At 43.8% G+C, this 138,795-nt stretch overlaps 9 protein-coding genes, 4 long non-coding RNA genes, 1 other non-coding gene and 1 pseudogene across 25 annotated transcripts in view; 5 read left to right on the top strand and 10 right to left on the bottom strand.

Annotated features, from left to right (window-relative positions):
- The window catches only part of LOC114145629 (actin, cytoskeletal 3-like), a 2,858-nt gene extending 329 nt beyond the window's left edge, over nucleotides 1-2,529 (bottom strand). The window contains 10 exon segments of the mRNA XM_028019287.1: nucleotides 890-960; nucleotides 963-1,018; nucleotides 1,020-1,068; nucleotides 1,162-1,279; nucleotides 1,281-1,354; nucleotides 1,483-1,644; nucleotides 1,809-1,893; nucleotides 2,020-2,133; nucleotides 2,438-2,493; nucleotides 2,496-2,529. Of these exon segments, the coding sequence (XP_027875088.1) occupies nucleotides 890-960; nucleotides 963-1,018; nucleotides 1,020-1,068; nucleotides 1,162-1,279; nucleotides 1,281-1,354; nucleotides 1,483-1,644; nucleotides 1,809-1,893; nucleotides 2,020-2,133; nucleotides 2,438-2,493; nucleotides 2,496-2,529 (819 nt within the window).
- Nucleotides 2,530-6,232: 3,703 nt separating this feature from the next.
- LOC114145630 (uncharacterized) lies at nucleotides 6,233-6,767 on the bottom strand. Its single transcript, XR_003595738.1, has 2 exons — nucleotides 6,588-6,767; nucleotides 6,233-6,321 (listed from the first exon to the last, which is right to left on the bottom strand). It is a non-coding gene; the product is annotated as an uncharacterized LOC114145630 (long non-coding RNA).
- Nucleotides 6,768-27,813: 21,046 nt separating this feature from the next.
- Nucleotides 27,814-31,878, bottom strand: LOC114144873 (golgin subfamily A member 6-like protein 22; annotated as a pseudogene).
- Nucleotides 31,879-37,948: 6,070 nt separating this feature from the next.
- LOC114144067 (uncharacterized) lies at nucleotides 37,949-39,035 on the bottom strand. The gene is made up of 2 exons (XR_003595396.1): nucleotides 38,937-39,035; nucleotides 37,949-38,583 (listed from the first exon to the last, which is right to left on the bottom strand). It is a non-coding gene; the product is annotated as an uncharacterized LOC114144067 (long non-coding RNA).
- Nucleotides 38,815-57,386, top strand: LOC114144064 (protein mono-ADP-ribosyltransferase PARP14-like). The gene is made up of 23 exons (XM_028016527.1): nucleotides 38,815-39,167; nucleotides 39,731-39,819; nucleotides 40,233-40,263; nucleotides 40,674-40,742; nucleotides 41,036-41,209; nucleotides 41,673-41,798; nucleotides 42,054-42,155; nucleotides 42,743-44,924; nucleotides 46,773-46,952; nucleotides 47,100-47,175; nucleotides 47,828-48,064; nucleotides 48,255-48,476; nucleotides 48,548-48,662; nucleotides 49,284-49,433; nucleotides 50,576-50,638; nucleotides 51,035-51,220; nucleotides 52,662-52,865; nucleotides 53,288-53,403; nucleotides 53,583-53,818; nucleotides 53,905-54,176; nucleotides 54,298-54,440; nucleotides 56,021-56,195; nucleotides 56,946-57,386. Exons 1-23 carry the CDS (start codon nucleotides 38,984-38,986, stop codon nucleotides 57,224-57,226), a joined length of 5,613 nt encoding a protein of 1,870 aa, XP_027872328.1. The 5' UTR covers nucleotides 38,815-38,983; the 3' UTR covers nucleotides 57,227-57,386.
- Nucleotides 57,387-59,905: 2,519 nt separating this feature from the next.
- card9 (caspase recruitment domain family, member 9) lies at nucleotides 59,906-69,102 on the top strand. 4 transcript variants are annotated; one of them, XM_028016533.1, is made up of 14 exons: nucleotides 59,906-60,346; nucleotides 60,442-60,559; nucleotides 60,651-60,720; nucleotides 62,882-63,019; nucleotides 63,089-63,207; nucleotides 63,279-63,485; nucleotides 63,554-63,637; nucleotides 64,480-64,719; nucleotides 65,522-65,647; nucleotides 65,719-65,907; nucleotides 65,978-66,032; nucleotides 68,506-68,636; nucleotides 68,717-68,766; nucleotides 68,843-68,927. In XM_028016533.1, the coding sequence occupies exons 2-14, from the start codon at nucleotides 60,446-60,448 to the stop codon at nucleotides 68,925-68,927; spliced, it is 1,608 nt and encodes a 535-aa protein (XP_027872334.1). In that variant the 5' UTR covers nucleotides 59,906-60,346; nucleotides 60,442-60,445. The 4 variants fall into 4 exon arrangements, with proteins under 4 accessions (XP_027872334.1, XP_027872333.1, XP_027872336.1 ...); XM_028016532.1 differs by having other exon boundaries at nucleotides 60,437-60,559; XM_028016535.1 differs by having other exon boundaries at nucleotides 59,910-60,346; nucleotides 60,437-60,559; nucleotides 64,531-64,719; nucleotides 68,843-69,102.
- A 382-nt stretch (nucleotides 69,103-69,484) lies between these two features.
- Nucleotides 69,485-93,613, bottom strand: ccdc180 (coiled-coil domain containing 180). 5 transcript variants are annotated; one of them, XM_028016528.1, is made up of 37 exons: nucleotides 93,039-93,358; nucleotides 92,844-92,935; nucleotides 92,662-92,729; nucleotides 91,433-91,542; nucleotides 91,238-91,354; nucleotides 89,703-89,813; nucleotides 83,408-83,503; nucleotides 83,166-83,329; nucleotides 82,811-82,918; nucleotides 82,648-82,727; nucleotides 80,273-80,361; nucleotides 80,071-80,190; nucleotides 79,824-79,997; nucleotides 79,626-79,741; nucleotides 79,400-79,526; nucleotides 79,265-79,322; nucleotides 79,100-79,194; nucleotides 78,831-79,006; nucleotides 78,599-78,759; nucleotides 76,736-76,958; nucleotides 76,521-76,667; nucleotides 76,301-76,445; nucleotides 76,107-76,223; nucleotides 75,912-75,989; nucleotides 74,848-74,931; nucleotides 73,345-73,451; nucleotides 73,230-73,270; nucleotides 73,071-73,122; nucleotides 72,102-72,209; nucleotides 71,559-71,625; nucleotides 71,352-71,487; nucleotides 71,129-71,289; nucleotides 70,942-71,067; nucleotides 70,777-70,873; nucleotides 70,411-70,483; nucleotides 70,190-70,334; nucleotides 69,485-70,116 (listed from the first exon to the last, which is right to left on the bottom strand). In XM_028016528.1, the coding sequence occupies exons 1-37, from the start codon at nucleotides 93,096-93,098 to the stop codon at nucleotides 69,976-69,978; spliced, it is 4,170 nt and encodes a 1,389-aa protein (XP_027872329.1). In that variant the 5' UTR covers nucleotides 93,099-93,358; the 3' UTR covers nucleotides 69,485-69,975. The 5 variants fall into 5 exon arrangements, 3 of the variants coding, with proteins under 3 accessions (XP_027872329.1, XP_027872330.1, XP_027872331.1); XM_028016529.1 differs by having other exon boundaries at nucleotides 92,662-92,726; XM_028016530.1 differs by lacking the exons at nucleotides 92,844-92,935; nucleotides 93,039-93,358 and having other exon boundaries at nucleotides 92,642-92,726.
- LOC114144068 (uncharacterized) lies at nucleotides 83,510-83,941 on the top strand. The gene is made up of 2 exons (XR_003595397.1): nucleotides 83,510-83,808; nucleotides 83,841-83,941. It is a non-coding gene; the product is annotated as an uncharacterized LOC114144068 (long non-coding RNA).
- Nucleotides 93,614-96,657: 3,044 nt separating the features above from the next.
- LOC114144576 (phosphatidylinositol 3-kinase regulatory subunit alpha-like) lies at nucleotides 96,658-113,592 on the bottom strand. Of its 2 annotated transcripts, XM_028017560.1 has the most exons (17): nucleotides 113,400-113,592; nucleotides 109,584-110,056; nucleotides 108,523-108,652; nucleotides 107,520-107,612; nucleotides 107,296-107,367; nucleotides 107,102-107,218; nucleotides 106,807-107,005; nucleotides 106,644-106,726; nucleotides 103,535-103,640; nucleotides 103,356-103,454; nucleotides 102,236-102,416; nucleotides 102,037-102,162; nucleotides 101,829-101,971; nucleotides 99,619-99,795; nucleotides 99,469-99,543; nucleotides 98,988-99,158; nucleotides 96,658-98,907 (listed from the first exon to the last, which is right to left on the bottom strand). In XM_028017560.1, the coding sequence occupies exons 2-17, from the start codon at nucleotides 109,773-109,775 to the stop codon at nucleotides 98,718-98,720; spliced, it is 2,154 nt and encodes a 717-aa protein (XP_027873361.1). In that variant the 5' UTR covers nucleotides 109,776-110,056; nucleotides 113,400-113,592; the 3' UTR covers nucleotides 96,658-98,717. The 2 variants fall into 2 exon arrangements, with proteins under 2 accessions (XP_027873361.1, XP_027873362.1); XM_028017561.1 differs by lacking the exons at nucleotides 106,644-106,726; nucleotides 106,807-107,005; nucleotides 107,102-107,218; ... (3 more) ...; nucleotides 109,584-110,056; nucleotides 113,400-113,592 and adding an exon at nucleotides 105,055-105,583.
- Nucleotides 110,979-111,050, bottom strand: trnad-guc (transfer RNA aspartic acid (anticodon GUC)). Its single transcript has one exon. It is a non-coding gene; the product is annotated as a tRNA-Asp (tRNA).
- Nucleotides 111,757-112,217, top strand: LOC114144581 (uncharacterized). Its single transcript, XR_003595513.1, has 2 exons — nucleotides 111,757-111,911; nucleotides 112,156-112,217. It is a non-coding gene; the product is annotated as an uncharacterized LOC114144581 (long non-coding RNA).
- A 669-nt stretch (nucleotides 113,593-114,261) lies between the features above and the next one.
- Nucleotides 114,262-118,039, bottom strand: shld3 (shieldin complex subunit 3). The gene is made up of 3 exons (XM_028017567.1): nucleotides 117,815-118,039; nucleotides 116,155-116,696; nucleotides 114,262-115,234 (listed from the first exon to the last, which is right to left on the bottom strand). Exons 2-3 carry the CDS (start codon nucleotides 116,623-116,625, stop codon nucleotides 115,031-115,033), a joined length of 675 nt encoding a protein of 224 aa, XP_027873368.1. The 5' UTR covers nucleotides 116,626-116,696; nucleotides 117,815-118,039; the 3' UTR covers nucleotides 114,262-115,030.
- Nucleotides 118,040-119,028: 989 nt separating this feature from the next.
- LOC114144578 (serine/threonine-protein phosphatase 2A catalytic subunit beta isoform) lies at nucleotides 119,029-127,043 on the bottom strand. Of its 4 annotated transcripts, XM_028017563.1 has the most exons (8): nucleotides 126,658-127,043; nucleotides 123,087-123,125; nucleotides 121,483-121,653; nucleotides 120,783-120,956; nucleotides 120,606-120,695; nucleotides 120,377-120,538; nucleotides 120,069-120,187; nucleotides 119,029-119,710 (listed from the first exon to the last, which is right to left on the bottom strand). In XM_028017563.1, the coding sequence occupies exons 1-8, from the start codon at nucleotides 126,757-126,759 to the stop codon at nucleotides 119,638-119,640; spliced, it is 930 nt and encodes a 309-aa protein (XP_027873364.1). In that variant the 5' UTR covers nucleotides 126,760-127,043; the 3' UTR covers nucleotides 119,029-119,637. The 4 variants fall into 4 exon arrangements, with proteins under 4 accessions (XP_027873364.1, XP_027873366.1, XP_027873365.1 ...); XM_028017565.1 differs by lacking the exons at nucleotides 123,087-123,125; nucleotides 126,658-127,043 and adding an exon at nucleotides 121,810-121,835 and having other exon boundaries at nucleotides 121,483-121,729; XM_028017564.1 differs by lacking the exons at nucleotides 123,087-123,125; nucleotides 126,658-127,043 and adding an exon at nucleotides 121,770-121,811 and having other exon boundaries at nucleotides 121,483-121,689.
- A 779-nt stretch (nucleotides 127,044-127,822) lies between these two features.
- Nucleotides 127,823-131,255, top strand: srp19 (signal recognition particle 19). The gene is made up of 5 exons (XM_028017570.1): nucleotides 127,823-128,038; nucleotides 129,241-129,316; nucleotides 129,396-129,467; nucleotides 129,561-129,669; nucleotides 130,351-131,255. The coding sequence occupies exons 1-5, from the start codon at nucleotides 128,001-128,003 to the stop codon at nucleotides 130,479-130,481; spliced, it is 426 nt and encodes a 141-aa protein (XP_027873371.1). The 5' UTR covers nucleotides 127,823-128,000; the 3' UTR covers nucleotides 130,482-131,255.
- A 367-nt stretch (nucleotides 131,256-131,622) lies between these two features.
- Nucleotides 131,623-136,518, bottom strand: LOC114144577 (uncharacterized). The gene is made up of 4 exons (XM_028017562.1): nucleotides 136,182-136,518; nucleotides 136,000-136,087; nucleotides 135,715-135,748; nucleotides 131,623-133,897 (listed from the first exon to the last, which is right to left on the bottom strand). The coding sequence occupies exons 1-4, from the start codon at nucleotides 136,246-136,248 to the stop codon at nucleotides 133,130-133,132; spliced, it is 957 nt and encodes a 318-aa protein (XP_027873363.1). The 5' UTR covers nucleotides 136,249-136,518; the 3' UTR covers nucleotides 131,623-133,129.
- Nucleotides 136,519-138,795: the final 2,277 nt, after the last annotated feature.

Below are 138,795 nucleotides of genomic sequence, written 5' to 3'. Positions count from 1 at the left end.
GGCACATTTTATAGTGACACGCAGCACTCTGTGTAAGGCAGCATGCTTCTTTTTTGCTGTTAGTTGATGGAGAGGTTTCGGTGAGGCATTAAGGCTCGTGTAGCTGATTGCAAGAAGACGTTACACGGAGTTTTTTGTATTAACCCTTTCAGGTTGAAGCGGCCAATGAGGTACGCATTTTTTTGTATTTTAATTTTGTGTCTAATAGTTGTCTATTCTTTATGTGAATGTGTTTCTGTAAATATGTATTTTGTGTTTGTACAGTTCTCACAGCATAGTTATTAAACGCCAGTAACAAAGAAGAACGCCTTGTGTCCGTTTTCTGCTTGGAGGGACTTACAGCACAGATGATTCATTTTGGTGTCTGTATTATTGGGATTAACTGCTAACCAGTGAGCATTATTGAGTCACTGAAAATATTGTTTCAAAAATTCATCAGTGGTTTTCTTTTTCATGTCATTTTAATTCTCAGGTGAACATCTTGTATGTTTTAAGTCTAAATTAAGTGATGATGCCTAAAACTTCTGTATAATTTGTCTTCCTTGAGCTTTTGGCTTGTCAGGAACAAAAACTAAACATTTGGTTTGTTGAGATGATTGTTAAATCTTTGACTGATCCCAGCATCTTCAGTCATGGTTACAGTTGATGTTTTAGTAATAAATGTAATTTCATCAATGTGTTTCGTAATTGCTAGGTTTTGCTAATTCCTGGCTAAATTGTAATTTGAGCTCCATGTTTACTTTCTAAACCTGCTGCTCTGTACAGGAGAGAAACGTTTCAGTAGGAAAAAATCCGTCTGTTTGACTTCTGATGCTGCAGAGAAGCCGGTTGTGCTGCAGCCTGCAAGTAAGTTAGTTCTTCATTTATCTGCAAGAATAAACTCAAGCACCTGGATACTGAAGGAAGCCGGAGCCAGAGCAGTGATCTCTTTCTGCATGCGTTCAGCGAATCCAGGGAACTTGTGGAACCTCCAGAAAGGAGAATGTTGGACCACAGTTCTCTCCGGATGTCAGTATCACTTCATGATGCTGCTGCAAATGTTCTCATGAAGACCAGCTGACTCATTTTCTGAAGAATACAAAAATTAAACAGTTTTTAATGAATAAATGAAAGAGTGATGCTGTATTGATGTATTTTTGTCTTTTTCTAATTGCTACCAACCAACTAAATCTGGTTGGAAGAGAACTGGACAGCAGAACCTCTCGTTGGAGATCTGGACTTCTTGTCCATCTGGAAGCATGTAGATCTTCTCCAGTGAGGAAGAGGAAGATGCCGCCCGCCTTCATCTCCTGCTCAAAGTCTAAAGCCACATAGCAGAGCTTTTCCTTCATGTCTCGAATAATTTCACGCTCAGCTGAAAGTCAGACAGACACAAAAGTTCAGGATGTGAGTTTTCTCTGCTTTGAACAAAAACTTCTGATAAATTCTGTCCATTAGAGGTAAAATTCAGGAAAACCCAGAAGCGTTCAGTCTTTGTTCTACCGCTGGTTGTGAAGTAGTGGCCTTTGTCCATCAGGATCCTGATCAGGTTCTCTGTCAGGCCTCTTCCAGACACCGAGGTGCAGCAGAAGGTGTGGGGCAAACAATAGCCCTCATCTACTGGGGCAGTGTGGCTGACACCATCACCAGATTCCACTACCAAACCTGCAAGGCAGAAAAATCATAGTAAAGGTTACTGTACACTTTAGAAACACTGACGGGTCAGTACTCAGACCATCAGATATCCACTGAATTTATTGCAGTAAGGTTAATTTAAAACAGACTGTGAGGAGTATCCAGGTCTTATGGACATGTTGAAGCTCACTGACCTGTGGTGCGACCAGAAGTGAACAGAATCAGAACAGACTGATTGGCCAAGTACAAGGCAGGAACATCCAAGACCTCAAAAAGGATCTGAACCAACACAAAGACTTGATTTCACTCGACAAATCCAAACTAAAAGTCCACAGTATAATACAAAGTATATCTATCGATGCAGAATGGTCAGTTTTATCTGGTCTTTTGTCCAACTGATGAAACCTGCCTGAGTCTTCGTCTCCCTGCAGGGTTTGGGTTCCCTGCAGCCTCTGACAGCAGCAGTGGATGTTCTCCAGGATGAACCTGGAGCTCAGTGTTGTAGTCATGATACCAAAGCTGCATAATGTTAACAGTTTAGTTTTATCTTATACTGGAGGTTTTACACATTACTTGTAAAGTTAAGTGGCAAAAGTGAATTAGTTTCACTTTGTATAGTTGAACCAAAATGGAAATATCATGTATTAAAGTGACCAAGACGAGCTAAGAGGTTAGCTTCAGAGCAAAACATAGCAATGCAATGTTCATGCGGAGAAACTGCTGATGAATATGAAAGCCAGAACTTTTTGTATTAGCAATACGTTAGGTCATGATCTCTGACTTAAAACAGTTATAGAAAAAAAAGTTCTCATTCCAGCCTGACCTTTGCCAATTCCTCCCAATCGGTGTCAAAGTTCTGGTCAGTGATGTATTTAAGGCCAAGACACCTCTCCTGTCCTGAGCCTCATTTCCCATTCAGTCTCTTCATTAGGAGGAAACATTAAACACAGCAGTCAGACAAACTCTCCTAAACTATCCTGGAAACCTTCTGCATATGAAAACATGACGATCTCATGATGACCAAACCAGAGGACGACTCCAACGTTTCACAAAACAGTTAAAGCAGCAGATCCAGTTTTTTAACAAGGAGATAATAAATGTCAGTTCTGGAGTGTTTGGGTTTTTAGTTTGTGATCATTTTTTGGGTTTATGTTTCATAGTTTCTACCATGTTGGTTCTTTCCTCCAGGTTTAATTTAATAGGTTGTTCTCCTTCTAGATTAATTTCTTCAGATTATATCTGTCATGAGCTACTGTCTGTATTTTGATCATTTATTTGCTGGCAGCTAAATTCAGCTCAGGTTTTGTCATATTTTTGTTCAGTTCATAAAGTCTAACCATCCCAGGTCATTTCTTCATGTCTGGTTTCATTAGCATTTGTTTTGGTGTTTTATTTTTATTTTATTTTATTACTTTTTTGCCATCATTCTTGTCCCAACCTGTTAGTGTCGATATTTTGGTTGTTTTGGGTTTATTATTTTAGATTTTATGTTCATCCCTTGGCGTTCATTATTCACTTGAAGGTTGTTCCTCATTAGTTATTCCTTAGGTTTTATTTCATAGATTATTCTTGTGCTGTGTTTATTTTTAATACATATGTTTCAGTTTTCCCTTGTTTTACTATTCATTCATGCCCTCAACTTCCCTTTTGTTCTTTAGTTTAGTTTTTTTGTCAGCTGCAGATTCTTTCTTTAATTTTCCTTTATTTTTCTTCATGCGTTTCTGCAGAACCCTCACATTGTTCCTCATCCTCTGTTGGTCTGTGTGACCCATAAGTGAACCTCGTGGTTCATCTCAAAGCTTTTAGGCTTCATACAACCTTTTAGTTGTACATGTGAGAGCAAGTGACTGTAAGGTTTCTGTAAAGTTTAGAGTTTGATTTTCTATCTTTGCATTCAGGCCAATTTCATATAATATTCTCAGTGGCCATCTGGACTCACCACCGCATCCTGAAAAAGAAAAACACACATTTATTTGCAAACTCTTACAGATTTAGTTCTAATCTAGACATTTATATTGAAACTTTACATTGTACTTGTTCCATCCAACGCTTGATGGAAACACGTGGAGAGTTTCTTCTCCAGCCATTCCAGCTTTGCACAAATTAGAGGTTTGTGCAAAGCTGGCCAATGTTCAGGAGTTTGCTCCAATAACTGTACACACTGTTGTTTATAAGCTTGTGAAATAGTTTTTGGTTTTTTTTTTTGTGGTTCCCTTCAGGATCTGGTTCCTTTCAAACCAGATCCATTATCAGTTTCATCATCCATTTCTGAAAGAAAGCAATGCAATTAAAAAAATATATATTCAGCCTCAAACTAATTTCAGTTAAAAACAATATTTGAAAGTTATCTAACAAGGACACATTGGTTATTAATGACATATTAAATGACATGTTGGTTATAACTTTTGGGATTTTGACACAATAGCTGAATGTTCATCATAAGTAGTAATTTGTTCCTGAATGCTGGAGATATGAGATGGAAACAGAAAAGAGACACTAAGACTTCCTGTTTTCAGACAACAGGCTGGCACCGCTCCGCTTCTCCTTTTTCCCACTATTGCAGGACGATTATAAAAATATAAATAGAAACAGTTTTTCTAACATCAACATCAGATCTACGTTTTTATTCACAAACCAGTTAATGAAAATATTCTTGCCCATAATTAGATAGATAGAGGAACAGATCCTCCTCCTCCTCCTCTTCCTCACCATGGAGTCTGAACAACATGGAGGCTCTGAGAGTCATTATTAGCCTGAGGGCAGCCAGACTAGTTTATTTTACTACATTATTATATTTAGCTGAATATTATTGCTGAGGGGCTCAAACAGGCCTTCTGACATACAGATTAAAAATTAAATATAAAAAAAAAATTTTTGAAAAAAAAAACTCAAACAGGGCTCTAGGGGCATCAAGGATAAAAAGGGCAGGGGCTCAAGCCCCCCTCCTGCACGTGCCTGAAAATGATTCTGTTGCCTTGGTTGAGAATTGAAGTTCTGACATAATTAAATGTGTGCACACATTAAAAATTGGACAGTGGCTAGTTAAATCAGTAGCCAACTAAATTTTATATTTTTTATAAATAAATATAATAGTCAGTAAAGTTATATAAACTAGAATTCCCAGGAGGAATAAGAGCGATAGGAGGTAGAAATATAAATGGAATGAGTGTAGCTGAAATGAACGGCTGAATAATTGGGAATATACAGTATGTTGACTGTTGTGAGAATAGGGTGCCTGTATATACTGTAAAAATTCTGACAATATGAAGTTTGGCTTACTAAATGACTCACTGCTTTCAAAGTCAGGGATGTGCAGAGGGGGAGGAGCAAGGGGGGGCTTGAGCCCCTGCCCTTTTCATCCTTGATGCCATTTTTGAGTTTTTTCTTTTTTTAAACATTTTTTTTTATATTTAATTTTTAATCTGTACGTCAGGAGGCCTGTTTGTGCCCCTCAGCAATAATATTTAGCTGAATATAATAATACCCTAACCCTAACCCCAGAACAACATTGGTCCAGATGAACTGAGAAAGTTCTGTTTTCTAAATAAGACTTAAACCATTCAAATACTGGGCCTCTCAGGCCAACACCATGTTTTAATCTATGTAACAGAATCTGATGATCTACAGTATCAAATGCTGCGCTCAGATCTAAAAGTAATAAAACTGCAACATTGCCTGAATCAACTGTTAAAAGAAGATCATTATACACTTGAAGCAAAGCTGTTTCAGTGCTATGAGAAGCTTTAAACCCAGACTGAAATTTCTCAGTTATATTATTGTCTTTTAAAAACATTTCAAGCTGAATAAAAACTAATTTTCAAGGACCTTAGATAAAAAAGGGAGTTTAGAAATGGGCCTAAAATTTGCTAGTAGTACATATGCATTTATGATTTGATTTAACATTTTGTTTCATCTGGAAATATATATTACTTTTTTTTCCTTATTATTATAATGGATTGTTGTTGTGACGTTGGGTTTAGATTGAGTTATGTGATTAGATATAAGTTTTCTATTAAGCTTGGGTTTTTTGGGGGGGTTGACAGATTTTTTTGTTTGTTTTTCTTTTGAAATGTTTTCTATTAATTTTTTTCTCCTCCATAATTAGCTTTTGTGTTACGTTTTTTCTTTCTCTTGCTTTTTTTCTGTCTTCAATGATTGGTCTGATACCTCCTCACTTTTCCTGGACAGAACATATAGAGAACCGCCTCCCTGGCAAGGAGGGGCTGCAAGATAACTTTTCCTACCAAACACAGTGATATTGTAATAATGTTGAATAGGTGAATGCTGGTAGGTTTTTCGTATCTTGCTATATGTTTCTTTTGTTAAGTCCTCCAGGATAGTGTTGTGTTATGTCTCATGACTGAGGAGGGAAATGTGTGTTGATTAATATTAAATATTATCAAAATTATTTATAATCAAAAGGGGGGGAAATGTGATGGAAAGATTGCATTAAGGTCACATCTGCTAGTCATGTTATATGAATGGTTGTGAACTCTCACCAAAAGAACTATTTGTGTTATAACGCTGTTATACGTCTGGGGTTCGGAATGAAAATTGTGATCGCAGAATGTGCACCGATTAGATGCCCAGATGACCCCGAGCCAATAATGAAGCCAGGTGATGGTTTGACTCTTTAATCAGCCGGTGACAACTGGTTTACAGGCAGGATGTGCGTGGATTGAAGTTTGTAGACATTTGTGTGTGGTTCTACAAAGAAATGAATAAATACAAATTACAATCCACTATGAATGCAGATACTCATTAACAAACATATTTTAATCATATTATTTGTCTGTTTCATTAATATTAAAGCAAAAGAAAGCAACTAAACATAATATAGCTTACCATTTTAGCACAGAAATTAGCTTAGCCTAGCCTTCGCTTATTCTAAAAGAAAATCTAACAACAGGAAATGTTCTAAGTACTAAAATGCACATATAATGCCGCTTAAACATAAATACACTGCAACCTACCATTCATATGGACGCACACTCGAACAAAATAACAAAACCACCTTCAAACACCACATCCGCTGACCTGCACGGCTTCTCAAACAATGTTTTGGTATGAAAAAGGAACTGCTACTCACAAACGGCCGCGCCACCTGGTGACGAAGCTAGGAACTACAACCTGGCCTTCAGAACAATTTGGTTCCATGTAGAAGGTTGGAAGTTGTTTTCTACAGCTGCATCAGAACCAGACTGTCTCTCCTTTGTTGTTAATTCTTTATCTTTGTATAAAACTCATGTGTTTCTCTGCCTGGCAGCTTTTCATCCAGACCTGCTTCATTACTGATTGTCTCTGTATTCTGCTCTATATATGAATAAACCTGACTGAGTGATTTCACCTGAACAGTGATTGGAAATAGTTTTTTTTCCACGACAATCCCAAAAAGAGGTTCTCCTGAGTACATGTTCTTGAGTTTTCCTTGATACAACATGTTTTAACATTAACTCTGGAAAGCGAGTATAAAGCATTTCCTCGCATTAAAGCAGAAGCATGCCCTAAACGGACAGCGGGAGAAACCAACACTTTAGCAAAAAGAGAAGCGCCCAATATTTTCAATCGAAAAGTTGGGTCATGGGCTCCCATCAGACAAAATGCATCGCTGGCTCTTGTTAATTTATTCCTTAAATCCACAGAATTAAGCAGCACCCTCTCACAGAAAAATATATCAGTGTGGAGTGCCCCCTACAGGTGCACTTCTCTGGATTCAGCGGTGAATGAACCCCTTTTATTTAAACCCACGTTTAGACCGTTATTTACAACTATAGAGTCTATGGCTCCCGCTGTATCTTTGTAAAAAAAGACCTGGCTAAATTGGCTTCTCAGCGTATCTTGAGAGAAATTAAGTAAAGTTTCAATCACTGCCCTGTAAGGATGGGTGGAGCTCGACTGAGATATCAGTCGGTCTCCCAACGTGACGTCGCATTGGGAAAATATTGTGTTAAGAGGATAATTAATTAATCCCACAGCCGCGTCATTAGCCAGGTCACTACCATCGGATTTGGTGATCTTGATGCGTAAATGAAGCAGGGTGTCATTTAAGTCCAGATATTTCTCTCCTCCCAGGATCACAAACTCAATTTCTTTCGCTTCAGTGCTCTACGTATTTGTAAGTTTCGCGCACGCTCTCCCGGTGGGCGCGTCCTTGCTCTTCTTGACAGAACCATAATTCCTGACCCTTCTTGACCCTCTTTAGAACCAGATATTTTATTCATAGCTTTGCCTAGAACATCCGTGGCAATATTGGTGGCTGCTCTTTTTAAGTGAGGTTTAGCCAGGGAGAAACCTGATTTAACTAGAGGTGAAACAAATCGGAATAATCTTGAGAATACCGCTCCTACACCTCTGCCGTACATCACCGGCGCCCCATAGAAACCAGGTAAAGCGCCCCCTACCTGGTTATGTACGAACCGGTGAGGATCATCTCTCAGATTTATCTGACTCATGTTACAGCAGGTTTATACAGTTCTTCTGCTGAGGTAAATAGTCTCTTTCAGACTGCAGCGGTGAGCTGGTATTAATGATAACTTCATCATCAACCATTTTTATACAAATGTTTCTGATCAGACTTCATGCTGTTATTATCTCAGGCTTCCTCGGGACCTCACAGGTCGAAAATGCAATTTCACAAATGCTTTTCCGTAGGTAAAATTTATCGGAACGTACTGGTCTGATTTCAGCTGTATTTCAATCAATTCGATATGTTTCCGAGCAAGAGGAAGATAGTCGGCTGGATTAAAAGTTTGAGTGATTATATCACCGAATTTACGTTCCACTTTACCTGTACGTAGCAAAGGAGCATAAACATCTCCCACTATTTGTTGTTCGACCAAATCACTGTAACAATAAATCATGTAAAATCCTGCTTTCATATCCATCAGATGAGGCGGAGTGATTTTATCAAAAGTTAGCCATTCTGGGGCGTGCTGTGGTGGCGCAGGGGGTTAGGACGCCACACATCCTCCAAACGTGGGTTCGACTCCCGGTCCCGACGACCTTTGCCGCATGTCTTCCCCCTCTTTCCTCACCCTCCTTCCTGTCTACCTACTGTGGAAAAATACGAGCCACTAGCGCCGCAAAAACTCTTCGGAGAAAAATTTTTAAAAAGTTAGCCATTCTCCTGGGTTCATGCCGAGCATGTAAGCAGTCGGAGCATGAAAACGTATTTGATCTTGTCCTCCTGCTTCAAAGAATAATTTATTTACAAACGTGTAAATCAGTTCAAAGTAAATATCGGATTTTATTTCTCTAAGGATAGGTTCGATTTCTCCAGCCAGGTGTGTCATGTTTTTGTAGTATCAGGGTGTAATATTTTGCCGAAACACCCTTTTCACTTTTCTATCCCTCCATTCAAAGTAAGCTGATTCTTCCGGGACGTTATGCCAGGTGTGAGGATAAGAAATCTCTGTCAAGGCAACTTGCCAGGAACCTTCTAAATTAATAGGCTGTGCTAAATCACACAAAAACCTGAAATGGTATTATCCTTAAAAACATTTAAACCAGCGTTTGAGGGTAAAGTAACGTAGAACTCTTCATCCTCTACCGAGCGCTCCATGGTGTTGTGTCAGGTGTAAGATTTACTGCAGATGTCTTTTATACATCTTGAAGGTCAGCCAGTCTGATCCAACTGTTAAATTTCTGAGGCCAATTTTTCCACTGCACAAAAACCTGTTTAACCCTTTAATGGTGCGCCGGTTTAATATCTATTCCACTTGGTACATTTTATCTTTACACAGTTTCACTTTCTGAAGCTCCTCCTCATAAAAAGAACCTTGTATATGTTCATTATCCAAATCTTTGAGTTTATATACAGGAGGAGATCAAAGTCTGGTATCAGCCACTGTAAACACTTCAGCCATAAAACTCTGCTCATATTTTTTATCAAAAACGCAGCGTAATTTAGATAATCAAACCAGATCCCAGGGTTTAAGCTTAGGTTTGGCATTCTTGTGACGTGTGCTTGAGGACGTACCATACAGGTTCTGAAAGATTTGAAAGGCATTTTTTGAATTCACTTCCATAGGACTTGTTTTAATACTTGTATGGTAGCTGTGGCTGTAGCTTTTCACCAAGTCTTGCACAACATCGATGTAACGACGGGTATTATTAGCGGTGAAATATCTCCACATTCTTGTTTTTAACGTGCGGTTAAACCTCTCAATCACAGAGGCTTTTGTTTCACTCGCTGTGGCAAAATGCTCAATACCGTGCTTCTTCATTAAAGCTTTACATTTGTTGTTAACATTTTTTTTACCCGCAACTGTTTGCAATTATTTTTTTTTTACCCCTCCAGGGGCTCTTTTGTGGGCTCTAGTGTCCCTTATATGATAGTAGGCTGACAGGAAACGGGGAAGGACCCTCGTCGAGGACTCAAAGCCTCCAAATACGGGTCGCACTAACCACTACGCCACCACGGCACGCCCAACTGTTTGCAATTTTTTGGCAGTCTGACTGTCTTTAAAAATTGATTCAAAGGCTTTTACCACTTTGTCAGCAGTCTTCCTCTTTAAAACTCGTATGTATGCTCTTTTAGAAAATATGTCGATGACTGTTAATAAGTAATTATAACCATCATTTTCCTCAGCCAAAGCTTGCATGTCACAAAGGTCTGCTTGAAACTGTTTTAAAGGCCTCATGACAAAAACTCTGTTTCTTGGGAAATTTATGCGTGCAGGTTTATGCAAAGTATAAGTGTCTTGTTCCAATAAAAAACCTTGTACTTTTTCCACCTTAACCTTCTTTCCCGTTTCATCCTCCAGACCTCTTTTCAGTCTCTCTATTCCTCCTAAACTACCAGGATGTGACGGAGTGTAATATACCTTATTCATTAACCTTTTCTCAGCCATCCTTGTGTCACCTGCTTTGGTGAGCGGATGTTAAATAATGAGAAAACAAGATCGTGGTACAAAGGATTTATTTATTCTTCCATTAATAGTAAGAAATTACAAACAATACATTTATTTACTAGAAATTACAATTAAATATTAACCGATAATACGTGTATAAAGATATATTTAATGCTAGTCAATCAGTCATAAAACACAAGTAAAGGATATTGAATAAAATACTTAAACATGCTAAATAAGATGAAAAAAAGGATAATAGAAGTACGAATAAAATACTTAAATTAAATCTACATATGGAACTAGAAAAACAGAAGGTTGGTCACGTGATCCGGACCAGTATGGACGCTTAGGAGCTTGCTCTGCCCCAGGACCTTATTAATTTTACAACTCTCTACTTTTGACATCTGCATTCTGCCTGTTAAACGGCCCATTGGAGATGCCGAAGTCGCAGCGTGACGAGGAATTCCCTATTTTTTCATCGACGGGCAAAAAAAGACCCACTCAACAGCACACACGTGCGGCTAGCGAGGCAGAGCTAACTGTTGCTGGCCCTTCGGAGCCAGCGGCAGCTAACCAAGCTACTATGGAGCAGATTTTGGCCGAGGTCAAATCCGTAGCCTCCCGGGTAAATGGAATGGATGAATCTGTCGGTGCCCGTCTCGATGGCATCGATGGCACTTTGAGTGAGATAAAGATATCCATTACCTCTGTGGAGGAATCCTTATCGTCTCTGTCCAACCGAACATCACAGCTGGAGAAGCGAGCGGAGGAGGCCGAGGAAAGGATTTCCGCTGCGGAGGACCACAGCTCTCGCTTAGCCGCCATGGAAAAAACAGTGGAGCGTCTTCTACTGAAAGTTGACGACTTGGAGAACCGCAGCCGCCGCAACAATCTGAAAATCATTAATCTCCCCGAGGGGGCGGAGGGCTCTACCTCTTTGGTGGATTTTCTCCAGTCCGCTCTTCCAGCTCTGGTTGATCTTCCTGCCGATTTTCCTTCGCTGGAGATCGAGCGGGCTCACCGAGCCTTGGCCCCCGCTCCCGATCCGGGCAAACCTCCGAGGAGCGTTCTGGTTCGGTTCTTAAGATTCTCTCAACGGGAGGCTGTGCTCAGGGCTGCTTTGAAGAAACGTGATATTCGACATGGCGGCTCCCAGCTGCGCTTCTACCCCGATTTGTCCTCTGAGGTCCTGCGTAAGTGACGAGAGTTTGATGGTGTGGGGAGAGCGCTGGCTCGGCTCAACAAGTACCGTGGATTTGCTTACCCGGCTCGCCTCCGTTGTCTGCATGAGGGTCGGATTCTCCTTTTTGACACTCCGGAGTCAGCTGCTGTGTTTTTGGACTCTATAAAGTGAGGCATCTCTCTCGCTCTCCATTGCTGTTGTTTTTGGTCTCCGAGTCGTTTCTGACCGTTTCGTTCCTTTCACGCCAAGTCTTGGACTATGAAAGCGTGACTACACTAAGAACAATTTCATTTTGTATACTTAAGGTGTCTTGAACTATTGTATTGTATCTAAATATTCATTCTCTTTTCTATTAGAGAGAACGGAAACGAATATAAGCAAGGCAATGCATTCCAATATTGGTCTGTAATTTACTTATTCATGCATCAATATTATTTCACTTTTTTACCAATATTATTACATGTTATATTTTCCAATTTTCTATGGAGGGAGGATTGTAGGTGGTGTTCAATTTTCGTCCAGTGGCACTGATGCGATTTCTTGTTGTCCTGTTTGTTTCTGTGATCACACTGTTTAGATACAGTATTGTGAAGTTATATTTAGATTTTTTGGTGACTTCTTTTGGGATGTTTCTTTCCTGCCAATTGGGGGCAGGATTTGGGAGGGTATGTGCTGCTTGTCAAGGGGTTTTGTTTTGTTCTTTTTTGTTTTGTTACCCCACAACAATCTTGGTTTTCTCCTCCTCATGTCTCTTTTTGATTTCAGTATTTCATTCATCTCCTTCTAACATCATTCATAATACCTTACTCTCATTTCCTGGAATGTCCAGGGTTTAGGCCATGTAATCAAGAGGAAGAAAATTTTGACTTTTTTGAGGAAGCAGGGAGCTGATATTGCTCTTCTTCAGGAGACTAGGCTATCTAGGGTAGAGCATATGAAACTCAGAAGAGACTGGGTGGGCAATGTTTATTCTTCTTCTCATCCACAGAACAAAAAGGGCACAGCCATCCTTATTAACAAGAATCTCCCCTTTACCATCTTACATGAGGAAAGTGATTCGGAAGGTAGATTTATTCTGATTAAAGGTTCAATTGCTGGTCAATCTATAACCATACTCAATGTCTATGCCCCTAATAATAATTTATCTAACTTCATTTTGCAAGTAATTTTATTGTTTAGTATGTGTTGTGACGGTTTTGGCTTGCTGGCTGGCAATTTCAATTGTATAATGGATGCCGGTTTAGACAAATCCTCCGCAGCACATGTGTCCAACCCCAAAGTTTCATCTGCTCTTAAAGAATTGTGTTCAGACATTGGGTTGATCGATGTGTGGCGTCAGCTGAACTCCAAAGTAAAGGACTACTCTTTTTATTCACATCCTCATAACTCATATTCTAGACTTGATTATTTTTTTATCCCAAAATCCTACCTACATTCTGTTCTGTCTTGCTTTATGGGTTCAATTGCCCTTTCAGACCATGCCCCTATTTATTTACAATTTGAATCTTCATTTAATAATGTGAGGACTCCCATTTGGAGATTTAATACCTCGTTCTTGAACAGCAGCTCTTTTTGTACCCTTGTTAGGAATAATCTTTTACAGTACTGGTCTGATAATGAGTCTTCTCCAGTTTCTTCTGCCATAATTTGGGATGTGGCCAAGGCCACCTTAAGAGGGCAGCTCATTTCCTATAGCTCTTTTCAGAAAAGAGTTTTGGAGGAGAACAAAAAAAATTTAGAGAATGAGGTGTCTAGGTTGGAGCATATACTTAAACAGTTTCCTACATTAGGGAATCTCAAGGCATTAGTTGCTGCTAGGACCAAGCTGAATATGGACTATACTCGCCATGCCCAGAAGCTGTTACTCTATACTAAACAGAAATATTATGAGTTTGGTAACAAGTCAAGCCGTCTGCTTGCCTATCAATTAAAGAACCAAATCAACGATCGCTCTATCAATATGATAAGAACCTGCAACGGGGATGTTACCTGTGATCCGTCTGTTATTAATAACACTTTCAAAGACTTTTATAAATCCCTTTACACGGCTGGTAAAATAGAATCAGATATTAGTTCCTATTTAGATGGTTTTCTCTTACCCTCAATTTCAGAGGAGGCTCGCTCTGCCCTTGATGCTGCTTTTACACCTGAGGAGGTTTGGGTGGCAATCCAATCGATGCCAAATGGAAAATGTCCTGGTCCTGATGGATTTCCACTGGAATTTTAAAAGAAATTCTGGCCCGAGATCCATCCCATCTTTTTACCTGCTATAAACGATATCTTAGCAGGAGGTGTGCCGCTGTCTTGGAGTTTTGCTTCTATTAGCTTATTGTTGAAGAAAGATAAAAATCCCCTAGATTGCTCATCCTATAGACCTATCAGTCTCCTTAATGTTGATTACAAAATTGTTGCTAAGGTGTTGGTGCGGAGACTAGAAAAAATTCTTCCAAAGATAATAAACCCCGACCAGACAGGTTTTGTAAAATCTAGATATGGAACAGACAATGTGCGTCGTGCTCTAAACGTCATTCATTACCTTAATCAACATAAAGACCCTGCTTTGTTTATCTCTCTTGATGCAGAAAAGGCCTTTGATCGGGTAGAATGGCCCTTTTTATTCCTAGTTTTACAGAAATTTGGCATGGGCCCTAATTTTATTAACATGATTAAAGCCTTCTATTCCAGTCCAGTAGCCATGGTAAATACTAACGGTTTGCTGTCAGACGGCTTTTCTGTTCAGAGGGGTTGTAGACAGGGGTGCCCCTTGTCTCCTTTGTTGTTTACGTTGTTGATTGAACCTTTAGCTGTGGCTATTAGATCTAACCCAGACATATCTGGAATTAGGATAGGTGAAGATCACCATGTGATCTCTCTTTTTGCGGATGATGTCCTTTTATACCTGAAAAACCCAAATAAATCGGTCCCGGCTGTACTTAGTTCCACAGATAAATTTGGTGCTCTTTCGGGTTATAAAATTAATTTAGGCAAGTCTGTCGCTTCTCCTTTCAATATCCCCCAAGATATGGCGCTACAACCTATTTTTCATACATCTAAAAGAGGTTTCAAGTACTTGGGCATTTTTATTACCCCTGATCTGAAAGACTTATTCCTATCAAACTACTCCCCCCTAGTTCAGAACATTAAGAACAATCTGTTGAAATGGTCTACTTTACCTATATCACTTCTCGGTAGGGTTAACACAATAAAAATGAATATTCTCCCTCGCTGAAACTACCTGTTTCAAAACCTTCCTTGCTATTTGTCCCTTACATTCTTTAAATCCCTTAATTCTCATATTTCTCGTTTTATTTGGAACAATAAGCATCAACGAATTAGGTTCTCCACTCTTACTAAACCCAAGCAGTTGGGAGGTTTATCTTTACCCAATTTGCAGCTCTACTACTGGTCTGCTCAGCTTAAAATGATGTCTGACTGGTTTTCTAGTAGAGACACCTGCTTATGGCGGGGCCTTGAATCTTTATCATGCTGTCCTAGAAGGTTAAGTTCTCTCCCTTTTATCAATAACTTAGATTAATTGGATTCATTGAAGGAAAACATGGTAGTTTATAGTACTTTGTTAGCTTGGCAAGACATAAGGAAATACTTGAATATTCCCTCCTTTATCTCAATTAGATCCCCCCTGACTTTAAACCCAGACCTACCAACTTCTATTAGAAGTATTGGCCTATTGAGCTGGTCTTGTTCTGGTCTGAATGATTTCTCTGATTTGCTGATTTCCGGTGCTATCAAATCATTTAATCAAATCAGGGACAAGAGCAACATTCCTCAGAAAGATTTTTATAAATATCTTCAGATTCAACATTTTATGGATTCATTATTTCGGTCCAATGCATTCCGTAGGGAACTGACAGACTTAGAAAATGTTCTGGTTTCCACCAATTCTCCTAAAGGTCTGATTTTCAGATTCTATGCTTTCTTACTCTGCTCTGTACCATCAAGCTTTGACTCTGTCAAGCGGTTGTGGGAGCGTGATCTGGAGATGAAATTCAGCCCTTTAGATTTGCAATGGAACCTTTCCTCAATGCACTTCTATTTCTATACCAGAACAGAATTTCAAACTTTTCTATAGATCCTACTATACCCCTGTTCGTCTTCAGAGAATGTTCCCCAACCGTTCCAATCTGTGCTGCAAATGTTTGAGGCACAGAGGTACTTTTCTCCATCTATTCTGGTCATGTGATTTATGAAGGACCTTTTGGAGGGACGTACATTTGGTGATTGAAAAGGTTTTGGGTGTTCGCTTTTCTTTGTCTCCTGTGTTCTATCTTCTAAATGTTTCCCCCAATCATTTGGATGCACATTCTAAATCCTTGTTTACAATTCTTCCATTTCTTGCCAAGAAATGTATTTTGTTACAACGAACTTCTCCTTCTGCCCCCACAGTAAATATGTGGCTCACACAGATATCTGTTATCCTTCCTTTGGAAAAGCTGACCATGATCTTAATCACAAATCAGATACATTTTTGACATTTTGGGGTCCCCTTGAGTCTTTTCTGCTTGGTCCCTAGGATTTTATTTTATTTTTATTTTTTATTATTATTATTTTGTTTTATAGCTCTATTTATTCTTGCCTGCTTTTGTTTCTCCGCTCTTGATGGCTGAGGGGTGGCGTGGACTGGAGGAGAGGATTGACACCCTGTTTCTCGTGCTTGTGGGGTATTTTGTTGTAGATTTTTTTGTTTGTTTGTTTTGTTTGTTTGTTTGTTCGTTTGTTTGTATGTGTGTGGCGGCACAGGTTTCTTCTTTGTTCTTTATATTGTAACGAATCTAAAATTAATAAAAATAATATATAAAAAAAAAGAACTAGAAAAACATGCGGAATAAGATAATACAAGTCAGAACAGAAGAGAGATTACTTTTCATTCTGAGTGTAACACTCTGAAACAGAATGAAGCTGGTTGAGGTTTTCATCACTGGCCATGTTCTGGTACATGTCACTAATTGCAGTCTGGATTCTTTATGCCAATTTCAGTTCGTGTAAAACTGTCTCTGCAATCATCTTCACTTTTGTATCCTCAACCTGTATGTGGCGCTGCTTCAGCAGTTTCTGGATAGCCGGTATGAATCGTGGAGTCAGGTGTGATGCGATGAAAGTTGAGCTGGTAATATTCCTCCTCCGGTATTTCCAGGTACTGATGCTGTCGTTGGCTTGGGTTATCTGTTTTGCAGCCGTAGCAGGTTTCCTTGACATACTTGACACAAATTAAACTAAATAGATGCAGTAAGGCTGTTTTTACAGTAGCAATCAGCATACTCAGTATCCATCCATAAATTTCATCCTCTTGTTGAATTGGAGAAGGTGGAGGTTGGGAGTAGCTGGTAACAGATTCTCCAGAATCCTCTGCTGCTGCTGGAGGAATACTCTCTTCAGGTACAGTACTCTGTATCAGAAAATTTGTAGGAGAGAGTGCAGGAGATGATGCTGATGAGGAGGAGTACAAAAGAGGAGAAGGCAGATAATATGGACCCATGTTGTAGCTTCCAGGAGACGGAGGACAGAAAAGGGTCTCTGTTGAATAACTGGGCTCGCCCCAGTTTGATCCCCATATCAATCAATCAATCAATCAATCAATCAAATGTTATTTGTATAGCACATTTCAGCAGCAAGACATTTCAAAGTGCTTTACATCATATCAAACACAGAATCACAATGCAACATAGAATCAATCATTAAGTCAAGTTCCATCAATAAATTTGTAATTAATTACATTTCAAACACAATCCTAAACAGGTGGGTTTTTAGTTGAGATTTAAAAGAAGTCAGTGTTTCAGCTGTTTTACAGTTTTCTGGAAGTTTGTTCCAAATTTGTGGTGCATAGATGCTGAAAGCTGCTTCTCCTCGTTTGGTTCTGGTTCTGGGGATGCAGAGCAGAACCAGAACCAGAACCTGAGAGGTCTGGAAGGTTCATACAACAACAGCAGATCTTTAATGTATTGTGGTTCTGAGCCGTTCAGTGATTTATAAACTAACAACAGTATTTTAAAGTCTATTCTTTGAGCTACAGGGAGCCAGTGGAGGGTCTTTAAAACTGCTGTTATGTGCTCTATCTTCCTGGTTTTAGTCAGAACGCCAGCAGCAGCATTCTGGATCAGCTGCAGCTGTTTGATTGATTTGTTGGACAGACCTGTGAAGACGCTGTTGCAATAATCAATACGACTGAAGATGAAGGCATGGATGAGTTTCTCTAGATCTGGCTGAGACATTAGTCCTTTAATCCTGGAAATGGAAATCCATAGTCCATAGCTCCTTACTTCTTCCATTCTAAAGGTTTCAGACATCCCTGCAACCCTCTCAATATATAGGGTAAAGGGGCGGGTCTTCAGAAGAGGACCCTCCTTATAGGCTGGACAGGAAATGTCAGAGTTTTCTTCACTGATAAAATATCGAGCCAGAAGTGAGATTTTCAGAACAGTTCAGAAATCCGATACCACACTTCTGTCATTTTCTCAGACCAGGCGTCAAATGGGAGAGCCAGCATGGTTCTGAATATACCACAGTCCACATTGAAAGCCTCCAACACAAACAGGTCTGGGGAATTCATGCTCTCCCCCCTCCGTCTACCTGCCTGTAAGAACCAGCGGCCAGATTCAGTAGTTTTCGATTCCCACACTGCTGAAGGGAATTCCTCCCTTTCCAATTTCACTATCAGCCGGGAAACACCGTCTTCTGGTTTTCTTTGCAGATTGAGGGTCAGACTCATCTTCTCTTGTATTTTGCTCTAAGGCCAATTCCATATCTTCATTGGCACGAGGAATTGCGAGCCTTAGCACTGCCCAGTCATTATAGGTGAGACTGCATGTATCCGATATCGGTGCAAGCTCCTCATCCTTGTCCAGCTGGTACAGGTAAAGCTCTCCGGTCTCATAAAGGAAAACATAACCCCATGACCCCCATAGACCAGGAGGTCTTAAAGACCAGTCTTGCTTGAGGGTTCCAAGTACCGGGCTCTGCACACGACACAAATAAAATGTCGATTTCTTGGGGCATCCGTTCCAAGCCTTCAGTTGTCATAGATGGATATAGGGATCTTGCATAGAAGAGATGTTCCGCCTGTCAATATTTCTCTTTTATCCACTGTTTTTGAGGCAAATGTATCAAGCGATGAAGGTGAGCTTGCAGGTTTATCCAACACTGGGCCCAAATCCTGTTTCACAGCTATCAGGATCTCATATACAATAGCAGGTTCTTCTTCTTGTTCAGAAAGCAAGTATTTATTCATTAGTGGAGTTGACTTCATCATCTTAGTGAATGTCTTCGGCCTAGGTAACTCCGAATTCATATCAGATGATGCAGAGGAGGTAAGTCCATTATACTCAACAGCAGGATGAAGTCATTTAGCTCGATTCATTGTAAAGTTCTTGAACAACTGTTACAAGTAGAGTGCTTGATTTTTCCCGAGATTACTTATAGCAGAAAGTCTAAAGGCCGAACCCCCTGTCTCTGTTTCTATTGTCTAATTCAAACTCATAGATGTCAGAAGGTGTAGGAAGAACAGATGGGGTGGGGGATGGGTGGTAATTTGTCACCGGAAACTAAAATCAATTAATTAGGGTCTTTGATCACTCATCAATCATTCCACTGATTAAATTTTGACAGAAGGGTGTGTATATAGTCTTTTGATGGGAGATCCTACCACTGACCCTCGGGGGGAGGGTAGAAACAGTCAGAATGAATGTATTACCAAGACTAGTGTTTGTATTCCAATCATTCCCAGTCTCCATTCCTAACTCCTTTTTTAAAGAGATGGACTAAAGGGGGACTGGTATTTATAGCACAGCTTTTTAATGGATCAATAATGAAATCTTTTGAAAAAATCCAAAGGGAATTTAATCTACAAAAAACAGATTTTTACAGATACTTGCAACTTAGACATTATCTCCAGAATCATAGTGAATGGCAAAAAATCTCAACAGATATGACCAAGACTGAAGAAATGTTATCAGTAGCAAAAGGTGAATCAACAAAAGGCCTGATCTCAAAACTGTACAAAAGCCTGCAATATGAATCCAGTGTTAATAATAAGGAAATTAAGGAGAAGTGGGAACTGGAGGCTAATATAATAACAACAAATGAAGAGTGGGAAGAAACATTTAGATCTGGACACAAATTAACTAACAGCCCAACATGGAGGGAATTTGACTGGAAGGTTAAGATGCGTTACTTTAACGCCCCGGTTATCACATCTAATTATGGTAAAACATCTCGGCTTTGTTGGAGAAATTGTGGAAAGGTTGGGGGATTTTACCCATATATGTTGGGGCTGTCCGGAGGTGCTCAAGTTTTGGAAGGAGGTGCAAACGGATATAAAAAATATTTTAGGTATCTATTTGGATGCATCTGTTTATATTTCAGGAATAATTACCTCGGACATGATTGACAAAAACAATAAATACTTGATTAGAGTTTTGCTTATGATTGCGAAGAAATGTATAACATATGCTTGGTTGAGGCCACGGCCTCCCAGTATTACAGAGTGGAGAGATAGAATTAGAAAAGTCTACACTATGGAAAAAAACAACCTCAAAACTACAACTCAAGATGGAGACCTTTGAAACAAAATGGAGACCTATAACTAATTTCATATTGTAACCTTGACACATCTATTTGTTTGTTTGAGTACTGTTCAAATTTATTTTGCATTATTATCTTTGTGTACTTTTATTGCTTTAGTTTGTGTTCTCATTATGTCTACGGTTGTCCCTATCACTGTAATTATTGTAATGTATATATCCATGGATGTTGATGACTATAAGTGTCTCTTAACGGGTCCAATGTCTATCAGAAGGAAATGTATCTTGGTTGGACTGTTTCCTCCATCAACATTCCCTGGAAGACTTTTGGCAGAGATGGAGGTGTACGGCCAGTCTGCTTGGTGGGTTAAATGTCTGGAATAATCTGTGTAAATAAGATGTAAATTGTGAGTGGTGACAGGGGTAGACATGTGTATGTGTTGATATAAAACAGTTTTTGAAAATAAAAAGTTCAAAAAATATATATTAGTGAAATAATACATTAAATGACCACTGGACAATTATTCGTAAAATATATCAACATTTTTGAATAAAACACACAGAAAGTAATGTAGGAAATATTTACATGTTTACTGTTAATCTATTTGTATGATTTGTTCTTCAAACTTATTTTGGCTATTGCTATTATTTATTAAATATCATCCAAACTTGACATCCTAAGCAAAGAATCAAACCACAATAGTCAACTAAAATCACAATAAGAAACTTAATCAATCATAACTAAATGTTCCGTACCATGTCAGCCTGATATGAATTTATTTTGTCTGAAATGTTGCTAAATGTAGCAAGAAAGTCTCTGAGTTGGTAACAGTGAATATTATTGACTGTAAACGTTCAGACCTGATGGGTCGGTCAGTCAAACGTCTCACTGCAGAGCAGAAGAGGACAGAGATGATTTATAAACCTTTGCTGATGAAGTTAAGATCAGCTTCACATGTAAGTATCAGCTGATCACGATGCCCCAAAATGAAGGAAATCGGCTCCCAGAAATCAACTGGTGGATAAATCAGTTGGTCAATAAATGAATCTTATTAAACATGTTTATAATGTAAACAGCTAGAGATGCAATAAGTTTATAGCAGCTGTGTGAATGACCTAATGATCGGACTGCTGACTGCAGCCGGTCTACTTTGTTAGCAGAACTAGAGGGACCCAAAACCACATTTGGCTCGGGGCCCCATGAAGGATTGGGCCGGCCCGCACTTAGAGGTGAGTTAAGGCTTCCCAGATGGAGAAGAAACAGAGCTAGGCGCCCAAATACTTAATCAAACTTGCTAGTTCTCATGAAGATTGTGCGAAATAGAGGAATATGTCACAAGAGAATTTTAGGTAATCAGTACGCTTGAGTATGAAGACCCAACCGTGCGCAGACGGTACTTGCGCAGTCCACGCAGTTCATGGAATGTGCACAGTATGTCTGAGTACGTGGGGGCCTTAAGTCTGGTTCACAATTTAAGAATTGTCGGCCGATTTTCCAAACCTCTGTGACGACACGGAGCTGATAAAGTACAACAGGTTTGATTGTGTGGCCACCATTATTTACCTAAAGTGCCTTAACTCTCCTGGGCCTGGAGTCACCAGAGCTTCACTGGTTGCCACTGAATGCTTTTCCATGATGACATCACAGAGCTGGCGGATATTCAAGACTTGGCGCTCCTCCACCTTCTGCTTGAGGACGCCCCAAAGATGTTCTATTGGGTTTAGGTCTGCAGACATGCTTGGTCAGTCCATCACCATCCAAGTCCAGGTCCAGGTGATGGACTTGGACTTGGCCAGTCCACCTGGACTTGAGTGGTCTAAGATGACCACTTAGACCACTCTAAGCAGTGGTCGTCTTAGAGGTGTGTTTGGGGTCTTTATCATGCTGGAACGCTGCCCTGCAACCCAGTTTCCAGAGGATCAGGCTCTGCTTCAGGATTTCACAGACTGGAGGTCATGAAATGTAATTCCCCAACACCTGCTGCACTCCTGCAGCCACAGACCATGGCATCCCCACCACCATGCTGCATCACTGTAGGCATCACACACTTATCTTTGTTCTCCTCACCTGATTGCTGCCACACATGCTGGAGACCATCTGAACCAAACAAATTAATCTTGGTCTCATCAGACCATCAGACCTGGTTCCAGTAATCCATGTCCTTTGTTGACATGTTTTCAGCAAACAGTTTGCAGGTTTTCCTGTGTGCAGACTTCAGGAGAGGCTTCCTTCTGGGTCACAGCCATCAGACCAAGTTGATGTAGTGTGTGGTGTTACTGCCCAAGGCTTTTCCCCTGGGTTTCAAAAATCCCTGTTTTAGAGCTTCTAATTGGTGCTGATTGGAAGTGGAAGCAACTGGCCAGTGTCTCCAGAATGATATCAGATCCAGCTTAAGATGCACCATTCCTTCTCATTAAACCAGCCCATTCTTTTTGCCTCTCTGCCACCCTCTCCCCTTTCTCCCTCTCTTCTCCAACCAGTTATGATTTTTTGTTAAATAAATCCCATTTTAAGTTATCCCATGCGATGCTTCCCTTTAACTTGTTATGGTTCTAGAGCCAGTCCATAACAGCAGTGTTTGGTCTGAGCACTGACAGGTTGACCCCTGACCTCTTCAACCTCTGTAGCAATGCACTTTTATAGACTTTTATTGCACTTGTTTAGGTCCAGTAAACACTTCATTCTGTCTTTCATTCACATGCTGATGTGAATGAGCAGAGAAATGTGTGGATGTGTTTTCTCCTGAGTTACATCAGCCTGACCTGACAATAGCTGCACCTCCTGAGTCTGGTTTGGTCTTTGTGAAGCAGATAAAGCCAGGATGAACTGATGAACTGGTGGCACTATGTACATATTGGCTTTATCTGTGATCCTGGATTTCTGAATCCTACTTTTGTACAGCAACAATCCCAACTATCATGATTTAAAAATAGTTTTTAATCTTTATCAAAACATTTTCCTGATCTGAAAGAACAAGAAGGAAATCTGGTAAACGTTCCGTTGGTGGAGAATGTCCAGAGTGTCCAGTAATAACTCCAGTGTTCAGTTTGTTCTTCATGAGACTCTTTGTTTCCACCATCAGGTCTGAGGAACCAGAGAAGTTCTCAGCAGAGTCTGGGTCTGTTGGGTCAACAGAACCTGGTTTTTAGAGTTGATCTGATTGATGCAGATTTTATTTTAATCACAACATGGAAAAAAAGTCTTTGACTAGGCCAGTTAGATCCAGAAGGCATCAATCTTTTCTGTCAGAACATTTCTTCCCATCAAACATGAGGTGTGACATCATAATCAAATTTGGCACAAAACATGTTTAAGCAACAACTAATATTAAATTGTGATTACATCTAAAATCAATAATCAGACCCAATAATTAGTGGGTCGTTCTGCACAGGAAATCGCTCTGCTTCATATTTTCCTTCCAAATAAACTAAAAGCAATCAGATAATGATTTCTCTCAGTGATGGTCTCTATGGCAGCTGATCGCTGACCAAAGCTGCTGGTTTGTTAAATAACTGGAATCAGAGATGATGCTGGTCCGACTGTCCAGCTTCACATCTTGAGCTCAGATCTGGACTCGGCTGATTTACAGGCTGAACAAACAGAAAAACATCCAGAAGTTTCTGCAGATGTGTACAGACATGTTTAACCTGCCGCAGGTTCAGACATGATGGAAGAAGTTATGAAACGATCTGGAATCTATTTTCTATCTTGTCTTAGTGGAAACAGTTTCCTGGTAAAACCATCCACGGTTGGTAGTGTTAAGGTAATATGGCTATTTTTTGATTGTTTAATATAGTTAAGCTAATGCCATGTGCGTTTAAGTAGATCAACATTCCTATTTGGACAAGCTGATGCAAGGTAGGAGTTCAGAGATAAACATTCTCCTGGCAGGGCTGTAACTTAGAGCAGCCATAAAACACTATGCTCTTGAAAGGCTTTAAATTAGTAGGCCATAAAGAATATCTTCCTCGGCTCACAGGTCAGAGGTCGGGGGTTTCCCAGGAGCTCAGAGTTGCATCTGGAGTTGATCACAGCCTTGGAATCTTGGAAACACTTAGATTTAATTTCTGATACACCTTTTTAATATTGGTAGCAATAGTGTGTTAGATTAAAGTATATTACCCAAGCTACAAGTACTAATCTAGTAAATGGAATGTATTTGAAAATGTACTAACTATGACAATATCGGAATCAAAAGAGAATGATTTGAATGTTATGTTTCACAGGTTGAAAAAGACTTCTATCTCATTATTGTTTGTGATAACGTAAAGATTCAAATCTTTGGAGAAGCTGACTGCAGAGGAGCAAGATAGGTTTTGTGAAAATAACTTATAACTTTAATAACTAAAATGACTCTTGATATTTGTCATTAAAACTCAGGGGAAGGTCTAAGTTTTTTTCCAAGGTAGCTCTTGGTTGGTCAAAGCAGGGGTACGCCCTATTTGCATATATTAACAAAGAGAAACGCCTTCACTAGAAAAGGGAATGCGCAACAATAAGAATTCAGATAGCTGCCCTGTTTTGCTTTTAAGCAACCAGCTGTCTCCAAAGGCGCCTTTGTTCTTTTCTTTTAATTCTTTTGTCTCAGGTAAAGAATGTACTTCTTTGTACTCTGAAGTTTCTTGTTAAATTCATATGGTGTTTTCTATTGAATTAAACTCTGTATCTCTGTGACGTCATCGAGCCTCGCCGTCTGCTGTCCAGCCGTGACGACATCCGCTCGGGACCGGGGCTAACAGGAGGAAAAGAGAGCCATGCTTTTTTCAAAATTTAAGCTAACCTAATAAATTTCCTCCTTAATAGTAGTAACTAGTTATGTTTACTCAGTTACTTTTACTCAAGTAACCTTTTGGAAAAACTGCTTCCATTTAGTAGTGAATATAATAAAGTGTATTTTTTTCATTTAATAGAGTAATATTATGAAGATTTATCATGACTCTTTCTTCTGTAAACATTTTAGATCCTCATCTACTGACGTCACTAAATGAAGAACAGACATGAATTAACCACCATCCAGCAGCAGGATGATATTTTCTACATGGTTTTGGTTCCACTGATACTGAAAACTCTTTCTGGGTTCTCTCTGCTCTCATCCTGTCTTCTGAACCAGGTTCTGATCCATGTTAGGAAAAGTTCTGCTCAGTTTGAACCGGATTATATTACAGCCTGATGTTCACCGTGATTCTTCATAATGAGCAGTGATGTCAGAAACACGTTACATACTTTACCAATTTTTCAGTAACGCATAATCTAACTCGTTGCTATTTCAAATCCAGTGGTCAGACCACAGTTACTTATCGAAATCACTTTGTGTTACTATTTTCTTTTGTAATTTAATTTTATTTCCTCTACGTCTTGTCATGAGGTGGTGGTGTAGGTGGTGAGGAAAACTCAGCAGACTCAGGATGAGATGAGTAATGGAGGTTTTAATGTAAAAAACACAGTCCAACCAACGGGCAGCACGGCCGAGCAGAAGCCAGGGCTCGACGCCGGTAGCAACCGTCAAACCAACGGACAACACGAAGGACTCAGAACACATTAGACAGGACCCGACGAGGACACAGACACACAGGTGGCATTAAATACACAGAGGGAAATCACAGAAACGAGACACACCTGGGAATGATCAAGGGGAGGACAGGACGGCACAGAGACTCAGAGACACAGAAAACTCTAAATAAATACAGAGAAAACACAGATCACGACACGTCTTGGGGAGCGACCGCCATTTCTGTGCAACAGAAGCATAAACAATGGAGGGAGATGCGCATTTTGTTGCTGGAAAAACAGGAACTATTTTGAGTTTCGCTCACCAAGTCCGATTGGCGGACTTTGGGCTTGTTTTTTCTAAAGTCTCTTGCAGATTTAATGAGTCGGTGGTTTCTGTTTTGGGGCTTGGAAATAAGCAGACATAAGTCTGACATCCAGTTAGTTTTAGTCAGACTCTCCCTGTCCATCATTTCCCTGATGATCCGTCCTGTATGTTTGTTAATGTCAAGTTAATATATTACCTGTGAACGTTGCGCTCCAGAAAACTGCAAACATTGAAACTAATAAGAGGAGCGCAATAAACGTGAAACAGCCAAGAATGAACGAGCCCATAAAGTTGTGCAACTAAACGCCATTATAATCAATCAATCAATCAAATTTTATTTGTATAGCACATTTCAGCAGCAAGGCATTTCAAAGTGCTTTACATCATTACAAACACAGAAACACAAAGCAACATAGAATCAACAATCAAAACAAAGCATTAAGTCAAGTTCCATAAATAAATTTGTAATTGATTACGTTTCAAATACAATTCTAACCAGGTGGGTTTTTAGTTGAGATTTAAAAGAAGTCAGTGTTTCAGCTGTTTTACAGTTTTCTGGAAGTTTGTTCCAGATTTGTGGTGCATAGAAGCTGAAAGCTGCTTCTCCTCGTTCTGCATCCCCAGAACCAGAACCAGAACCTGAGAGGTCTGGAAGGTTGATACAACAACAGCAGATCTTTAATGTATTGTGGTTCTGAGCCGTTCAGTGATTTATAAACTAACAACAGTATTTTAAAGTCTATTCTTTGAGCTACAGGGAGCCAGTGGAGGGACTTTAAAACTGGTGTTATGTGCTCTATCTTCCTGGTTTTAGTGAGAACGCCAGCAGCAGCATTCTGGATCAGCTGCAGCTGTTTGATTATTAATATATTAGGGTTATTATTATATTAGAAACACAAAACATGTACAAATTACTAAAGGGTTTTTGTACTGTTGTTACCATTAAACAATCTCCCCTTCAGTTCAACCATATAAATGGAGACACGTTGTTGACGTTACCTTTATAAAATAACTTGCAATTAAATATTGGCAAAGATCAATGTATTTTTCACAGCGTGTTGTTAGCAGTTGCTGAAAGTAACTTTAAAAAGTTACTTTTAATGTAACTTAGTTACTTTCCAAATCAAGTAATCAGTAATCTAAGTTACTTTTTAAGGCGTAATCAGTAATCCGATTAAAGTAACGTTTTCAAAGTAACTATCCCGTCACTGATAATGAGTTGTAAAATATATTTGACCAAAAACAAAGAAACTTAAACCTCCAGATCAGTTTGGAGTCAATCAGGAAGGATTTACTGAAAACTGACAGGAGAACACACACCTCCAGATTGTGCCAGGCTTGTTGCTAAGAGACCAAAATAAATCAGAGTCGTGTGCTGAGGAAGACATGAGGAAGAATATTTTAACACCGTCAGAGGGTGTAGAGTCTAAGCCATGGAAGAGAAGCTCCTTCATCATCAGGTCTTCCTCCAGCCGGTAGATGTCTGCTCTGGTTCTGGCCCAGTTGGTGCGTCTCTGTTGGCGATGTCTTCCTCACTATGTGGGCGTTAATGTGGACAGGCTGTGAGGTCACGAGGATCTGAGCTCGATTTGTCCACTGGGCCATTTTCTCTGAAATCTGTTGGAGTCTTTGCTCTCTGCAGGTTGATGATCTTCTCAGATGATGAAAGTTTGAACCTGGACGTTTGACCATGGATCATAAGTTAGCTGATTGCTAACTGCTACAGTCTCATCATGGACTGAAAATGGATGTTGAGATGTTGATGTAAATCCAGAGGCCAGTTGAAGTGGGTCCGATGCCTGGACCAGAACCTCTCAGGCGATCAAACATCTGTTCTTGTATTTGTCCTTCATGGTCTTTAGCTCTCTCTCCTGGGCGTTCTTTAATTCTTCCATTTCTTTCAGCTGCTTGTCTTTGTGCTGCAGTTCTTCTTTCCGTTGTTCCTCTTTGTGAACCAGCAGGTTGTACTTTTTCTGCCGTTTCTCCTCTTTCTCCTGCATCTCCCTCCGGTGTTTGAGCTCCAGATTGTGGATTTCCTCCCGGTGTTCCTCCATCAGACCAGCAAAGTTTTCAGTGTACTTCTCCCTGAAGTCATTGTGCTCTTCTTCTTGCTCTCTCGCCTCCTCCTGGAACTTCTTCTTGATGTCCTCTTCTTTCTTCTCGTATTTTTCGTCCAACTCTCCCAGTGTTTTGTCCTCTTGTTCAGTTTGTTGTTCCAACATCTTTTTGTTCTGATCGTAATACATTTGGAGCTGTTTGAGTTTTATTTCAGCCTGTTTCCGTCTGCTCTCGTTCTCTCTCCTTCGACGTTCCCAGTATTCCTTCAGCTCCTTCTTCCTGTTCTCTTGCTCTTTCCTTGTACTTTCTTTGAGTTGTCCCAGTAAACTTTTCTTCTCCCAGAATCAATTTTTTCCTGCAAATCTTTCAGTTTTGCTTCAGACTCCTGATTTTCCTTCTCCTCCTCTCTCTTCTTCTTCTTGTCTTCTTCATCCCTCTTTTCCTTCTCTTTCTTTATCCTCTCAGTCTCATTGGTCATTTTAACTCTCGCTTGTTCCAGTTGTTTTAATATACTGCTCAAAAAAATAAAGGGAACACTTTAAGTGTTAAACACCTGTTTAAGTGTTCCCTTTATTTTTTTGAGCAGTGTATATCTTCTCTGACTGTAATGGTAAAAGCAATATCAGCCAGAACCCAAAACACAGCCACAACAAGAGGATGGTTAACCAAAAAGTTTATTACTAAAGTAAATGGTGTAGTGTGGTCACACTAGTGGGTCAGGGACAAGGAATCCACAGGGGTCAGGAATCCAGCTGGGGGAGGGGAAGATGAATGGACAAGGGGAGATCTGTGGGGGTCTCAGGGGAAAAACAGACGACAGGGGCAAAATCCACCAACCAGAGGCTAAGTCGTGAAATGGTCCGGGGTCCTGCACGGGAGGGTCTCAGGCAGTGAAAATCCAGAATCCAGAAGGCAGGAGGCAGGGTCAGAAACAGGACTTTCAACAGCAGAAGCATTAGGCAAAACTCTGTGGTCAAAAACAGGCAGAATCAGAAACCAGAAAACTCTTTGGAACATGAGACAAGGCTTGAAAGCTGTGACAGTGGCAACAGACGATCTCGCACTGAGCTGGTGACGAGCAGCTGTTTAAATAGGGACCAGCTCAGTGCAGGTGAGGGAAATGAGCAATCAGCACAGCTGAAGGGCTGGAATCATGACACTGTGACTTGCTAGAGCTGCTTTTTGTTCTTCCATCCTCTCTCGCAGCTCTTTCATTTCTTTGTCTCGTTGTTTCTCAATATTTTGCAGCTCTTTCTGCATCTCCTTGTTCTTCTCTTCCAGGCTTTTCTCCACTTCTTTCTGGATTGCTGCCTCGGCTTCCCTCAGCATCTCACTGGTGAAGCAGCTGCCGTTTTTCTTCACCATCTGCTCGATCTTCTCTATCAGCCCAGAGACCTGCTGTGCTTTGCTTTCTTTGTCGTAGTTGTTGAAGACATGGTACCGTCCTCCATTCTTCGATGAGATTCTTGATCTGATCATCTCCTTTCTCGATGTACAGACATCGAATGATGTTCTAATGAATCTCCTTTTGTGAACAGGATGATGGTGAACTTCTCAGAAGTCTTTCCAAAGACTCTCTTGACCAGGTTTATTGTGTCCTTCTCCTCTGCAGTGAACCTGCTGATCTGCAGCACCAGAAGGAAGACGTGTGGACCAGGAGCCAGGAGACTGATGCACTTGGTCATCTCCTCATTGACTTCATCGTTGGACAGGCTGGTGTCAAACAGTCCAGGAGTGTCGACCACAGTGACTGAGCGGCCGGCCGCTTCACTCTGAGCTTTCTGGCAATACTTGGTGACTGATTTCTGGAGAGCCTGAGCTTTGAGTTCCTCTCTTCCCAGGATGGTGTTTCCAGAGCAGCTCTTCCCACAGCCGGTCTTACCGATCAGGTAGTGTCTTAGTGATCCTAAGAGTGTCTGGGGTCATGACCTGAAGACGCTGAACAAACCTGAAGATGGAAACGAGTTGATTTATGTTCCTTTATTCTTCATGTTTCCATTTTCCATCTGATTCTTAGAGAAAGAATAAAGTTATGAAAATGATGTTGGATAAAATTCAGAGACAAAATCAAACAAACAGAAAACAAAACTGAAGACGTTAGAAAAGATTTTAGATGTTTTCACTTCATATTTTAATTATTAGCATTTAATTTCAATAAACTCACCACAAATTATTGTAAAATTGTTATTAATTCACGTTCAGCTTCACCAAAGATCTGCCTGACAGGAGGTCAAAGGTCACAGCAGATGGGGGCCAAGGAGACGCAGAGACCGTGAAACCGACCAATCAGAGGCCGGCGTCTGAGAGGAAGGTTTTATTTTTCATGATTTAAAGAAATATTATTTATATTTATTTATAATAATGTGACCTGCAGCTGATGGGAAACAGTGAACAGGAATATGATGTTGGATTATTAAACTTTATAACATAAAGAAAAATCAGCAGTGTTTTCAAAGTATGGCTCAGGGGCCGTTTGTGGCCCTCAGGAGGATTTTGTGTGGCCCCTGAATGCAGCAACAGCTTGGCACAAATTTAACCGCCAGGAGAGGAAGTTCAGAAGTTACAGAAATCTTTTTTTTTCTTACAGTGATGCATGCTGGGACATTTCCTGACTCACCTTCAGCTTCACCTGAAACATTTCTAATGTTTCAACATCAAATGAACCGTTAATATTCTGCACTGCTAACAGAAAACAATCTGTCAATTTAAATCAGTTTAGATATTTCATAAGTCCTCCCAGTTTTCATTTTTATTCTCATTATTTCAGAATGAAAAGCTTTAGCTTCTCTGTGGAGCCCAGTGAAGTCGACAGTTAAATGATTTCATTTTCTCATCCTCCCTTTAAGAACAGGATTATATAATATTTATGTTGGTATTTTGGATAATTCTGGCTGTTTTCGTGCTCCAACCGGTTCTGTCTGGTTCCTGCTGGGAGGCGGAGCTTCGTTTCCTCTGAGCTGCAGACGATCCTGCAGGATCGTCTGCAGCTCAGAAAAAAGAAAAGAACGATTCAGCAAACACCGACCTGCTGCTGGTACCGGACTGGACCCAGAAACTCAGAGAAAATCATTCATTTACTAAACCCTGAGATTTCAGTTTGATGTCTTCAGAACCTGAACCGGGTCGGAGCCAGAATTCAGGATGATGATGGGTTTATAACTGAACAAACATAAAAACTAAAGAAAAATGTCATAAAAGCACCAAACAGTCACCAGTTTAGAAACCAGTTTAACAAACATGATTTGTTGAGTCATTGTGAAAATCATCTTTACACATCAAACATGTTGATCAATTTTCATTTATTATTTTTCAATCAGCTCCAACCAGCAGGTTTTAGTCTGGATTTAAAGGAGCTCAGTGTTTCGGCTGTTCTGCAGTTTTCTGGAAGTTTGTTCCAGATTTGTGGTGCTTAGAAGCTGAAAGCTGCTTCTCCATGTTTGGTTCTGGTTCTGCTGTAGAACCTGGTTCTGGTTCTGATGGAGACGCTGCTGCAGGAATCAAAGCCACTAAAGAGAAACGCCTGGATGAGTTTCTCTGATCTGAGACTTTGGTCCTCTGGTTCTGGAAATGATCTGCAGCTGATTAAAAGAGGAAACATGGCTGCAGGTTCCCACCAGCCGCCATCTTGACTCTGAGCTCGTTAGCCGCAGTCTAGATGTTTCAGCTCCTAATGAGGAGCAGATGGTCGTTCAGCCTGTGGCTTTATGGAGGCCTCTCCTGCAGCGCTGCAGGCTCACGTCCACGCATCTGGACCAGGGGCCCAGCGGGCTCAGGGGGGCCCGGAGGGCAGAGGGGAACCAGGGGGACCAGGGGCCCGGCATGTCATCCCAATGGGACAGGCGTCTGCGTGTTTGCCTCCAGGATGGAAATTTAAACAGAGGAGCGTCCAGCGATGCATTCACTGACCGTCTGCAGGTGGAGGACAGCAGAGGAGGCTGAGAGACGCAACATGGCCGCTGTGAAGCTGGTCGCCTTCAGCTGTGAGTTTCTGTTTATTAATCACTTTGTAATCTCTTAAAGGTTTTTATCTCAGAATTGATTGTTTGCTGCTGTTTCCATTCGGTTCAGATAAACTCCAGTTTTCCTGTTTTTTCTTGTTTTCTTGTATTTTGGGTCTTCAGTTCTTGCTGCTGCCTGGTGTTTGACTCCAGCTGCTGGTGAGTTTTATCTAACAAACTAACATGAACTTTGACCTCTGTGGGAAAAATTGAGATTCAACCTGCAGAAACAAAACATACATGAATTGAAAATGTTTTCCTCTGATCATAAAACACAGATCTGGACGTTTAAATCTGGTTTCTGTTGCTCTGGATTCTTAATTTAATCATGAATTTTAATTCCATTATGTCATAAAAACTTAATAAACTGTGACAAATTTAATAAAATGCCAAATTCATAACATGATAAATACAATATTTGTATTAACAATTATAGGAAATTCATTTTTTATTATTATTATTTGTTGTTTTGATAAAAACTGACAAGGCTGAAAAACTGAAAACTCAAACAGACTGAAGAATATTTATCTGATCCTGATTCATGAGAATAAAATAATAAAAAATTCACCTCAGAACCAGAAATTATTTTATTCTCTTTTATTGGATCAAAATCACATCCCAATATGGATGTGATTTTGATGTCAAATATAACGCTAAGAAAAGCAATGTCATGATTGTTAGAAGTAGAGCAGATAAGCATCTGATAACCCCTGACTTCTCTTTATCTGGCATTGTCCTCAATATATGCAATGAAATTAAATATCTGGGACATTACATAACTGATGACCTATCTGATGATCGTGACATTTGTAGGCAGTATTGCATGATGTATGCACAGGCTAATATTTTGATCAGAAAGTTTGGTATGTGTTCATCCTCTGTGAAGGTAGCTCTTTTTAAAGTTTTCTGTACTTCATTTTACACAGCCCATCTATGGCGAAGATATAAAAAAAGTAGCCTGCACAAACTTTATGTGGCATACAATGATGGCCTGAGGCTCCTACTCAAAGTGCCTAGATGGAGCAGTGCCAGCCACATGTTTGCACATAACGCTGTTCCCACATGTGCAGCTGCGCTCAGGAATCTCATGTATAAATGTATGTGTAGATTATCCGTGTCATACAATAATATAATAGCAATTTTAGTAAACCCTGTTTTTAGTACAGCGAGATTTTTCTCAAGATTGTGGAAACATTGGCGTCATCATTTATTTGTGGCTCAGTGACTGTCATGTTTCTTTTTGTTTTTTTATTCTTTTTGTTTTACTATGGACCTCTTTTGTGTCTGAAATAAAGATTGATTGATTGATTGATTGATTTCAGGTTTGTAATATGGTCTCGTATTGAAGTGTTGCCATCTGGTGGTGTATTTGGGTACAGCAGCATCTCGGACGCTCCTATCTTCTTCTTCTTTTATATTATTACATCTTATTTCCGGTTCTCTCATGATGCAGTAAATATGAACATTAGTTTTATTTCAGGGTTTATGGAAATATTCCGAAAAAAATATTGTTTAACTTTATTTGTTGTTTACTTCTTATTTAAAGGGATTTTAATAATAATTCAGTGCATACAAACTTAAGTGAGTTTATATTTATTAGTTTGACTTTAAATTTCTGCAGTTTGTTGTCAGATGTTATCAGGTTAATTTAGGAAATTTTATGACCCAAAGAGACTTTTTTTCATTTCCTCAGTTCTGCTAAATAAACAAATATCACATCAACTCTTTAAAAAAAAGTTATTTCAGAACTTCTGATAAATATCTACCAAATTAAATTTATGAAGAACAACCAGCTTATTTATATTTATAAACCTTAAAATTATGAAAATCATTAAACTTTTGTCAGAAAAATGAAAACGTAGAAAAAGATGGAGAAATTTTCTTCTGTGGGGTTTTATTATTTATTATTTATGAAAAAGGATTTAGAAAAAGCAAAAAGTTTCCAATCTGATCGTTTATTTTATATTTATTTTTCTAAATACATCTAAAAACATAAATGCATATTTTTAATGTCTGTTGAGCTAATTAAATATAATAATCTTCAGTAAACAGAAAACATCTAAAATTATTATTAAATCGTATTTAATAATAATTTATTTAATCTGAGACATAAACATTTGTTGCACAGTTTATCATAATCATGAAACATTTCTCATCATTTAAAAATTTATTTTAGCAATAATAAATTACAAACAACGATGTTTAAAAACCTCAAAAAGATGCTGATTTATTATTTTTCTACTGTTGGTTCATAAGAGTTTAATAAATTAGAATATGATTAAATGTAGTTACTGTCAGCAGTTTAGATTCATACTTTTATATCTTAAAGATGCTTTTAAAATGTTTTAATATTTTATGTTTTTGTGGAGCTTTGACTGCAGCGATCTTTTATTATATTTAGAATAAAAACATTATTTACCCTAAAATTATTCATAGCCCTGCGACAGACTGGCGACCTGTCCAGGGTGTACCCCGCCTCTCGCCCGGAACGTAGCTGGAGATAGGCACCAGCAACCCTCCCGACCCCATTAGGGACAAGGGTGAACAGAAAATGGATGGATGGATGGAATTATTCATATCTATAAGTAAAAATCACTTTTTCACCAGTTACTGAGATGTTTCAGGTCCAAAGAGCCTTCAGAACCTGGATAGCCTGGTTCTGAAGGCGGAGGTTTTCTCTGTGTGACCTTTGACCTGTGTGTGTCTCCACAGACGGCGAGGTCATCTAGGCCTGTCTCAACGACACGCTTCACCTGGCATGTGGTAAGAATCAATAATAAATCAATAAATCAATAAACACATGAAGCTCTGATTGGAAAACGATAAAAACTAAATGTTTGTTTAGAAAATGAAACTTTTTACTGTAGATATGAATTATGATGTAAATGTGATGAAGGGATCAGAAAAATCGCTGATCTTAAAGTTTCACATGAAATAAAATTAAAGCCAAGATATCAAATTAAAAGTATTAATATTAATAACTCCTGTGTTGTGCAATGAAATAAATAAAATATTTAGCAATTAAAACCAAGATGTGAAACTAAAATATGAAGATAAATGATAAGAAAAACTGAATAATTTTAAAATATTTGTCTTCTTTGCATCTGGTTTTATGATCTCTGTGGTTTCCTGGCAACAAACTTTAAATCTGCTCTGATTTATTCTGGGATTAAATAAACTGAAATATTACAGAATAATCTGACAGAAAGAAGATGCCCTGCCAGACCAGACGGATGTGACCTCTGACCTCTGGCAGGTTTGGTCTCATCCTGGGTTTGCGGCTCTGGTTGTATGTGGGTCGGATCACTCTGACCCACATCCTGTACAAGGTCGGCGTAGGAACGCGCTGCAGCGAGGGGAAGCGTCACCCCGACGACGGGCCGGGCAGGTTCTGCCTGTTCCTTTGGGCCGAGACGATGGTGGAGGATCTGTAAGGATCAGTAAAAGATTTATTCATCTCTGCCTGCATGAAACTACAACTGCTAAACAAACTACAACTCCCAGACTGCATTGCTGCACCACCACCCAGCTGGCTTCCTCTGAAATCTGTTCCTCTTTGGGTTTGAATCAGTCTGAAGACGGGTTATGTTCTGATGCAGCAGGGTATTCTGGGTATTGTAGTGTTTAGCAGCATGAGGTGAAAGGTCACGTTTCATCTGCCTCCGTTTTGCCCAGCTGTGAGAGCAGGAGGCTGTGTGACGTCCCGTCACCGAGAGATGGTTTGGGGAGTATTGCTGTGTGGAGCCGACCCGATACCTGGAGGTGTCCTACGCCTGCATCCGGCCCGGTCCTCCGACTAAACCCAACCAAACCTGACCAAACCTGACCAAACCTGACCAAACCGGGCCGTACGTATGGACCAACTCTGACTAAAACTCACTATCCTCTCATATTATTTACTAAAAATCTCATTTTAAATCACCTGAACCTCAGAGCTGAATATGAATCATTAATTAAAACAAAAACTAAAATCTGTTTGGAACTCCCCCTGTAGAACCGTCCAGAACCTGTTACTGTGAAAGCAGCCCACATCATCACACCTCCACCACCGTGCCTGACAGGCCTGCTGGGTTTTCTCCCAACATGTTGCTTGTTAAAGAGACGGCGTTGTGTTTTACAGCCACATGGAGCCATTTAGAGCAAAATAGTTACAGTTAATCCTATAAATATAAAATGACTTTAAGGAAACCTGAATTCACCATTTAAGGCCTTGAAATTGGGCGTCTGTCTCTTTAAGAAGCTGAAGCTCCGCCTTCAGGAAGTGATTACATCAGTGCTCCTACATGATGAAGCAGTAACCTCCACCAGGTGTTTGCTCATTTACATAACTCCGCCCCATTAAGGCCAGTCGTCTCCATTTTGGTCTCATCTGACCATTTTCTGCTTTCACCTTTGACCTTCCCAGAGAAGCCACAGTTTTCTTTTTTTTAAGACTATCCCATCATGACCTTTAACCTCTGACATCATAACTAAGACGTGTACAGCCTGAGACAGTAAATCTATTTAAATAAAAGTTTTTCATGGTATAGTCAAATCATCGGGGTCTTCCTCAGATCTTCCTCCTCATCTTCATCACCGTCTCTGTTTCTCTGCAGGTGAAGAGAAAGAAGCCTGAAGCTTTCGACCAATCAGGACGCAGCAGCCTCACCTGTCCTCAGACTGAAACGTTTCTCATTAAAACCTAAAAGTTTCTTGAACTGAAAATGTTTCAGGTTTTTAAAATAAAAATGTTTGATTTCATTTCTGATCTTTATGTTTGCTCCAGAATATAAAGTTAGCTGAATAAATATTAGTTTATAGATGTATTAAAATGTCTTTATTTTCATTTTAATCCAGAATCTACTATTAATCCCACCCACCATCTTTAATCCCTCTCAGATTATCTTTAATTTAATCCTCATCTGAGTTTTTCATGAACATCCGACTCATTTTTCTTTTTATATGAACAGAAACTTTTACATTTGAAGTTTCATAACTTTAAAAAGGCCCGATGTGACAAAATGTAGAAGAATAAACCATAAACAGACACATTGTAGAGCTACAGAGTCTCCACCAGGGGGCGATGTCTGTCCTGTTAGGACTCGGAACATTTTACTGAATGCTTTACGTTTCTAAACTTGTTTCTGTTTTATCAGTTTATACATTTAATAAAAGATCAAAGGACCAACATAGAAAATAAAAAATGTTTGTAAATAATTTAATTGATTTATTAAAGTTGATGGAAATATGAGGAACACAAATTAGATTAAACACAAGATAAATATTTAAAAATAATCACAATTTAATGCACATTTAAACCAAATTAACTGTAAATAAATGATCATTTATTTATATTCGACCTTTAGGCTGCAGCTAACAGTCGTGTTTTCTGATTTAAAGGAACCATCAGTTTCTGAACATCTCAGGTTTTCAGGGAGTTTATTCTGAGGAGCAGAGAGACTAAATGCTTGATTGGTTCTGGTTCTGGAGTCAGTGTGTCTGTGAAGACCCGTTTACCTGGTTTTTACCTGGATTTGAGTCCAAAACCTTTCAGGACTTTATGGGTAGAAATATATAAAAGATGAATCGGTTTTATATATGGCTTGGGAAGCCAGATCTTTGGGAATCTGGCTTCCCAAAGATCTTCTTCTGCCCCCCAAGTGGTTCCCAAAGATCTCCTGGGCCCCCCCAGTGGTTCCCAAAGATCTTCTTCTGCCCCCCCAGTGGTTCCCAAAGATCTCCTGGGCCCCTATCGATTACAATAAAATACCCCAAAAAGAAAACAATCACTTGGTCACGTTGTTCAATCAGACATAAACCTAAACACACATTTTGTTTTCAAACTCCACTGAACTTTATTTCACACTTCAGGTTGTAACAAAACAAACTACAAACCATCTTTACAGTGAAACACTAAATGTTTTTATTCATCCAGGCCGCTTCCTGCCCCCCTGCAATGGCACTGCGCCCCCCAGGGGGCCGCGCCCCACACTGTGGGAACCACTGGGTTAGAGTAACAAGTCAAGAATATGATATTGATTATATTTTTCTAACTTCTTTTTTTATAGAACTTCGTTTAAGAACTGATTTAGTAAAATTGTTTGTAATTGAAGGCATAAATATGATAATTTAAACTTAAATTGCAAAAGTTAAAATGATATTAATTATATTGCTAAACCTGCCATATTATTTTTTGGTTAAAAGTCTTTTCCCTGGTAGATGTATAAATGTTTCTTCATATTTTCTTCACTTTTAGACTTGAGAAAATGAATGGTGACATCCCGCAGGTTGACCAGGTGATGGACTCTAACATTGAAGCTGCTGTGTGTCTGATTTTAACCTGCTTTTAACGTCCTTTATATATTCTGCACCTGCCATCTTTGTTCATGTGAAGAAAAGCATAACACTGACGTCATCTCCGGCATCGGCCAGTCATTTGTGGTTGTCCAGTCATAATAGAACTACGTCACACGTGACATCACCGGTCCAGGTGTGTCCTGCCTCAGGTGAACCGGGCCATCATTGCCAGGTCCGGTCCGGTTCGGTCTGCTGTGGGAACCAACAAACCGTTGAGTGTCCGCCAGAGGGCGCTGCTCACCTGAGGTTGTTTAAAACGCGACATTCAAATATCTCAGAATAAACAGGAAGAATAAAAACTAACAAATAAAATTTACTTTAATTAAAAATGAAGCTAAAATATTATGTTTATATGTGAAGAAGAATTTATTTAGTTTTATTCTGAATCTTCTTGTTGATTCTCAGATTTTTTTTAACGCCTGTAAAAAAAAAAATAATAATTTTCCCGATTAAACTTCATGTTTGAGTTGATTTCCAGCCGCTGGTTCTAGTTTTGTTTTCACCGTTTATGACGAAACGAAAGTGAAAGGAACCCGGAGCCGAACCTCCTCCTGCTGGGCTGGTTCCGTCAGTCTGACTCTGGACCTGAACCATGGAGGACTCCGAGTGTCCGGCCCTGACCGTGGAGGGCGACTGGAGCCCGGCCCAGAGTAAAACCGTCCGGAACAAACTGCAGCTTTACTTCCAGAGCAAGAAGAAGTCCAGCGGAGGAGACTGCCGGGTGGAGGTGGAGGAGGAGGCCGCCAGAGCCTCCGTCTTCTTCCGAGCGGAGGAGGGTGAGTTCCTGCGGCTCCGCAGGTTCTGGTTCTGCTCCGAAACGGGACTTAAAGGTCCAGTTTAGCCAGGGAGGAAACGTGAAACTCCTGAAGGAAAACCAGGAGCTGTTTTACTTTCTGACTGAAAGTCTGAAACTTTCCTTCAAAAATGGCGTCAAAATGTTTAAAGTTATTAATTCTGATCATAAACATCCCGACATGGCAGCGGAGCTCCCAGCATGCACCTGGGCTGCTCCTTCATCCTGGAGCAACAGGAGTCACAGTCAGCTGATCGGGTCTGACGTCATGACCTGAGGCCGGGGTTAAAGGTCAGTCTGACGTCATGACCTGAGGCCGGGGTTAAAGGTCAGGATGCTGGTTTAGTATCAAGCAGAGAACAGGTGAGTCAGCAGGTGAACCTGGAGTAAGGTTTACTGGGTCCAGCAGTGAGGACATGCAGACAGAACCAGGCTGTTACTGGGAGTTCTACTGGTTAAACTGGGCTGGACTGAATTCAGGGTTTAGATAAAACCAGCTGGAAACCAGAAACGTTCAGAGTGACTTGATGTTTTGTTTGTTTGCAGTCAGAGATCAAGTCCTGGCGAAGACGGACCATGAAATCACCCTGGAGGGTAAATGTGTTCGGCTGCGGCTCGGTTCTGGACCCGCTCAGGTAAAACCTGCCGACCGGATGAAGATCTGCGTAAACCTTCTGCACAGAGCAACTTTTACAGAGTCATGGGGATAATTTGGTTATTCATGGAGTCATTCAGGTCAGGGGTCAAAGTTCAGCCAAGAAAACTTCACAGAGATTTTCTTCTCAACGTTTCACAGATTTTATTTTTATATTTTTATATTTTGACCCTCAGGATTATGAATCTGTTTCCTGAGATCGTTTAGTTGTTAGTAAACATGAGTCCAGTTAAAACTTTAGTTTAATGTTTACATCTCAGCATCATCTGCTGCTAACCTTTGACCTTTACCCTCCAGGCCTCGGTACCGTTTATCAGTCCTGATCCGATGCAGTTGAACATCAGAACCAGTGAATCTTTCCGTCTCAGATGATTCTCTCTGTTTTCTCCACAGATCCAGACGAACAGCAGCAACAACAGCTCAGGTAAACGTCTCGGTTCTGGGTCCGGGTCCGGGTTCTGCTGCTCAACTCTGGGTTTGACCCGGTTCTGTTGAACCGGTTTTAACTCAGTGAGACTGAGAGAAACTCTTAAAAATACTTTAAAATACTCAGACTTTATGATTTAGAGGTTGAGCAAAAACAACCAACCAGACTGAAACGTTTCCTGAGGAACAGGAAGGAACCAGAACCAGAACCAGAACCGTGTTTCCATCTGAAAACTGTCTGGACCCGGTTACTTTGAGAAAATGGCTGAATCTTCAGTTTGACTCAGAAATGCTGTCGGTTCATGAACAGTAAACGAGTTCAAACAGAACTAAATAGTTTCTGTTTAAAAAGAGAAAATAACAGAACTTTTATTATCTAAATAATTATATGATTTATATCTGATTCAGATCCAGCTGCAGATTCCAAGAACCAAGAACCAGAACCAGAGGAAGGAGCTTCTGCAGCAAACCAGAGAGGTGAAAACGGATCAGAACCTTCAGACTGAAATATGAAAACGGATCAGAACCTTCAGACTGAAATATGAAAACGGATCAGAACCTTCAGACTGAAATATAAAAACGGATCAGAACCTTCAGACTGAAATATGAAAACGGATCAGAACCTTCAGATGTTTTTACTGCAGCGACACAAAATGTTACAGATTCTTTTTATTCTGATGTTAAATATAATTAAGACACATTTCTGCAAAATGTCACATTTCATCGCTCCCTCATGAAAAAACAAATGTTTTCTGTTTTTTTCCTGTCAGGTTCTGAGTCGGATCCGGTCGTTGCCGTGGTTCTGGAGAACGTCTCGGAGAACCTGAACAAAGATTATCTGCAGATGCTGGTGGAAACCATCTCTGGCCTGGATGAGAACGACTTCAGTCTGGAGATGATCTGGGAATCCAACCTGGCCGTGGTGAACTTCAGCGTCCCCACAGGTAGGAACCAGAACCAGAGCCAGAACCGGAGCCGGAACCAGAGCCAGAACCGGAGCCAGAACCAGAACCGGAACCGGAACCAGAGGGGGAACCGGCTGACAGAGCCAGACTGGTTCCCTCTGCTGTTTTTTATTATAATACATCTAAAGAATCTGCATAAATGTTGAATCAGGAAGTGAAGCCGTCATTTTATAGATTCTTTAGATATAGAATAAAATATTTCAAGGTTTTATGTTTTGCATTTTTAATGTCAGACAAAGAAAATCTAAATTTCAGTATGTGAGAAAATTAAAAATCACATTAGATCAATAAAAATGATGTTTTAAGCACAAATATTAGAGTTCAGAGGTTTTAAAGTTTCATTTCTTCATTTTCCAGTTAAACTGGGATAATAAAGAATAAAACTGCAGTTTTTATGATGATCTTTCTTCCTGTCTCCGTCTCGAACCTGTAAACTGTTCAGATGTGGAAAAGTTCATATCAGTGAGTCAGAAAAACTCCAAGGTGAAGAAACTTGGACTGACGGTTCGGCCACTAGGGGCAGCAAAGAGCGTCCGCATGGAGAGTCTTCCTCCGTCTGTCCTCAAAGGTAAACAAACATTTCACAAATATGTTTGATTTTAATAAACACTATTACAATTTTAATATTTATGCATTTTTGTTTCATCTCTCAAGTTTCTTCATTTTGATTTTTGGAATAACGAGAGAAACTCGGGTCTCATTTTAATCTTTTTAATTAATTAACCTAAATTATGTGGAGAGTTTTTTATTAAAATGATCATTTTCACTGTTTTACATGTTTAGTGTCAGATTGTTGCTTGACTTGTTCCTGACTGGTTTCCAGACATGATTGAGTTGTGGTTTGAGAAGAACTGGGAACTTCCTGAGGACGTCGTGATGATCCCAGAGGAGCAGGCGGCCATCGTCACCTTCAGGGACCCAAAAGGTTCCCCTCACCTTCTCTGGTTCTTCGTCCATAATGTCAAGCTGTGAAAAACTCTAATTGTTTATGGCGGTAATTAATAAAACTAGTAGTTTAAATCAGAGCATTTCACCACCAGTTGGACTCTCACCGGGCCAGCGGGGTTAAACCCGATCACGGTACCGCTGAGTCTCGTTCTTATAAGAAACAGTGATGTTCTTTGGTCCGTAGTCACAGCGGACTGTGGTGCTCCGCCCTGACCGCGCCGCGGCGCTGGACGTGGAGCTGAAGGGAGGAGCTGCTGGTCGCACGCTGAGCCGCTTTTACTGTGGAAACGGACCAAACCGCATCCTGAACCGGGCCGAACCGCTCAGGGTGAACAACCCGATTTAAAACCTAGAGCAGCCAATGGGAGCAGCAGCAGAGACCTGCAGTCAGACCCAACGTTTGGCCAGGATTAACAGACAAGCAGCAGAAGGACTGAGTTCCTCTGGTTGCATCAAAGCAGCTTTTATTTTGAAAAACTTCCCAGATTTAGTTAAACATAATTATCTGCTAAATTCAACCGTTACTAGTATTTTACTGTCTCTGTTCTTGGTGTCTTGCTGCAGTTGTTCAAAGCATCTGCGTTAAAGAAGACCATGTGATGCGCTCCATCCCTGTCAAGCTGTATTCGTACCACGAGTCACTGGGAGCCGCCCTGTACGGCCCGGCCCGGCCTGCCTGGAAGATGCCCGAGCCCGTCACCCAGGAGGTTCTGCAAGTGATCTGGAAATTCCTCCTGCTCAAGAAAATGCTGAAAAGCATCAACGATCAGATGCGGCCGCATTTCTGCAGCGTAGATTTGGACCAGCCCGAGGTGAAACTCAGCCCCCTGCCCAGTTTTCTGAGGCAGAAAAGTCTGACTGCGAAAGACGTAGACAACTGGGCGGAGGCAGCGAAGGACGCCTTCTGCAAACTGCTGGCCCAGTACTCGGCCTACGAATGCGACGCGAACACAGAGGCATGGAAAGCTGCCGAGAAGGAAGTCCTCTCGGTGGTGAAGGAAGACGCCTTAGTGGAGTTCGATCCGTCCAGACAGGTTGTGACGGTCGCTGGCAGAGCCGACGATATAAGGAAAATCAGAGCTCCAGTAGAAAACATCCTTCTTAAATTAATGAGTCACATTGAACGGCAGACCAAAGGTGTGACTGAGAGCCTGGACTTTTCTCCTGCCTATTTCCACATCCTGACGGAGGAAGGGCTGCAGAAAGCTGCCTCTGACGTTTCTCCTGAGCTGAAACTCTCGTTCTACGAAGCCACTGGGAGGTTGACCATTACGGGACTCCCTGCTGAGGTTTACCAGATCAAATCCTGGATCTTAGAGAAAAATCTGAACATGAAGAAGAAACATCTAAATGTCCCTCCAGGCCTTCTGGATTACCTCCAGCAGGTGGATCCCATGGACATGTCAAAGAGCCTGTTCACGTCGCAAGGCATCGGCGCCATCTACTGCACCGAAACCAGAGGCGTCTTCTTACTGGGGAGCTCTGACAGAGCCCTGGCCGACGCTGAGAGTAAGATGAAGAAAGATTTGTTGGTGCAGAATCTGGACGTGAAAGATCAGGAAGTTTTGAACCGTCAGAACTGGAAAGAACTGAAAGGAGAACTGTTGGACACCTACAACTCCTCCAACAACAAAACGGTCATCATTGTGATCCACCCAGAGAGAAGAGACAAAGTAACGGTTGCCGGCTTTAGCAATCCTGTCAAAGAGGTGAGCGCCAGTCTGAGGGACTTCATTCAGAACTACTCACAGGTCCAGGAGGCCCTTCGAGTCGAGTCCTGTGCCGTCGCTCAGTTCATTCAGAAGAACAGACGTGACGTTTGGTCGAGAATCGCCAGCGACAACAAGGTGTCTGTGACCTTTGACCCAGAAAGACCAAAGATCGTCATCAGTGGGGCTCGTCTTCTTGCCCACAAAGCGAGATCCATCCTTCAACAACTGGCTGCTGATCTCTTTGCTGACACCTTAACTGTGGACAAACCTGGAGCAAAGAAGTACTTCCTGTCCCAAGGAAGCATATTCCTGTCTCCAGTGATGTCAGAGTTCAGCTGTGTGGTGATGCTGCAGCCAGAGATCCAAGATGATGAAGAGGAGGAGGAGGAAGGGAGCGTTGAAGACGAGTGTTACTGCAAGGTGCGCACGGCCGGCAGAGTTCTGGTCTCTGTCAGCAGGGCGGATATCTGCAGCTTTAAGGTCGACGCTGTGGTCAACGCAGCCAACGAAGACCTGCAGCACATCGGCGGTTTGGCGTTGGCGCTGCTGAAAGCTGCCGGACCAAACCTGCAGAAGATCAGCAACGACCTTGTGGCCAAAGACGGGAAGCTCCGCCCAGGAGACGCCGTCGTGACGGATGGATGCAGTCTGCCCTGCAGATACGTCGTGCATGCAGTCGGTCCGCGCTACTCTGACTCTGACAAGAAGACGTCAGTGTTTCGTCTGAAATGTGCAGTTAGAGAGAGCCTGAGACAAGCTGAGCTGGCCAGCTGCTCCACCGTGGCGATGCCAGCAATCAGCTCTGGTGTGTTCGGTTTTCCGGTGGAGCTCTGCACCGAGACCATCGCCCGGGCCGTGCGGGAATACTGCGACAATCCCAGCGGTCCGGGATCCTTAACCGAGGTTCACCTGGTGGACAACAACGACGCCACCGTCAGGGTGATGGCAGCGGCCGTCAGCAGGGAGTTCAGCGACCTGGAGCCCGCCATGACGGTTCCACAGCCCGCCGCCGGGAAGCACAAGGGAGCCGCAGGGTGAGTTGAATCAGAACCGAGGTCACAACAGACAGGTTCACTTCCTGGTCATATGAAAGCTGAGTTTGTTGAAAACAACCAACAGCTGACAAATTATCACAAAGGTTGTTTATGTAAAAATAATTGATATTGTGAGTAAAGAGCAGAAGTAAAATCTTCATCCGATTCTGATTTTAAAATAGTTTCCACTGTTTTGGGTTTTTAGCTTCGTGATGCTTTCGCCTTTCTAAATGTTTTACAAGACAAGCGACTGAACCACACATCAGTGTGAATGTGTTCATGTTTGTGACTGGATGAATGTGGCTCTACTGTTAGAATTCAGTTCTGATGTCATCGCCACCTGCTGGCTCATGGTAGGTATCACATCAGTGTTGAACCCAGTGAGCTTCAGATTCACTGAGAAATGAAACTCAGCGACTTTCTCAGGAAACCAAACCGAAGTTTAGGCCTGGAGGAACGTTGTTAAACCTCCAAAGTTATAAATAGAGGTCAGCTGATCAGGAGGGCAAAGGTCATCGCTGCAGTTTTTATTGCAGCTCTAATCAGACAGAAACCAGGCAGAGGAACGATATGGACCCAGAGTCAGGAACCAGGTTCTGTTCACAAACAGGAAGTTTGATTTGAGTTTCACCGTTAAAATGATGGAGGAGGATTTACTGAGGCGGAGAAATGAAACATTTCTGTACCTGGAGAACCTCAGGAGAACCCAGAGAACCGCCGGAGGACCCAGAGAACCGCCGGAGAACCCAGAGAACCGCCGGAGAACCCAGAGAACCGCCGGAGAACCCAGAGAACTGCAGGAGAACCGCTGGAGGACCCAGAGAACTGCAGGAGAACCACAGGAGAACCGCCGGAGGACCCAGAGAACCGCCAGAGAACCCAGAGAACCGCTGGAGAACCCAGAGAACCGCTGGAGAACCCAGAGAACCGCTGGAGAACCCAGAGAACCGCTGGAGAACCCAGAGAACTGCTGGAGGACCCAGAACCTTTTTACTGCCAGGCAGATTACTAACAGCAGGAGAACATCTTCCTTTGAGTTTAAGGTTTCCTTAAATTTTGCTCCTTTGACTTAATTTCTGGTTTTGTTTGCAGTTTTAGTAAAACTAAAACCACTGAATGTTTGGATTCTCATCTTCAGGCCAAACTGAACCAAAATATCAAATATTTTACTGGGAGCCAAAAATCTGAAAATCTGGATGTTTATGATTTAAACCAGGGTGTCCAACGTGTGGCCCTTGGACTGTTTTGTGGCCCTTGGACTGTTTTGTGGCCCTTGGACTGTTTTGTGGCCCTTGGACTGTTTTGTGGCCCTTGGACTGTTTTGTGGCCCTTGGACTGTTTTTTGGCCCTTGGACTGTTTTTTGGCCCCTGCAGATCAAACTGATACAAATTAGTTTCAATGGAAAATGTTAAGTATGAAACAAAGTATCATATTTTTATAACCAAGTTTTCATAATAATTAGAACCAAGTTTATCCAGAGACTTTTACTGAAAAACCAACTTTTAATTTATGAAACTTTTATAAGTATAATAATCATTTTGAAAGTTAGTGGACTGATGTTATAACTAATAAATTTGTTCAAAACAGTTTGAAAACTAACATGAAACTCTTTTAATACAGCAAAAACATTTCTACATTTGGAATCTATGATGGAAATAATAACTAAAAATAATAATAATGAAAAAACAAAGTGAAATCAGGTGACTATTTACCTGATTTTTGTTGTTTTATTTTCTCAGCCTGTGAATCTGATGGCTGATTTCTGTGACTAAAACTTTGGACTGATCTAAACTAGAACCAGAGAAACCCAGAGATCGGACCCAGAATGACCTCTGCTGTTTCCACAGCGGACAGCAGAGAGGACGAGGAAGAGGCTCCTGGTCTGGAGGAGGGAGAGGAGGAGGGAGAGGAAGAGGAGCAGAAGGAGGAAGAAGGAGAGGAAGAGCAGGGGGTTACCAGGACGACCATCAGCCTAACCGCGGCGGTTTGAGCCCCAGAGGGCAGAACAGACGTGGAGAGCAGGGAGGGTAAGTCCAGGTTCAGGTTTGTTTTTACCTTAATGAACATTTACATGTAAATACATGAGATTATATCTGATCTGTTCTAGATCTGCAGACACCAGATTCCTCTTATTGACGTGAAACTAAAAGCTCAGAGTTTTGTTCTGATTTCAGGTCTGGGAGTTTGGAGCAGATCACAGCTGCAGGTCTGAGGATCGCTCTCTGCAGAGGAAACATTCAGGACCAGCAGGTCCGTTTTAATTAATCAGCAAATTAATTATTAAGGAATTATTGATGCAAACAAACTAAGTTTTCCTGCTGAAAAGTTACTTTAAAGTTAATTTAGTCTTATTTTGAGCGAACTGAGAGATAAGATATTTCACTAGGAACTGGATCAGACTTTGTGTTTTTGCAGCGTTCAGATCTTCAGATTTATTTACGTCTTAATAAATATTTGACATAAAGTATCAGAAACACTGAGGAGGAAATACTAATTATGCTGCTTAAGTTTAATACAGAGACAAAATGTCAAATTATAGAAATTTGATCCTCAGTTTTACTTTCCACCATTTTCTTTCACTGCTTCCTTTTCTGTGCAGCAGCGCCCCCTGCAGCTCAGACATGAACATTTCATGGGATTGCTGTTCATCACATTTAAAATGCAGACTCTTCTTTACAAGCTGAATCTTTTTTCTCATCTCGTTTTAAAGCTGAACTGAAGGTTGCTGGTTAGATTCCTGCACAAAGCCTCCAGTTTTCAGCCTTTTTAGTGAATTTTTTTTCAGATTTTAATACGTTTTGATGTCAGTTTGGTGCTGAAGTAACAGCCAGGGTTCAGTGTTTGCTGGTTTTAGTGGAAGTTGCTCGGCTGTAGTTAGAGCTGTTCTGATCTCGGTCCGCAGACGGACGGCATCGTGAACACGGTGGCAGAGAACATGAACCTGAGCCAGGGCGCTGTGTCGTCGGCCATCTTGGAGGCGGCGGGGGAGAACCTGCAGCCGGCCGTCCTGGCTGAGGCCGGCGTGTCGGCGCTGCAGTTCGGAGACGTGGTCGTCACTGACGCTTACAACCTGAGGTGTCAGAAAGTCTTCCATGCTGTTTGCCCAAACTGGGACAACGGCGGCGGTGAGGCGGAGAAGGTCAGAGGTCCATCAGGTCGTTTTATTTCCAGGCCTCTAGAGACACAGCAGGGATGATTTCACAGAAAGTCCATGCAGAGTTTGTTTAGCTGAATATTTCATTAAGTCTTGATTATTGTCCCCACAGCAGAACATCAGGTGTTTCTGTCTCCTTTATGAAAGTAAAATCCTCTCTGACTGCTTTGATCAGGGGTTAGCGGACGTCATCACTTCCTGTCTGAAGGAGGCTGAGAAGCTGCGGCTGACCTCTCTGTCCTTCCCGGCCATCGGAACCGGGAACCTGAGCTTCCCCAGGCCGGTGGTGGCCAGAGTTCTGCTGAGGCAGATCCAGCAGTTCAGCCAGCGGGTCTCGCCCCGCCACCTGAAGGAAGTGGTCATCGTGGTTCACCAAAGCGACCCCCAAACCACCGAGGTCAGACGACCTTCCTGCTGCGCTGCTGTAGGAAAAAGTGCTGCAAAAACCCAACATGTGCTTTTTTTCAGTGTTTCACCAGAGAGTTCAGCGGACAGACGGGGAGCGTCCAGCATGGAGGAGCCGGTTCTGACGGGAACTGGTCTGCCGCTCAGACGCTGCTCAGCCGGCCACAGCAGACCTCCAGTAGGAAAAACTTTACAGCTTTTTGTCTTCAGACTTTGCTTATTATGGGCTGGACTGCAGCTGCACACAGATGGGGACGAATGAAGGAAAGCCCTGATTTAACACAGAACGTGCTCTAAATGATGAAAACATAAAACAATAAACCAAAACATCATATTGGCAATGGATGCTAAACCTGAGGACGGTTCACTTATTGTTAATCAAAAGCGACGCTAGAGAAATAAATTTTTATCTGAGATTTAAAGGAAGTTTGTTTCAGATTAGAAGATCATAAAATCTAAACCAGAACCAGAACCAGAACCAGGAGGCCTGCAGGTTGATCCAGCAGCAGCAGATCTTTAATCCATTCAGTGATTTATAAACTACCAGCAGCTTAAAGTCTCTCAGTGAAGGACTGTAGATCTAGGTGATGTAGATCTGGGTGGTGTAGATCTGGGTGGTGTCTCTATGTTCCTGGTTCTAGTCAGAACTCCAGCAGCAGCGTTCTGGATCAGCTCTCCAGGTTGTTTAGAGACCAGGATATGGACCCAACCAGAACCTTCAGCTGCTGTTTACTGGAACATTTACCTCCAATAAAAACGTTTAAAACCTGAATCGGTTCTTTGTCTCCGTTTGTCTCAGCGTCCTTCAGCTCCGTCTCGTCCCCGTCCCTCGGCGTCTACCGGATGCAGATGGGTCAGCTCGCCCTGGAGGTGTCGTCAGGAGACATCACCAAGGAGACCTGTGATGTCATCGTCAACTCATCCAATCAGAACTTCAACCTTCAAGCAGGTGATGGATGGTTGCTGGTCGTCTTCCTCTCCTCTGTTAAAAGCAGAACATCAATGTTTGTTTGTTCATTTGAGGATGATTTAATTAGAATTACATTTTTAAAAGTTCTTTTTAAAAGTTACATGATCAAGAATCAGTTTAATGCAGAAGGCAACATATTCCAGAAATAAGTTGCTTTGTACGCAGTTGTTTTATTGTTAGATTGACTGAGTTCTGATATAAAAGTGATAATTAAGGTTCTTAATAAAAACATGCCTGTTGTAACAACTGGGGGGAAAAGCCGAACGGTTTATGTTTAGTTAATTAATTTTCCATCCGTTTCACTTCATGATTCTGTCAATCCGACATCCGGTGGCAGAAAATGTTTCTGTTGCAGGCAAAGCGAATCTCAGTTCGGCTCTAATCAGCTTCGCTCACATTGTTGACCTCAAGTTGACCTTTAATGCGGAAGTGAAAGTTTTTAACTTGATTTTCAGATTTATTTTTAGTGTAGCATGAATATAAATGATGGGATAAATGGATGAATTCTTTATGATGGTGTTATTAAAATATAAACATGAACAAAGAGGACAGTAAAGGACAGCACAGCATGCAGGCAGACAGCAGGCTGCTAATATATTACAAACTTTATTTATATAAAAAGAATCTATGGGTAGGAACTAGTTCCTGTTTGGAGATGGTGAAGTGGTGAACTCTGAACATGAACTCTGTGAAATGAACCCAGATCCAGTTCTTTTAATGGATGAAGGTTTATGGGTCCAGATCTGGTTTCTGGTTTCATTTCTGCTGAAATCTCTCTGCTCTCTTTTTATCTGGTTAAAGTTCAGATCATCTTTATTATCCCAGTTCAGTCAGTTAATCCTGTCAGTGGTAAACAGACACCTGTCTGTGTTTCCAGGCTTTCTGCCAGACCTAGTTTCTGTTTCTGCGAAGTTTTAAAGCGACTGATGGATCTGGGTTAGTTGAGGTTGGTCGCTCAACTCCAACTGAGGAAAACTGAAAATGTAAAAAATCCCATCACAAGGAATAAAGGAAAGATCTGGAAAACGGGAAGTGATGGAAAAATGAAGTTGATTGGATAAAACCAGGATGAGACTCAGCAGCAGAACTTTGACTGATTCAGTGTTTTCTTGATTTTTCAGGAGTTTCCAAGGCGATCTTGGACAACGCCGGTCCAAGGGTTCTGTTGGAGTGTGCACAGATCGGTGTGTTTCTCACTTTTAGTTATTTTAAAAACATTTTTAGTGTTTTGTGTCATTTTGAGAACAACCTGTAACAGTACTTAGAGATGAAATTGTTTAATGTTTAAAAAAGTGGTAAAATCAACTTTTTAGGTTTCATTTTCCATTTCAGATGAGTTGCATTTATTTATGTTGGCCCAAACTTTAAAAGTAAAGAAAAAATATTTAGGTCACTGATGAAAAGTGGATTTTACCTCAGCTCTTTTTTTTAACTTTCTGTGTGTGAAGATGGTTTGACAAACACTTAGCTTAATTTAACAATTTATTTAAAAAAAAATTAAAAGTAGCCACATATTGGCTGTCAGAGATGTATGTAAAATCTTTCCAAACTGTGTGAATGAACATGTTTCCTCCCTGCAGTGAATTCTCCGGGCTACATGCCTCGTTCCATGATCATGACCTCCGGCGGTCAGCTTCCCTGCAGCAACATCATCCACATCGTCGGCCAGAACGACGCTACTAAGATCAAGGAAATGGTTCAGGGAGTCCTGAAGGTCTGCGAGGAGAACAAGTTCAGATCGGTCGCCTTCCCAGCTCTGGGAACAGGTCTGTGCAAAAGACAATAAACATACAAAACTAGTGATATGTATCTATATATTTAAGCAGTTTTGATTAATATTTTTTCCTTCTGATTGTCTTTGGCTTTTCACCACCAGATTCAGATTATTTTGCTGCCATTTTTCCAACTTAGCTGCATAAAAACTAGCTTGGTGTAAAACTGCATCAACTCTTTGAATGGTAGCGTCTTAGCAAACCAGATATTTTAGCACACAACCTGTGTTGTTTTTGTTGAACCATAAACCCAGATTTGTGGGTTTATGAGGGAAAAAGTTCCTACATATATAAATATATAAATTAACTCAGTGTTATTCTCCCGGACGAGCCCCCAAAAATCCAGCTGAGGCTGATGTTTTAGAGTGAAGTGTAACCCATTTGACCCTCTTACTGCTACATCTTATTTTTAAATTAATATAACAGCACAGAGGAAACAAAATCACTAAAGTCATGTGCAAACTGTGATGCTCCTGGCACGTTTAATTCAGCATGGTTTTATTATAAATACCAAACTTTACCGGTAACAGAACTGCTTCTGGTAAAGAACTGCTTCTGGTAAAGAACTGCTACCAGAAGCAGTTCTTTACCAGAACTGCTTCGCAGCGACCAGATGTAGGATCGACTCAGAGTCATGAAGTGTTTGGTAATGACTGAAACAGATAGAAAAATAAGTTTACACTTATATTAAATATTCAGGATAGAAGATAATACTGTCATATAATATAGATGATTATATCTAGTAATAATAGTCAATAATTATATACACTGTATTTAAATATATTTTAAATATTATTAACATATGAGAATAAACAAAACATAACATTCAATACTAGTTTTGAACAAGTTCAGAATTCAAGTCTGTAAGGCTCTTACTGGAAACCATTCCAAAATGTCCAAATGGGAAAACTGGGATTCTTCTTTGACTATGAGACTCAGAAACAAACAGTCACTGATGTCCTACAGTGCGGTTTGTAGGTAGATTAACATCAGTTGAAGAAGGCTGTTGACCTTAAAGGTCAAAAACATCTATTAATTACACATCCAAATCAATAAAATTAGCTTTAGCTTAAATGGTTTGTAACCATTACAGTAAAACATTTATTCAATAAATGCTTTATTTCATAACATTTGACTTCATAATTCAATTAAGGCACACACACTGCATTCCTCACAGGACTTCAATTATTATATACACTGTATTGAAATATATTAAATATTTGTTTTTGGTTCTAAAATAAAGACTCAAACAGGTTTTATTTTCTCTGTTAAGGTGTGGATATAAAGCAATAAACCATTTGAATGGAGACATTCAAACTCGGTACAAGTTTTGCTACATCATACTTGTTGCTTTCTCCTTTGTACATTGTTGAGCAACTTGTTTCAGTTTTCACCCTCATCTTCATTGTTTGGTTGGTCCTCACGTCCTCTCCAGGTCAGGGCGGTGTCAGTCCATCGGCGGTGGCCGACGCCATGGTCGGTGCAGTGGTAGACTTTGTGAGGAAGAAGCAGCCAAAGTTTGTTTGCAGCGTGAAGATCCTAATCTTTCAGACAGCCATGATCGCCGAATTTCACAACAGCATGAAAAAGAGGCAAGGAGAAGAAGTGGCAGAGAAGAGCGTCTTAAACAAATTCATAGGTATCATCCTGCTTTGTTTTATGTGGAAACATATTTACATTATCCAGAGATCATTTGTGAATAATTCTGTGAAATCTGTGAATAGAGAGAAAGTTTCTGGGGTCTAGACTAGTTACAGCATATCAAATTAGTTTATGTACTTCAATTAATCTAATTAAATATCTGAACGTCATGTGAGGAAAATAATTTTTCATTTGTGGATGAGGAATAATAATAGCCAACCATAAAATGTCACTTAATCTTATGCAAGCTTTAGATTTCTACAGACATACAGCACAAGGTGGAGGAAAGCCTAAAGATTATAAATCTGCAGAAACATTTGAAATAATGTCCAAACATTTATACTTTGGCTGTTAAGCAGAAACAGTCAAATTTAGTGCAGTCATTTCACATGATGAAAATATTTCCTGACCTGATTTCAGATTCAGTTTCTTCATTTTTTGGACTTGGAGCGGAGCAGCAAAGCACTACTGACTTTTATCTGGAGCGGCAGGAGTTTGATCCCGCTGTGTTTCAGCTGTGTGCCGACAACCAAAGGGTTCGTATGAGAATCTCTGACTAACAGGAAGTTCTTTAGTCCCTGCAGCAGTTCATGACATCGTCATCATGTGCTGTGCTAAGAACAAATGAGTTACCTTGCTATCAGCCGGAAGGAGACCAAAACCAATCCTCCACTCTTGATCTTCACGGGTTTTCTGGTTTTTCTTTCCACCACAGAATCTGAGCACGGCTAAGAAGAGGATCAGTGAGCTCATTCTGAACGAGCAGGCCCAGAGAACCATCAGGGACCAGTACATTAACCAGTTCACTCAGGCTGACATGGACGAGCTGAAGGCCCTGCAAAGGAATCTGACGGTGAGCATCCGGCTGGACAGAGGTCAGGAAGACCAGGAGCCCCGGATCCACCTGGAAGGTCTGACCAGAGACGTCCTGACGGCCGAGTCAGACATCAGGTCAGCAAACGGACGATATGCTCCTTAAAGGTACACACTCATTAAATTACTCTGAAGTGTTTTTTCATCTTTTCGATGCTCCTTAGGAACATCATCCGGAAAGTGGAGAGAAGTGAGAATCTGAAGAACAAAGCCATGATGGTGAGAAAACAGGTGGAATGGAAGTTCCAGCACCAGGACGGATCAGTGGTGTCCCTTGACATCTTCACCAACCTCCAGCTTGAAGAAGCTTTTGAGAAAAGTCAAAGTGTGAAAATCAAAATCAAAAACGAAACCTTCAACGCTGATCCAGTTCTTAGACGGGCCGTTTCCACTAAGGGACGGAAGCAGATAGAGCTGATGAGAAATGACTTGAGAAGTGAGTGAATCTGTTCATCCAACCATGATCAGACACGTTTCAGAAACCTACCAGGCTCTAAAACGTTCAAACATTTCACACAAAGCTTTCCCACATGAGTTCAAACCTCTTCTTCTCGTAGCCCCTGACAATCCGCTGCCTCAACACTGGGATGACATGAAGGGCAGCATCCTGAAGCAGGTTCCCCTGACCGCTGGGTCCCAGGAATACAACGACGTGTTGGCAGACGTTACAAAAAATGGACTTTCCCTGAACATCATCAAGGTAAGTTTGTCTTCAGAACATGCAAAGAATGACCTTTGACCTTCTGGACCTCCAGAATGCAGCCCTGAAAGCAGAATAAGAAAAAGCAAAATGCAGCTCAAACAAACCAGTGAAATCAAATAAGAAGAAAACTCAGAAAACAGGAGATGATGAGGATCAATGAACAAAACACACATAATAGAAATATTATTGTTTATCTCGCAATTTAGTGATATTTAAATGAACTGATTAAAACTGTATAAAACCTTTAAGTTTACCTTTAGCATTTACTTTTGTTAACAACACCTTACTTAACAATAGGTCAGACTTTGAATAACTCTTAATAAAAGGAAAAGGAAGTTATTTACAAAATTAGTAATTAAGATCAACAGCACCAAGTCTGGGCTCATGAAAACCATGAGATAACTCAGAATGATGAGTAGTAATATCATGACTCAGTAACACCACCAGCAAGGTCAGCCAGCCTCCAAGAAGCTCACACCATGTAGTCACTGTAGGGGTTCACAGTTAATGTCATTAGTTTTATGAGTCAATCTAAATAATGCCAGATGATGTCATATCTCCTGCTGTCCAAATGCAGTCAGTCAGTCAGTTTATTTATACATCACATTTCAGCAACAAGGCAGTTCAAAGTGCTTTACATTATAAAAACAAAAAATACAAAGTCATAGAAGACACCAGACACTCAACAACTGAGAAAAACAGAAAATATTACATATTGTCACGTGCCATCAATCCGCTCCTCTGCTCTCTGATGAGATGCCAAACTTGACTAAATTGACAGTGAGCTAGACAATCAGAAACAATGTTTCAGTTGTTTTCTCCTAAATTAGTTTGTCTCTGACATAAAGCTTTATTGGAGTTACTGAGAATGAGGCAGATCTCCGGTACTCAGTGAGTTGTGTGGTGGAGAACGAAGGAAGATGTGACGGTGTGGCCATGGTAGCATTTGATTTGACAATGAAGTTGTTTGTTTTTGGTGTGTGGCGGACCAAACATGGAGCTGCAGTCTGGTGTTTCTTCCTCTTGGGATGGCTGAGGAAGAAAAAGGGGAAACCAGTGAGCACTTGGTTAAAAGACCTAGCAGAAAGGCTGGAGCTGCAGCTGCTGAAGCTGAAGCAGCAGTGTGGCTTCAGCAACAGGATCGGAGACGGTGTCTCTTTTTGTATAATTCAAAGTTATTTTATAGAACTATAAATAGGTCAGTGTTGAGGCTCATTCTTCAGCTGGATCATAGTAACCGGATACCTAGATGATGGACTGAATATATACTCTGACTTCAGTTTATTGTGATGATGTCCTTCCAATGCAGCAACAACCATGGATAGAGAGCAACTTTCTTTAAGAACGGGGTTTTTGTTAAAAGCATGACGTGGTGAAACTAATTTCTCCTAGAACCGAATGAGGTGCATTCTGGGTTTCAAAGTTTTCATATCTAGATTTCAGAGTTTTCAGTGTGTAGTTCAGCCTCTCATGGCTGAAGGCTAACATGAACATAACACTCACCCTAATGAGAGATTAATACCCACTGATCTAGGATTTGATCAGAATCATGATCATGTGGTTTAAACTGTCGGCAGATCGAGCGGATCCAAAATACGACGCTGTGGCAGAGCTACCAGCTCCTGAAGAAGCAGATGGAGGTAAAGAACAAGCACACCAACAATGAAAAGCTGCTGTATCACGGCACCGGGGCCAACTCCATCGACCTCATCAACTCTAAGGGCTTCAACCGGAGCTACGCAGGAATGCATGGTAAACATCGCCACACTCGACAGTCCAGGAAGAAAACGTGAAAACAGAAATGTTGAATAATTTTAGACTCTGATTGGTTCTTTAGAGCTCTGTCGATCAAAACAAGTGTCGACATCGCATCCTTTCTTTAAGTTGTACCTCAGGGTGTCATGTTTTGTAATGGTGAAGGTGGTGAGGCAGATGCAGTGGACCCAGGTGTAGATTGAAATAACGATTTAATGATAAACAAGGCACACAATCCAGGCAGCACAAGTGAGCAGAAGGCTAAGAGCTCAGAACTGGTAGCAACTGGACTAGACAATGACAACTGGCAGATTAAACAAGACAAGGCGACAGAACAGGTGAGACGAGAACACGACAAGGAAACGAGAGACACAGGTGGGTTTAAATACACAGTGAGACAATCGGAAGAAATAAAGAACAGGTGTAACCAATCAAGAGGGAGACAGGACAACACGGCGACTCAATAGACAGAGAAACCAAAATAAACACACAGAAAAAACCAAATCCTCACACAGGGTTCTGTACTTATGACCCTTTTCTTTACGCCATCGTGTAACTCTCTTATCTCTTAGTATAGTTTGCTTTATTTGTGCTACCTGAGCTAGTTTAGCTTTAACTTCTCTAATCATCACTGTTCTCAAGTGTTATCTTTTACTTGTTGCCTTTCAGAGATCAATTAATATATTTTAAGCTCTAAAGATCTTAACATTTGACCATCCATGACTCGTACCGTTTTATTTCCTGCAGGTGCCATGTACGGTAAAGGCTCTTACTTTGCTGTGGACCCTGCGTATTCAGCCGGAAGTTATGCTCAGCCAGATAATACAGGTCACAAGCGCATGTACCAGGCCCGGGTTCTGGTTGGAGACTACACCCAGGGAAGATCTAACATGATTGCACCCCCCGCCAAATCTGGCAATGCTGCAGACCTGTATGACAGCGTCACCGACAAACCTAATAATTCATCCATGTTTATTGTTTTCAACGACATTCAGGCATATCCAGAATACCTTATCACATTCACTTAACGTTTTAGCTCTTTTGCAAATATTCTGATCAAATTAACCTGTCTGACTAAAACTCTTCTACTGTAGATCAAAACCACTGGAACCTGTTGCTATAACTTACTGAAGGAGTGGTGTAATTTTCTTCAACTCAAAATAAAGATGGAAATTTTTCATTCTTGGATACATTTTCAGTGTGTTTTTTTGCATAAAAAAACAAGTTCATCCTCTATAAAAGCAGAAAATTGTGTGTTAGATGGCAGAAAGATGCCAGCAGTGGTTCTTTTTGGTTACAAGAGTCATTTCATCTATCATCCTGTCTGAAGTCCTTCATTCTCCAGAGAGGAAAACATCGACCAATCTTCTCAAGGTTAGAGCGTGAAGCTCAGAGAAATGACAACACACCTAAACGTTAGCAGGTCAAAGGTCATTTCAAGTCACACTGCAAGAACACCACATCACAGACCATTTAGCTGCAATTGACATGACGCCGGCTCCGCCCCCTTGTGGAAGTAGAGCTGTCCTCCGACATCAAACTGTTATTTTGGTAGAGGTAACAGACCTCAGTGCGTTACCCGAGGCATTTTTTAGTCATAGCCAACACTAGGCAAAGACAGCGGGCAAGAAAATTCTCTAACTAGTCCTACAACAGGTCTGTATGATAGTTAGCATGAAATGATGGAGAAATCAACGATAAAGCCCAAAAGGAAAATTGATGAACTACACATAAATTTTGGATAGTTGGATGTGAGTATGAATGCTGAGGTTGCATTTTGCCAGTATAAAATGGCAAAATCATTTTATTTAATGACTTAAATAAAACCAGCTTGTGAAAATTTGAATCAGGAAAATGCTTAGAAATAAACAGTAGCATGAAACGGTGTTTAACTGTGAGTACAGCAGTTACTGCAGTCTGTTTTCATGCTGCCATAGAGCTATTGTTGGAATCTACATGCATAAAATCCAGCATAACTACCTTCATTTATTGATCTGGAAATGATTAGTTTAGCATTGTTATTTTAATTTAACTGAGTTGTGTTTATTTGACACTTAGCCGTCATCAGTGAGTCATTACGACGGAGCCTGAGCTTACTGAGATTAGCAAGATTACTTCCAGATAATATATTAGGAAGTAATACTAATATATTCGGTTAAACAGCATTCATGAATGTTAGGTGAAATATATATATTATCATATATTTGTTGTTTCCTTTATAACAATAGTGTTTCATATTTGATGTTCCTTGATTGTTTTCTCTTCCCTAAACATAAAGACTGTTTCTGTATGTTTTGATCTACTTTATCTCCATCTTCACAAGAGGGCCTCCCTGAAGAGAAGCAGTGATAACCGAGCTCACAGGGTTTATTACTCAGCAGGAACTTCTTCTTCCTTTGAACGGTTAGATAGCTGAAGAATCGTCGCCTTGAAGATATACGACCTGTTCTGTTTTTACTGTGTTCTAATGCAAGATAACATGTGTTTAGTTAGTGATTGTCATTAGCACTGCAACTAAAATGCTTTGTCCCCACCCCTTAGAGTTGCAGTGCTCTCTGTGATAGGGACTCTGAATGTAATAAAAAGAGAGGAGCAGACAAATGTGTTTCAGAGCGGTTGGAGATTTGTAACTGTAAACACATCTCTGTCCGTTCTCCTCGCGAGTACAAAAGAATCTAACTCTCTTGTCTTTTCTGTGTTGTTCAACTTGTCTTTAATAGGTGTCAAACCTGACAATGACAAAGGGGATACCTAAGTATAGTTTTCTTTACTCACTTGTGTGTATTTATTTGCCTAATTAACCGCTACAGGGTTTGATTTGACTATCAGTAAGTCATTATGGCAAAAAAATGGGATGTTTACTACCGGTTACCTTTGTGCTGACTAACGTGGTTCCTGTCCATCAATTTCATTCAACTGGACATGAGGTGGGCTGCAGTCCATGATCCATTTCTTACATTAATCCAGACTCCTTTTTGGTTTGGGAAATGTAATAAATTGTATTCCGCCCTCTGTATGTTCTGGGTAACGACTGTCGGGATTGCATATTACCCACTGACAACTTGGACCGTCATTATCTATTATTTCCCTCAAAATCTCTCTGACTGCAGCTTGTTTGCAATGATAGATACTTTCAATATTGTCAGAGTATTGTACTTGGAATGCTGATTGATCAGTTGCTGACAAAGGCCCTGGAATGATTGGGGGAGGATTGCTCTACATCAGCATGTGGGCGGAGCTGGCGTCATATCAAACACTGCTGACTAATAGAAGCTCGTGTGTGTGTATGTGTGTGTGTGTGATTTTCTGTGATTTTTTTTCCACAATTGTAGGACCACTAGAAAGTGTGGACCCCACAAAACAGTAAGCTACTTTCAGGCCTGTTGTGGGACATTAACAAGGATGTGGGTGTGTGAATGATCATTAGATGTAAACAGAATATACTTTGGTAACTTTTTATTGTCCTTTAGAAATGAGAAAATTATATTGCCTTCTCCATAAATTACTTAATGCCCTTCAATTCATCAGATTTAATTTTAGCTACACAAATTTTTATCACCACTTTTATTTTGTTTTCTTCCCACATATATTTTCATGACAGCAACGTTCCTCCCCAAGATGTTTTATGTATGGCAAGAAGCAGTGAAAGAGCATCTTGGTGATTTTTATGATTGCATATATATCTTTTGTCATAACTTTCAGGAATGAGCTGTGAAAGGACTTCCTGAATCTGTCAGCTGGCGCTTCCTGTTGCCAGCAGCTTATTCCTGTTCTAACTTCTCTAATCCAGCCCTGGTTCCTCTATTGGCCTCTTTGTGTTTGAATGAACTGAACAAAACCAACTAACTCATCGTGTTTACAAATAAAGAAACAAACAGATTAATAAACTCAGATTATACATTTTAATTCGCTCTAAAGTTTCCCAAACAGTAAATATGAATCTTTTAAAGGACTCAAATTATCAGCAGTGACTGCAGAGTCTCTACAGCTTCAGGCTTCTCTGTGATGTGATTGGAGGAGCTTGAACCAATCACATCGCTCTCAGTCAGAAAGGGGCGGAGCCTTTCAAAGAAACAAGAAGTTCCACCAACATCTTCCCAGAAGCCCAGAGCATCACAGAGACGGGGAGCGGCGCTGGAGCTCAGCAGGTAACCGGTGGCCTTCCTCCTCCTCCTCCTCCTCTTCCTCCTGCTGCTGCTCGCTCTGTACTCTGATCATGAGCTTAATACTTTGACTAGGACAGCAGAATGGAGGGAGTGAGCGAGGATGACCTCTGCTGGCTGCAGCTGGATGACTTCAGGATGCTGCTGATTAAAACCATCGACCCGTCCAGAATCACTCCTTACCTCCGCCAGTGCCAGGTACTCTTCCTCCTCCTCCTCTTCCTCCTGACCAGCTCTGGGCTCCTCACGGTCCTTGGTTCTGATTGGACGTTGTTCTGGTTCCTGGCAGGTGATCAGCGCTGAGGATGAGGAGCAGCTCTTCAACGACCCCGCCCTGGTCATCCGCCGGAGGAAAGTCGGTACGTTCTCACCGTCCGGATCCAGTAAGACCAGAACCTGAACCAGAACCTGAGTCAGAACCTTTCAAACACGGCTGCAGCTACAGTTATCATAGTGATCAATTAATCTATTGATCTGATTATTAATCAGTTGAATCAGAATCTTGGTGGATTCTGCAGATTCTTTTATTTGTGATTATTTAATGTTAGAAACATGGAGGAGATTTGAACAGATTTACAGAAAAGGTTTTTTTATCTTAAACGATGGAAAATGTAGATTTGTTTCGTTCAGGTTTAATTCCTGCTCTGTTCTTTGTATAACTAATAATCGATTACTAAATTAGTTGACTATTTTCCAGTAATCGATTAATCATGGTTCATCATTTGGACTTTTAAAGATTTAGTTCAGACGTTAACTGGGTGAAAAGATGTTTCACCTTATTGATCAGTGATTATATGTTTTATCATAAAATCTAATCTGCTTTTCAGTCATTAAGTAAAAATCTGTTAAATTTAATGAAATATTTGTTTTGCTCATATTTCTGATTGGCTGTCAGTTAAATTTAGAACATGAAGGGGAAACATTTCTGTCAAGAAAAAGACAGAAAGAACCGGAGAACCTGCAGCAGAACCTCTGAAACCAGACAGCATGAGGCAGATTATGCTGAGCAGCAGGAATAATCTGTGTGGGATTATTCCTGGAGGGGAACAGTTTGGGTTTTACGATGGTCCTGTGAGTTCAGTCATAGTGAAGCATCACATCAGGTGATCATGAATGTGGAAGTTGTTGGAATATAATTTACCGATCTGATGTAACGCAGCTTCCTGCTTCCTGCTTCACTTCTTTTATCAAACAGTATCAAAGTATCAAACAGAAACTCATCCAGAGTTTCAGGATCCGGTTTGTTTCTTCTTCTTGTGCGTTACAGTGACAGGAGAGCTGGACTGAAGAAACGGGACTTTTCTCATCCAGACAAACTACCAGACTCTGGTTCAGCCACTGCAGTTACTTAATGCATGTTGCTAATTTATTCATATTAAATTGTATTCTGGAACTTGGTTCATCTTAACTAATGAAGTTTCATTAATTAATGTTGCGGTGCACGTTTGTGACCCTGGAAATAATCTGTTCAGGAACATTAGAAATTAGAGACGAACCAACATGAAAATGTGGGCCGATATCGAACCGATATTATATTTATTATTTTGCTAAACTTTTGCCACAATGTAAAAAGGACAACATGTACAGTTAAACATCCCATAATCCTTTGCTGCTTCACTTTAACTGTCATATGACCTAAAAACTAAAACTACAGAACCGAACTAAAACTACAGGACTGAACTAAAACTACAGAACCAAACTAAAACTACAGAACCGAACTAAAACTACAGAACCGAACTAAAACTACAGAACCGAACTAAAACTACAGAACCGAACTAAAACTACAGGACTGAACTAAAACTACAGAACCAAACTAAAACTACAGAACCGAACTAAAACTACAGAACCGAACTAAAACTACAGAACCGAACTAAAACTACAGAACCGAACTAAAACTACAGAACCGAACTAAAACTACAGGACTGAACTAAAACTACAGAACCAAACTAAAACTACAGAACCGAACTAAAACTACAGGACTGAACTAAAACTACAGAACCAAACTAAAACTACAGAACCGAACTAAAACTACAGAACCGAACTAAAACTACAGAACCGAACTAAAACTACAGAACCGAACTAAAACTACAGAACCGAACTAAAACTACAGAACCAAACTAAAACTACAGAACCGAACTAAAACTACAGAACCGAACTAAAACTACAGGACCGAACTAAAACTACAGGACTGAACTAAAACTACAGAACCAAACTAAAACTACAGAACCGAACTAAAACTACAGAACTGAACTAAAACTACCTTCTCCAGCAGGAAGCTGGTGACGTTTAAACTGCTGTGTTCAGATGAAAATCATTTTTAGATTGAAAGATGAATTCATAGAAAACTGTTAATAGAAAACATTCGACTGTAAACATCTATAAACTCTGGATCTGTGATTCAGGCAGAAATTTATATTTTATACTTTGATTCATCAAAATGTTTTAATTTGTAAATTTGGGTCTGACTGGTCTGACTGGTGTGTTCCCAGTAGCTCTGACTGGTCTGACTGGTGTGTGCAGGAGCGCTGCTGGACATGCTGCAGCGGACCGGGATGAAGGGGTACACGGCGTTCCTGGAGAGCCTGGAGCTGGACTACCCGCAGCTGTACAGCCGGATCACGGGGAAGGAGCCCAACAAGACCTTCAGCATCCTGATCGGTCGGTCCGGTTCCTGAACCGGCCCGTTCGGACCCGCCCGCTCTGACGCCTTCTGTTCTGTTGGTCCAGACACGGCGGGAGAATCGGGCCTGACCCAGTTCCTGATGTCGGAGCTGAGCCGCCTGCAGAGGGTGCTGCAGGACGAGCGGAGGCGGCGCCAGGAGGCCTGCTCCGTGGCCCAGGAACAGGTTGGCATGGCGACCGCTGGCCCGCGGCCAGGTGAGTGCGTGTGTGGCTGAACCAGGTGTGTGCGGTGCAGGAGGCGTGGTCCCGGCAGCAGAAGCTGAAGGAGCGGGAGCTGAAGAAGCTGACTGAGCGCGTGCAGAAGCTGCGTGAGGAGCGCGAGCAGCTGACCGAGGAGCTGAAGAAGCTCCGCCTCCACAACTACAACCTGATGGCCGACGTCACCAGCCTGACGCAGGACAAGAGCAACGCCCTGCTGGCCAATAGGGACCTGCAGATAGAGGTCGGCTGACCCCCGACCCTCTGACCCCGGAGCCCTGGCGCCCGCTGACCTCTGGCCTCTGTGTGCAGGTGGAGCGTCTGAAACACACGGTGCTGCGGGCGGAGAGCGAGACCCGGCTGCTGAAACGGAGGACCGTGAGGCCGCTGCAGCAGGTACCGACCCGCCGCTGCAGCAGGTACCGACCCGCCGCTGCAGTACGGGAAGCCAGGAGGGCCAAAACTCACAGCTTCATCAGCCGGACCGGTTCGGTTCTGGGAAAAGTCTGGTTCTGATGGAAGGAAACTTTCATTTTTCCTCCCAGCAATCAGAGAAACTCTGGATGTTTAAATCCTGAATGTTTTCAGAAAACCCAAAGAGATCTGTTTAACCCGGATCCGTCTGTCTGACCCGGATCCGTCTGTCTGACCCGGTTCGGTCCGTCTCTGCATCTCCAGACGATTCTTGCCGTTTTCTGCTTCCACACCAAACAGGAAGTTGGGTCATGTGACTCACTTCCTGTTTGCGCTAAAATCATTTCTAATTTTCCACCAAATGTTCTCAGTTACATTTTTATGGTGAAATAAGGAAGTTCAGTCTGCAGTACGCTAACCATACGATCCACCTGTTACTTTGACTGGACCAGCATCACCTGTCCTCAGGTGATGCTCAGTTCCTGCGGCTCCCGGGTCAGAATGAGGCAGTTTAGAAATATTTCACTCATAAATATTAAAATGTTCATAATTCCCCGGCGGGTTGTGAACTCCTCCAGTTTCAGCTCTTCTTCTGTCTCCAACTCGTTTCCTCCTGACTTCGCTCCGTCCAGCGTCCCATGATGCTGCCGCCACCGTGCTGGGCCACAGTGTGATGCGTTCAGGGTCAGAGTTCACAGACAGCAGAAAACATGTGATCAGGTGTCCTCCATGATGGTTTGATGACATCACTGTGTTTCTGTTTTCATTTTGCTGATTTTCCCCTCAAGCTGCAGCTCAGATTAACATGCGAGTCGATCTTCCAGAGCAGAATCCTGACTCCGCCCTCTGACGCCTTTCTTCAACTCAACGACCAGGAGGAGCAGCAGGAGGCGCCGCCTCCGGGGAAGCAGCAGGAGGAGCTGCAGGAGGAGAAGAAGCCGGACAGGAGGGAGGAGCTGAAGGAGGGCCAGCGGCTCGGCCGCGCGTCTCCGCAGATGAACCTCCTGACCACCGTGTTCAGGCTGAGGAGGGAGCTGCACAAGGCCGAGGAGCAGAGGGCAAAGGTGAGAGGAGGAGGACCGGACCGGAGCGGACTGGACCAGACCGGAGCGGACCGGAGCGGACTGGATTGCACTGGACTGGACTGGACTGGACCGGGCGGGAGCGGACTGGACTGGACTGGACTGGACTGGACCGGACCAGACCGGACCGGAGCGGACTGGATTGCACTGGACTGGACTGGACTGGACTGGACTGGAGCGGACCGGCCAGACCGGAGCGGACTGGACTGGACTGGACCGGACCGGACCGGGCTGCACCAGGCCAGGTTGTTTCTGCAGGCAGCGATGTGTTCAGGGACATGAGCTGCTGCAGGAAGGGTCAGCTTTGATGCATTCAGGTTCATCGTTACTTTAACTTTCATGCATTTCATTTAATTTCCTTCATATTAAATCTGTTCAGTTTAGGACTGAAGCAATTATTTAAATCATTATTGACTAATTATCAATCGATTAATCGCTAACTGATACAGATTCTTTTTATATATAAAATTTTGTATTTAAGATAATAATTAGTTTAAAAAGCTGTTTAGCTTCAGCTTCTGTAAAGATGGAGAAACTTTTCCTGTCCTGATGCGATTAGTAAAGTAAAGATTTGCTGTGGATCAGAAGCTGGGAAACGTCTGATGCATTCAGGGAAGCTTTGGTGATGCGTTCAGGTGCATTTGTCTCCAGGATTAATCCTAAAATGTTACATGTTCATGAACAACGAGGTGTTGTTCATGGTGCATTCATGGACACATGCAAGTTCAGTTTTTTCCAGCTGTGATGCATTCAGGGCCCAGACAGAAGCGTGTGTTTGTTTCAGAGCGTGGAGGAGAAGGAGGAGCTGAGCCTCCGCTGCGCTCAGCTGAAAGGAGACGCCAAGATGTACCGGCAGCAGAGCAAGCAGACGGTCCGGCAGCTGGAGGAGGTGATCCGAGAGAGGGACAAGGTGAGGAGGAGGAGGAGGAGGGGAGGACGAAGAGCAGGTCGGTGATGTCACTGACTGTGGGTGGTGTCCAGGCTCTGGTGGCGCAGGCGCAGCAGCAGGAGGAGGCGCGGCTCCACCTGCAGGAGAAGGACCGGTACAGGGAGCGCGTCCGGCAGCTGGCCGAGAAAACAGACAAGCTGGAGCTGCTCCTGCTGAGGTCACAGGGGGAGGAGCTCCAGCTGAGGACACGCCTCCGCAAGATGACCTTCAACTCCCAGCAGGTGGGTGGGGGCAGGTTGATGATGTAATGGTGATGTAACGATGACGTAATGACGGCGCTTCCTTCAACAGTTTGAGAGGAACTTGAGCAGCGAAGAAGACGAGGCGAGCGAGAGCGCCGCTAAAGGTCAGAAACTTTTAACGATGTTTCGTTTTGTCTGAAGACAGAAATATGATGTCACACCTCCAGGTTCAGATGGTCACATGATCACGTTGAGACGCCATCCTGGCCGTCAACATCGATGATTTTTGACGGTCATCAATGATCGTTTATTCCTGCGTTGGCTGGCAGGGCCGGCCCAAGGCATAAGCAAACTAAGCAGCCGCTTAGGCCCCCAGGGCCACTAGGGGGCCCCTCAGTGGAGCTGATTTTTAAATTTTTTTATTTGGTAATAATTTCTGTCTTTATAATATTAAAAACACACAATTTCACTATGAAGTGTTTTGTTTTTACAATAATATATATTTGATAATCTATGTAGAAATCATTATTTTATTGATAAAAAGAAAAACATAAATTGCTCTTGGGGCCCCTGGTGGCCGCAGTAGGTACCGCACGCTGTGCAGTCCAAAGGTCAGAAGGTCAGAAGTTAAGTTAACAAAACTATGTCTCAGAAAAGGACTGAACCTCCAGGGAGGGAGAAAAGAAAGAGGAAGAATAGAAAAAGCCAAGATAAAGGTTTGTTTTAATGAGCCTTTCTAATGTAATGTAAAGTAAAAGATTAGTAAAGATTGATAGGTTTATTTTATCCTAACCTGCAAAGAATCAGCCAGAGACAGAGATTAGTTTTCTTTTCTTTTCTGCAGAATAGGAGAATTGAGAGCAGACGCGACGAATCGCTGTCAAACACTGTCTGAAATCAATTCTGCCAGATCTTTCTTTGCATTTCTCTTTATTGTATAGAAAAAGGAGGTTGGGCTTCTTCACACAGAGAATTGACCAACCGTCTTTACATTCTGGACCCTCCTATGGACATGCCCTTACAAGGGCATGTGGCTGACCACAACTAATCAGTTACATATGGAACTAATAACACATTAATGTTTAACGTTATCAGCTTCCAGGCAAACATCCTAAACAAAGTTAATAATATACTACAAAAGAAAGAGAAGTTAAGTAAATATAAAAAGAAGAATAATATGAGAGTAATAATATGAAAAGAATAATATGAAAACATAACTTGTAAAATAAACTCATAAGTAAATGAACAGGAGGATAATTTTTCTAACAAGCTGCTAACTTGATAGCGACCCGGACCGGACCGGTCCAGTTCAGCAGCCAAACATTTATGCTGGAGTCTTTGTGTGAAACTGAGTTTAACTTTAAATGAGTTGATTCTCATGGTGGCTCTGAATATTTCTGAGCTATTTTGGCTTCAAACCGTGTTTGATAAAGTTTAACAAGAATAATTAAAACTTGTCAATGTTTGACATTGTTAGCTAAATGTTTGTCCGTCAGGCTACAAGCTGCTACATGATGAGCTGCTCTATGTTGTTTGCTGCTGAGCAAAATCATTTAGTGGCTAAAAACATTATTTTTTACATCAACTTATAAGTTATGAGAAACTTCTGTTAAAATAATTTGCAGGCTCAGAATCAGTCCGGTACCGGTACCGGTCCACTTTCTCAGGGGAGAAAAACTCACCTGGTATAAATTAAATTTTAGATATTGGAGTAACGCTTAAGAGAAATTAATTTAATCAAAGAACGTCATGAATGTGTGTAGAGCTGCACCGATTGCAGTTTTCTGGCCGATCCCTGGTTACCGATCTTTAAAAGCCTGACCTGCTGATTTTGGCTGATATGAATTTATTTTGTCTGAAATGTTGCTAAATGTAGCAAGAAAGTCTCTGAGTTGGTAACAGTGAATATTATTGACTGTAAACGTTCAGACCTGATGGGTCGGTCAGTCAAACGTCTCACTGCAGAGCAGAAGAGGACAGAGATGATTTTTAAACCTTTGCTGATGAAGTTAAGATCAGCTTCACATGTAAGTATCAGCTGATCACGATGCCCCAAAATGAAGGAAATCGGCTCCCAGAAATCAACTGGTGGATAAATCAGTTGGTCAATAAATGAATCTTATTAAACATGTTTATAATGTAAACAGCTAGAGATGCAATAAGTTTATAGCAGCTGTGTGAATGACCTAATGATCGGACTGCTGACTGCAGCCGGTCTACTTTGTTAGCAGAACTAGAGGGACCCAAAACCACATTTGGCTCGGGGCCCCATGGAGGATTGGACCGGCCCTGGTTCCGGTTTCTCCTGGTTCAAGTCGACCAAACTGACCAGCAGCATCATCATCATCTCACCTGGTCAGATGATAAACTGTGTTATTTAGAACCAGCTGGCCTGCAGACCGACCAGCGAGGAATTACAGTTTATGATTTTCCACAAAATACCAATAAAAATGTTGGTTAAAAACTTTTGGGTGAAAATTGAAGAGTTGTTGTCAAGGAGGAGCAGAAAGGGGGCGCTGTCCCTTTAAGGCTACCCTTTATGCTAGAGCGGCGGGGGGGGTTAAAGGAGGATGATGTGAAAGGCAGCCCGGTCCATTCCGCTGTTCTGACTGTCCGGTTCTGGTTCTGGTGGTCCAGGCAGCAGCGAGGAGGTTCCCAGCGGGACGTCGGGGGAGAACGAGGAACCGGCCGCTCCGCCGCAGGAACACGGCCCTCCAGCAGGGGGCCCCAGGGAGTCGGACCACAGGCCCAACAATGTTGCATCATGGGTAACGTTGCTGTAACACCAGAACCGGATCGCGGTGGAAACGGACCGGGTCTCAGCCGAACTCTTGCCTCCTCTGTGCAGGACGAGCAGCCGGACGGCGGATTCTTCACGCTAAGTCGGCCCAACTTCAGGTGAGCGGCGCCTTGTTCTCCACGCTCACCCGACCCGCAGAACCTGACGCCTGGTTTTCGGTTTCCATGACAACAGGAAGCGAGCCCTGAGGTCAAAGTTCCCCAGCGGAGAGTCGGTGGCCTGTAACGTGGGGGACAGCACCGGCAGCGAGTCGGACTGAGGTCGGTCCACTGGTTCTGACCCAGCAGCAGACTCGGTTCTGATGAGGATCCGGTTCGGTTCTGACGACGTTTCACCAAAACAAACTAATGTTTCCTGATCTGATCTTTTACAACTTCTGAAACATTTTCTGTTTCTCTTCAGATAAATAAATGTTTTATTTCTGAGAAACTGAACAGGTTTATTTAAATATTGGACCCGACCTCCAGACCAGAACCTTCAGGTTCTCACCTGGTTTGCAGTTCGTTTAGCTTCTGTCTTAATAAAACTAAATCAGTCAGAAAAACAAGCAGCTGTTTTGCAGATAAACTTAAATTGATCTTTAAGGCAGCCATCTTTGTTTTTTGTGCTAATTGTGACATTTTGTGTAAATTTGTCCTGACTGTCTCAGTGCTGCCCTCTGGGCTGAACGGTGGTACTGCAGGTGGGTTTCTGTTGGTTCCAGCGGTCCAGCTGGGTTCATGTCTACATCACTCAGGCCCGGTTCAGGTGTAAAACCGTCTCACTCAAACACGCCCCCTGGTGGCGGGTCAGGAGGTAGAATAGCGAGTATTGATCGATAGGAATAACAATAAACTTTATTTAAAAAGAGACAATGTGAAGCTCAAACAGATTAAAGCAGCTAATTCTCACCTGCAGTCTGACGTTCCCTCAGAGTTACTCATGTGGTTCATCAGCAGGTTTCCTCATAAAAGTCTCCAATAACGCAGAAAAACTCTAAATATGGCAACAAAGTCCATAAGTCCAGTCATCCTCATGTGGCCACGCCCCTCTGTGTCTCTTGACTCCGCCCACTTTGGTGGAATTGGTCTAAATGTGTCAGGGGGCGGGGCTAAGCAGGCAGGTTAGTTACACTTTGAAGACTCAGATGTGAAGGTCTGAACCTACAGAACCAGAACCAACCACTGCAACATCAAATGGTTTATTACATCAACTCGACGCCATGGCAACCAAACCAGCTGCCGGTGAGAGGGTTCAGAGGATCGTCGTCCACCTGCTGGATGGAAACGGTAACTACAGGAGCTCAGCAGCCAATCAGCTGCTGCGGCTCAGCGCTGCCTCATCTGGGTCTGTCTCAGAGCGAAGACCTGCTGGGCCCAGTAGGAGGTCCAGTTCTGCTGCTCGCTCAGCTGGTTCCGTCTGTCAGCTTCAGAACGCGACACCTCCAAGTGGATCAGCTGCTCAAACCCCTGGCACACACACACACACACACCCCGTCAGTCAGTGCTTATTGTGTGTGTGTGTGTGTGTGTGTGTGGCCACCTTTAACGCAGCGTCTCTGCGCTCAATGACCGCTTCATGTTTCTGGCTGCTCTTCGCTGTACTGATGGGTGCTGTTGTCATGGTAACAGGAGATTTTGCTGACTCACTGGTCATTGGGAACAGGTGAGTGATACCTGGCCATGTCCTTAAACACACACACATGAGCCCAGAGTTTACCGGGGAACGCCGTTCTGTCTGAATTATCAGGAGCGTCGCTTTACCAGCTTTTGATCGGCTCCTGAACATCTTCTGCCTCCGGGGATTCAGCTTCAGGCGGCTTCAATGGATCCGTTTCTGCAAGAACAGATCCATCAAAAACCCGACAAAACCAATAAAACCCTCTGTCAGCACACAGGACAACATGTGAGTGGACTGGTTCCAGGTGAGTGGACTGGTTCCAGGTGAGCGGACTGGTTCCAGGTGAACAGACTGGTTCCAGGTGAGTGGACTGGTTCCAGGTGAGCGGACTGGTTCCAGGTGAACAGACTGGTTCCAGCTGAGTGGACTGGTTCCAGCTGAGTGGACTGGTTCCAGCTGAGTGGACTGGTTCCAGGTGAACAGACTGGTTCCAGGTGAGTGGGGGTTACCTGCGACCGGCAGCACCTCGTCCAGCAGGTGCAGCAGCTTCTCCGTCAGAGATGCCAGCAACGTCACAAACTGCTCGGCTCTCTCTCTCACACACTCCTGCATCACACACACAGTGAGCGTTGGGCTGCAGGTGTGGCAGCCTCCCTGGCTCCGCCCCCTCCTACCTGCAGCTCCAGGTGTGACCTGAGGATGGCGTCGTGCAGCTGCTGCTGCCGGCGCTCCTCCCTGCTCTCCAGCGTCTGCAGCTCGTCCTCCTTGAGGGACACCCGCAGCCGGCCCAGGTTGGACATCTGAGGACGGAGAGCAGCTTCAGGGTCCGTCCAGGTGGACCAGAGACTCTGACCGTCTCACCTTCTGCTCCTTGCCGGCCGCCAGCTCCTCCTCCAGCCTCTTCCTGAACACGCCCACCTCCTCTGTAAGCCACGCCCCCTGCTGGCTTACATGGTGGCTGATCAGGACCTCAGGCAGGGAGTCCAGCAGCTCCCTGAACACGGACAGCTGCTTCACCACCTCTGGGACAGGAGGACAGGTGAGACGTGGACAGGCAGGGTCCAACAGTGAGCAAACATCGTACCATCTTTGCTCGAAATCAGGAATTTCTTGGCCTGCTCCTGGTATCCCACCAGCCTCTTCTGTATGCCCTCAACCCATATGTCGGCCGACTCGGGCACCAGGCTGAAGGTGGAGACGCGCTTGGTGCTGTAGAAAACCTGAAGGGGAGAACACGCAGGTCACGGGCCAGATCGGACCGAGCAGCAGGTTCTGAGGTTCTGACCGTTACCCTGGCAGCTTCCAGCACGGTGTCGTTGGACCACCACAAGATGGTGTTCAGCGCCATGGCGAAGGACCTGGGAGAAGAGGAGCAACACGGAGACAATGAATCGGAGCCGGGTTTAACTCTACCGGTCCGTTCTGGACGAGTTGGGTCTGCAGGCTGCAGGCGGCGCTGTTGAGCTCTGGACAGTTAAAAATGTGGCTGAAGCTTTTCCAGAAACGTTACCTGGAGCTACAACCACAGCAGCTGAATCCGACCCAAATCCGACTGGTTGACCCTAAAAACATCCCATCAGTTATCAGTGGTCATCAGCGTCCTCCGTCTGCTGACCGTCTGCTGACTATTTACTGACCGTCTGCACAACCAGGCAGCCATCTTTACTGCTGTAGAGCTCTTAGCTCTCTGAGGTTAGCGTGACGGTTAATGACTGAATTCTGGGAGGAGCCTGAACTCAACAGGATTTTTTCTTCTCTTATTCAGTGAAACTGGGATGAAAACGTTCCAGAACCTCTGACCCGGTGGGACGGGATGGGAAATATTCAGACTTACTGTGAGCTCAGCTCTGGTTCCGGTTTGGTTCCAAAAATCTGATACTTCCTCTTGGTCCTCATGTCGGTGATGGCTTCTGATTTGTTGGGCCTGGAGCTCCTCCTCAGACTGAGACACACACAGCAGAACCAAACAGAACCTGAAGACCAGAACCGCCTGGGTGGCTGGTTCTGTTTACACAGTAATATTATAAAACCAAATGGGTCGGTAATTATAGTGACTTCAGTTTTCTGGATCTGGAAGAAACAAATCTTTCTGCTTTACAATTTATAAAAATTATAATTTCAGTTTAAAGAATGAATGATCAGCTCCGTTCTAAAAGTCTTTTAGTCTGAGAGCTTCGTCATTAGAGAGCAAATATAAAGTTCTTATTGTGGAAAAATATTTGCTAAATCCAGAAAACAGGAGAAAATGTTGTGAAGCACAGACGTCGGTCCTGAAGACAATCCATAGACCGACGGCCTGATGGTTCACACATTCAAACTAAATATGATCCAGTTTTTCTTCTTCACAGTAATTTTATGTGGCTTTACTCACAAATATTAAATCTATACAAGTTGAGATAAAAAGAATTTTTGCTATCAATTGTTTGGTTTTAATTAAAAAACCATGAAATCTTCTGGCATTTCCATATAATTATACATATTTCATAAGAATTGCTTTCTGTGCTGCAGGACTTTTTGTTTTTCTGAAAAGGTTGATATTAAAATGTTCATGTTGGGATGTTTAGGAAATATTTATCCTGGAATGAAATATTCATAAACTGTAAATAAATATTTTGACTAATTGCTGTAAAAAATTTAAAAATAATTTATTTATATATGTATTTATTTTGTCCGCTTGTATGTTTGTGTTTATTTATCAATTATTATGATTTAAAACAGAATAAATAGTGACGGACGGGCCGGTCTCTGGTTCCATCAGAACCCGGGGTTCTGCTGGGGGTCCGTTGGGTCGGTGGGTGCCTACCTCTGTTTGCGGGTCGAGTTGGTGCTCCTCTGGTGCACGACGGAGCTCTGCTCTGCACACAGAAACCGTTTTACTGCCCATGAAACTCCTGAGCTGCTCAGCGTCTCACCAGAGACCTGATCCTAGACGCTCCAGCAGGGGGCGCCGTTTGCTGCTCACCTTCTACCGTTTTTGATTTCTGTTCCTGGACGAAGCAGAACCTGCCGGGTTCAGGAGGAGAAGAACCATGACGTGTGTGAAGCTGCGCAGGCGGAGCTGCAGCTGCTCTACAAACCTGACGGTTGTTTCCTCACGCAGCTCCGTGGCGGACCGGCAGCGCCGCAGGCCGGCGCCTCGGACCTTGGTTCTGGACAGAGCAAAACTGTCCCGCAGCACCGAGTCCTGAACACACACACACACACACACACACACACTTGACCAAGCGCTCTGCCCTAAAGGACGGATCTAATTCAGGCAGACTGCCAGGTTTTCCTGTTCACACTCCTGCAGCAGCAAGACTTTGACTAGACCACTCAGAAAGATTTCATAAAGTCAGTCTGAGGTTTGGGTCAGTCAGAATTCATGGTTCCGTTAATCACTGTAAAGAGTCCCAGAGCATCACACCCCCACCACCGTGCTTGACAGCTGTTGGTTTTATTCCAGATGAAACTTGTCATGAAGTGTTCATGGACCAGAGACAGAGACAGAGGCGGCCGCCGAATCTGAAGACTTCATGAACGAATATGGAAAACAGACGTACAAAAATCAAAGAGAGCCACGGAAAAAAACAAAAATCCAAAAAACCTGCAAGGGCGACAGGAGGAAGAGACGGGAGGATCCGGGCAGTAATGACTGAAAAAGAGAAGCTTAAACACTGAGGAGGTTGAATGCTGAACAAAAGACCTGGCATGATGAGCTAACGGCTAGCAGGTGAGAGGAGAGGCAGCAACTTCCTGTTACTGTTATAAGATAAACAGGAAGTGCTCCTCTTCACCAGGGCTGCCCAATCCAAGGCACGTTTTGTATTTTTCTTTTTATTTATATTACTAAAACTATTTCATTGTTTTATTTTTATCTATTATAAATAAACTAACAAACAGAAGCATAAACTGAGCCTAACATTTTAATAAAATAAGCAAAGCAGTCAGATTTCTGCAGATTCTGTAAATGATTGTAGATTTAAAACATAAAAAGGTTTTGTTCATTAAAAACAACAAACCATATCCTATGTTTTATCATCTTTTTCCAGATTTTTGTGTATTTTCAGTTATCTGGATTTGGTTCCGTTTATTAAATGCTTGTGCCTCGTCTGCATTTCAGTGAAAGATTCTGAGTTTTTGTTCTCCTTTACTATTAAAATAAATTGAATTCAAAGCAAAAACCTGGATGAATACTTTGTGCTGCTTTTTCCATTTTACGATTTAAAATTATGAATTTTTTCAAAGGCCTGGTTTCAGAATAAACTGGATTCTAACACCGGATCCGTTTCCACCAGCTGAACCGACGAACCAGATTTAGGACATTCAGAGATCCCACAAAAACTCAAGGGCCACAAATCTGTTCTTTTAATTCTAGATCATTTTCTTTCCCACAGAAGAATAAAACTATAAATCCTCTTCTTTCTATATTCTCTGTTTTTTGTTGCTTAAATTCAAAGACAGAGAGATAATATAGGCAGTCTAGAAAAATTACAACATCTTTTCTAAATGAGATATTTATCTAAACATATAGATAATATAAGACAATATGTGACATTTGTGTCTCTTTTTGCCTCTTCAGGCTGCAGAGCTGAAGTTACCTTCTTATAACCCAAGTAGCTGCAGCGCGACTTTATCTCCTCCTTCACCGACCAGAACGACCTGCAGATCTGATCCGGCGACGCCTGGAGAGAGACGGGAGGCAGAATCAACCAGAACCAGCAGCAGGTCTCCCCCATGCTTGAGCCGTAAAGGCAGATGCTCAGGGCGCCAGGAGTCTCAGTGCGCCAGGAGTCTCAGGGCGCCGTAGTAAAGACCAAGAAAAAATGTATATTTTAACATTTTTTTAACTAGTAGGTAATAAAATAATTCCCTAACAACAAAAATTCTGCACTAATTTAGCTGACAGCAGAAAATGCACAGCTTGAGGAGCCGCGCTCTGCTGATGAGTCCGAAAACATCAGGAAACATCAGGAAACATCAGGAAACATCAGGAAACATCAGGAAACATCAGGGCCAAACTGTCTGGTTCCAAAAGACAAACCACAGAGAAGAGGCGGAGCAAGAAAACTAATGTGATGAAACTGCATGTTGGTTTGGCTGCAGACTGCAGGTAGCAGCTAAGCTAACTAGCCAAACACAGAGCTAATCCTGCTGCATCACTCAGGCCTGAACCTCAGGACACGTTTTGTTAGCATTAGCTTCTAACTGTTCCAAAATATTAAAAATATGAAAAAAATTAAATATTCTGAATTTTAAAAAATCACTTGAGCTGAAAAGAACCAGAAAACTAGAAGCTTTTCTTTTCAAACAGAAAATGTTTAAAATCCTTTTAATTTATGATGAATAACCAAAACAAACAGAAACAAAATTGGACTATTTTATTTGCTTGTCTTTTTTTTTTCTTGGCCTATTCTTTACTTTTAACTCGACTATTTTGGCCCATGAGACAAAAAGTTTGGACACCAAGAAGTTAAAGCTTTTAAACTGAAATACTGTGAATATCATAGAAACTCCAAGGTTATGATCCAATCTGTTTCCTTTATATCTACAAAAACAGGCCAACAGTGGATCACAGCAGCAGCCAAACACTGTGGGCCCCGGGGCAGGGGCGGAGCTTCAGGGGGGTCTGGGAGGGCCCCGGGCCCCCAGGGGTCAGCCGTACCTGGAGGTTGGTCGTCATCTCCCTCAGCTCCTGCAGCCGGCCGCTGAGCCCAGACTGCTGCAGGTTGCTGCTGGCCGCCTGCAGGACGTAAAGACGGTTAGAGGTGGACGGACACCAGGTGACAGGGACAGACGGGGGACAGAGGACAGAGGTCAGGGGACAGGAGACAGAGGTCAGGGGACAGAGGACAGCCACCTCGGCCTTGATCTGGATCTGTGTCCTGCTGATGATCTTCTGGACCTCCTCAGTGAACATCACCTCTGCCTGCAGGGAGGAGAACTTGTCATCCAGCGGAGCCAGCACCTTGCGGAGCTGCAGAGGGACGGAGACGGTTGGACGTGTGAGGACCGGCTGCAGGGGACACGGACTCCCTCAGGACATGGACTCACCTGCAGCAGACTCTTGGACTCAAACACCTCCAGATCAGAGAAGATGGAGTCCTCAGTGGAACTGAGCCGCTTGATTTCCTCCTTCATCTTCTTCTGAAACACCTTCACCTCCTGGGGAGCGTAGTCTCCTCCTTCTTTGAACGTCCTGCAGGAGGAAGAGGAGGAGGATGAAGGTCTGTGCTCCTCCTGCTGCCTGAGCTGAAGCTGAAGCTGAAGCTACCTGAAGGACTTCTGCAGCTCTGCCGCTTTCTTCCTGGCCTCCTCCAGGAGGCCGCGGATCATCCGCTTGAAGTTGATCTGGCACCGCAGGGTGTCCTCGGCGTGCCGGTCCAGTTGCTCCTGCAGGGCGGCGCCAAAGACCTCCAGACTGACACACACAGGGCAGATCAGAGCCTCCAGCTGCAGGCCGGCGGCGGACGGCGGGTCAGTGCTTACCGTTTCCTGAACGGCACCAGGAGGACGATCTGGTGGTCTCTCTGTATGGAGGTCTGTAGCTCCTGGAGCGTCGTCTTATGGGAGGTCAAAAGGTCAAACAGCTCCAGGTTCTTCTTATGGATGGAGACCTGGAGATCGTGGAGCTCTCTCCTGCAGGAGGTCAGGATGTTCGAGACGTCCTCAGAGAAAGTGTCTACAAGCTGCCGGTGGAGCTGCAGCTCAACTACACACACACACACACACACACACACACACACACACACACACACACACACACACACAGTTGAAGTCAACGTATGTAGCATCTAGGGTTGCCACCCGTCCCGTATTGAACCGATGCTTATCTGTCCTAAAGAAACGCCTATCAAACACATCAACACTAAACAATAATGACCAAAATAAAACACAGGAAATATTAAGGTCAGCTAAATTCTGGTGGCGGGAGCTAAAGGACCCCAAAACGCTACGGACCGACGCTGAACGTCACGGTTGCCTAGAGACGGACACTTCGCAGCCCGGCGAGCTGCTATCAACCCGATTCTTTTTAAAACGTCCTCGACCCGATTCTCTGTCCTTAGGACAGACTGCTGCAGGTTGCTGCAGGTTGCTGCAGGTTGCTGCAGGTTGCTGCAGCGCTAGACTCTAACTGCTTTTAAAAACACAGACGTGAGGAAAGAGGCTCAATAATGTCAGGGAGGATAAATAAAGGCCTTTAGAAAATGTCGGTGGCGCCGTGTGCTGCTGTATGACTGGATCAGGAGGGGAACCGCAGACCTGTCAGAACCTACAGAACCAGACATCAGCATCTCTTCATCCTCAATCATCTCCTGAGGTTGACATGGTAACAACATTTAACTAGGATTCGATTTCTTATTGTGCTTTTGATTATTTGCTTATTGAATAATAATATCAGCCAAAATAAACGGCCTTTTAAAGAACAAATCATACTAATAGAAACAATAAATGAAATATTTTCTCCTTTAAAAAGGTTCATTGGATCTTTCTGTATGTTTTATTTAGAAATATTGATATATTTTATGAATTCATTGTTCAGTGGTCATTTAATGTTCACTGTTATTTTATTATTGTTGTTTATCAGTTTGGATAATCTGACTTCCTACCAGTAAAAAAAAATCATGCTAACCAAAAATGCTTCAGCCACAGAGCTGCAGCCCAGGGGCGGATCTAGACGGGGGCCGAGAGGGAACCACCGAAATTACACTAAATAAATGTCTTGTGTTAATACTCAGGCGTGAATTATTCTAACTTTCATAATTTTACTTTAACATTGAATTAAACATTATACTGCTGAACTTTTATCTGCTGGATCTGCAGCCTGGATCTCTGGCTGATTATTATCTGAAATGATGAAATATTTGCTCTGTTTTTGTCTCATTCTTTAACTGTTGCCATAAACAAACAGAATATCCTAGAAATTGTTCTAGAACCAGCCTCCAAATCTAACTGCTTATTTCTATAGATATTCTGATGATAATCTTTAATATACCAGGAAGTTCCCATAACTTTGACACGTTTGGAGGTCAGAGGTCACATTATTAGATCAGGTGTTCTGATCAGTTACTCAGTACTTCAGTAGTTTACCAAATACTTTTTACACTTAATTCAACTTGTTTAAGGTGAGCTACTCTGATTGGGGGACAATTTTGGAATAACACACAGTTAAGGTTAATTAGGGTTAATTATAGTAAATTATAGTTAATTATAGTTAATTAGGGTCAATTTAAAGTGCAGAAATTTGTTTTTCAGTTAATTTGGACTATTATTAACTTATTGATTATTATGTTAATGTTACTCAGAATGTTGGTGTAAGCCACCCAGTGTGTGTGTGTGTGTGTGTCTTACCGAGCCGTGGCTCGTATATTTGGGTCCGGACGTATTCTGGTGTCAGCGAGAGTTCGTGCTCCAATCGAACCACTTCCTTCTTTTCCGTCACCATGGCAACAGCCGAGCCGAGAAGGTCTTTGAAGCTCTGCTCGATGTGGTCCAGAACCAGAATCCGGGTCCTGGACGATCAGACGGACAGGGTGAGACGGCTTGTCCCTGTGAGGACGTGAGTGGACAGACGGACGTCCACCTGGTCAGGGTGTGGCTGAGGAGCTCCACAGGAAACACGCTCAGGTGTGTTTCCTGAATGAAGTCAGGCAGGTCGGGGGCGGGGCATCTGAAGGCAGGGCCGGTGTAGACCACACCCCCTGACGATGTAAAGTTGGTGGTGCTGCTGTTGTACAGTTGGCTCAGCGAGGACGCTGCCTGCACACACACACACACACACACACACACACACAGCTTACAGGTGCGTCAGAGTCGCTGATGTCACTGAGCTGAGCAGCCAATCAGCTTCACCTCGCTCAGGAACCTGAGGGTGCTGAAGGAGTAACCGGCTTCTCTGCTGATCAACTCGCTTCTCGGGTGGAACATCTCTGAGTGGGAGGACGATTCTGGAAAGACGGAGACGAGGTGAGGCAGGAACGGACCAGTCAAAGTCTGAGTCGGCCCAGTCAGACTGACCCTGGTCCAATCCGGTCCTGATGGACGACACCGAGACGTTGGGCAAATCCGCTAGACTCTGAGGAGGAAAAGGCCATGAGAGCAGGTCAGTGAGAGAAACCGGCCTGGATGTCGCCTGTGCGTTTCCGTGGTTACCGGTCTGTGTCGATGGCTGAGTCTGAAGAAGGAGCTGACGGCGTTACTGTAGGCGTACAGCTCCTCCATGAGGACGGCAGGGAGCTGGTCCAGGAGGTCGCACTGCTGGGACAGAGACGGCCTGCAGCTGGACGGGACAGAGACGGTCAGACACCTGGACGTCCTCACCGGACTGCAGCTGCCGTCCCACCCGTCAAACCCGTCCCACCCGTCAAACCCGTCCCACCTGTCCCGGATGTCCTTCAGCTGCTCCAGAACTTGGTCCAGACACAAGTCCAGAACCTCCTGTCTGCTCTCCTGACGCAGCGCCGCCAACACGGCGTCCACAGGCCCCATCATCCTCTGGGAAACAGCAAAGCATCATGGGAGGATGCCCACCACCCTTCCCCCTCACAGGTCAGGGGTCAGAGGTCAGAGGACTCACCTCCACCAGCAGCTGCTGCGTCTGCTTCACCAGCTCTCCCTGTGCCTCCAGCTCTTCTTCTCTCCTCTTCACTCGGCGGCAGTGCGTCTCCCATAGCAACGCTACGGCGCGCATCACCTCAGACACCCACCTGCTGACCCCGAGGACATGGCGGTCCACGCTGTCACGGCACTCCTGAGGACAGGGGACAGCTAGAGGACAGGTGGACAGACATGGGGACAGACAGAGGGAAGTTTGTGTGACCAACATCTAAACCAGCCAATCGCTCTTCGTCGTCTCTCTGTTGTTGTCCAATCAGAGGGAGGAGCCGAGAGGTAGCGATGTCCTCCACCTGCTGGTCAGACAGCTGCAGCGTCGACAGCGCCTCCTGCAGGAAGAAGGCTGTAACTGACAGCAGGAACTTCTGGAAGGTTCTGTTGGAGTTCTGGTTCTGGTCGATCAGATCTCACCTGGGAGCGCTGCGCCTCGGCCCGGTAACGCTGCCAGGTGTCTTCATAAAACCTCTGCAGCTGCTCTCGCATGTCGGCATGGAGACCAGCTGGAGACAGAGGACATGGGGACATGAGGACAGACGTGACGACATGAGGACGGACGTGAGGACAGGAGGACGGACGTGAGGACAGGAGGACAGACATGAGGACGGACATGAAGACGGACATGAGGACGGACATGAGGACAGGAGGACAGACGTGAGGACAGGAGGACGGACATGAGGACAGACATGAGGACAGGAGGACAGACGTGAGGACAGGAGGACGGACATGAGGACAGACGTGACGACAGGACGGACATGAGGACAGACGTGACGACAGGAGGACGGACGTGAGGACAGGAGGACAGACATGAGGACGGACATGAAGACGGACATGAGGACAGACGTGAGGACAGGAGGACGGACATGAGGACAGACAGGAGGACAGACGTGAGGACAGGAGGACGGACAGGAGGACAGACGTGACGACATGAGGACAGACGTGAGGACAGGAGGACAGACGTGAGGACAGGAGGACGGACGTGAGGACAGGAGGACGGACATGAGGACAGACGTGAGGACAGGAGGACGGACGTGACGACAGGAGGACGGACGTGAGGACAGGAGGACGGACATGAGGACAGACGTGAGGACAGGAGGACAGACATGAGGACAGGAGGACGGACGTGAGGACAGGAGGACGGACATGAGGACAGACGTGAGGACAGGAGGACAGACGTGACGACAGGAGGACGGACGTGAGGACAGGAGGACGGACATGAGGACAGACGTGAGGACAGGAGGACAGACGTGACGACATGAGGACGGACGTGAGGACAGGAGGACGGACGTGAGGACAGGAGGACAGACATGAGGACGGACATGAGGACGGACATGAGGACAGACGTGAGGACAGGAGGACGGACATGAGGACAGACGTGAGGACAGGAGGACGGACATGAAGACGGACATGAGGACAGACGTGAGGACAGGAGGACAGACGTGAGGACAGGAGGACGGACGTGAAGACGGACATGAGGACAGACGTGAGGACAGGAGGACGGACATGAGGACAGACGTGAGGACAGGAGGACAGACGTGAGGACAGGAGGACGGACATGAAGACGGACATGAGGACAGACGTGAGGACAGGAGGACGGACATGAGGACAGACGTGAGGACATGAGGACAGACGTGAGGACAGGAGGACGGACATGAAGACGGACATGAGGACAGACGTGAGGACAGGAGGACGGACATGAGGACAGACGTGAGGACAGGAGGACAGACGTGACGACAGGAGGACGGACGTGAGGACAGGAGGACGGACATGAGGACAGACGTGAGGACAGGAGGACGGACATGAGGACAGACGTGAGGACATGAGGACAGACGTGACGACATGAGGACGGACGTGAGGACAGGAGGACGGACGTGAGGACAGGAGGACAGACATGAGGACGGACATGAGGACGGACATGAGGACAGACGTGAGGACAGGAGGACGGACATGAGGACAGACGTGAGGACAGGAGGACGGACATGAAGACGGACATGAGGACAGACGTGAGGACAGGAGGACAGACGTGAGGACAGGAGGACGGACGTGAGGACATGAAGACGGACGTGAGGACATGAGGACAGACGTGAGGACAGGAGGACGGACATGAGGACAGACGTGAGGACAGGAGGACAGACGTGACGACAGGAGGACGGACGTGAGGACAGGAGGACGGACATGAGGACAGACGTGAGGACAGGAGGACGGACATGAGGACAGACGTGAGGACATGAGGACAGACGTGACGACATGAGGACGGACGTGAGGACAGGAGGACGGACGTGAGGACAGGAGGACAGACATGAGGACGGACATGAGGACGGACATGAGGACAGACGTGAGGACAGGAGGACGGACATGAGGACAGACGTGAGGACAGGAGGACGGACATGAAGACGGACATGAGGACAGACGTGAGGACAGGAGGACAGACGTGAGGACAGGAGGACGGACGTGAGGACATGAAGACGGACATGAGGACAGACATGAGGACAGGAGGACGGACGTGAGGACAGGAGGATGGACGTGAGGACAGGAGGACGGACGTGAGGACAGGAGGATGGACGTGAGGACAGGAGGACGGACGTGAGGACAGACGTGAGGACAGGAGGACGGACGTGAGGACAGGAGGACGGACGTGAGGACGGACGTGAGGACATGAGGACGAACGTGAGGACATGAGGACAGAAGTGAGGACATGAGGACAGAAGTGAGGACAGGAGGACGGACGTGAGGACAGGAGGACAGACGTGAGGACAGGAGGACAGACCCTGGACATGTCCCCAACCCACCAATCTGCTGGTTGACGGCCGTCAGCTCGTTGAACCAATTAGAAGCCAGAGCTACGGAGCAGGTGGGCGGGACCAGAGAGCTGGAACATGGAGGGAAGGAAGGTGATTGGTGGAGAGAGCAGGGGGCGGAGCCTGTGCTGAGAGACAGGAAGCAGCTTGGTACCAGATCTTGTAGATGACCTCGGAGCGCTGCTGGACCAGAACCTCTTGGTTCTGTTTCATCTGATCCGAGAACAGGTTCCGCTCCCCTTCCCTGCTGCTGCACACGGTTCTGGAACACAGATGGGCTGAACTAGAACCAGAGGCAGAACCAGGAGTACAACTGGTTCTGACCAAATCTGCTTCAGATCAGAACCAGAATCAGGACAACAATTAGTTCTGACCGCAGCGGGAACAGAACCCAGACCGGTTCTGACCAGTGGATCTTCTTATCATCTGTTAATAAAACCCAGTTAAAGCTCTGCAGCAGCTGGTTCTGATCGTCTCTGGACCCACCGGACTTTCGGACCTCCCCCTACCTCAGCTCCTCCAGCATCTCCTCCACCCGGCCTTTCCTCCAGTGGTCCAGACTCTCCTCCCAGTGCAGACGGAGAACCAACTCCTGCTGGAGGATCTGGTCCTGCAGCAGCAGAACCAGCCGGGCCGAGCTGCGCCGGTTGGCCAGCAGAGACTGGTTCAACATCTGGAGGAGGAAGAGGAGGAGTGTGATGATGAAGTCAGAGGGGACGTGTGGGGACGTGTGGGGACGTGCGGACGTTACCATGGCCTTGGTGTGGATCAGTCGGTGGACATCGGGTGGAGACAGGAAGCCGATCTGCTCCAGGCGGAGGAGCTGCTTCTTCAGAATCTTTGTGATCTGCAGACGGATTAGAAGAAGAAGAAGATTTTTTATTTTTTGATTTTTAACAAAACATTTATTATACAATAATCTAACAATACATTACATAATCAGGTCAAGGATACTAAAAACCACAATAAATAGTTACAATAACAGCTGGTTATATTTTAGTTCTCCTTGATTAGAAATGGTGGACAACACATTGTTAAAACCCCACAGTTCTAAAAAACTCTTTAAATCCCCGGTGGCTCTGTGGAAACAAAACTCCAACTTCAACCTGGCCCTGATGTTGACCTTCCACAGAGCCGCCACGTCGAGTCCAGGTCCAGCCTGCATTTTGTCCCGTCCAGTCAAGTAAATAGCCATCTTGGCTTCGGCTATTAAAAAATTTAAAAGCCGGGATTTAAAACTAGTGGATCGGCTGTAATGTACACCATTGATAAAAACAGAATTGGTCAAAACCACGCTAAAAATGCTAAAAATGCTAAAAATGCTCGTTAAAACATTTAAAAAGCCAGTTAACCGTACACAATCCATAAAAATATGAAAAACACTCTCGGACAAACTGCAAAATGGACGCTCGTTTAAAACCCCAGGACTGATGACTGATAAAAACAAGTTGGTGGCGATGGCGCCGTGAAGAACCCGCCACTGTAAATCACCGGTCCGTTTTTTTATCGGAGGTTTGTACAGAGTCCTCCACTGAGGTTTCTGACTGTTGAGTCTGTCGCTCCACACACTGATGTTTCTTTTGTTCAGGATTTTAACACAATATTTGTACAGTACTTTTGGCCCCGTTTTGCACAAGTCCAGTCCTTCGTCCGGACTTTGAAGTAGAGGACCACCGTCCTCTCCGAAATCCGGAATTATAAGCAGGTCCGGGAATGGGTCAGTCGGATCGGGCAGGCAGTGTTTTGTGGAGTGCAGCTGCAGGAGCCGCCTCTCCCCAACCGCCATCTTTACCTTCACCCGGTCCAGGAAGCGCTGGGTTAGCCTGCTGGACCGGATCCCCAGCAGTGAGCCGACTCCCTGAATGTTCTTAAAATCCGGTCCAGCCACTCGCACCAACTGACCCAGGGTTACCGTTTCGGACCTGATCAGCGCCTCAGCAAGTCCTGGTGTGGCGCCATCACGAACATCTAGTCTCGCTCCATACACTAGCGGTTCTTCTAAAAGCCAATGCAGAGAAATGTGCGTCCTAGATCTGTGCTGTTTAAAAAGAGCACATGATTTAAAAACACTTTGATAAAACTGAGGCAACCCTTTTAACTTTAAAAGACTAAAATCAGTTAAAAACAGAGCAGCATCCAGCCCCAGACAATTAACACGTCTGAGGATGCAGCTGGCCACATCTTACCATACAGGAGATCCTGTCAGGTACTTCTGGAGGAACTGTAATCTAAAAGTAGCTGTTCTACTGGCCAGGTGGACAAGGCACTGGCCCCCCTCCTCTCTCGATAAAAACAAGACAGACTGTGGCACCCAGTGTAGACCGTTCCAGAAGAAGTTGACCATCTCTGATTGGACCTTTGCCAGCAGGCCAGATGGTGGGTCTAACACAGCAAGTTTGTGCCACAGTTGCGAAGCAACGAGGTTGTTTAAAACCAGCACTCTGCCCCGGTATGACATCTGTGAGTGCAGCCACTTCCATTTTGACACCTTGTTTTATATTTTTTGTTCAATGTTTTCCCAGTTCTTACACACAGTAGTTTTATTGCCTAAAAACACACCCAAATACTTAAAACCATCTTTCTTCCAGAAAAGACCCTGAGGGAGAACTGGGAGCCCGTCAGGCCACCCGCCGACAGCCAGTGCTTCCCCCAGTTCACCCTCGCAGCGGACAAAGTGGAAAACCTTTCCGTGATCTCGGTTAAAATACTGACATCTCGCTGATCTTTAATAAAAACAACAACATCATCAGCAAAGGCAGATAAAACCACATTGTTTTTAAAACCAGGTAAAACCAGCCCATAAACACTCGAGCGTATTTTCTGGAGGAGAGGTTCCAGGGAGAGTGCGTAGAGCATCCCCGAGAGCGCGCAGCCCTGTCGAACGCCTCTACACACCCTAAAAGGAGCTCACAGGCTACCGTTGATCTTCAGCACACTCTCAATGTCACTGTACAGAACCTAGATCTTGGCCATAAGACCCTCGCTGAACCCAAACCCCCTCATGGTTTTCCAGAGGAAGCCGTGTTCAACGTGGTCAAATGCCTTTTCTTGATCTAGTGAAATCAAGCCAGTCTGCAAACCCAATGAACCAGAGACCTCCACAACATCCCGAATTAGGTAAATGTTATCTACCATGGACCTGCTGGGGACGCAATAGGTCTGATCCCGGTGGATGACCTGCTCCATAGCTTTCCCCAGCCTCGTGGCCAGGGCCTTGGAGAGGATCTTGTAGTCGGTGCAGAGGAGGGACACGGGGCGCCAGTTCTTCATGTCCTGCAGATTTCCCTTCTTGGGCAGCAAAGTGATAACTGCCCTGCGGCAGGACAAAGGGAGTGAACCAGTAAGCAGGCTCTTATTGTGGACATCGAGCAGGTCTTTGGCCAGAAGATCCCAGTAGGTCCTGTAAAACTCCACAGTGAGCCCGTCAATGCCTGGGGACTTCTGGCCCTGCATGCTGAGGAGGGCTGTGTGGAGTTCTCGAAGCCCCAGGGGGCGCTCCAGGTCAGTGTTGGTCTCCTTGGAGACCTGAGGCAGTTCACTGCAGAACTCCTCGAACAGTTCCTCGTTCTCCTCATATTCACTGTTGAACAGCGAACGGTAAAACTCCACAGCCCTCCTCCTGATCTGCCCTGGTTCACTCAGTTGCTGCCCTGTGTCCGACAGCAGAGAGTGGATCTGCTTCCTCTGCCCGTGCTTCCTCTCCAAGCTGAAGAAAAAGCCAGAGGGAGCATCCATCTCTGTGATGTTCTGGATCCGGGACTTGACCAAAGCGCCTTGGACTTTATTCTCCAGCAGGTTTGCTAAAACTAGCCGTTTAGATTTGAGAGCTTCAATGTGCTCTCGATTTCCTGTGGAGTCACTAAGTTGTTCTAATTCCACGATGTTCATCTCCAGATCCCTGATAGATCCGGTAATGTCACTGGTGACATTAAGAGTGTGCTGCTGACTCAGCAGTTTTATCTGAACTTTCCCATCATCCCACCACTGTCTCAGACACGTAAAATCAGCCTTTCTCTGTCTAAAACCAGTCCAAAAATAACCTAAAATCTCCTTAAAACCCTGATCATAAGTTAAAGCTGAGTTAAAATGCCAGTAAGCACTTCTAGGTAAAATGTTTCTAATAAAAACACCTAAAAGCAACGAGTGATCGGTAAAAGCCATCGGTAAAATCTGGCATGTTTTAAACACGTTAAAATGGTGTTTAAAACAATAAAAACGATCAAGTCGAGCTAAAGAGATACGGTTTTCCTTAATGTGGGACCATGTGTGCTGCCTGGAGCCTGCATGCATCCTCCTCCATACGTCCACCAGGCCGTGAGACGAGACCAGCTGCCGCAGAGCATGTTGGGCCGCTGGATGCGGCTCTGCATGATTACGATCTAAAAACTCGTTTTCTGTACAATTAAAATCCCCGCCTATAAAAACATAATCCTCAGACCCACAATCACCCAACCTTTCCCCAATTTGTTCAAAAAAACGCTTTTTCTCTGCATTGGTGGTCGGAGCATAAATATTAATAAAAACCAGACTAAAAATATCAAACTTTGCTTTAACTAAAAGACACCTCCCTTGAACGACATGCTCTACTTCTGTGGAGTTCGGGGTGAAAGCCTTAGAGAACAGGAAGCCCACCCCTGCACTCTGGGAGGCACCGTGGCTTAAAATGACCTCCCCCCTCCACTCTCTGCCCCAGTCCGTCTCAACTAAATGATCACTATGAGTTTCCTGTAAATAAATAACATCGATTTTCTTTTGGTTCAGTGTTTGGTAAATCAAAGCCCGTTTCTCAGCCTCCCTCGCCCCGTTAAGATTCAGAGTTGCAATTTTAAAAAATCCATATTGGGTAAGAAGCTAAAACCAACACACAAAAAGACTATAAAAAAAAAATAATAATAAAAATACTAAAAAATCACTGTGCATCATTTTTACTCAAAAAAGTTTTCTTGCTTTTGACATTGTTTTCTTTAATCTAAATATTTCTGTCTTTTCAAAACTCGATACCTCGTTGTTCCTAATGTGATGTCTCGCAGAGGAGTAAAAGATTCTCAGATCTGGAAAATAACTTTCTATCTTTACTCCTTTCAGCCCTTTAGTTTGTTTTAAAAACGTTCTATAAGACTCGACAGGGTATCTTGGTTCTTTACTACTTGTTTTAGTCACTGACGCCTCGCTGGTGTCAGAGAACCAGCTCTCAGCGTCGCTGCTGTCTGACACCTCCCTCCTCTCTCCAGCCAGCTTGCTGACCTGCCTGCTGGCCTGTACAGCAGCCACCACATTCCTCCTTTTGCTTCGCCTCTTTACCGGGGCAGAAGCCTCCACTTCCATCACCTCCTCTGTCTCTCCCTCCAATCCAGTTCCCAAAACCGACTCTACACTGTTCCTCCTTTCATTCTGTCCTCCTACCTCCACTTAACCTATCCCTCCCTGATCCCCACACACTAAATGCTCCTCACTGTCCTTCACCTCCTCCTGTCCTCCCTGCACACCGACATTCTCTCCCTCCACACTTTCACCCTCACCACCATTCACCCCATCACTACACACCACCGTGCACCCCTCCGTTCCCACACACACACTCATCCCACTGTCCACCACTGACACCTCAACAATACCCTCTGCTGGTTCTTCTGCAGTGGGTTCCGCAGCCGCGGGTTCCCCCGCCGCAGCCGCGGGTCCCTCCGCTGCCCTAGCCTCACTAGGTGAGGCCCCCTCCTGCTCAGCAGCAGCGGGCTGCTGCTGAGCCGAACCCGGCGGGGCCGGCCCGGCCTTGTCGGGACACATTTTTATAATGTGTCCCTCTTGTCCACAACCAAAACACTTCATGTTGGAAGAAGTGGCAAACAACATGTAATCAAAATCATCTATTTTAACATGAAACCTCAGATTCAGTTCTTCGTCCCGACGGTTCAATAACATAAACAGTTGTCTTCTGTGCGATACAACATGTTTCAGTAAAGGTGACTTACAGCCAGATAAAACTTTCCTTATCGGCGACACCACTTTACCGTGTCGTGACAACTCTTTTATCAGAAACTCATCACTAATAAAAGGAGGAACGTTTGATAACATTACCTTAGTTGCAGGTAAAGTTAAAGGCGAAACATGTAAAAACAAGCCGTTGACAGACACGCCCGCTTCCACCAAACGCTGAGCCTGCTCCACTGTCTCCACAAACACCACCGCTCCATTCATCCGTGCTGCCGACCTAATATTCCCGTGTCCAATCACCTCACCCACAGCCAAACAAATTTCCTCCACGCTGCACGGAGAACCAGCACCCACCTTGATGCCGTTCTTCCGTGTCAGCGTGGAGAAAGACCCACCACCAACAACCACCATGGCGTCCTCAGACGCCGGCCTGACGGCCACACCCGAACCCACAAAAAACCCCTTAAAACGTGACGAAAACTAAACGAATTTACAGATAAAACAAGTAACACAAATACCCAGTGAAAACAGTAAGAAAAAACAAAGATAGAAAGTATACAATCACTCGCTCAATCGCTCTTCTTCCGCTCTCCACTCACCCTCCTCTCACACGAAGAAGAAGAAGAAGAAGAAGAAGAATCTTCCATCAGCACCAAACCACCACCTGATGGTCTGACTGAATGTCCAGTCAGCAACATCCTGTCTGGTTTCAGGCCAACATTCCTGTTGGTGGAGGTGGAGGCGCTCCACCCAGAAGGTTCCAGCTGCAGCTGCACAAACTACAAAATACGACCCATAGACCGGGCCGAGGAAATGGACCGGGCCGAGGAAATGGACAGGGGGACGTAGAGCGGTTGGTGTCAGATTGGTACCATGGCGGTTCAGAGGATGTTTTTATTTGTTTCATTTATTAATTATAAATCAATTATTCTATTTTCTGCTTGTTTATCTGTTTGATTGAATCTCCATTGAATTATTATCACCATGTTTTATCTTTTTAACGTTTCCTCCCCTGCACAAGCAGCGGATGCAGCCGGGTATCGTTGGCTCCCCCTTGTGGAGGAGACCTCACCTGCAGGTCACACAGGAACTGATCACCTAAAACCATGAACTCTGACCTCCAGGCTCCTGCCGTCGTCACAGGTCTTCAGCTTCTGCTGCATCTCTGAAACCCGGCTCTTCTTCTGCCTCATCTCCCCATCCGCCTCCTCCCAGAGGCTGCGCAGGCCCTGACACACACACACACACACACACACACACACACACACACACACACACACGCACACACGCACGCACGCACACACACATTACCAATAATGATCCAAGCTTTTCCTGATCCAAACATCTGAACCTGCTGAGATTAATCAGCTTCTCTACACAACAAGTCAGATGATGGACAATGGACCAGTGGTGGACCAGTGGTGGACCAGTGATGGACCAGTGGTGGACCAGTGGTGGACCAGTGATGGACCAGTGGTGGACCAGTGGTGGACCAGTGGTGGACCAGTGGTGGACCAGTGATGGACCAGTGATGGACCAGTGGTGGACCAGTGGTGGACCAGTGGTGGACCAGTGGTGGACCAGTGATGGACCAGTGGTGGACCAGTGGTGGACCAGTGGTGGACCAGTGATGGACCAGTGGTGGACCAGTGGTGGACCAGTGATGGACCAGTGATGGACCAGTGGTGGACCAGTGGTGGACCAGTGGTGGACCAGTGATGGACCAGTGGTGGACCAGTGGTGGACCAGTGGACCAGTGATGGACCAGTGGTGGACCAGTGGTGGACCAGTGGTATACCAGTGGTGGACCAGTGGTGGACCAGTGGACCAGTGGTGGACCAGTGATGGACCAGTGATGGACCAGTGGTGGACCAGTGGTGGACCAGTGGACCAGTAATGGACCAGTGGTGGACCAGTGGACCAGTGGTGTACCAGTGATGGACCAGTGGACCAGTGATGGACCAGTGGTGGACCAGTGGTGGACCAGTGGTGGACCAGTGGTGGACCAGTGGACCAGTGGTGGACCAGTGATGGACCAGTGGTGGACCAGTGGTGGACCAGTGGACCAGTGATGGACCAGTGGTGGACCAGTGGTGCACCAGTGATGGACCAGTGGTGGACCAGTGGTGGACCAGTGGTGTACCCGTGATGGACCAGTGATGGACCAGTGGTGCACCAGTGATGGACCAGTGGTGGACCAGTGGTGTACCCATGATGGACCAGTGATGGACCAGTGGTGCACCAGTGATGGACCAGTGGTGGACCAGTGGTGGACCAGTGGACCAGTGATGGACCAGTGGTGCACCAGTGATGGACCAGTGGTGGACCAGTGGACCAGTGATGGACCAGTGGTGGACCAGTGATGGACCAGTGGTGGACCAGTGGTGTACCAGTGATGGGCCAGTGATGGACCAGTGGTGGACCAGTGGACCAGTGATGGACCAGTGGTGGACCAGTGGTGTACCAGTGGACCAGTGGTGGACCAGTGGTGGACCAGTGATGGACCAGTGGACCCAGTCTGGTCCCAGCCTAATGCCTCTGACGTGTCATTTGGCTGTTTGACCAGCAGGGGACACCAGGTTCCTGTGAGACAGGCTGCAGTGGGACATGTCCTGGAGGACAGGAGTCCTTCAGTGTGGCTCAGTGTTCACACCTGCAGACTGACTGGCTGCTGTCCAATCCTGTCCTTCAGGATGTCCAATCTGAGGTCCACCTCCTCCAGAGAGGACACCAGCTGCTCACAGATGGACCTCACCTCCAGTTCACACACCTGGCAGAGAGACGCCATCAGTTCCCCCATCATTTATGCCATCCAGCCACCTGGTTGTCATGGTGATGACACAGCTACCTGGGACAGGTGGTGCAGCTCCGCCTCCTGCTGCCTCAGAGCTTCATCATGCTTCTTCATCCTCCTCTTCATCAGTTTGTCAATGATCCCAAAGCTGGACCCGTCGATGACTGAGGATCAGAACTGTGATCAGAAACTAATCAAACTCCAGAAGTCCTGCTGATAATATTCATTTTTCAGTTTTTAATCTAAAACTGTGAACAGAAATGAGTCAAAAATACTGAAAGCTGAAAGAATCGATCAGAAATCTGACCCACCGTTTGGTTTCTCTTTCTTCCTCACGTCCTTTAATCTCTGAACAATAACTAGAAAACTTCTGAAGAAATTTAAAGGGGCCTGTCAAAGTGTGCCCGTCGGTTGGACCCAGCATTCTGATGCTAAAAATTAGCATCAATGCTAAAGTAAGCTATACTGTGGTCAATAGCGTGTGGAGAGTCTCACACGTTGACTAACATGGATTTACTCCACTCAGTATGCAAATGTTGTTGCATAAACTAAAATTAGCCAAAATGCTAATGTTAGCCTAAACGTTGTCAGCAGCGTGTGGGGCATCACTAGCTTGTTGTCTTAGCTTGACTTGCTCCATTTAGTGGGCTAAACAAAGGCAATAAATACAAAAATAGCTAAAATGCTTATTGTAGGGAAAATGCTAATGCTAATGCTAATGCACTGTCCTGCTCCACAAGGCAGTGCATTGGTGGGATGTAGTGCCCTGCTAATGTTAGCTCAGATGCTACTTTTAGTGCGTGGGTTGTCGCTAGCGTTTTGACGCTACCTAGAGAATGTCTTCTATGACAAGCCTGGAGTCTTTGTTCATTTGGCAGTTTAATATGTAGAAAGTAGGTAAGTAATGATGAGGCTTTTACTTTGAAATTTTCAGTAAACTTCATGCTAGAAAGCCACAATAATCTCATGTGCAACAGTGGCTGCGCTGGATTATTGCAGCCCAGAAATCAGAAGCAAGTCAGAAATCCACTCCGTCTCTCACTGCACTTTTCTTCAGTTACTCTCTGAGTTTCGTCAGTTGGACATTTTGCTGATTTTCTCTAATTACGTCGCCATTTTTATTCCAATAATACCCCGGATGCCGAGATGGAGCCGCATTAATGGTGACGGAAGACAAATGAAGGAATGAAGAGGAAGATCAGATCCTCCCTGCGGCCCAAAGATGAAAGCAAAGCAGATTTATGTCATTCATAAATATCAAACCATCAACTGCTGGTACCGACCCAGACGGTCAGGAAGCCGGATGACGTCAGCGGAGCCATCGACAACATCAGACCTCTGCTGCCACCTGCTGGTGGAAGAAAGCAGGTGAGTTACACCTGGACACGTTTGTCTTGAGTGGGTGGGTGGGGTGGGGGTGGGGGTGGGGGGGCGTGTGTGTGTGTGTGTGTGTGTGTGTGTCCACCTGCTGCTCTCAGGTGTCTTGCTGTACACCGGGGACAGACTGCCGGTCCTCTGGACCCTCCGTCCTGCCAGCAGGGATCTGGACAGCTGCGCCTGGACCAGGACACAGCGGGTGACATCAGCAGCTCAGGTGCACAACTGAGACATCGGAGGGATCCGAACGGACCGGTTCTGGCCCAGACTCGGTTCGACCCACCTGTGCGTCGAACAGCTGCCGGTAAACCTTCCCGCCGGGAATCGCTCGGTTCCCGCTCATCCTGCCGCCGGGTCCGGAGCCTCCAGCCGGGTCAGGGTCCCCGGACAGTCGGAGGAAGAAGATCCGGGGAAAAGAGGCTGCTGGGCGTCGGTGTCGGTTCGTTTCTCTGGTTCTTGAATCTGTTTCTCTGTCCGTCGGTCCGGTTCTGTTTAACGGCTCTTTGTGGTTTACTGTCACTATGGCAACGCGGGACGTTCACGGACCCATGAAGGAGTCGTTTATTTTGGCTTCAAATATAATTATCGGCTATTTTAAACCTTCAAAAGTCAACCTGAATATTTCATGCTCAGATCTGCAGCAACAGGCTGAGACCCTAATATGAAGCACAAATAAATCACTGAAATCGATCATTTTTTACAGTGGTGTCCAAACTTCCAACAATACCAAACTGAAACTATTCAAGGAGGCCACAACATTATTATTAAAAATTATTTTTATTTTGAGTATTAATTGCAGACACGATCCTACTTTTTGATTTTACCAGCTTGTTAAACAATAAACTGAACAATATTGTTGATGAAATAATCTAAGCGGCCATATTTCTGAAGCCAGGTGGAAATCAGATTTAAAACAGTCTATTGCAGGTTTGTCAGACAAAAAAAAAAAATCATCTTTATCTGGATTTTTTGTGTCTTTTTAGCAACAAGAACAGGAATTTTCTCACACTTGCTTTGATCTGCTAGGTTTATGAATCGTGCATTTAGGAAAAGTCACTGGATGTTTTTGTTGTTAGATTAAAAGGAAAAACATGAACGAAGACTTTGTGTTGCATCTTAAGGTTTTAATGATCTTTTTGAATCAGATTGTTTTTAAATGAGGATTTGCATCAACTAGAAAACCAAATTTATTCTGGTCTTAAACCCAGATGAAGGGCCGCCCAAATTGTTCTGAGGGCCGCAAATGGCCCCCAAGCCACACTTTGGACACCCTGCCGTCATGTTCTGCGTTCTTCTGTGTATTTATTTATTGTTTTCTGTGTCCTGGAGTCTCTTCGTTGTCCTGTCCTCCCCTGTGTGTTTAACTCCAGCTGTGTTCCTGTCCATGCGTGTGGCCTGTTGCTACCTGTGCTGAATCTTCCGCTCAACTGTGCTGCCGGGTTTTTTGGACTTTGTTGGACTGTGTTGTTTCTGGACATTATTCATTAAAATCATTCATTTATCGCATTCCTGGGTCTACAACGTTTGCCTCACCACCACCTACACCGCACTTCATGACACCTGCTTTATTGCAAATAAACAATAAATATATGAATGTGATTTATATCACATATATAAATCACACTTTTTATGACACTAGATCCAATTGAAGCACTGCTGAATGTTTCAGTGTTGACATTTTGTTAATTATTTATGTATATTTATTTATTGATGCATAAACATATTACTGTTTTCTTATAGCTGGATTAAAATAAGACATGAGGGCTGAATGGTTCGGCTTAATGTACAACTTTAATAATTGAAACATTTAAAACAGAATATTTCTGACTGATAAAATATGTGTTTTTTGCTTAATTATTTAATTTTATATTTTATTTCTCCTGCTCAGGGATCTTTTGTCAACATCAGATTAAATGTCTGATGTTCAGAATCAGTTCCTCTTTCAGACAGCAGGGGGCGACAGCAAGATTGAAAAAATGACCAACGTTCCTGCATTTCACATGTATTTAGATTTTTTTATGAAATACTGCCATGAATGTAGCATTTAAAACTATATAAATACTGTGGACTCGTGGCTCTGCTGGAGGTTTTCCTGTTTGACCCGGAAACATTTCAGAACCAACAAAAGTTCTGGCTTCAGATTTTTTATTGATTTAAGAAAATTAAAGCCTGTATTTTTCTTATTTGATCTGATGATCAGCGAGTTGGTTCAGTTTGGTTTAGGAAATATCATTCAATATCATTCAATATCATTCAAGCTGCTTTTTATCTGGGAAAAATGAAATTAAATCAGAAATCGAGCCGTTTTTCATCGACATCAACTCTGATGATCTGAGTTATCACGACATTTAATTTAATGTTGGGATAAATTAAACATTTTTGAATTTGGGTTAAAATAACAAAGCTTGTATATAAACAAGAGGTCTCACTCTCACTCAATTCAGATGACAGAATCGGTCAACTGTTTTATTACAGGTAAATGTTTTCTGACTGGAAAATTCTTTGTTTTTTCCGAATGTATAAAATTTAAAGGCGCTGGTTGTTATGAAATGTTATGAAATGAGCCTGGTGATGTTTCAGAACATGAAATATAATTTAAGAGATGAATGTAAGTTTGTTGCAGCAGAGGCTAAAATAAGTGTTGAATCAGACGCTGCCCGTTCGCAGCACTCAGCTGTGGAATAATGTCAGACATTAAATGATAGAATTCATTATTTGTTCTTAAAATGATTATTCACAATATATTTTCAATACTTACACAACTGAATGTTTAGGACAAAGGTTAAAAAAATATTTTTCTTGTTATTTTATCTTTTTTAACATCACAGGTCATTTGTTAAAGGCTCAAATTTAGAGTTAGACATATCAGCATAAAGCTTATAGCTTATTGATCGGTTATTGATTGTTCCTGGACCATCACACACACACAGGTTTGTATTTATATCTGTATCGGGGTTTTATTTTGGCAGTGCTGATGCATCCTCTCTGAATTAATAACTCAGTCATTCAGATTCTTCAGTTGTTTCTCCACAAATTATTTTTTCTGTTATGCTGCTCGTTGGTGGTTACCATAGCAACCGCTAACTGTTGCCGTCTGTGACTGAGGCATCAGCCGTTTTCTTTTCAAGTATTTTAACATATATTTTAGACAAATTTGATAAAATACAATGTTTCACAAGTAATTCTGTTTTTAATTATTAATGTCCATTTCTCCATTTTAGCTGTTTAACTGCTGCCAGTTTATTCTGTTTGATTTAAAGCCTGGAGGCAGACGCTGGCTGAAGTTAACCACCAACCTGATTTCCTGTTTGTCAGAATAAATACAGGGAACCTGAAGGCGTCGTGGCGAGGCGTTCAATGAACGCGGCGCAGCGGATCAGTCTGCCAACATCAGCAGTTTAAACTTTATACAGATTTTAGTTAAACAAGAAATGAGGATCAATGGAAATGTAAAAATATTTTGATGAAAAATTTACTACTGAGACTCTAATACCAGGCTGGTAGTTAAGAAATAAATGTGGAAAATGTGATTTATAAATATGTAAAAATATTTGGTTTCCGTCTTTAATTTGAGCTGATAATGTTTTCTGTCTTCATGTTGTTATAATAAACCTTCATTTCAGAATGACAAGTTTTATTCTCTTAAAGGCTGAAAGTGAAAAAAGTCCTGATTTAGCCCAAAAATTAAACATTTTCAGATTTTTTTTAAATCATAAATTTAAGCTGAAATCTTGGACAAAAAACTGAAAATGTTAAAAACAGAGAAACTTTAATATTTTAAATAATTTTGGTTCAATAATTTTATCTTATTTTTCTGTCTCCATCAACCCAACCTGATGAGGAAACCAGCAGGTGAGCTTAGTGTGGCGTTGCCATGGCGATACCTGAAGCTGACCAGGAAGTCAGAGAGAGAAAATCCACAACCTGGAGTTTATTGATCTAAACATCAACAGCAAAAGGCAGGAGGAGACAACTGGACCAGAACCAGAACCGGACCAGAACCAGAACCAGAACCGGACCAGGTTCTGTTTGCTCCTTTAGTTCTCAGGAAGGACAAACAGAAACAGAATAAATATGAAAGAAGAGCAGAAAAGATTTTCTTATATTTAACAATCCTAATTATTCATTGTTCTAATTTCTCCTCTGATCAAAATAAAACATGAAACTCATGGCTGCAGTTGACCTCTGACCTTTTAGCTTCATTTTTAAAGCAAACCTGCAGCTTGGACTTAATTTGATCAGAAACCAGAAATAAAAGTTCAAGATTCAAGATTTCAGCTTCAGAGTTCAACGTTAGGAAAATATTCTGAGTTATGACGAGAAAAACGTTTCTGGTGGTTCTGCTTCGCTCGACGCATCATCATCATCATCATCACCATCATCATCATCATCATCATCACCGGAGAGCAGACAGGAAACAGAAAAACAATAAGTTCCCATTTCATGCATGACTTTCGTCCTTTTACAAACAAACAGTTTTAAAACTTATTTCAAAATCCCCTGGAAGCGAAGCTGTAAGAGGCGGTTACCACGGTAACGCCACAGGTTCAGCTCTGTACCTGGTTTTCCCCCAGAACAGAAACAAACATCAGAAAAGGGAAAAATATCTCGACTTCCTGCGAGTCCAAACAAATGTTTCGTCCTGAAGTGATTCCAGAGGTTTTGGTGCTTTTCTTCTTTTCTCCCTGATTTCTCTCCAGAACCAGAACCAGACCAGGTCGGGTTTCATTCCCGACCGCTGGGTGGCGCTGGAGAGCCCAGCCGCGCTGAAACCAAACAGGAAGTGGGACGGGATGAGCTCTGACGCGTTCAGTGTTCAGGAAAGTTCTGGACGAGCCGTCCAACGGCCGACATCATGGCTTCTGCTGACTGATGAGGCAGGGGTCAAGGGTCACGGGTCAGAACCAGGGTTTGGAGGTAGGGAACACATGGACCCGCAGGGTGGTCAGCCATTTATTGCTGGATAAGTTTTGTTTTAGGTCTGGGAGATAATCGATCGGGCCGTTTGGGCTCCATGGCGACGCAGCTGAAACGATTCCTCCAACCACAGAACCGCCATTATTAAAATTCCTCGGGGTAAATTATCTGCCTCCAAGTTTCGTTATGTTTCGTTATTTAGCGCTCTCACTTCCTCTGAGTTGTTGCTAAGTGCTAATGCTAGCAGCATAACGTCCCATTTATAAGTTTGTTCTGGGATTTCATTGGTTTATGATAATATCTGGGGTTTTATCGTTTTGTGGAGGACCGATAAGCATCCTGGAATTAACTGGAGTCTAGTAGCCGTTAGCCTGGTGGCGGTGAAGAGCGCGGCAGGTGCATTCATACAGGTGAGAGGAAACACTGAACACTGCCGTCGCTAACACAGAAGCTATAAGTGAGTTCATCCATTAAACTCACTGAAGATGAACCTAAAAACTGAACTATGGTCTTTGTGAGGCTGCTGGTTTATTACTAAATTAAATATAATTTCATATTTTAGGATAATTTTGTCCAGGTTAACTTAAAAATTGAGCCATTATTGTTACGGTTTAATTATCTAAACTACAGAAAAGTATCAGTAGTGATGCGTAAATATGACAAATTGGGCCGATATCTGATATTAATACTGTTGTTATGGTAGAATTTACCAAAGCTTATCAAATTTTTATTGGACTAACCGATTAATGGTAAGAATAATCGATAGAATACTGGATGGCTAATAATCGCCAGTCACAGCGCAGATGATGTCACAACGCCCAGGGCGGCCATCTTGCTTGACCAGTGTGTTGATTTGGGCCTTGAGCCCAAATATCAGAGATATTGATTATTGGGTTTTAATTGGTTCCCATATGATCCCAGCAGAGGACACCGTTTCTGATCGACAGGAAGTGGGCCTGAGCGAGGTCATACAGGGTCAGAGGTCACGGTGAGCTATAGCCGGGGCAGGCCAGCGTGACACTGTGTTGGGGTCGGAGGTCAGAGGTCACCGGCGCTGCGGGCTGAAGACGGGGAAGGCCAGCGTGACGTTGAGCGAGTCGTTGTGCTGGACCAGCGATGTGTGCTGGTAGTGCAGAACCAGCTCCTTCAGCGACCCGTACAGGTTGTACGGCTCGGCGAACCCGAAGCCGGTGCCGGTCTTGTTGATGACGCAGTGCTTGACCTCGCCGTCCACCCTGGGGGGGGAGAGAGAGAGACAGGTGAGGGAGGGACCCCAAAGCCCACAGGTGGGTGAGCGGGTGGGGGCGGGGCTTACACCACGGAGCAGGCGTAGCAGCCCGGCTTGCTGCTGTCCCGGACCAGGAAGGTTCCGTCCCGCTTGCCGCGCAGCAGGCCCTCGGCCTGCAGCCGGTTCATGTTCCCCAGACGCCACAGCCGCTCGTCGTGGTGAGGAAGGTCCTCCTCATCCTCCACCGTGCTGTACTCACTGCGGACAGCGACATCAATATTTCTGTTGCTACGGGCAACAACCGATCTGGCTAACAGCTGCTCAGCTTCTGAACTCCTAGAGGAACTGTTTGACCTTTGACCTTCAGTTTCAATGTGGTTTTTAAAGACATTTCTGTCAACCTTCAGCGGTTTCTGAAGGTTGACAGAAATGTCTTTAAGGCTAAAACCTTGTAGTTAATGTCCGACCAGGTGATCCCTCTGTTTTAGTCTAACTCTTGGTCTGATTCTTCTTCTCTGGCTAAAAAGAGTCAAAGTGTCCCCAATGGTCGGGTCGGGTCAGAACTCACTCCTCGGTGGTCTCGTTCTTCAGGTCCAGCCACTCGTTCAGCTTCCTCTGCCGGACTCCTTTCTGGGTCAGCCACCTGGAACAAACACACGGCTGTTAGAGCCCACTTCCTGCCCACCGCCAGCGCTTCCTGTCTGGGGGCGGGGCTTACATCAGGTACTGGTCCCGGGTCTTGCGAAGCTGGATCAGGTCCGGTTTGATGCTGTTCATCTTCTTGTCGATCTCCCGGTTGTCGGCCGCCTGCTTCTTCAGGTCCACCTCCAGGTGGCGCTTGCTGTCCACGATTTCGCTGATCCGAGACTTCAGCTTGTCGTAGTTCTCCATGATCCTTCAGAGAGAACCCAACTGGGTCAGAGCCCAACCGAGCCAAAATCCAACTGGGTCAGAACCAACCGGGTCAGAACCAACCAAGCCAGAACCCAACCGGGCCTGAACCCAACTGGGCCTGAACCAACCGGGTCAGAACCACAGATGTTATTATCTGTACCCGATACTGAAAGAAATTCTACATGGGTTATTGGTGACAGTGGCCCTGATCCATAGGGACTGATCTATTCATTCTAGTTCTATGCTTTATGCTCTGAGTGCATGACAAAATAAAAGCCCCAAATCTTCACAATTATGTTTTTTCTTCTTTTTCATGTTAAAACAACATAAATCATATTTGTGCACTTATACTAAACATCCTCAAAGCTTGAAATGAATTTAAATATCATAAAACATGAAATGTATTTTATTTTGAAAACCCAACACCATCAGTTCCTTCCTGTCCAGCTGACGTGGAGGGAAACGCTGCAGCTGATCATCATACTGGGCTTTACTGGCTGTTTACACGCTTTTATTTTGGTACAATAAGTTTCACGTTAGAAATGTAAGACTAACTTGACTCTGGCGTTGGGATGAAGATGGTATGGAGATGAAAACATCCACCGTAAAAAGACCGGCCACCACAAAGAGACCGGCCACCGCAAAGAGACCGGCCACCGCAAAGAGACCGGCCACCGCAAAGAGACCGGCCAGCGTAAAGAGACCGGCCAGCGTAAAGAGACCGGCCAGCGTAAAGAGACCGGCCAGCGTAAAGAGACCGGTCACCGCAAAGAGACCGGTCACCGCAAAGAGACCGGCCAGCGTAAAGAGACCGGTCACCGCAAAGAGACCGGCCAGCGTAAAGAGACCGGTCACCGCAAAGAGACCGGCCAGCGTAAAGAGACCGGCCAGCGTAAAGAGACCGGCCAGCGTAAAAAGACCGGCCACCACAAAGAGACCGGCCACCGCAAAGAGACCGGCCACCGCAAAGAGACCGGCCACCGCAAAGAGACCGGCCAGCGTAAAGAGACCGGCCAGCGTAAAGAGACCGGCCAGCGTAAAGAGACCGGTCACCGCAAAGAGACCGGCCACCGCAAAGAGACCGGCCAGCGTAAAGAGACCGGCCAGCGTAAAGAGACCGGCCAGCGTAAAGAGACCGGTCACCGCAAAGAGACCGGTCACCGCAAAGAGACCGGCCAGCGTAAAGAGACCGGTCACCGCAAAGAGACCGGCCAGCGCAAAGAGACCGGCCAGCACAAAGAGACCGGCCAGCGTAAAGAGACCGGTCACTGCAAAGAGACCGGCCAGCGTAAAGAGACCGGCCAACGCAAAGAGACCGGCCAGCGTAAAGAGACCGGTCACTGCAAGGAGACCGGCCAGCGTAAAGAGACCGGCCACTGCAAAGAGACCGGCCAGCGTAAAGAGACCGGCCAACGCAAAGAGACCGGCCAGCGTAAAGAGACCGGTCACTGCAAAGAGACCGGCCAGCGTAAAGAGACCGGCCAACGCAAAGAGACCGGCCAGCGTAAAGAGACCGGTCACTGCAAAGAGACCGGCCAGCGCAAAGAGACCGGCCAGCGTAAAGAGACCGGTCACCGCAAAGAGACCGGCCAGCGCAAAGAGACCGGCCAGCACAAAGAGACGGGCCAGCGTAAAGAGACCGGTCACTGCAAAGAGACCGGCCAGCGTAAAGAGACCGGCCAACGCAAAGAGACCGGCCAGCGTAAAGAGACCGGTCACTGCAAAGAGACCGGCCAGCGTAAAGAGACCGGCCAACGCAAAGAGACCGGCCAGCGTAAAGAGACCGGTCACTGCAAGGAGACCGGCCAGCGTAAAGAGACCGGCCACTGCAAAGAGACCGGCGGACAGAAAACAATGGACTACCTATAAGATACAATGGCAGGAATATTTTTCAGGTTCTGAGCTGCAGGTTTAGAACCGAATCGTTCAAACTGAATTCATCAGCAGGTCTGTTCTTCCAGCTGATTCTGTAGCCATGGCAACCCAGCCTCCAGTCTGTGTGTGCTGCAGATGGTTGCCGTGGTAACAGCCCACCTCTGGATCTCCTTGTCGTTGCCCTCGCGGCGGAACTTCTCGATGTACTCCTTGCTGAAGCGCTCCTGCGTCTGGCACTGCTCCTCGAAGATCTTGATGGTCTCGTTGAAGGCCTCGATGGCGGTGCGCTTCATCTGGATCTCCTGCGGGGGCAGAGGGGTTAAACGCCGCCCTCAGCGCCGCCTGCGCGGCGTCTCGCCGGCCGTACCTGCGACGTTCTGGTGTACTCCTCGTACAGCCGGTCGTACTCGCGGTTCTTCTCCTGGTACTGCAGGTGGTACTCATGCAGCTTCTTGCCCACGGCCTCCACGCTGTCCTCCTTCACCACCTGGTCCTGAGGGGCGACACGGCCGGCCGATCAGAGGGGCCGCGGCGCCGTGGGCCGCGGGGCGGGCGGAGACACCTACCTGCTGGTGCTTGGACACCGGGTAGAGCAGCTTGACGTCCAGCTTGGGGTTGTACTGGGCCAGAGACTCGTGGCGATAGTGGTTGATGAGCTCCACCACCGAGCTGAAGGTCAGCGGGTCAGAGAAGCCGTACTTCCCCTCCCGATGGAAGATCTTGATCAGCTTGTTGTTGCCTCCCTTCCTGCAGGCAGAACCAGAATGTTTACTGTCCCAGCAGCAGCTGATCGGGTTTCCGGTGACGAAATCAGCTCAGAAAAACTCCAGAAAGTAAACGACAACCAGGATTTATTAAACGTTGCTTCAAACTGGGAGGAAATGAGTTCAGCTCAGTTATAATAAACTTCTGGGAAATTATTCTGACTCTTTGGTTCTGAAGATGCTTTTGAAAGAATCTTTAAATAAAGGAAGTTGATTAGAATCTAAAATGAAGCTTTTTCATATTTCAGCACATTTTGTGCTGATGGGAAGAAAAACAAGAAAATGTTCTCGGGTTTTCATGAGTCGTTTTAGGCAGATAAACTGAACGGGTTTATCTGAAACCACCTCAGTGCTGCCCTCTTTGGGTGGAACAGTGGCTACTGCAGCTTCATTTTCCTATTGGTTGTTTATTTCCATAAAGTCTATTTTCAAAAAGTCACTATATTTGTTATTAATCTTTTTTTAATGAATCTGTAGTTTCTTTAGTAGCTTTTTTTAAAAAGGAAAAAAACTACTGGATTTTTTTTGCCAGTTGCTTTATAAAACAATTAAAGTTAAAAAAATTGTTGTAAATTGCTTTTATTTATTTATTTAGAAAAATTCAACCATCTACTAAGCACCCCCGCCCATCAGATTGTCCTGGCTCCGCCCCTTTCAGTGTGGGGGCGGGGCTAAATTACATATTAAACATTCGGACTGAAGATTTCCCTCAGTTCCAAAATAACTCCTGATCTGTTTCCATGAGTGCTGACATCAGAAAATAACCTGAAACTGGACTGGTTGGCTAGCAGCCCATAAAATAACGTCTGACTGAAGTTGGTGTCAGTCAGACGTTGGGGTAACAGTCGGTATTATGGGTATTGGGGGGGGGTAATAAGGGATAATGGGAGTAACGGGGGGTAATGGGGTAACGGGGCGTTACCTGAGGGTCAGGGTGTAATCTCCGTGCATCTTGGTGGAGGCGTCCCGCACCAGGAAGGTGCCGTCGGCTGTGTCTCTCAGCTTCTCGTTCACCTCCTCCCTGCACACGGACAGACAGTCAGTCAGTCACTCTGGGGTCTCTGCAGACCCCCTCCCTCTCAGAGGACAGGTGTGTCTCACCTGGAAATGTCCCCCCAGTACCACTCGGCGTCCTGCAGGGAGATGCTGTTGTTGAAGGTGCTGGAGGGAGCAGCAGTGGAGGCCTTCACCGGTTTGGGAGGCAGAGCTGCAGCAGAGGGAGAAGAAAAATGATGAGAATGATGGAAGAAGCTAACAGCGCGTCGCAGCGTCCGCTGTTAATCTCAGACCTGCTGGGAGTTCCACTGCCTGCAGCTCAAAACATTGTCAGGTTTGTTCGTGGAAATCAGAAAAGGCAGCTTTTGCTTTCTGTTCAGTTTTCTGCTGACGAGCGATCAGAGATAAAACCTCAGATCATGTGGCAGGAAGTTGAACATGCAGATAAAACTCGTCTTCAGGATTTTTTACTCAGCCTTTAAACACTTTGTGCCAGGAACTTTAGAACAACTCATTCTGAAACAGAAATATTCCATTTGCTCTAAAAACAGCCAGCGGAAACTCACCATCTGATGTTCTGACCCGCTGGATCACTAAAAACTGCTTTACTTTGACTGGTCCACACAGAACAGAACGGGAATCAAATGTTTTATTCAACCAGGTTGTTGGTTACAAACAGGAAATGAAGCTCAGATCTCTACAGAAGTTATTCTGAGTAGTAACCATGGTAACCAGCTGATAAATCGTCTCCTCTGGACATTAAGAAGATCTGAGCTCTGATTGGTGGAGAAAGCCAGAGACATTTCCTCCTTCCTGAAGCCTTAGTAACCATGTAACCAAACTGTAAAATGTTGCAAAGTCGCATTTCTATCTAGTCTGGAGCAAATCAACCAGGAAACAGAGCGTGATGTCATCAGCAGAGCGTGATGTCATCAGCAGAGCGTGATGTCATCAGCAGAGCGTGATGTCATTAGATGTTGACATGAGGCCAGTTTTCTGAAGTCGGTTTGATGCCGAGTGGATAGCTAACTGGATGCTAACTGGACAGCTAACTGGATGCTAACTGGACAGCTAGCTGGACGCTAACTGGACAGCTAGCTGGATGCTGACTGGACAGCTAGCTGGATGCTAGCTGGATGCTAACTGGACAGCTAGCTGGACGCTAACTGGACAGCTAGCTGGATGCTAACTGGATGCTAGCTGGACGCTAGTCGTCCTGCTCTGTTCGTCAACAAACCGTCGCTTTGAGATGTAGAACATAAAAATATTCTGGTTTCAGTTACTGTAACATTTCTGCTCAATGGTGATAAATTCACCAACATTAAAAATAATCTGACATTTTCCACCAGAATCAGATTTCATGGTCAAGTTTGAGGAAGTGAGACAGGAAGTGAGAGAGGAAGTGACAGGAAGTGGCCGTCTTAAGGCTTTTTTATGGAGCAACAGTGAAAAGTTTGATTCTTTCTTTAAGCTGTAAAAACCAGATGAAATGTTTATTTGGGGAATCCTGATCAAACGATGACATCAGCCAAACGAGCCGGTAACCATGACGACAGCAGAGCTGATGCTGCGTCACCGGGTCTGGAGCCAGCAGAACCCATCAGAGCGCCCTCCGCAGGCCTTACCTGGTCTCTGCATGTTAATGTAGCACACGATCTGGTCTCGGCCCAGCAGCGGTTCCGACCGGGTTCTGCCCCGCTGCTCCCGCTCCATGATGGCTCTCGGGAGAAACAATTCAGCTCTAACACCCGGATGTCATCCCCTCCAGGTTCTGGTTCTGGTTCTGGCAGCAGGGTGAGCGGCTGAGCTGCAGGTCAGAACCAGACAGCATCTCTCCGTTCATCGGCGCTGAAGCTTCCCCTCCGTCCGCCTGCCTCCATCTCTGCCTCTGTTCAAAGATCGGCACAGCAGCTTGGAGATGTGTGACATCACCGCCGGCCTCGGCCAATCACACGCAGGCAGGGATATCACCACGGCAACGCCCCCCTCCTCCTCCGCAGCATCATCTGTCACCGCGGGGATGGATGATGTCATCGATTCAGCTGCTGGTCTGACCGACTCAACGAGGGACGAGCAGAACCCTCACACACACACAGTATCACACACACACACACACACACACACACACACACAGTAACACACACACAGTAACACACACACACACACAGTATCACGCACACAGTAACACACACACAGTAACACACACACACACAGTATCACGCACACACGCAGTAACACACACGCAGTAACACACTCAGTATCACACACACACACACACACACACAGTAACACACACGCAGTAACACACACACACGCAGTATCACACACACAGTAACACACATGCAGTAACACACACACACAGTAACACACACACACACAGTATCACACACACAGTAACACACACACACACACAGTATCACGCACACACACACAGTATCACGCACACACGCAGTAACACACACACAGTAACACACTGAGGTTCCAGAACCTGAAGCGGTCCGGCTGATCTGGACCGAACCAGAAGCAGAGAGACCAATAGGTGGCGCTGCAGCAGGAAGTGAACTCCACCCTGACCCTGCCGCTTCCTGTCCCCAGATGAGGAACTGAACTGTGGTGGCAGGAAGCCATCAGAGCGCCCCCTACAGGCCCTACCTACCGACTGCATTGATTATTCGGTAATGCTCCAGTTAACAATTATTTACTAAATTAGTTGATAAGAATCGATTCATTACAATTAATAATTTGAGCCCTAATTTATTACATTAAATCTGATTTCCATGTAATCAGAATTAATTATTGTTCTCTGGATTAAACTGGATTATTTTAGATATTATCTGGAGGATTAAATATTAATACAGCAGAAAACAGATGATCATCAGTTTAATGGATGTTTGTGTAATGGCGCCGTGCTGCCGACTTTCAGAACCAGAACCAGAACCTTCCCGAGAGTCCAGTCCCTGAGTCCCCTAACCTGAAGCAGCTCCAGACTTCGGCCTTTAACAAAGTTTAAACCAAACATCCAGAGAAGAAGAAGTTCAGCGGCCATGTTTGTGTCTGAGCTGCAGTACCGCTGGCTGCAGCCAGGGGGCGACGCCTCACAGATTAACTGCTTTACTTTGTTTATGAAATTAGAAAGAAAAAAAGATGCTGAATAAAGATTATAGTGATTAGTGTGAGCCGGACCAGAACCAGAACCGGGATCAGGCAGAGTTACCTGGTGCTGCTTGGGTCATGTTGAGTTCGCTGGTGATCAGAACCTCCAGAACCTGAACGAGAGGATCCAGAGCGGAGTCGGACCTGGACAGAACAACAGAGACCCGGTGAGACCCGGCGGTACCGTTAGGACCTGCTGGAAGATTCTGGGTTCTGGCACCGACCCAGCGGGCTGCCTGAACAAAAGCGGGCTGAAGTTCTCGGCCAGAACCCGCGGGCTCAGCTGGTTCCTGGAGCCGTGCAGACTGAGCCGGGCCAGGTGCCGGACCACGCTGAGCAGGGTCAGCCCGAACTGGGCCGGGCAGGCCGGCGAGCTCGCCACGCCCCGCAGAACCTGGGCGCACTCCTCTGGGTCCCGGACCTCTGCGGACAGAACCAGGGACATTAAAACGGGTCGGAACGTTTCACCAGCGCCTGACTGACAGGAGCGCCAGCTGGCCTGGTTCTGGTTCTGCTGACCTTGGACGGCGTGGCTCATGTCGGCCTGCAGCGAGGCGGGCAGGACCGGACCGGGCAGGTCCTGCAGGAACCGGACCACCCCGTCACACAGCGACGGCACGTCCAGCTGCTCCGGCTCTGAAAACAAACGCATCTCAGTCAGACGGAACCGAGCAGACCGCGGACGGGCTGCAGGACGGGTTCTGGTTCCTCACCGGTGTCGGCCAGCTGCCGGGTGTCCAGAACCCCTCCACTCATGCTGCGGTACAGAACCGGGCTGTCAGAACCTGCAGAGACACACAACATCAATCTGATGACCGGATGCTGAAAGGTCCAGTAGAGACTGGGTTCTGTTGGTTTTGAACAGTTCCACAGAGAGACCTTGTCCAGCGGAGCAGCAGAACCGGGTCGGGTTGGACACGGAGCGGCTTGGGCCTACCTTTGGTCTCTATGAGCTCCATCAGTCTGCTGAGGAGCGGCGGCGCCGTGTCTGGAGGTCCGAACTGGTCCGGCAGGTCCGGCAGAACCAAACCTGAGCAACAAACACAAAGAGTCAAACATGGAGGTTCTGGAACCCAATTGAGAGGCGCCGTCTGGTCCAAAAGGTTCTAACAGAGAACTTCTGGACAAACAGAGCCAGGTTCTGGTTCTGACGGCTCGGTTCTGGACCCAGATCTCTGACTTTCAGGCAGCAGATGCTAGTAAAGATGAACTAACAGAACCGAAGCTGCTCTGCTGATGATGAGCCGTTAGGATTCTGATCAGTACTGTGTTGGTTTTTAGCTAATGCTAATGCCTTAGCATAGCTAACGGTAATGCCTTAGCATAGCTAACGCTAAGGCCTATGCTAGCTGTTCAGTTAGCGATGTCCAGCACTGTTGGGATGTCCTGAAAGTGAAATGTTTCTGACAAGTGAAACAGAAACGAACTGAATAACGAGGTTGTGGGGATGAAACCATTTTGCTGCTGAACCGAGCAGGAAGGAACCAAACGGATCCTGAATGAGCTGCTGGTGCTGGGAGATATGAGGCCACGGAGGCTGGTGAGCCCAGACCCGGCCCGGTTCTGATGGAGGAAGCTGCTGCAGGCCCAGCTGACGAAGCTCTCCTCATCTCCATGGAAACAAAATGCAGCTGCTGGTCATTGAAAGGCAGAAAGCTAAAAACCTGCAACAGGTTTGTTTCTGAGAGGAAACCAGAGGAAGAAGATTCTGTGAAAACAGGCAGGTAATGACAGTAAACACACACACACACACACCCTCACACACACACACACACACACAACACACACCCTCACACACACTTCCTGTGCTGCGCTGATGGCAGCAGAACGCAGTCAAGTCGTGTTCAGTCAGCAACAGCAGCTGGGACGGTCCGGGTCGCTGCAGAAGGTCCGATTGGACCGGGCCTCACAGAGAACCAGAACCTGGGAACTGGACTCACCCTCTGACTCCGAGTCGGTCCTCATGGAGGCGGTGGACGGCGGTCTGGGTGGGCGGGGCTTCGGAGTGGGCGGGGACATCCTCTTCCTGCCGACGAACTCCACGTACGTTCCTGGGAAGTCGCCTTTCTCCTGCCAGAACCAGAACCAGAACCAGACAGGGGCTGACTGAGCGGTTCCGACCCAAAACCCATTTTGCTGCTAATTTATGGAACAAACAGATATGAGCTCAGCAACAGAGACACTGATGGATTTCATCATAAATTTCCCATCAGGTGGTTTTAGGAGCAGAAATGAAGCTGGTGAGAAGAAGCAGCTGGTTGTGTTTAAACCTGACAATAATCAATAAATCAATTAATCACATAATCAATGAAAACAAGCTCAATCATTTCCATTCGGATTAATTATCGTTTTTCTCTTTTGAGAAAACAGGACGATAAAAGTCTGGAGTTTTGGTCCTGGAGTTTTACAAACTTCATAATTCATTTCATTTGTTTATTTTTGATTATTTTAAATGTCTTAATGTTCCAGAGTTAAATGTTCATTAGAATTAAAAAGTATTTTCTTCCATTATATTACTGGAAAACCACAAGATTTCAATTCATCACCCAGTGAAGTTTATTATCGTGTGTCAGATTTACTGGCGTACCGGAAACGATCAAACACAAAGGTTCCCGCTGGAACTGTTGAACAGAAAAAGAAAAATCTGATTAACTATTAAAATGCGTTAAAGTCCCAGTCTGACTAAAAACTTATAAAAAATGTGTAATTTTCTAAATTTTATGACCGACAAATTTCTGTCTTTTCACCAGAATAAATAAAGTTATGCAGAAATCTGTGGGGTATGAATAGTTATGAGCTGCATTAATGTTAGTAATTTATCGTCACGGCAACGTGAGAGTCCAGTAAATCCCAAAGGACTGATTGGACCAATAACTTGTTAGCTTTACTGACGTCGTCTCAGACTGAACACCGATGACATCACCTCAAAGGTTAAAGGTCACAGACGGAGAACCCGGCCCTCCCTGGCCCTGGCAGAGATGTGGCGGGTCAGAACCGGTACCTGCGTGGTCTCGTTGAAGCCCGGCAGCCAGCCGATCTCAGACGGCCGCTCCTCGTCTCCGCTGCCGCAGCCCAGCGCCAGCAGCGCCCCCCTGCTGACCAGCAGCATGTCCCCCACGCGCAGGTCGATGTCCTCATCCCGCTCCTTCTTGTAGTCGTACAGCGCTCGGTACTGGAAGCCCTCGGAGCTCATCCCGGCGCCGGTCCAATATGGCTTCACAGCTCGTAGCAAAAATCAACTCTGGATAGAAAACGGTAGAAAAATACGTTCCTGCGACGTCCTGAGAACTTCTAGAGGCAAGAAGAGAGTAAAGATGGCGTCTCCAGCTGCGCGCGCGTCTCTCCGCTCTCCATGTCATCCCTCCTGCTGCGCCCACCGCCGCGCCGTCACACACGCAGCTTCCTGCTGCATCAGCTGGAGGCCGGCCGCGGTCACACGACACATCTGAGGGGGACACGGCTCCACCTGGAGGGCTGGAGGACAAACTGCACGTTACAGGCTGCTGCAGGTTAAAGGTTAAAGGTTACAGGCTGCTGCAGGTCAAAGGTTACAGGTAGCTGTAGGTTAAAGGTTACAGGTTGCTGCAGGTCACAGGTTAAAGGTTACAGGATACAGGTAGCTGCAAGTTAAAGGTTACAGGTTATAGGTCAAAGGTTACAGGCTGTGTTGGCCATCCAATCAGAGCCCTCTCAGATTCAGCAGGCTAATCACTTCCTGTTTGTGTTTTTTGCTGCTGCAGCCTCTGCGTTTCCTCAGGACGTCGTTTAGTTGCTCAACTCTTTGAACGCATCAATTATGATTCATGACGACCTGCTGAGGTTCCTCCAGAACCTCTTTAAATGCATCTCTGACGCAAAACACCTGAAGAAGACAACAGGAAGACGACGACAGGAAGACCTGCCCCCGTCTGACTGGAGCAGGGATGTTAAAGTTTCAGCTGTTTTCAGTCTGAAACGGTTCAGCAGATTCTCAACAGTGAAAAAATATCAGTTTGATAAAAGAGAAAGCATGTAAACTCACAACTTTCTCAAATTTTATACATGGAAAGAAATAAAAGTTATTTTTCTGTCATTAAAAGCCAGATTGTGGCAGATATCAGGAAACTGAGTGGGTTTCATATTTTCCAGTTATTTTATTAATAATTCACGGCCGTCATTGGTTGAGTCATCACAGCGTCGCTGATAGAAAACATGTAGAAATATGTGAATCACCGAGTTTGGAGGAAGTTATTTTATTTAGGGGAAACATCTGTGGGGTTTGAATTTACTCCTACAGTTAAAAACATCGACTCGACTGTTGGATCAAAACATTTTCATGAAACTTTTATTCCTTTAATCAGGTAAACCCCGTAGAGATCTAGATCTCATTTTCAAGAGGGACCTGAAACAAACTTCACTCCCCGTCGGGGAATCGAACCCCGGACTCCCGCGTGACAGGCGGGGACACTCACCACTGTACTAACGAGGAGATTAATGATATTAGATGTTTTTTGAAGCTTTACAGCTGAAAAACAACATTTAGGTTCTAAAATACCAAATTCAGAGAAATAAAACTTTTTATGACTCAAATAAAATCACCCTGAAAATTATTTCTTTCTTTTTAAATCTAAAAATAAATGTTCATTTTAATCGCTTACTTTTAAAATAAAACATGAATATTTTATATTAAAATTATTATAGTAATTACAGGTTTTTCCAGATGTATTCGTGTTTTCAGGCGGCAGGAGGAAACAGGCTGACCTCTGACCTCTGACTTGTATATTTTCAGGAACTAGAATGTTTTATTTAAGCCATTTAAACATTTTATTAATTATTATCATGTAATAAATTTCGAAAATAAAATGAACAGCAGGAAAAAAAACACTGAAATTTATGTGAATATTTCTAGTTTATGATTTATTTGGTTTGTAGATTTTAACGGCTGCATCCTGAACATTTCTGAGTTAATACAATATTTATTTATATAACTTTGCTGTACTGATGTAACTGCCATAAAATATGTTATCACTGCTTACAGTATGTTGAAGTAATCTTTCATTTTTGTCATTTTTCCTTTAAGCCTTTGAAAGTAAACAGAGCAATCCGTCTCTCTGTAACAGAGTTACAAATGTGTTTCTTTGTAAATTATTATTTGTTATTCATTTTATATTGTGAATTTGTGAATTTTATCTTATTCAGTTATTTTTATTTATTTCGTTGTTTTTGCCTGCGGGGGTCGCCCTTCTGCTCTCCGCCTCGTTTGTGTTTTCTGGGCTTCCGTAGTCTATCCCAGCCCTCGTAGCTCCTCTGCCCCCCTTTTCCGTCAGAGCGTTGTTCTGCGCTGCTGTGGGTAAGTCAGAGGAAAGTTAGCTGCTGAGATATGGTTGTTTTTCTGTATGGATGTTGTTCATGTTGAGGTCTTTACCATATGCTGTTTATTATTGTTTGTTAGTGTGTTATTTTGCAGTTTTGACCGTCATTGTGGTTTTTTTCATAAACAGTTTTATTATAATTTCCTTTTTATTTTGGCGCGAACGACCGGTGCTAGTCCAGCACAGCCCGGTTGAACATTGTTTTTATTTCCACATTTTTAGAGTCGGAGTGCAGGGAGAAGGAGTTGAGGAGGTTGTTCATTTGTTTTCCCTTCTTCCCCCAGGTATGTTTTTTTATTTTTAATTTATACTCTTTATCTCTGTTTATTTAACTCTGTCCCACTGTATTGTGTTGTTGTGGCCACCAGGTGGCGGTTTTCTCCTCTTGTTTTTAGTTTACTATTTTTGTGAGAAGATTTCTTTTTTTGTTAACTTTTGTTAAGTCTGAGAGCGGTGTTCTGTGCTGCTGTGGAGTCGGAGTGCAGGGAGAAGGAGTTGAGGAGGTTGTTCATTTGTTTTCCCTTCTTCCCCCAGAAAAAAATAAAATAAAATATCTGGTTGAGACCCACCTGAACGACTTCTGAGACTCATTGATGCCACCTGTTACATCTCTTCACCTTATTGGAGAAAAAAATGAATTTTAATCAACTCTCAACCAAAATCAGGTTTTTATATTTCAACTGATTTTGATCAACTTGATTCAAAATGCCATGTTTGTGTGTTTAAATAGATAACGATAATTAAATCTTTTTAATTATCAAGTAGTTTTAATTACTGGCAACTCAAATATTGTGTCATTAATATTTATATGGTAATGAATAGATGAACATGTAACTTATCTGTTGCAAATAACGTTGCACAAACAAAATGCACATTTTAGGGATGGGAAATATACTTACACAGAATAAAAATACAATAAATGATCTCATTTTGTCTCCAACAACAATTACAATAATAATAATAAACACTGTTTCAAAAATACATTAACATTTGTTTTGATGGTGTGTAAAAAGACATTTTGAAAAATATTTACGCATATTTCTAAAACGATCTTCCGATGAGCTTATGTGTATTTTAGGTTATTAAATATGCGACTTAACGGACCAAAACATACATTTATAGGGGAGTTCAGAAAAATGCGTAAGATTAATTGTTTATAAAGCAACAAATACCTAACTCAAAATATTTCTAACTGATAAAATATTTAGTTTGTAACGAATCTGCGGTGATGAACAGAAAATGAACCCACCGTCTCTAAAGGCACATTTCGGCTTTTTAAAGTCCTTCACCTAATAAGTTGAAGTTTCTGTTTTTCTGCAGGCCGCCGTGATGTTACCTGGATTTAAAAGCTAAAGCTGCTCTATGATGCAGCAGAACCAGGACAGAACCAGGAACCCGACCAGAACCGCTCCAGGAAACAGGAAACCAGCAGCTAACCGTGCTAGTTGAGGGAAAACAGCCCTCACCTTGTTGGTTCTTTAACTTTTTCACCAACCGAACCGTCCAGCAGACCGAACTCCGAACACCATGATGGATACCGCCTCCACAGGTTCTCCAGAACCGAAAGAATCCGTTAATTTAGCGAAAACCCTCAGGATGGAGACGCTGGCAGACCGTGTCCGTTCAGCTTGTCGACAGCAGACTGGCATCAAGTCACACTCACTTCCGGAATAGACTGTCAAAATAAAAGCAGCCAAATAGACCACGTCGTCAAATCCTTTAAAAATATTTGTTTCTGGTACGAAACTTGCCGTGTAGCAGATGAAAAGTATAATTATATCACAGATTTTTCATGAAACTTTATTTTTGCTCTTAGACATTTGAGCAGAACCAAACGAGTCCGCCGAGACCTTCAGAATAAAAGCTGTCAGAGGATGTCAAGAAATTAGCATCACGATCAAACTGGGTTTTAAGTTGAAATATTACCAGTCATAATTACACATATATATATATATATATATATATATATATATATATATGTGCTACTGTTAATCCAGCATGCGCTGCGATGAGACGTTACAAAGACCAGAATTTAGCTGGTCACGGGGGCTGGGCACTGACGTCACATCCGCTAACCTAGATATTAAAGCAGCGTGCAGAGCTGTCAGACAAAGGCGGAGTGGGGGGTTGCTGTGTTCACTGAGCCCAGGCTTTCCACAGCCGCTTCGTGGGCGTGATTTGTGTCGGGAAAACTGGGAGACTCCTGCATCACGTGACTGCTGCTGCGCATTTTCCAGAACAAACTGTCTGCACATCATGCGGGGCTGTGCGTGCAGCTTCCGCCACCGCAGAGGCTGTTTATGGAAAAACAAGCTGCGGAGTCAAAAATGCAACCGTTAAGAACAGTTTATTAATAAATGCAGAAGAAATCATAAGATTCAAACCACATGTCAACTCAACTCATTAATAGTAAACAGATTCTCTAAAAACATTTAAATATTTATACAGGAGGAAACAAAGACAGCCTGAAGTTTCTGAGATAAAACTTTATTTATTTAAATAAAACTGATCAGAGTTCAGGGATTTATTCAGCAGAAACATCGATTCATCCGGGTAAAATTCATGGATCCATAAAAATCTCCACCTTCCCCCAGTCAGTGCCGGTCCGGTTCACACTCCTTCATCTCTGGTTCTGCTTCAAACTCCAGCACAACTCACTGAACCCGACCATGTAAAGGCAATAACCAATAACCAACAGCAATAATCTGGGTTATTGATCCGGTCATGGAGAGAAAAAACGGGGCTTTCTTCATTTTAGCCACATCATTCATTCATCTATAAATGTCACAGTGAGTCATTTCCTCTTCTAAATATGTAGCCTGGTAACTAAACATGTAGCACATTTAGCTTGCTAACTAATAATCAGTTAGCAAGCTAAATATACTTCTACATGTTTAGCTAACAAGTTAACCATTTATGCTGCAGGCTAAATGTTTATCTTGCTACTTAAATATGTATTATGAAGGCGTGGCATCACAAATGAATGAATGAAGAAAATGAGTCCCTATTTTTCCTTGCATGCCAGGCTAAACAAGGCTAAACAAGCCAAATTATTGCCGCTAGTTGTTTCCTGTGGTTCTGTCCAGCCGGACCCGGCCTACATGCTGAAGATGTTCCCCAGCCGGTGGACGGCCAGGTGGATCCGACCCGCCAGCCGCAGCTCGTCCTTCAGGTGGCGCCCCACCTGCTCACAGTGCAGGACGTCACAGAACACCCAGATCTCCGCCCGCTCCCGCTGGATGTTGGCGTTGCAGGTCGGCAACCCGGCGCGGCGGACGGAGCGGCTCAGGCGGCGCCACGCCTGGAGGGACAGACAGACAGACGGAGGAAGACGAGGCTCATCATCATCATCAGTTTCAGAAAATGTTTCCTGGTGACGATCACTGCAGGGAAACACGGACGGGTCGGATCAATCCTGGTTTTTATTTTATTAACTAAAACCATCACCCAGGAAGCAGACCTCAGTGATCACCTGACGCAGCAAAGGTCAAAGGTGATGTAACCGTAAACAGAGACGGAAAACGCTGAGTGGACGGAAATCTGATCAAAATGATGAACTCAGCGGAAAAAACTGATAAAGATCCAGAATCCCAGCAGAAACGAACCGGCCAGAGTTCTGGTTCTGATCTGCTGGGTCAGAGTTCTGGTTCTGGGCTGCTGGGTCAGAGTTCTGGTTCTGGTTCTGATCTGCTGGGTCAGAGTTCTGGTTCTGATCTGCTGGGTCTCATTTATGATCAGGCAGAGTGGAGGACACCAAAGCAGAAGGGGTTCAAAATAAAATCTCTCTTTTCTTTTTATTCCAAATTCAAATTTCCAGATTAATTTTTTTCGTAACAAAATTACTATTAAAAACGTATCTTAAAAAATTGACTTATTTTAATAATTCTTTGTGTGAGTTGACCTGAAATTAACAGAAGCTGTAAAAATCATTTATCAAACCAGATGTTGGTTCATGTCGCCTAAACGAACCCAAGGAGTGAGATGGTGAAAAACATCCAGATTTTACAAAAATTAAATCTTCAAAAAGAGAAAAGTGGACAGATTAACGGCCCAGCCGCAGTGGGAGGAGCCTAACCGTCCCTGATGTCAGCTGTCCCACCTGTCCCACCTGGACAGGAAGAATCCAGGTGATCAGAACATCTGGAGGGTTTGTGTGTTTCCCTCTAACTGAACAAACAGGAAGTAGGTCCAGTGGAAGCTCCGCCCCCTGCAGCCACTCACCTCGTCCAGGTTGCTGCAGTTCTGCTGGGTGATGACCCACTTGGCGCGCTGGCGCAGGTGGAGCCGGTGGAGGGACACCAGGCGACGGAGACGTGAGGACAGAGACATGCGGCTCTGCAGCTGGACTCCGCTCTGCCTGGAGACGCTCCAGGACCTCCGGACCGCCGGGACCTCTCTTTCCGTCCCTGAACCGGTTCCGGGCGCCACGAGTTGGACACGGCAGGGAGCGTCCTGCGTCCTGTCCGTAGTCCCAGGCTGGTTCTCTGTGGGGACGCCCCCTGCCGGGCCGATGTGGGGCGGTGGTTTGGCCGGTCTAATGGCCCGGCAGTGGGCGGCGCCACAGGGGAACCAGGGTCTGAAAGCGGGCGGCGGCCGGAGGGCCAGCGGCTCCAGCAGCCTCTGGGTCTGCTGCAGCAGGGTGGAGAGGCGCAGCGCCGAGCCGGGCCGGTAGTGCAGAACCACACGGTCCATCCAGAGGGACCGGGTCACAGGACGGACTGGACGGCGGTCCTCTTCCTCATGACGGCTCAGACAGAGCCAGGCTGAGGAAACACACCGCCGCTTTTAGTTCACACATAAAACACTAAGCTAGAGGCCGGCATTGTCACATCGTTTATCACAATAAATTTAGTAGTATATTAAAATTTTGATTTAATGATGTTGGAAACACCCAAACTGACCGTTTGTTACTTTAATCATTTACTGTTTACTCAGTAAAAAATATCAATAAATGTTTATTCATTTGAAAATGTGATTAAACTTTGAGCAGCTTAATGACACTGATTGAACTTCTGTGTCGTAAAGAAGCCTAGTTATTCAATCAATTCAAAATATTTTATTGATCCCAAAGGAAATTTAAATGTGTGTTTCCAGAGCAGTACCTGTGGGAGTGTGAGCACCGTGTCAAACAACTACCCAGAAATAGTAGTTTTTTCATCACTTTTATCATTATCAAATTATTACCGTCAAACATCGTGATAAAACTTTAAGTCCATTTGATTTACTATGAACTCGACTTTTAAAAAAAGAAGATTTACTAAATATTTTAGCTTCTATTTTATGTTTATTCTGGAGGGTCAGTTTGCTGCTGATGCAGAAATAAAAGCTAAAGGCTAAACGGGCATCATAGCATCACACTTGTGTTAAAAGTCCTCCACCTTGTGGCCGGGGTGGGTAATGTCAGGGTATATATCGACAGTCAATATTTCAAAAATAAAGCTGCATGAGAAAGGTCTTGTAGCACAGAATCTAAAACGTAGGTGTTCACGAAAAAAAAAAACTGGGATATTTTTGTGAATATAGTGGATTAAAAAAGGAAGAAAAAACAACAACAAAGTAGAACTAAACACACAGCAGATGATCCTTTCTAGTCTCTGTGGTTACAGCGGCTAAAATACCAGGAGCTAACTTTAATGGATTCCCATAACTCAATATTTCTAATGTTGGAGTAGAACTGATTTTCAGCTGGAAACATTAATAATAAATGTAAACAGTTGTAAAAACAGCAACTCTGAAAGCTAATGTTTATAGCTTGTTTAGCCGTTAGCTTGCTAACAGATTATTATTGGCTCAGGAACAACTTTCATACGAGCCAAAAACAGTAAACATGAAGCTAAGCTGCTACAGAAACAGAGCAGACATCTTTTATTTTCATACACACCAGAACAACTTGGACTCTAGACACGAACAACCAACGCCTTCATGAAAGTTGACGTTGCTTCATGGGAAATCTCGCGAGTTTTCTGTATTCCAGCAGCTTCACCGGAAGTCTGCTTATCTCAACGGGGCCGCCATGTTGGGAAGGGCAAAAGAGGCAGGTAAATAACCTACGAAAACAGGTTCAGGGGTCCCCAAAGTCGGTCTTCGAGGGCCGGCATCCTGCACGTTTTAGTTCTTTCCCTGGTGGTAAAAAAACAACCTTTTCAGCAGGTCAGTGATCTTCTTAGGCCTCTAACGAGCCATCATTTGATCCAGGTGTGTTAAACCAGGGAGAGGCTAAAACACAGGCATTTTATTAGTTTAACTTTCAATAAAATTCTTTTAAATATGCTTACTCTTTTCCAAGTATGCTATTTTTAGTAGGTGTAGTATTTGTAACTTATTTTATAAAATCTCTTACTATTCGTTTTATTTAAAATAAAAACCCATTAATGTTACCTTTGTTTCACTTTGCTGCTGGTACACCTGTTGTCTCCACTGACAGACCATCTGGACTCTGTAATCCAGTTTGGCTCTAAAAACATGGCAGCAGTTTGTGGAAGCGGCTCAGATATAGCAGCCATGTCCGCTCTGGTTGGTGTTCAGTTAACATTAAAGTTCCAACAATCAGCTACGCCTCTTACCAGTTCCAGTGAAAATGCTCCCAACACAACCAGTTACTCATTCTAGACCAGTGGTCCCCAACCTTTTTGGTCGTGCGGACCGGCGCGCAGTACTCCGATGCCGTTTTGTTACTCAATCTCCTGCAAGTTGGCTGAATTTTGACGCGCAAGATATTTAGGATTTTCAAAATAAAAGATCTGGAAGTAGTTCATTATTTCTTGCGCGGCCCGGTACCAATTGGTCCGCGGACCGGTGGTTGGGGACCACTGTTGTAGACTGTAGGACAGCGCCGCCCTGGTGGCAGCAGGTTGGTTCTGATTTGTTCTCGTTCTGGTTGAAGCGTTGCTGTTTGGATATTTATTCCCTCTGGTTCTGGATGCTGTGCAGCTGGAAGGATACAGCAAGTCTTCAGTCAGAGGAATCACTGCATCACTGACTGCTACTGGAGGTTTTTCCTTAGTTCAATGCTGAGAACAGCTGAGCTCCATGAAGCAGAATCTGTAGTTTGTAGCAACCGCAGGGCAGCGGGAGCAGAAGAGACGGAGGCTGCAGTAGTTTGTCAATAGGACATTTTATTTCATACGTCTGTTGTCTTACAGTAATATAGTTGCTGAGATGACCACCGGCTGCAGCCTGGACACCTAAAACTGACAGCTGGACTAGTTGAAGCAAACTTTTTTGTTCCTATATCTTTAAATCTTAAAATGTTGCAAAAGAAAAAAAGCACATTTGCCATCAGATGTGTGGTGACGTCATGTCGGGTTATAGAGAGGTGTAAAAAAGAAGAAGAAAAGAAACCTGCGATGTTGTAAAAGGATCTGAATATGGCACATTTGGTCCACGACGGTCGTTTTATTATCTTGTTTTGCTCAGACATGTAAGAAAGGAAAAGGAAAAACTAAAATAGATGATAGTTTAGGTGTTTTTCTCCCCAGAAGCACAGCATTAATGACAGCATATCGACAACACGGCTGCAGAGGAGGTCGCTTCTCTGTGAGCTTAAAATTTATCAGCCAATCAGGATCTTCCTGGTACAGAAACATCATCATCAGAAATATTAATAACTTCTTTCCATCCAAAATGAGAAGGGGTGGGGGTGAGAAAGGTGTGTGTGTGGGGGCGGGGCTGTTCGTGGATGACGGACAGGAAGGGGCGGGACATTCACAGGAAGTAGTCAGGAGTGCGTCTGGTCACGTGAGGCTCACCGCGGCGAGGGGCGGGGTCAAACTGCAGGCTGAGGACGAAAACATTCAGTTACGATCAGCTGACAGGAAGTCAGGTGAAACAATACTAAAACATTCAGTTCATTAAAATATGCAAAAAATAAAGTTAAAAAACCCTGAAAATTTATTAGAATAAAAATAAAATAACCATAAAAATGTCTGTCTCAGAGGTGGAATGACTGAATATTAGGCCTGCAGTTGATTATTTTAGTAATTGATTATTGGGATATTATCAATTTTTTGGATAAAAATAATTGGCACATTAAATAATCTTATTTTATACATTAGAAATTCATTAGAATGCAGATAAATAATAGTTTCAGTGATGAATAAGTGAACTTCCTGCAGCTCTTCACTCGGTCGACTCACAAAGAGTATTTGAGGGTGTCGTCCAGTTCCATGATGGCCGCCTGGTTGCCACAGCGATAGCAGTAGTTGGGAGCACTGAAGATGGTCACCACGTTCTTGTCGTGGCCCCAGTTGTAGCCCTGATGGACGGAGACGGAGCAGAGTCAGACCCTGAACGCATCGTTCTCAGCTCTAACGCTCAGATCTCTGATGTTCTGGACGTTTCACTTCCACTCCATGATTTAATCCAACCAAACAAAACGTAACGTCGTTCACAGAACATTTGCTTAACAATATTAAGTAGTGTGGTTGCCGTGGTGACCCATTACCTCCATGACCAGCTGATGGGCGCGGGACACCAGCGTGAGGCCGTTGGCGTGGTTGAACGTCTCTGAGATGTCCTGACCGAAGGTGTAGCCGGCGCCGCGGGGGGAGATGCCCCACCCGCCGCGGTCGTCCGGGTCGGACCACAGTAGGTCGCACATGGGGCCCTGAGGGACACCAACAGTTACAGGGGGCAGACAGGAGGCAGGGGGGGGGAACAGAGGGCGCGCGTACCTCATGTGGGACCTCCTGCAGGCGGTCCAGGGCTCGTATGTGGTCCAGAGTGTCAATGGACGGAGACAGGCCTCCATGGAGACAGAAGATCTGGAACAGTCAGGAACACATTAGCTTTAGGCTAACACCACAGCACCCCTGCTGGTGCCCCTCCCCCCCCATCGCTGGCGCCCTCACCTGGCCGTCCACCAGCGCGGTGAGCGGCAGGTAGTCGAACAGGTCTGTGAAGTACTTCCAGACGTTGGCGTTGCCGTATTTCCTCAGGCACTCGTCGTAGAAGCCGTAGACCTGAGTGATCTGCCGCGACTCGTGGTTCCCCCGCAGGATGGTGATCCGCTCCGGGAAGCGCACCTGGAGGACGAGGCCAGCCGGAGGTCAAGGCTCCGTTACAGGTCAAACACTGAAAAACCCGACTCTGTTCCTGCTCAATGAACGCATCAGAGCCTCAGGCTGTGATTGTGATCCAGGAAGCAGTCTGGACAACAAATCAACGATTCTGAGGTCACCAGCAGCTGCTCTTCCTGTCTGACATCACTTCCTATGGACTCTGAACAGTTTACAGCAGTGGTCCCCAACCTTTTTAGTACCGCGGACCGGTTAAGACTTCGCAAATTTGCTGCGGACCGGGGTGGGGGGTGGGGGGAAGGGAGGAGACTGAAACCGATGCTGTTTGTGAGCTCAATGTTGCCGCACAAGACGTAACCGACAGAATCCGGTTAAAGGATTTTCAAAATAAAAGATCCTCCAGACTTAATACATAACACGGAAATATTTAATTATTTCTTGCGTGGCCCGGTACCAATTGGTCCATGGACCGGGGGTTGGAGACCACTGTTTTACAGGAACAGCACGACCTCCGCTCAGCAGGGGGCGTTACCTTTAACGTGACCAGCAGGGTGACCGTCTCCACAGAATAGTATCCTCTGTCCACATAGTCGCCCATGAACAGGTAGTTTGTGTCGGGAGACTTCCCTCCGATCTTAAACAGCTCCATCAGGTCGTGGAACTGACCGTGAACGTCGCCGCACACCGTCACCGGGCATCGCACCTGGAGAGGGAGCGGGGGCGGAGCGTTAGACACAACCTGGGAAACATGGCCGCCTCCCACCATCAGACACAACAACCTGGGAAACATGGCCGCCTCCCACCATCAGACACAACAACCTGGGAAACATGGCCGCCTCCCACCATCAGACACAACAACCTGGGAAACATGGCCGCCTCCCACTTCTACAGAAACCAGGACAATCGGCGGCTTTACGGATCAACAGTGAAAAAGACGCTGGAGATTCAGATGTTTAATATTAAAACTACATAAATCAGCTGATTCTTCTTCATCTTGTTCAATTTTCCAGCTGTTCAAACTTTCAGAACAGAACCAGATAAGACCCAAACCCAACAAGGTTCTAAATGCAGTAAAATATTATTCATTTAATTCAGTTTTCAATAGATCTGCAGTGAATCATTCAGATTTAAAAACTGATACATTCTGCAGATTTTTCATTTAACCAATTAAGCCTTTTTAGACAATATTAGAAATATATTAAAAGATGAGAATGAACTAATAATTTAATTTCCTTTGTCAATAAGAAAACATTTTGCCTAATGTGAATTTAGATTACTAAATTATTTCAATAATCAATTTATCATTCAGATTATTTCCTAGTTTTAAACCAAGTTCAGATCATTTCTGCACTCAAACTAAAGTCTGATATGTTTTTCATAAACATTAAAAATTATTCATGTTTAATTTTAGAGACAGTATCAGATGTAGTTCTACGTCCTTCCTGCAGGGGGAGTAATTCCCAAACACACCACCATGTGGCATCAGAGAAATCAAATATGTTTGATAGGTTCTGGTTCTGTTCAGTCCAGTTAGGATCAACAGAATCCAGAGCATCAAACAGCCTGGGAAAACTTAGTGGAAGGACGACATGTGGTAGAACATTAAAGCAACAGGGAGACCGGAGGCTCCAGAACCTGATCTGGTACCATCTGGTACTGCAGTCGGTCCAGAACCAGAACCAACAGAAGCTGTTCATCTGGACTGAGACAGAAACTCCAGGATGTTTACTGGCAGAAATTAATCTATAAATAATTTAAATATTTTATCAGAATCAATAAATGGAAATAATAATTATTCAGAATAAATCTGGAATTTTAATCAGTTCAACTTTGACCCCCAACAGGAAGTGATGTCACTGCTGCACTGCTTTACAGGTGGAACCACATCCTGTTGTTCTCTGGGAACAGGACCAGCTGGGTGAGGACCGGGTTAGTGGACCCGGTTCGGAACCAGAACCTCACCAACCCGTCCTCCAGCATTTCTTGTGGTGGAGTCTGTTTGCTGAGTTCTGATTGGTCACCACCGTTTGGATCAATAGATTAGTAATTCATGTTTCAGAGGCTGGACCCATGGTGGTTCTGTCCCGACCTGTGTGGGTCACTGTGACCAGAACCGGTTCAGAGAAATTAACTCACTTCCTGGACGTTAGACTCCTTGGTCAGAATCTCCTTCGCCTGAAAGAAAAACACAATCAGCAGATCAATAATCAATATCAGGATATGGACCAATCACAACTTCATCACATCCTTCAGCTCCAGGGTCAGAACCGACCAGTTTCCATGGAAACCACCAATGGAGGACATAAAGCTGGTCCAGTAGAGCCTGAATAATCCGATGTTTATAGGAACAGCAGCAGAGGAAAGGTTAAAGGTCACGACCTGAGAGGCTGCTGGGGTCAGGAAACCTCCATGATGCTTTGTTTGCAAATGATGATGAAATATTAAATATTATTATGACTGCCACAACTAACCAGCATAAACAGACTGATATTATTGACTCATAATTAATAATAATGATTTATTTTCTAACCTATGTATTAAACGCTGCATCATGAGAATGACAGTCGGCTTTCCTGAGCCTCAGACCAAAACAAACATGGCCGACAAAGCGTCTGATTGGCCGATCAGTCAGTCAGGTTGTACTGGAGCTGGTCAAACATCCCATAATAAACGCAGGGCTGCTGCAGACTGAGATCCATTAGATTCATTTTCCTTCATTCTCTGTTTGACTAATTTAGGGGATTAAAAGGAATTATTTACAGTTTAGCTGATGAACGTTTTATTCTCCCTCCAGAGCTGTTCCGGGTCGGATCGGATCAGAGCCGAGGTTCTGTTCCGGGTCGGGTCAGAACAGAACCACCTTCCCTCTCTGAGAATCTTTATTTATTAAAAAAAAAAAAAAGATTTTTAATTTGCTTCAAGTTTTTATGGGGAATAAACCCGTCGTCAGACTGAGCAGCTGTTGCCTTGGCAACCAAGACTGGATGTTTTTAACTGAATATGAGGAAACGTGTCGGCTGGTTTACCAACACTAATATGACTTTAATAAAACAGGAACATATTTTACCTCATCTTCACTTTCAGAACCATTTGATGTTTTATAAACTACTCAGAGGTTCTGGTTCATAGACAGTTCTGAAAAAGCATGTGATCCATAGATCAGTTATTAACTATAGAACTATAGTAAAACTGGTTCTGATACCTACTGGTGTTTAGAGGAGAAACATGGTTTTCTCTGCAGGTTTGATGTTTTCAGACTGTTATTATTTACATATGAATGTGTAAATAATAACTCCTCAACTGACCTTTAGGCCTGGAAACCCAACAGGAACGAGCCGAGACCATCAGAGATGATCAGAGATTATTATAGTTGATCATATTTCTGGTTATTAAAATAATAAGACTGGATGGGAGTGGTTCTGCAGAGCGGCTCAGTGTCAGTCCAACATGGCCGCCGCCTCCTGGTTCATGTTCAGTCTGATAACAGATCTGTTTCACGTAGGTCTGTATTAAACGGAGCTGGAAGCTGCTCCAGCATCAGAGATGGATCAGATACGAATTTCTTTGTTCTTTAATGTTTTCAATAAACTTTTAACAAAAACAGAAATATATTTTTTCTCATCTGTTTCTTTTCCATAGATGGAGGAGCAGTTATTATCTCCAGATAAAATATGGTTCTGTTATTCTAAACTTCTCACTTCACTCATGAGTTTGTTTTTGTTGTCAACATTAAATCATTTTTAGGAATAGCAAAATCTGCTGGACCCCTAAACATGACTTTTAAAAGTTTAAACTCCAAATCTACTATAATATGTATTAATAATAGGGCTGCATCAACTGCAGTTTTCTGGCCGATAGCAGATTACCGATCTTTTAGAAAACCTAACTTACCAATTATGATTTTGGCTGATACCATTTTTTTTGTCTGAAATGTTGCTCAATATATCAAGAAAGTTGATGAATTGGCAACAATGGGGAGACTATTGTCAGCTGTAAGTGTGCAGACGTGACCTGGTCGGTCGTTTTGTCAGTCAAACTTCTCTCACGGGAGAAAAGAAAAGCACAGCGCTTGATTTTTAGACCATTGCTGAGGTTGATAACACCAGTGGATAAGATCAACTTCACACCGATCCGCCAAAATTAAGGAAATCAGTACCAATAAATTGGCTGGCTGATAAATCGATGCACTCCTGGAAAGACTGGAAACAGTCTTTGCTCTGCAGCAGAAGCTAACATCTACAGCCTGACAGCGGCTCGTCGCGGTTCAGCCAATCAGCACCAAGGAAACGACTGACGCCAGCCAATAGCACGTCAAGAGTTGCATTTGGACTCTTTAGCTTCACCAGCTGCAGTTTCTCTCTAGTGTTTTAAAAATTAATGTGAATAAATTTGATTTCCCAGAGAAATCCATGAATAGAGGAGAGTTTGCCGTTTCCTCGGAAACCAAAAACAGCAAAGCATTTCCTGTTTGTGGAAAATGCAAACGATTCATAGTAGGCCCCAGCGGCTCGGTCTAATTCCTTATTCGAAATCATTTATTCGATTTATGTTCCTGTTGCTTATAGATGCAGAGAACGCAACACCAACTAGTTCTACCATTAATGAAACTTTAATTAACCAGTACAGATAACTGATCAGGGGAAACTTGATTTTAACAACAGTTGTAGTCAAAGCAGCAATTCACACAATGAATTATGACTGATTTAACTATTCAAGTTGAGTTGGAGTACAATAAGTATTACATACAGAAGTAATTTTAATAATTAGTGAAAAAGCCTAATAACTACAATAAGCCTCTAGATAAACTCTGCAGCTCTTCATTATTCAGGTTTCTCCTTTAATAAACCAGATCCCATCATTTGATCAATCCCATGAAGTTCAACTGAAACTATGACATCATGGTGGAAATATGATGAAATATTGCTTAAAGTTGTTGTAAAACGACCGAGTTTAGATTTATACCGTAAATCTTTTAAATATGAAGTAGTAAATGTTTTATTTTCCCTGGAATAAAACTCCAGATTTTATATCTGGCCTGTTCCTCCTTCAACCAGCGCAGCTGACCGTTTCCTGATGTCCATCATTCATGGATTGACAGCCAGAAACATCCTGCCACTTTTCAGAAATCGGTATGTTGGGGTTTATTGCAGGGATTCATAAAGACGATGATTCAGAGCTGAGCGGCTCCAAATTTATTTCTGTTGCAGCAACCCGGTGGAGCCGTCTAAAGTCTGGGAGGCCGGACAGCTTTATGCAATAAAACCTCTGATCGATCCGGGGAGGGTGCGGTGGAGAGCAGTGCGGCGTCACATTAACCGATCCGCTGGTCACTTAGCTTCTAAAACCAATACATACTGGAAATAAGGGCGTTTCAGCAGATAAGGAAAGGGAAAATCTAGTTGGTTTAATTAACGGACGGTAAAATGGGCTGCGTCTATTTGATGGATAACCAGGGTGCGCATTTTCGGCCCGTCAGTTTTTAATTTGTGGTTTCATAAATATCTTCACAAATACACTTTTACCTAGAAAACCTGAAAGACTGGCTGTGATTTATCTCCAACACGGCACACAAACACCGTCGAGCTCCGTGTGGCGGCTCCAAAACTGGGCCAAAAACCCTCAACGTTACTGCCTTTCCAGAAATTAGACCGAGCCGCTGGGGCCTACTATGAAATGGAGGTCAGTGGAATCAGACGGGAGTACCTACCTTCTCACAAAGCGTCCGGACTTGGTTCTCTGTCAGCTGCTTGCACTCGTTGAGTTGCTCAATCCACTGGTCTAACTCTTTAGTAAAAGTTTTATCCTCCATGACGGCAGCTGTGGTAAAAACTGAACCAATTTGCGTTTCAGCCCCTGGCTTCAGCTCCGCGTATTGTTATACCAAACCCAGTCCCGCCAAACAGCTTACAAATTCAACAACTACACCGAAAAATATCGATACCTTCAGATCACTTCTGTCATTATAAACCAGGTGTGTTAACTTCCCGACATTAAAAACTGTTTCTGAGAGCTGCGGGAGCGAAACGCATCGAAAGTTCCCGATGCGGCAGAACGGAGCGGCGTCGCAGAGGCTAAAAGAGCTAGCTGCAATAACATCCGGGTACTTTAGCATTGCGCAGATTCGACTCAGCAGCGACGCCAAGTGGAGAGGGCGTGAACTGCAAAGGAGCGCTAGGTGGTGCCAACGTAGAGCTGCACTATGGAGTGGAAAACGATTGTTTTCGAGGTATCTTTTCAAGCAAAAATATGTTTTTACTTTTGAATATATCACTATGATAATAATAACAATCAGAAATTTATTTGCATAGCTCTTTAAAATAGCTGTTAGATTAACCAAAGTGTTTACAATTGTTTTTTAAATAGTACCATTTAACTGGTTTGGAGACAGCTTAGTAAAAGCTAGTTTATGGCAAAATAAAGTGAATTACAATCATCCAGACGTGAAATAAAAGACTGGACAGCCTGTTCAATGATTTAAGAAATGGTTTTGGCCAGAAATAGCAAACGAAGGTTGTCTACTTGTTTGTTTGTCAAATTAAAAATTTCAGCCAAAACACACAAGATTTATCACTGGAAAGGTGCAACTGAAAGACATACCAAGGACATATACTGTACTGTAAAAAAAAAACAACAACAAAAAAAAACAAAACACTAAACGTCCAGTGATTATAGCTACTGTTAACTCTACATTCACCTGAACTTACTAACTCAGAATGATGCAGCAGTCTCAGCAGATAGAAAATAGTATTAGAACAACCAAGTTTGTGTACAAATAAGAGGAGAGAAACATTATTTTTATCCTCGCTCTATTTCTGAAGTTAAGTGGGAATCCGTTGTGAATTTCCACGTCGCCGCATGGTGGCAGTATGAAGCCGCCAGGGTGTCTCACTGACCACACTAAGCTTGAAGAAGAAGGATTAGCTTCCAGTCCGCTGCGTGTTTACCGCAGCTAGCTGCTGATGGAATAATTTATTATTCTTTACGTGACTTTAATGAGTTGAGAGCTTAGGTCAAACCGGTCCTGTTGTCGGTGTAGCTTTAACTCCAACTATGGCTCATCTGACTGAAAACCCCGCTGATAAAGAAAGGTAAGTACAGCTCACTTAAAGCTAACGGAGCTAGCTCCTCAACCAGCTGAAACCTCCTAGAAACCTCAATGGATTTAATAAAACAACAGAATATGGTCGCCTTTATTAGATAATTGCTCCCAATTCTGCAAACAGGTTGATATAAACGTCTCTCTGTAATTCGGCATACATTATTTCTGATTTTAGCTGACAGATGATACAAACTCTGGTGGTTTTCCATAAAGTTTGACTTGGCTCTGAGCTCCTTAGCATGACGTGTATTATCTCTTCTTCGTTTTATTGTGTTTCAGGACTAAAACCACAGATCCTTCCAATGTTACTCTGAATTTCAAACTTATCTTCTTCTAAATGTGAGATAATTGTTAAAAGTTGAATGAAGCATTTCCCTTTTCCTTCAGGAAGTCTGTTTGAACCTCCAGGTTTTTCTCTCTGAATTCACTGTAGCGTTTAGAGGCTTTAAGGTTTTGATTTAACTATATAAAGTTTCTCTCGTGTTTCCATCCAACAGGATCTGCTGTGGAAAACTTCACTGAATTAAAATGTATTAAACAACTACACAGAAATGCTTTATTTAGTTCTGGTAAAAAGTGATAAAATATCTTATATTTAATGTTTTACTGATGATTTGGGCTGTTTGTATATATTTTTATATATTTATACAGTGGGGTGCCTCAGGGTTTTATATTTGGACCTGCTTTATTTTGCTTCAGTCAGACGACCTGATATAGTCGCGATGCGATCAATATGTTAAAATTAAAGGTCATGATTAAATAATTAAGCAGGGCTCTTTAAAAAAATAGTTACATTAAAACAGATGAAGGAAGTGAGTTCCAGTCGTTTGTCCAGCATTCCTGTTGCTTGGGCAAAGAGTAAAACAACGTTTTAAAGTCTTGTATTAAAGCCTCAGCCTAAATAAAAGTTGATTATTTGGTATCTTAGATGCAATATTTCTAAAAAAGCCAAAACTTGGTTGATTAGTTTGTGTATTTGGAACAAATCAGAGCTGCTGTGTGTCGGACTGACTGTAGTTTGATTAAATGTTTTCATGAAGCCTGAACCACAACATGGGCAACACTGCAAGTCACACAAATCAACCGAGTTAATGATTTTAGGATTAATTTAAGGTTTTATAATGTAAATATCTTTTAATCTTACTGTTGAAGCTGCTGATGTCAGACCTCATCTGATCCGCCGTGTTTCAGGTTCATCTGCGTCTATCCCATCTACATCAACAGTAAGAAGACGCTGGCTGAGGGACGCAGGATCCCCACAGAGAAGGTTTGTCTTTCTGTCTTTATGTCGGGGCAGCTGAGGCGCCGACCCGGTATCGACCCAGCTGCTCCTGTTTTGTCTCCAGGCGGTGGAGAACCCGTCCTGCGCAGAGGTCCGTGACGTTTTGACGGCTGCAGGGATGAACGTCTACGTGGAGGTAGAACCCGACCGCATCCCTCACAGATGCTCCCGGGTCCAAACACGGCGCCTGATCCGTCCTGGTTCTGTTCTGGTTCCGTTTGTCTGACAGAACAAGATGCATCCCAGGGAGTGGAACCGGGACGTCCAGTTCAGAGGTCGGGTGAGAGTCCAGCTGAAGCAGACGGACGGCAGTCTGTGTCAGGACAAGTTCAGATCCCGTAAGTTTCCAGCAGGTGGCGCTTCTCCCGGTTTTTCCTCTCCTGCAGCTCAGAAGCTAAAACTCTGAAAGGTTTTCAAAACGTCCAGAACCCGACAGGAGAACTTCTTCCATCCATCAGAGAACGCTTCTGGTCCCTAATCTCTCCTTCGGCCTCTGGTTCTGTCCAGCAGCTGGACCCTGCTCTTCCTCAGCCTCCTCCTCTTCCTCAGCTTCCTCCTCTTCCTCCTCTTCCTCCTCTTCCTCAGCCAATGCGGTTTTAAATCGTCTTGGTGAGAAGCGACGGCCGTGTCTCAGGCAGATGTTCCTCTAACATCTGGAGAACATCCAAACCCAGACCGTGATCAGAACCCGGCTGCTGCGCTAACGCTAAAGCACTAATCAGAAACATTAGCTGTGCTAAAGCTATTGCTAAAGCGCTAACTAAAAGTTGGTTCTGCTAAGGTAAGGCAATTCAAGGTGCAGTTAATGATGCTAAGTTAATTAGCATCATGACTTTTATTTTCTGATCCGTCCTGGTTTCTGTCCTCATTCTGGTTTTTACTCTCCAGCCTTTAGATGCAGGACTGGATGTAAAGTTTTCAGTAATGATTTTCTGCAGCAGAACCAGAACCAGAACAGGACCGACCCGGGAACGGTTCGGTTCAAACGTAACCAGAGGATGTCCGGTTCTTCTCTCCAGGGAAGGACGTGATGTTCTACGTCGCTGAGATGATCCCCAAGCTAAAGACTCGAACCCAGAAGAGCGGAGGAAGTGACAGCAGCGCCCAGCAGGGCGAGGGCGGCAAGAAGAGCAAGAAGAAGAAGAAATGACCTCAAACTTTCTTCTTCTTGAGGTTGAATCTGAGTTGGACGTCGGACTGAACTAAATCCTGAAGCTCCAGCTGCTTGTTTTCATTTTCCTGGACGTTTAAAATCTTCTGCAGAATTCATCTGTTAAATATTCATAGTTCCATCTTTATCTATAAGCTGGATGTTTATCATGCAGCAGATTTCAGTTGTTTAGTAGAAGCAGAATAAAACTTTTTTGTTATGAATCTTTAAACAAACGTTTCATTTCATCTCCTGGTTTCAGCCAAACATCTTTTTAATTTTTGTTTGTTTGAGCTTCACTGTTTCCTCGTTTGCTACAGAAAGACGACCTGAACCTTTAACTGACCGTCAGCCGAAGTTCAGATGTTTTTCATTTCTATGAAAATTTCTGTTCATTTTTACAAACAGGAAATTTAAAGTTTTCTGTTGTTTAAATCTCAAAAATAACAAAAAACTTTAAATTTCAGTAAAACAGTTTGAAACTGCCGAACAAAAACTGACCTAAAATAATAATTTTAAAAAATGCAAACATTAAAGACTTTGACTAGGCCGTTCTGTTGTAAATTTGCTGGTGGACTATTATGGGATGTTAACGGAGAACAAGAATCAGTTCATGTTTGCTGTAGCTTTATAATAACGACCACTGAATTGAACGCTGCTTTAACTCTGACAAACATACTTGACCTCTGACCTCTCACTGCTAAGCTAGCTGCAATATTGCGGGAACGCTTATTGTTGGAAATATCAAAATAAAAGTACTTCCTTTTCCAGTTATTCAGACGTTAAACATGATTTTTTTTATTTTCTCCACATTTCATCTATTTATTTTGACCTTTTTCAATATTATTAAAATTTCTCACTGTGATCAGAAACTCAGTCCAGATTCAGAGCCATAAATAATAACAGCTGGTGTTACAGAGACGTAACGTTAACTTCAACATGAACAGATTTTAATATAGTTTTTCTTACAGCAAAAATATTTTTGTATTTTATGAGGTAAATAAACATCTAATCAATTTTCAGTGCAATATAATTCAGTGTTTAGAAGATTTATGGCTGCAGAATTAAACATGAAATCATAAAAAAATAACTATTGGTGAATATTTAAAGATGAATATTAAATATTAATGTTGTAATTTAGAACTGGAGACAGAAAATGGTTTAATTTCAGCTGTTAGAGATGAAGACAGAAACTTTAGTCAGATTAAAAACTGACGTGACGAAATGAATCAAAGCTTTTTATTAAAACGGTGAAACTTTAAGCTCCTCCAGAGTTTAAACGACAGACATCATGTGTTAACATTAAATATAAAATATTAATGCTGACAGTAACTGAACCCCGCAGCAGTTTGATGATATTCTGGTCATTTATTGACCTCCAGGCTGAATGCTGGACCTTCTCTCTGCTCGTTGGTGCTGAAGCTGCTGGACGCTGATGGGAGATTCTGCTGGTTCTTCACATCAACAACAAATTTTCTGCAAGTCTTTATGAACTCATTCTTCTCCTGCTCCGCCAACACATTGAGCTGCTGTGCAGCTTCAGCCATGACCGTGAACTCGTCCGCCCCCTGCTGGTTCTTCACTGTAGTCTGCTGCCAGGCTCTCATCACCATGTATTCTCTCCCCAGCAGCGCAGCGAGTTTCTCCGGGTATCCCTCCGCCGAGCCGCTGAAGCCCCGCAGCGGCTTGTTCAGCCAGGTTCCCCCATCAGCCATGGTGATGTACTTTGGGTCGAACCAGAACCTCTTGTTCTTCATGTTCAGAGCCATGAGGGTCAAAGGAAACGTCCGGAAGTTCCTGGCAGATTCAGCGACGACTGAAGCTGTGAAATACCAGACTGAGAACAACTCCGGGTTGAAGTGCAAGCAGACGGGCTGATTCCGGAAAATATTCGTCACGATATTAACAAAATTCTTCCTCTCAGAAACCTGGATGTGGTTCTTAATGTTTTCATATCTTTCGTTTCCCTCTTGGTTTTGCTGCTGAATCAGTTTCTGCACAGGTTTGCGTGTACTGTCTTCATCCTCACTGAACCGCTTTCCTATTGGGTAAACATACAGACTGTCTGGTTGGACCAAGAACAGCCAATCACTGATCAGCAGGTAGGAGTCATCGTTCTCTCCCACCCTTGCAAAATGGCGGATGATGTTTCTGATGTCACTTCCTGTTTCAATCACGTAGCATCTCTGGAGAACATTTTCTTTACCGTTGTTGTCTAACCAGACAACTTCTCCCGGCTCGTCTCTCCTCCCTATGATGAACCTGTCCAGGTCTGGATCCTGAACTCTCCTTAGTGGTTGTGCCGCACCTCTGCCACCAGGGAACTCTGGGTAAAATAATCCCCACGTCAAACCTTCAAGGATCCTGAAGGTTTCTCTGACTTTGTCGACTTGTTCTTGTTTAACATCTTCTGAACCTGTTAGATATGAAACGACATTCTCATAGATGTTGTTATCAATGAAGCTTCTTTTTGCTGTTGGCCATTGTTCTCTGAAGTCCGGCTCATCGTCTCCGTCGCCCAGCAGCGCCGTCTGATTGGTGGGAACTTCCTGCCCGGTGCGGCGGCGGTCGTCCCTCCTCCTGATCTCTCCGGTCCGGCCGACGGTCAGAACCAGCTTCTTGGTGTGATCTCCAGATCTCCACCGCGCTCAGTCCTGACTCAGGACGTCTCCCGTCTCCGCCACCTGGACGGCGGTCTTCCACAGGTGCAGCTCCGTCTCCAGGCCGGCTTCGTGCAGCGTCTGCAGCAGAGCTGGTGGGAAGCGGCGGTCCGATCCCACGCCGCAGGCCACCACTGCAGTGGTTTGGATCTTCTGGCCGATCCTGGAGGCACTTTGGATGATCCTGGCCACGTCTCTGTAGCTGTACCCTGATATCCTCATCTCTCCTGAAGGCTCTCTGGCTCCGTGACCCACCAGAACCAGGCTGCTGCGTTCCGACAGAGGCGCCGCCTGACCTTTGACCTGCCGGACTCTGTGCTGGGGACGGACGGCGTGAAGCGAACTGACCGCTGGATGTTTGTGGTAGAGAGAAGCTGCAGCTGTTCTCACCACCTCATCGTCTGCTAACATGACGATCTGCTGCTGGTCAAACTCTACCAGGGGACCATCTGGGCTCGGGGCGGTTCTGGAGGTTCTGGAAACCGGGTCGGCTTCATGCGCTGCTTGATCCATCTGAGGGTTCTGCTGGTCGGGTTCTGACTCACAGACTGTCTGGTTGTAGAGGAGCTTTCTGCTGACCGGGAGACCCTGCTGCGGTTCCGACCCGTTTTCCTGCCCGGTGTTTCCGTCTGATGGGTCGGTGCTGCGGGTCGGAACCAGAACTTCCTGTGTGCAGCTGGGAGAGATCTCTGCAGCGCTTTGCAGCTGGTCCGCCATCGTCTGCTGGTCAGAACCAACCAAGAAGGCGTCCAGAACCTGGAAACCAAACAAGCTTTGGTCAGAACACAGGAAGGTTCTGCTGCGGTTCTGGACGGGATAAACCCAGAGTGGGGCCAAAGCAATGCAAGTTCAGCGGCTGCATAGGACCCCCAGGCCACCAGGGGGCCCATGAGCACCAAGCTAGCATGATTAAAATATAAATATTTAAAATAACGTTAAATTATACAAACAAAATTTTACTAAACATGGAAAAAAAATTCAATATTCATTTTTGTCACATAAATAATAATTAATATCGTCCTGCTGCCTCTTCTGGGGAAATATAAGGTCAAACTTTTCAACTTGTTTACTGTAAATATAATGTTTATCAGCTGAAGTTACTTTAAAAGGTTAAAATAATATGACACTTAAATACACGACAAAACACAAAATGTTACTTCTGATCTGATTTCTACTTCAAATATCTTGAAACCTGAAATAAAACAAAAATAACTCATAACTTTTCATTCAGATATATAGAGCTTTTTGAAGTCAGTCATTTCTTAATGTTGATGTAAAACCGTCAGCTGGTTGATTATTTCATCTATAAGATGGAAAAATGTTTTATTATAAGGGAAAAAATCCACCAGTGGAACTGAAACTTTTTCATCCATATTAATGAATTATTTACTGGAAATAAAATCCTGTTTCTTGTTGAAAAGTTACTTTTAAATTTGTGTCGTTTTATTTCACTAGAAGCTGAAGCATCTGGTGCCGACCTGCTGGTTTGGGCCCCAGAAAGGCTTGGACCGGCCCTGAATGAGCCTCCGTGGTTCTTCTTCCTCGTCCTGCTGATGAATCAGTTTCTGGTGTTTTATTTTCTGTCTGGGTTAAAGAGGAAGATGAAGCCGATTCCAGCCGAACTGCAGCTATTTGTTCCTGCTGGAAACGATGAAGACGCCTGGAGTCGATTTAACTCTGGAGTTCCTCAAGGCTCAGTTCCAGGTTCTGCTCTTCCCACTGGATCAGGATGTGAAACATTAAAGTTCTTGGCTTCGCCGACGACTCAGATATTTATTAGAGTCTGGGCCTGAACCTCTCAGGTTTATGAAACTTGAACTGAATTTCATGCAGAAAATCATTTTTAGATCATTTTCTTCAGTTAAATCAAGACAAAAGTGCAAACAGCTTCATCTTCCTAAACGTGACACTCAGAATAAAACTTTAATAAACTTTAGCTTTAATAACTTAAAGCTACATAATTTTTAAAGTTTAATCAGTAATACTTTTATAACAAATTTATGTCAGATCATGATTTCTTGGTTAATGTCTAGTTGTCATAAAGACATTTTGAATAATGTCAACCTTGTATTAAAAGTCAAGATTTACTGAATGACACTTTATGACAACAGTCATAAATATTCATGAAGATTTATTCATGTTTACGACGGTGTTATTCACAACCCCTCAAATAAAGTGTTACTGAAATTTCTGTATTTTGAGTGAAAATGACAATAATTCATAGTAAAAATGTTTCTACATCAGTTTGTTTTGATAAAAAACTTAGAAAACTTCAACATGTCTGTCTTTGATTAAAATGTGTTTGATTTTCATTCAGTGGGAAGAAAATCCAAAAATTTTACTCAAGTTAAAGTAAAAATATTTCATAATAAAATTACTAAAATAAAAGTAAATAGAACAACGTAGTAAAAAAATGTTTTTCAGTAACATTATTCAAGTAAATGTAATTAATTACTGCTCTACTATATGTTGACTCTAATTTAACTTAAGATAAAATCACATTTTAATCTCATATTTTATATTTTTACATATAAAACATTTATTATAAAGTTATGGATGAATAAAATCTTCACCTTTTCATTGTGGAGCAGCTGATCAGAAATCAGTCTGGAAGGAGAGATGGATTTAGTTTGTATCTTTAAATGATAACAAAAATTAAAAATGACATAATTTAAGTTTTTACAGAAAGACATTATGAAATAAACAAATTTAAATCAGGTTTAAAAACATTTCCAGTTTTCTGGAATCTGAAATGAATTAATTGTTTCAGTGTTTGATCGGCTCTCAGCTGATAATAAACGTGAGTTATTAATAATATCTATTAATAATAAATGCTGTAATAAAACCCAGATTCTCACCTGCTTCTCTCCAGATGTTCATCTTTTCCTCTGAGGAAACTTCCAGCTGTGACATCAGGACTCAGTTTCTCCTGAACGCCTCTGCCCTCTGCAGCAGTAAGACACAGATCACTCAACAAAACCCTGATCAATAATCAATAACCAATCATTTAAATCCTCCTCTAGCATTCTGCAGGTCGTACCGGTGGAGAGGATGAGGAGGCCGAAGACGACCAGGAGGCTCAGCGACGCCGGCCTGCGAGGCGCCATGATGCTGCAGCAGCAAAACGACGGAAACAGTCAGACAGCAAACCGAACCTCAGCCTGGAGGGAATCAGCCTGGAGGGAATCAGCCTGGAGGGAGTCAGCCTGGAGGGAATCAGCCTGGAAGGACCTCAGCTGATGAAGACGAAGACGATGAAGCCGAGTTTGGTTTTTATCAGGTCAGCTCCTCCCACAGAGGAGGAGACTTCATGATGCAGCCGCTGAACTTTGACCCTATATGGCCTGGTGTATGTAAATATCTGAACTTTGAAATGGGACTTTAAAAAAATCCACAATAAATTCAAACTTTTCATTTTCATTTAGTTTTTAAACATAAATGCAGTGAAATGTTGTGAAAACGTCCCAAAGTGAAAAGTTTCTAATCAATCCTTCAACTTTCATCCTTTTGTTTCTTAAAGAGATAAATCTGTAAATCTGTAAAGTTTTAAGTTTCAGATAAAACAATAAATTCCTGCAAACATGAAAGAAATATTAAAATATGATGGGGGATCTGCACCGTTTATATTCAGGGCAGATAAATAAACCAGTTTACAAATGTTCAAATATATTTTTAAAAAGATAACAGAATTATAGATAAATAAACGACTTTCACATTTCTTCACTGGGATGTTAATATCTGTGGACAAAAATATAAAAATTAGGTTTCTGAGCAGCAGAAATACGAGCTGCTAACAGAGTTCAGCGGTTCAGATCTGCAGAACCAGATTTCACAACCAGAACCAGAACCAGGAACGTCCTGCAGTTGTTCTGCTGCTCTCACCGTGACAGCAGAGGAAAAACAGGACAGTCAGAGTCTCTACTCTTCATGAAGCCGGTCCGGTGTGTGACAGAGGCCGGTCCGGTGTGTAACTGAAGCCGGTCCGGTGTGTGACAGAGGCCGGTCCAGCAGGGGCGATTCTAGGATCTGACCTTTAGGGGGGCTGAGCCCCCAGCAGGGCTAAGACCCATGAGAAGATATTCGTTGGTGCGTTTTTCTAAATCTAACTGCTTATTTACATACATTCACAAACAAAATTAAGAGACATGTTGTCAATAATTCACAGAACAAAAGAACAATAATCATTTTAATCAAACATAAACTTATAAAGAGTAAATTCAGAGAAGCTTTAAATTTTTCCCAGAGGTGAATAAACTCAGTTTGAAACAGAATCAGATTACATCATCCCTGCTAACACCTGCTAACACCTGCTAACATCTGCTAACATCTGCTAACATCCGCTAACACCTGCTAACATCCGCTAACATCCGCTAACATCTGCTAACATCCGCTAACATCTGCTAACATCTGCTAACATCCGCTAACATCTGCTAACATCCGCTAACATCCGCTAACATCTGCTAACATCTGCTAACATCTGCTAACATCCGCTAACATTAATGAGACACAAGCAGCTGTGGAGCCACACAGTCCTAGTGGGGCCTGGAAATTAAAATAAAATCTACTCTAAACTTTGCATTTCCAGTTGTTGTTGCGCAACACCCCCCCCCTCCTTTCTGTCTCTACTCTCTCACTCTCGCACTTCCTCTTCTGAGAGGGGAGATGTGCTACCAGCTCTCCGTCTAACGGGTCCGTTGAGTTTCCTAAATCTGCTGGGATTTACCCTGTCCAGAACTGAAGTAAACTCTGTTTAAGCTGGTTTCGAGAAACGATTCGCCTGGTTATCTGATGGCCTACATCCAGGTGTCCCACCCTTCTTCCCCCTGTGAATTAGCCAGACTGAGCAGCCTACAGCCAACTAGTTTCACAGAGCACACCTGTTAACGGTCGCTCGTTCTCTATTTTGCAACTTGCATTTGTTATTGAACCAGGTAGGTTTTAGTAACTCGGGCGAGTCCCAAGGATGATGTTTTACATTTGGGCTACCAGCAACCTAAAAACATTTTCCACCTCTTCCTCTCCAGAATCAAACATCACAGCTATTTACAACCATCAAAGAACTTTAAGGCGACTCATTAACTGAATGTCCACAACATCTTTTAGATTTTCTTTATGCTAAATATTTTATTAGTAAGGCATTTTTGCAAGGGTCAGTACAGCTTAATTCAGTAGCAGAAATAATCAAATAAGTAAAATCAATCATCTAGTCTATCTTTCCCTACTGCTGACACTGAGAACTAAAAAAGGGAACCTTTGAGAGAGACGGACGGAGTTTGGCGCCTCGAACCCCAGACCTGGCTTGATGATGAAGAAGGTGTGGCAGCAGGAGGAAGATGTTGATCGGCGAAGGCCAGGATCTCCGCAGGTCTGATGAGCCTCCTCTCCGCATGGATGCTGAGGTCACACAGGACTTGGTGCTGGCAGGAAAAAAGGCACCAGTTCTTCTTCCTTGTCTTTGTCTTCATCTTTGTCTTTGGGGTCAGAACCCAGCCGATGAGAGAAGTGCGATTCGAAGCCACAGATTGTGGGCCAGACGGGTTGGTCTCCATGTGCAGGACAGTCTCCGGCTCCGTGGCCCCGGCTCTTCTTCAGCTGCAGAGTTCTTTGTCCATCTCGATCTTGGCTCGAAGCTGCCCGGAGGATCCAACAAAAGG

Source organism: Xiphophorus couchianus, chromosome 5 (genome assembly GCF_001444195.1).
Source record: "Xiphophorus couchianus chromosome 5, X_couchianus-1.0, whole genome shotgun sequence".
In the NCBI taxonomy this organism is placed as follows: Eukaryota; Metazoa; Chordata; class Actinopteri; order Cyprinodontiformes; family Poeciliidae; genus Xiphophorus; species Xiphophorus couchianus.
Note: the sequence above shows the minus strand (reverse complement) of the source record. Positions and strands in the feature narration are given on the sequence as shown.

Excerpts from the sequence above, each read along its gene's own strand:
- LOC114144064 (XM_028016527.1), top strand. The coding sequence starts at position 38,984 with ATGGAGGACTCCGAGTGTCCGGCCCTGACCGTGGAGGGCGACTGGAGC. Across the intron at positions 46,953-47,099 it reads AGACGTGGAGAGCAGGGAGG|GTCTGGGAGTTTGGAGCAGA; the intron begins GTAAGTCCAGGT and ends TTCTGATTTCAG. Across the intron at positions 54,441-56,020 it reads TTTCCCTGAACATCATCAAG|ATCGAGCGGATCCAAAATAC; the intron begins GTAAGTTTGTCT and ends AACTGTCGGCAG.
- LOC114144577 (XM_028017562.1), bottom strand. The coding sequence starts at position 136,248 with ATGGCGCCTCGCAGGCCGGCGTCGCTGAGCCTCCTGGTCGTCTTCGGC. Across the intron at positions 136,088-136,181 it reads CCTCCTCATCCTCTCCACCG|AGGGCAGAGGCGTTCAGGAG; the intron begins GTACGACCTGCA and ends TTACTGCTGCAG. Across the intron at positions 133,898-135,714 it reads AGCTGCTCCACAATGAAAAG|GTTCTGGACGCCTTCTTGGT; the intron begins GTGAAGATTTTA and ends TTTGGTTTCCAG.
- LOC114144578 (XM_028017563.1), bottom strand. The coding sequence starts at position 126,759 with ATGGAGGATAAAACTTTTACTAAAGAGTTAGACCAGTGGATTGAGCAA. Across the intron at positions 121,654-123,086 it reads AGGAGTCTAACGTCCAGGAA|GTGCGATGCCCGGTGACGGT; the intron begins GTGAGTTAATTT and ends CTCCCTCTCCAG. Across the intron at positions 119,711-120,068 it reads GACACCCTCAAATACTCTTT|CCTGCAGTTTGACCCCGCCC; the intron begins GTGAGTCGACCG and ends TTTCGTCCTCAG.
- LOC114144576 (XM_028017560.1), bottom strand. The coding sequence starts at position 109,775 with ATGAGCTCCGAGGGCTTCCAGTACCGAGCGCTGTACGACTACAAGAAG. Across the intron at positions 107,368-107,519 it reads GGAGCTCATAGAGACCAAAG|GTTCTGACAGCCCGGTTCTG; the intron begins GTAGGCCCAAGC and ends GTGTCTCTGCAG. Across the intron at positions 103,641-106,643 it reads CATGACCCAAGCAGCACCAG|CTCTGCCTCCCAAACCGGTG; the intron begins GTAACTCTGCCT and ends CCTCTGCTGCAG.
- ccdc180 (XM_028016528.1), bottom strand. The coding sequence starts at position 93,098 with ATGAGCGGGAACCGAGCGATTCCCGGCGGGAAGGTTTACCGGCAGCTG. Across the intron at positions 82,919-83,165 it reads GAGATGCTGGAGGAGCTGAG|AACCGTGTGCAGCAGCAGGG; the intron begins GTAGGGGGAGGT and ends TCTGTGTTCCAG. Across the intron at positions 76,446-76,520 it reads GAGCTGCAGAAGTCCTTCAG|GACGTTCAAAGAAGGAGGAG; the intron begins GTAGCTTCAGCT and ends TTCCTCCTGCAG.
- card9 (XM_028016531.1), top strand. The coding sequence starts at position 60,446 with ATGGAGGGAGTGAGCGAGGATGACCTCTGCTGGCTGCAGCTGGATGAC. Across the intron at positions 63,020-63,088 it reads GACCTTCAGCATCCTGATCG|ACACGGCGGGAGAATCGGGC; the intron begins GTCGGTCCGGTT and ends CTGTTGGTCCAG. Across the intron at positions 68,637-68,716 it reads CCAACAATGTTGCATCATGG|GACGAGCAGCCGGACGGCGG; the intron begins GTAACGTTGCTG and ends TCCTCTGTGCAG.
- shld3 (XM_028017567.1), bottom strand. The coding sequence starts at position 116,625 with ATGGACCGTGTGGTTCTGCACTACCGGCCCGGCTCGGCGCTGCGCCTC. Across the intron at positions 115,235-116,154 it reads ACTGCAGCAACCTGGACGAG|GCGTGGCGCCGCCTGAGCCG; the intron begins GTGAGTGGCTGC and ends CTGTCCCTCCAG.
- srp19 (XM_028017570.1), top strand. The coding sequence starts at position 128,001 with ATGGCTCATCTGACTGAAAACCCCGCTGATAAAGAAAG. Across the intron at positions 129,468-129,560 it reads GGATGAACGTCTACGTGGAG|AACAAGATGCATCCCAGGGA; the intron begins GTAGAACCCGAC and ends TTTGTCTGACAG. Across the intron at positions 129,670-130,350 it reads TCAGGACAAGTTCAGATCCC|GGAAGGACGTGATGTTCTAC; the intron begins GTAAGTTTCCAG and ends TCTTCTCTCCAG.